Genomic DNA, 139,601 nt, shown 5'->3' on the forward strand with positions numbered 1-139,601 from the left:
CTGCACAGAGGAACGAGGTAAAACACCTGATGGAGGAGAGGAAGATGAGATGTAACCAGGTCTGTCTTGCAAAATATACAGATTTCTAGAAAATACATTTGAAGTCGGAAGTTTACATACACTTAGATTGGAGTCATTAAAACTTGTTTTTCAACCCCTCCACAAATTTCTTGTTAACAAACTATAGTTTTGGCAAGTTGGTTAAGACATCTACTTTGTGCATGACACAAGTCATTTTTCCAACAATTGTTTACAGACAGATTATTTCACTTATAATTCACAGTATCACAATTCCAGTGGGTCAGAAGTTTACATACACTAAGTTGACTGTGCCTTTAAACAGCTTGGAAAATTCCAGAAAATTATGTCATGGCTTTAGAAGCTTCTGATAGGCTAATTGACATCATTTGAGTCAATTGGAGGTGTACCTGTGGATGTATTTCAAGGCCTACCTTCAAACCCAGTGCCTCTTTGCTTGACATCATGGGAAAATCAAAAGAAATCAGCCATGACCTCAGAAAAACAATTGTAGACCTCCACAAGTCTGGTTCATCCTTGGGAGCAATTTCCAAACGCATGAAGGTACCACATTAATCTATACAAACAATAGTACGCAAGTATAAACACCATGGGACCACGCAGCCGTCATACCGCTCAGGAAGGAGACGCGTTCTGTCTCCTAGAGATGAACATACTTTGGTGCGAAAAGTGCAAATCAATCCCAGAACAACAGCAAAGGACCTTGTGAAGATGCTGGAGGAAACAGGTACAAAAGTATCTATATCCACAGTAAAACGAGTCCTATATCGACATAACCTGAAAGGCCGCTCAGCAAGGAAGAAGCCACTGCTCCAAAACCACCATAAAAAAGCCAGACAACGGTTTGCAACTGCACATATGGACAAAGATCGTACTTTTTCGAGAAATGTCCTCTGGTCTGATGAAAGAAAAATAGAACTGTTTGGCCATAATGACCATCGTTATGTTTGGAGGAAAAACGGGGATGCTTGCAAGCCGAAGAACACCATCCCAACCGTGAAGCACGGGGGTGGCAGCATCATGTTGTGGGGGTGCTTTGCTGCAGGAGGGACTGGTGCACTTCACAAAATAGATGGCATCATGAGGGAGGAAAATTATGTAGATATACTGAAGCAAAATCTCAAGACATCAATCAGGAAGTTAAAGCTTGGTTGCAAATGGGTCTTCCAAATGGACATTGACCCAAAGCATGCTTCCAAAGTTGTGGCAAAATGGCTTAAGGACAACAAAGTCAAGGTATTGGATTGGCCATCACAAAGCACTGACCTCAATCCTATAGAAAATGTGTGGGCAGATCTGAAAAAGCGTGTGCGAGCAAGGAGTCCTACAAACCTGACTGTTACCCCAGCTCTGTCAGGAGGAATGGGCCAAAATTCATCCAATTTATTGTGGGAAGCTTGTGGAAGGCTACTCAAAACATTTGACCCAAGTTAAACAATTTAAAGGCAATGCTACCAAATACTAATTGAGTGTATGTAAACTTCTGACCCACTGGGAATGTGATGAAAGAAATAAAAGCTGAAATAAATAATTATATTATTATGACATTTCACGCTCTTAAAATAAAGTGGTGATCCTAACTGACCTGAGACAGGGAATTTTTTCTAGGATTAAATGTCAGGAATTGTGAAAAACTGAGTTTAAATGTATTTGGCTAAAGTGTATGATAACTTCCGACTTCACCTGTAAGTGCATGAGATGGAAACAATTTTTACCCAGTTCCAACAAACTCTGGAGTCGTCTTCTCTGCTGATGTGTATGGATTGGGATTGTGGAGAGGATTACTTTCAAAGATGGTGGCCTTCTCCCTCAGTCTAAATATAGGCCGGACTTAGAGGTGAATGTGTGTCTGGTGTGTGTGTGTGTGTGTGTGTGAGACTCACTGAGTCATCGACCGTCTGGGGCTTACAGGGCCTGAATTACAGCCAAGAGACATGTCACCTGCCCTGCTCTTTCTCTCTCTCTCTATCTCTGTCTCGTCCTCTCACATGAGTTACAGTACAGCCCAAAGGACACTAGTCCCCTGACTCCACTCCAACTCTAGCCTTCGAAGAGATCAGACTGTGTGAATTAACAGCCCTGCTCTGCCATGTCACCTGGGAGACTGATCAACAGACCAGGAGCAGAATGGGAAATTAGACTGTGTGATTTCACCTTCAGATGAAACTCTGGTTTGTGGGTCCCTCTGCCACACTGTGTGTGTGTGTGTGTGTGTGTGTGTGTGTGTGTGGTTATTGGATTTCACACTGGCTGTGGTCCCTGTGTTAACGAGGGTGAGGGATGGCAATGCATGTCATGAACGGCTTATTTCTTCCAACCCTCTCTCTTTCCCTCGGCATCTCCCTCATATTTGGCACGCTGGCCCCTGGTCAGTGTGTAAGTTAATGCCTGTCAGATGGGCACTGCAGACGGCACCGTAAGCGAAGTTGTCTGTCCTCAGGCCTATGACACACCGTCTTTTCCCTCTCTCTCTGAAGTTACAGAGGGAAGGGGTGTGGGGTCAATGCTGGCTTTGAATGTGAATGGCAGTATGCAAGAAGTTGGCTGTACTTCAAACAATTATGTATTTGGTTTATTTTAGTATGGTGTGTGTGTGTGTGTGTGTGACTACTGAGAAGTTGGGAGGGTTTTACCAGGAGTGTGTGTCGGTGTATGTACAGTGCATTCAGAAAGTATTCAGACCCCTTGACTTTTTCCCCACATGTTATTACGTTACAGCCTTATTGTAAAATGGATGAAATAAAAATTGTTCTCATCAATTTACACACAATACCACATAATGACAAAGTGAAAACCGGTTGTACGTGTGACGATATGTTCACTGTGTGTGTCTTACCACCTCAGCTGCATGACTCAACAGAGAAGTTTGAGGAGTTTTACCGCCAGCGTCTGAGAGTGCAGCAGCACCTGGAGCAGAAGCAGCAGCAGAGACAACTCTACCAGCAGATGCTTCTGGAGGGAGGGGTACAACACAGTGACCAGCCAGCCCCCGGGACAGACGCCACACAGCACAGCCTCACTGAGACGTTCCTCAACAGGTTAGCGATTGGAATGTGGACACACACACACACACACCCTGATACACACAGCACAGGACTTCAGGTCGTCAACAGGTCAGATCACCCATGACTGCACAGCACAAAGTCTGAAACCAACATAACAAACATGAGGTTGCCTTGATTGTCTGTGGTTTGATGAGTTGCCATTTCGTCCTAAACCTTGTAATGACTCTCCTGTTGGACTGCTCTATCTGTGGCAGACCACATTCTGTCAGATGTTAAATCATGTAGTTAGTAGTTCCTTCATGTGACGAATGGAATAAGGGTTTGGAATAAGGGTTGTTGGTTAACATATTGTTTAATTCAAGCACGATTGCCTCAGCCATTTGCAAAAAAAACAAAACTTGGCCGATTTTAGAACACACAGACCCCTCCCTGTACAGCCCATGGCTTCGGCCTAACACGAGGCAACGGAAAGACACGTGTTAAATCCCCAAAATTCAGGACAGTCTGGGTTCAGCGTGACACAAAAATATGGGAACATTTTGAATTTAGTTAAAATAGGAAAGGACAAAGAAAGATCCCAAGAGAACTGTGGAGACACTAAGGATGTCATTATGCCCTGACCTTATAAATAATGCAGGGTGGGGGGGGGGGGGAGAAGGGTTAGATAGGGAGAGATCAAAAGGGCTTTGTCCTACTGATGCACACCGCAGTCTAGAAGGGAGGGCATTAGTGATGGGTCGTTCGCAAACAATCCGATCTTTTTGGTGATCGCCTGGAACCGAATCACATCTGTGAATGCGCCGTTCATTAGGCTCCCCGATTTGCATACTGCTTCTTGAGCCCCAAACAGCGGTGATCTGTCGGTAAGTTCTAGAAACATGAAGGTGGTTATTCCTCACTGCAGGAACAATGGGAAGAGGTGAGAGCCTCATTCTGTTCCACGCAAAATGGTGTGTTAAAAAAAAAAAACGTCCTTTTTATTGCAAGAGATGTAATTTTGTCAGGTAAAATGTATTCGAACTCAGGTATACAATCTGACATAATGGTAGGCAACCTTTTTCTGCTTACATTAGAAATGTGCTATTTTGATTTTATTTATTATATTTATTTATTTTTTACTACTGAACGAAGAGTCGTTTCGGAGCCAAATGAACAGCTAATTTAGATGAGCGGAGCCAAAAGATTTGGACTGCCAATCACTGGAGAGCATGGCCTGACCCTATGATGTCATCTCGACTATAGTGAAACCACAGGTCAATGAGAGAATCTAGCCTCAGCCTGGCTGGTTCAAAGCCTGGATGTGACTGTTGTATTGTCCTGTTGGACAAAACTGCTGACTAATGCTTAGAGATACAGATGACTTGACATACTGGTGTTTTTCTCAGTAACAGGTTCTGAAAGGGGACGTTGGTTTGTGTGTGTTGGGGGGAGGTGCTGATGGTGGTGGTGTTGCAGGTTGGTGATGATTAATGATTGGGTGTATAGTGGAGCTGAGTCTGGTACCCCAGATGGAGCAGGGTGTGCCTAGGGGTTGGGGGGGAGGAGTGGAGGAAGCCACAAGGGACCCCTTATTGTCACCCCCCCCCGCCTGCTGCTCCTCTCTGTTCTTTATGAACGGTCTTTAATGTCCTGAGCACCAGCTGCTCCTGTGGTACCTGCTCCGTGTGTCTCTGGAGCAGTGCCAGACTCCGACTGTCATCATCCAACATATTTAAATGACTGACACTATTAAAAAGACAGAGGTGTCTCTGGCTCTGTCCTGTCTGTGTATTAACTTGTGTGTTCTGTCTACCCAGGTCTATTCAGAAGCTGGAGGAGTTGAACGTTGGGATGGAGAGTCTCGAGGAGGATGTCCAGTCTCTGGCCCAGCAGTGCAATGGTACGGGCCCCTCTCCCGAGAACAACAATATCGGTGACTCCGTAGGCTTGACCCCTGACCCCGCCGTGACCCTGACCCCCGAGCAGGGCCAGCCCCATGGAGGAGGGGTGGTCAGCAGCACCCCACAACGCACCGCAGCGGGTCGGGGGGTACCCCCACCGAACGAATCCCCCGTGGTCTCCCAGAGGTGAGCAACGTGTGTGTGTGTGTGTGTGTGTGTGTGTGTGTGTGTGTGTGTGTGTGTGATACACACACGTCTGTATGGCAGGTTTGTATACATTTTGTTGATGTGTTTGTCTTTGTGTACATACACGGGGTAATGTACTAATGTGTTGTATCTGTGTGTGGTCTAGTCCTCAAGTAGCCGGACAGCCTTCCGCATTAGACGACTCACCAGGAGCCCTAACCCGGAGTAAGGAGGTAGGTTCCTATCCCCTTCTCTTTCGTACGTACACACACAGTCTGTCTAACCTCCCACTGTAGGCTTAGTACAACTCTTTAGGAGTGAGAGGCATTGGGGCGGCAGGTATCCTAGTGGTTAGAGCGTTGGGCCAGTAACCGAAAGGTTGCTGGATCGAATCCCAGAGCTGACAATCTGTCGTTCTGCCCCTGAACAAGGCAGTTAATCCACTGTTCCCGGTAGGCCGTTATTGTAAAATAAGAATTTGTTCTTAACAGACTTCCCTAGTTAAGTAAATCAAATTTTTTTAAAAATAGTATCAATTCAGTATATCCACTGAGGTCATGCACAGTAATCCTAGATTATGCACTGTGATGAGTGGAGATTGAATCCATCAGATTATAGTTAGACCGGCAGCGATAAAGGGTATTCCATGTTGGCATGAGCTGTTGGCTCTATTTCAGAATAATGGCATAGAAGATCAACCCAGATTACACTGGTAATTATGTTAAACCCATTGCCCTTGTATATGTGCGGGCAGTTCTGTGTGTGTGTGTGTGTGTGTGTGTGAAAAACATTGTAAAAAATAGTTTTTATTATTTTATTTAACCTTTATTTAAGTCAGTTAAGAACAAATTCTTATTTACAATGACGGCCTACACCGCTCAAACCCGGACGACTCTGGACCAATTGTGCCCCGCCCTGTAGGACTCCCAATCACGGCCGGATGTGATACAGCCTGGACCTTCTTAATCTGGATCTGGATACCCCAGATGCACCGCTCTGCTGACGGGCTAAAAAGCACTTGCCTGGGTCAAGTGGGATATCTTCATTCTCATCCCGAATGTTTGTTTGTGTGTGTTGCAGGGGGACAACGGGGACAAGCCCAAGGCCCTGTTTGTAGCTGTGAACACCCTGGAGGACACTCAGGCAGTGCGCGCTGTAGCCTTCCACCCCACGGGGGCGCTGTACGCTGTCGGTTCCAACTCTAAGACGCTACGCGTGTGTGCCTACCCAGATGCACCGCTGGACACCAGGTAACACACACACACAGCCTAATAACTAATCATTCCTGAAATGGTGGATATCTACTGTTCAATTCCTTTGCGAGGTATTCCGCTGTAATGAGACTTAAGCTTTTATCTCTCTCTGCTCGCTCTCTCTCACTCACCCCCTTTCCTTCCCTCAGTGGGGTGTCGGGTATGACCAAGCAGCCGGAGGTTCGTTTTAAGAGGAATAAGCACCATAAGGGTTCTATCTACTGTGTGGCCTGGAGTCACTGTGGAAAGCTACTAGCCACCGGCTCCAATGACAAATACGTCAAAGTCCTGCCCTTCAGTGCCGAGACCTGCAACGCCACAGGTAAACTCAATACAGAGTTTCATATCCGTTAGAAATCCATTCGATTCAAAGGTTGGGAATCTATAACATTTAAATCCACTCTATACTCGCGTTGGGATCAATTCAGTTTAAATCCTGAAATGTAATTCATCTCCTGAAATGACTGAATTACATTGGAATTTACTCAATATACACCTGACAATGAAAGTTCCAGTTCTCTTGATTTCAGTTCGGTACGCTCGCTCTCACTCGCTCTCGCTCGCTCTCGCTCGCTCTCGCTCTCTCTCAGGTCCAGACCTTGAGTTCAGTATGCATGATGGGACCGTCAGAGACCTGGCGTTCATGGAGGGACCAGAGAGTGGAGGGGCCATCCTGATCAGTGCCGGAGCCGGAGACTGTAACATCTACACTACTGACTGTCAGAGAGGACAGGGCCTACACGCTCTCAGTGGACACACAGGTACACACAAACACTCATTTTTGCGTTGCACTCATGTCCTACTTAGTTAATCATCGTTATTCCTAAATGGGAAAATAAAGGCTTCGGTGAGAGTGCGATGTGAGACTGATGGGTCCGTATGTTTATCCTCAGGTCACGTTCTGTCTCTGTATACGTGGGGAGGGTGGATGATAGCGTCAGGCTCTCAGGATAAGACTGTGAGGTTCTGGGACCTGAGAATACCCACTTGTGTTAGAGTGGTGGGCACTGCCTTCCATGGATCAGGTTGGTACTGCTACCCTACACACGAAAAAACAGACCCACACACATTTATGACACCTACTTAGTAGTCTCTCTCCCTCTTCCCCCTCCGTCTAATATAATTTTTTTAATTTTCTCTCCCCCTCTCAGGCAGTCCCGTTGCCTCGGTAGCGGTTGACCCTAGCGGTCGTCTCCTAGCGACGGGACAGGAGGACAGCGGCTGTATGCTCTATGACATCAGAGGGGGACGCGTTGTGCAGACGTACCGGCCCCACTCCAGCGACGTGCGCTCCGTTAGGTTCTCCCCCGGGGCACACTACCTGCTCACTGGTTCCTACGACACCAAGGTCATGATCAGCAACCTGCAAGGTAAGGAAGACATCTAGGGAAGATCTCAATTGCCTACTCTTCGCATCCTCACTCCTCGTTTCCTTCTGAGTGCCCGTTAGAGGAGAAGGGACCGCCGGCTTTCTCACCCAATGGGTTTTGAGAAGGAGACAAAAAGAGGGCACGAGGAGTATGCAATTGAGTTCTTCCCCTTGTCACTGAATAGTCTGATGGGTGTGTTGTTCAACTGTGTAATTGTTAGTTGTGTGACTGCGCGTTAGTAGTTTTACCGAAGCACAAAGAAGCTAGTGAAGTATTTTATTTGTTTAAGCTGCTATCAATGACTTGGACTCAGAAGTCATTTGTGCCCTTTGTACTCACAATATATTGAAATGTGTGTTTGTCTCTGTAGGTGACTTGACGAAGCCGTTGCCCCTGACTCTGGTAGGGGAGCACGGTGACAAGGTGATCCAGTGCAGGTGGCACACACACGACCTGTCCTTCCTCTCCTCCTCCGCTGACCGTACCGTCACACTCTGGACACACAACACCTAACACACACACACGACCTGTCCTTCCTCTCCTCCTCCGCTGACCGCACCGTCACACTCTGGACACACAACACCTAACAGACACACACTCACGCAACACAACCAAACCCTAGCATGCACATAGCTCGCGAACACACACAAATATAGACACACAAACACAACCCCTAAGTCACATATAGTGGACATGCGTAACCCGTAATACACAACCTGGACACACATATGCACCCTTTTCCTTACACTCTTTTCCCTCTTGCAACAAACAGGACAGTTTGTCCCGCTGTACATTTGGTTGTGTGGCTGTCTGTGGGTATCTTTTGGCTGTATTTAGGTTTGATTTCGTATCCTGCTCCCCTCAACATCACTGCTTCTGTGAACAACTCTCACTTTAGCAAATGCATCCCCTAGTTGTGTGTGTGAGTGAAATGGGGAGAGTGGAAAAAGTGCACCAACTGACCCTCCCCTTCGCTCGCTCTATCACTCCATTCCTCCACTCATCCCATGACTCTTCACATTTTCATCTACAAATGATACATCTACTCCATCATGTTTTGAATAAGGAGAGGGATGTTTTGCTATAGTGCATTGTCTCATATGGTGCCTTGAGTTATCCAGTCTCCCAATACAGAAACCCATGTGGGTCCCTCTCCATTTCAGGGTCAAAAAGGTTTAAGTTTTCTGTGAGCTCTTTTCAAGAACAAATTGACATTCCTAATTAGTTTGCACAGTCAGTGTTTTTGTCGCAGCGTGTGTTACTACGCTGCTATTAGTTGAAGAAACCAAGGCAACGATGTTGCGATCTAAACTGCTGACAATATATCAGGTGCTCCTTGCCGGAGTTGTAATCTGTTGCATTGGTCGATCAATTAGCTATCGCTTAGCTAATTGACAATTAGCTTAGCTGTTGTCAATACTACTACTGTGGGAGTTTCTGATGTCTAACGTTGCTGTGCAAGTCTGCCCGCCGCATTTCTGCTTCAGGCTTTGTAAATATCGGAGACAAAAATGTGTACATTTGCTTGTACGTTTTTAATGTTGAATCAGTGTTTGGTGCAAAATGCTGTCTTCAGACAGTTGTTATGGTGTTTTTTTGCTACGGCTTGCCTGCAAATAGGAAATGATAAAATAGTTGTTTTATATCGACATGGAAGGGAATAACAGATCTACTTTTTGGCTTGGCCAGCTTCAGTGTACGGTTAAGCAAACCTCCCTGTGTAGTGTAGCTTTGCTTTCATCTGCAATGTTACTGGTTGCCACCTAGATGGCAGGCTCTGTCTATTTCGAAAGGGAGTAGCTTATAGCACAATATCTTATCAAATTATAAACCCGTATTGACGGTGTTTTGCGTTTCTTACTTTCAGTTTCTGTATTTTGCACTTTGTCACTAGACCCACCATTTAATACAGTTTTGTTTGATTTGTCAAAAAATCAGGCTTGAGTTTTAGGCTTTGTTCTTTGTGTACAGATTCTCATTTTAAATTAAAAGGCCAAACTAATAAATAGATGTATTTATTTATCTTTTATTTTAAAATTGTATTGTAATATAGGCATCCATTAGATAGTGTTTCCGGTATGTAGCTTTTCTAAACCTTGTTTTAAGTGACTAAGAGAAATGAATAGAGCTTATTGAAGTGTGATCGCTGCTGTGGTATCTAAATAAAATCCTCTTTGACATTTCATACTGAACTTGTGTGATCTGTGATGTCCTTCGTAATAAAGTGAAATCATGATATCATAAACTCAGCAAAAAAAGAAACGTCTCTTTTTCAGGACCCTGTCTTTTAAAGATCATTTGTAAAAATCCAAATAACTTCACAGATCTTCATTGTAAAGGGTTTAAACACTGTTTCCCATGCTTGTTCAATGAACCATAAACAATTAATGAACATGCACCTGTGGAACGGTCGTTAAGACACTTAACAGCTTACAGACGGTAGGCAATTAAGGTCACAGTTATGAAAACGTAGGACACTAAAGGAGCCTTTCTACTGACTGAAAAACACCAAAAGAAAGATGCCCAGCGTCCCTGCTCATCTGCGAGAACGTGCCTTAGGCATTCTGCAAGGACGCATGAGGACTTCTGAGGACTGCAGATGTGACCAGGGCAATAAATTGCAATGTCCGTACTGCGATACGCCTAAGACAGCGCTACAGGGAGACAGGATGGACAGTTGATCGTCCTCGCAGTGGCAGACCACGTGTAACAACACCTGCACAGGATCGGTACATCCGAACATCACACCTGCGGGACAGGTACAGGATGGTAACAACTGCCCGAGTTACACCAGGAACGCACAATCCCTCCATCAGTGCTCAGACTGTCCGCAATAGGCTGAGAGAGGCTAGACTGAGGGCTTGTAGGTCTGTTGTGAGGCAGGTCCTCACCAGACATCACCGGCAACAACGTCGCCTATGGGCACAAACCCATCGTTACTGGACCAGACAAGACTGGCAAAAAGTGCTTTTCACTGACGAGTCGCGGTTTTGTCTCAGCAGGGGTGATGGTCGGATTTGCGTTTATCGTCGAAGGAATGAGCGTTACACCGAGGCCTGTACTCTGGAGCTGGATCGAGGTGGAGGGTCCGTCATGGTCTGGGGCGGTGTCACAGCATCATCGGACTGAGCTTGTTGTCATGTCAGGCAATCTCAACACTGTGTGTTCCAGGGAAGACCTCCTCATCCCATTGTGCAAGTCTGGGACGTGTTGTATCGGAGGGGAGGGCTAGGGCCATTCCCCCCAGAAATGTCCGGAACTTGCAGGTGCCTTGGTGGAAGTGTGGGGTAACATCTCACAGCAAGAACTGGCAAATCTGGGACAGCCCATGAGGAGGAGATGCACTGCAGTACTTAGTATCTGGTGTGGCCACCAGCTGCATTGACTGTTACTTTTGATTTTGACCCCCCCCTGTTTGTTCAGGGACACATTATTCAATTTCTGTTAGTCACATGTCTGTGGAACTTGTTCAGTTTGTCTCATTTGTTGAATCGTGTTATGTTCATACAAATATGTACACGTTAAGTTTGCTGAAAATAAACGCAGTTGACAGTGAGAGGACGTTTCTTTTTTTTGCTGAGTTTATAAATATGCAATGGCATATTGATGCAAATAAAGCCTTTAAGTCCGGGAAATCTCCAGGGCTGGATGGTATACCAGTCGAGGTATACCAAACCTTTTGTGATGTACTCAGAGGACCGTTATTAGCATGTTTTAACCACTCCTATGAAAATGGTAGATTATAAAATACTCAACAAGAAGGTCTGATTTCATTATTACTGAAACAGGACCCAAGGGGTAAATAAAGATCGACCTTTAAAAAAAAATGAGGCCCCTTTACACTTCAGTGGTGTGATGCACAAATACTAGAAAATGCATAGCGCAAAGAATTGAAAAGGTATTGTCGGATATTATTCATCCTAATCGTTTTTTTTTTACATGGAAGATACATTGGAGATAATATAAGACAAGTACTGGAACCAATAGAACACTATTGGAAATCAGGCCTGGTAGTCATAGCTGACTTTGAAAAGGCTTTTGATAAAGTATGATTAGAATTTATATATAAATCAAATCAAATGTATTTATATAGCCCTTCTTACATCAGCTGATATCTCAAAGTGCTGTACAGAAACCCAGCCTAAAACCCCAAACAGCAAGCAATGCAGGTGTAGAAGCACGGTGGCCAGAAGAAACTCCCTAGAAAGGCCAAAACCTAGGAAGAAACCTAGAGAGGAACCAGGCTATGAGGGGTGGCCAGTCCTCTTCTGGCTGTGCCGGGTGGAGATTATAACAGAACATGGCCAAGATGTTCAAATGTTCCTAAATGACCAGCATGGTCAAATAATAATAATCACAGTAGTTGTCGAGGGTGCAGCAAGTCAGCACCTCAGGAGTAAATGTCAGTTGGCTTTTCATAACCGATCATTAAGAGTATCTCTACCGCTCCTGCGGTCTCTAGAGAGTTGAAAACAGCAGGTCTGGGACAGGTAACACGTCCGGTGAACATAAATGCCTGGAATGTTTCAATTTTGGAGAATAGCTTATATAATGTGTTATGTGTAGTAACCCTTGGTGTAAAATATTAAATAATGGCTACTTCTCAGAAAGTATTAAACTGTCAAGAGGAGTAAAACAAAGTTGTCCACTATCGGCATATCTATTTATTATGGCCTTCGAAATGTTAGCTATTAAAATCAGATCCAACAATAATATCAAGGGGCTAGAAATCTAGGACTTAAAAACAAAGGTGTCATTGTACACTGATGATTCATGTTTTCTTTTAAATCCACAATTTGGATCCATAGAGGATCTAGATACTTTTTCTATCCTCTCTTGATTAAAACCAAATTAAGTGTACTATATTACGTATTGGGTCACAAAAAAATAAAACTTTTACATTACCATGTAGTTTACCAATAAAATGGTCTGACAGTGATGTGGACATACTCGATATATACAGTTGAAGTAGGAAGTGTACATACACTTAGGTTGGAGTCATTAAGACTGCCTTTAAACAGGTTGGAAAATTCCAGAAAATGTCATGGCTTTAGAATAATGGACCACACAGCTGTCATACCGCTCAGGAAGGAGATGCGTTCTGTCTCCTAGAGATGAACGTACTTTGGTGCGAAAAGTGCAAATCAATCCCAGAACAACAGCAAAGGACCATGTGAAGATGCTGGAGGAAGCAGGTACAAAGTATCTATATCCACAGTAAAACGTGTACTATATTGACATAACCTGAAAGGCCGCTCAGCAAGGAAGAAGCCACTGCTCCAAAACCGCCATAAAAAAGCCAGACTATGGTTTGCAACTGCAAATGGGGACAAAGATCGTACTTTTTGGTGAAATGTCCTCTGGTCTAATGAAACAAAAATAGAACTGTTTGGCCATAATGACCATCATTATGTTTGGAGGAAAAAAGGGAACGCTTCCAAGCCGGAGTACACCATCCCAACCGTGAAGCACGGTGGCAGCATCATGTTGTGGGGGTGCTTTGCTGCAGGAGGGACTGATGCACTTCACAAAATAGGCCAGCATCCCATAGTCGCCTCTTCACTGTTGATGTTGAGACTGGTGTTAAGTAATAAAAAAAATCTGAAACATGGGTCAAATTTATTGCCACCATTTTCAATACTCCAGCACTCTCCCCTTGCGAGGATAACAACAGGGGACTTTTTATAAAATGCTTTGAGTTGGAGAACACAGTGGGAGGTTGCTTGGGCCATTCCTCCATACAGATTCTTACCAGATCCTTGATATCCTTCGTTTTGTCTTATGAACTGCTCTCTACATTTCAAACAGTTATTCAATGGGGTTCATGTCAAGACTGCGATGGCAATTTGCAAAATGTTGATTTTGTGTTAAATTAACAATTTCTTTGTGGATTTTGATTAGCGCTTGGAGTTATTGTCTTGCTGGAAGATCCACTTGCGGTCCTGGGGCCTCATTTATAAAAATGTTCTTAGATTTATACTTGAACTTAGTCGTAAGATCATTTCCGACAGTGTTCTTACATTCGATTCATAAACGATACCGAGCATAAATAAAATCTTGCTTACGCAGGTTCTAAGAAGCCCATTTGTAATTTACGCACCTGTGATCTATAAATCTCTAATCAACATTAAATTGACGGCACCTGAACGTGCCTTACAATCATCGATTTCCCCTTATAGAATGCCAGCACAGATGAGGGTTTAGTCAGGAACAGCCATGAATAATCATGTGCAAAAGTCATTCCGGTCTCAAACTCTCTCCCTTCTAAAAGCACGGTTTTCAATGTCTTCCAATAACAGCCATGGTTACTTTTTTATAATTTGACACTATTTATAGAACATAGCATCCTGTTTTTAATTCAAAACACCTTGCATCTGGCAATTCATTACTCACACCTTTAATTGATAACAAATGCAACGTTTACCACAGACTTGGATGCATATGCATCCCAAACTGAAACAGCCCTACATAACCAACAGGAAAATCACTCCGCGCAAAGATAAGATCATTTCCACGTCAAAGTAAGGTTTTATAAATAACTCCTAATGTGGTTTTCTGCGTAAGTCATACATCAGATCAAAATTGATCGCAAGTCCGTTTTATAAACAAGGCCCCTAGTACTTAGTAAAGTTCATGATGCCGTTGACGCCTTTTGCTTCCAGCGTGGCCAGGAAGCTGTATGTTCATGTCATCTGACCATAGCAAAGCCTGGAGTTTGTTAAACAGCATCTCATATGGACTAATACGTTTTATTGTATCTCACTTAGGCCCATCACTCCATGCGGAGCATAGCCCATCACCAACACCTCACTAGCGAACTCAACTTTGGGCAGTCATTAATTCCAGGAGTAGCCGATCCTTCTGTGCTTTGGTGTGCCATCTCATTTACGTCATTTAGCAGACGTTCTTATCCAGAGCGACTTACAAATTGGAAAGTTCATACATATTCATCCTGGTCCCCCCGTGGGAATTGAACCCACTACCCTGGCGTTGCAAGCGCCATGCTCTACCAACTGAGCCACATCGCCATGTGTCAAGCTGCACTGAATATAAAGAAAGCACTCTGGCTTCTTGCAGATGACAACAGTGGGGGAAAAAACACACACAATACTCTTTGATAACACATTTTAAAATAAAACAAGACATGATTTCTATACTAAATAAACAAGTGTTCATTCTTCTTATCTCATTAAAATATATATATATATATAAAGTACAAAAGAGCATCAGGGACAAAACACACCCATGGGTGAATTCATTATTTTATCAAAGATGGTTAAGGCTGAAAGAATTAAAAAAACATTTTTTTTTAAATTCCTTACCTAAAGTTGAGGTATCCCCACCCTCCATAACCACAACTCCTAACATACATATAGACAATTCAAAAACATGGAAAGATAGAGCTGTACCTGTCTTTTGAGTCTAGTCTACATCAGAAAAATATGGTGCAAAAATCAAACCAACCACTTCAAGCCACAATGGGAAGTAAAACGGCAGTACGTAAGCGCTTAATAAAACAAAATCATTACACAAAAAAAAGGTACAATAAATACATGTCATGACTGCAGTTTTGTATCTAAAGATACATTTTCAGGTTGTAGTGAGTACATAATCATACAAAATAATTCCCTGGACCTACTCGTTTGATATGTTAGCTCATGTTCGTCTGTAGTTTTACAGGTCCAGTACATTTCCAGATAGAGTACAAGGTAAAATTGAGAACAGTTGATTTCATAGTCTATAACCCTCAGTGGGTTACTTTAGTTTTTGAATGTTGCATTGTTCCCTATAGGCTACTACATTAATGCTGGCAGTGCTTTCAACTGGGAAATGAGGCTTCTGATTCCTAACAACAACCATAATTGGTCTATGTTATAGAGAGAAAGACCAGAACTTTTCAATGGTGTTATGTAAAATAGCCCCATCCACTGTTGAGTACAGTATCAACGTCCTCATCTCCACAAGTGGACGAAACTTCCACACCCTTCTTCCACAATGTTTTCCTCCAGAAGCCCCGTCTCCGGGGTTTTCACCCGTCGGGGTACTCGCCCTGGGCGAGGCTCAGTTGGAGCAGGGCCGTGCTGCGGAGCCTGCTGCGGAGGGCAGGGTGACCCGCTGCTCGTCCATGCGTTTGGCCTGGGACCTCGTGATGAGGCTGAAGAAGTCCTCGTCTGGGACGGTGGGGCCACGGGCCGGGGGAGGGGCGCAGCGCTGGTCATCCAGACGAGAACCCTGAGGGGAAGGAGAGAATAGGAGGTAAAAAGTGGCTGAAAAGGAAGACTTTTACCCCCTTTCAATATAAAGCACTGAGCACTAGCACAACATTTTTGCTACATTGTGCTCTACTGAACACCACCCTAGTGAAAAGTTGAGTCTATTTAAACCTCACACCTGGCATTTGACGAGCATGTCGAAGAAGTCGTCGTCAGGCTCCGTGTTGCCTGCGTTAGCCATCAGGTGGCTGAGGACAGCCTGGCTGCTGTGCCTGTTGAGCCGAAGGCCGGGCAAACTACCCCCAGCACCTCCACCTTCCTCTAACCGGCGACCCTGGGCACCAGATCCAGAGCCCAGGCCTGCTACTGCTGCCTTCTCATACACTGCTGGAGGAGAGGGAGAGAGGTCAGAGCGAGAGATCAAGGCGATCACAGAGAAATGATGAGTGTGTGTACTCACATTTCCTCATGGCTCTGGGTGGAGAGTCAGAGGAGCTGGTGCTGACTGACAGACGGCTCTTCTCTTGTATGGAACAGCGCTGGTCGTCCATCCGGTTACTCTGGAAACGACTCAGCAGGTCAAAGAAGCCCTCGTCCCCGAGCATGTCTGGACTGACCCTCTGAGTGAGTGAGAGACATATTTGAAATCAGTGGAGGCTCCTCAGAGGAGGAAGGGGAGAACCATCCTACTCTGTGAATTTCATAAAAATGTAAATAGAGAAACATTTAAAATATATTCACGCTACCAAAAAATAATAAATATAATAACTAATAAATAAATTGATTAAACACTGAATATATTGAAGGTCTACAGTAGCCTCAACAGCACCCTCTTGGGTAATACCATTGTGTAGCCGGAGAACAGCTATTTTGCGTCCTCTAGCTACATAGACTTCAATACAAAACCTAGGAGGCTCATGGTTCTCACCCCCTTCCATAGACTTACAGTCATTATGACGACTTACGGAGGACGTCCTCCAACCTATCAAAGCTCTTGCAGCATGAAGTGACATGTTGTCCATTCAATCAAAGGGTCAGAGAATGAATCTAGTACTGAAAGGATAAGCTACAGCTAAAATTGAGAAGCAGCAGAGAAGCAATCTACAGTTGAAGTCGGAAGTTTACATACACCTTAGCCAAATACATTTAAACTCAGTTTCACAATTCCTGACATTTAATCCTAGTAAAAATTCCCTGTCTTAGGTCAGTTAGGATCACCACTTTATTTTAAGAATGTGAAATGTCAGAATAAGAGAGAATTATTTATTTAAGCTTTTATTTCTTTCATCACATTCCCAGTGGGTCAGAAGTTTACATATACTAATTGAGTGTTTGGTAGCATTGCCTTTAAATTGTTTAACTTGGGTCAAGCGTTTTGGGTAGCCTTCTACAAGCCTTCCACAATAAGTTGGGTGAATTTTGGCCCATTCTTCCTGACAGAGCTGGTGTAACGGAGTCCGGTTTGTAGGCCTCCTTCCTCGCACACGCCTTTTCAGTTCTGCCCACATTTTCTATAGGATTAAGGTCAGGGCTTTGTGATGGCCACTCCAATACCTTGACTTTGTTGTCCTTAAGCCATTTTACCACAACTTTGGAAGTATGCTTGGGGTCATTGTCCATTTGGAAGACCCATTTGCGACCGAGACAGAACGCATCTCCTTCCTGAGCGAGCGGTATGACGGCTGCGTGGTCCCATGGTGTTTATACTTGCGTACTATTGTTTATACAGATGAACGTGGTACCTTCAGGCATTTGGAAATTGCGCCCAAGGATGAACCAGACTTGTGGAGGTCTACAAATTTTTTTCTGAGGTCTTGGCTGATTTCTTTTGATTCTCCCATGATGTCAAGCAAGAATTTGAAGGTAGGCCTTGAAATACATCCACAGGTACACCTCCAATTGACTCAAATTATGTCAATTATCAGAAGCTTCTAAAACCATGACATCACTTTATGGAATTTTCCAAGCTGTTTAAAGCACTGTCAAACGCTCCCTGAAACACTTCAGCGAGCAGGCCTTTCTAATTGACCTGGCCGGGGTATCCTGGAAGGATATTGATCTCATCCCGTCAGTAGAGGATGCCTGGTTATTCTTTTTTAAATGCCTTCCTCACCATCTTAAATAAGCATGCCCCATTCAAGAAATTTAGAACGAGGAACAGATATGGCCCTTGGTTCTCTCCAGACCTCACTGCCCTTAACCAACACAAAAGCATCCTATGGCATTCTGCATTAGCATCGAACAGCCCCCGTGATATGCAACTTTTCAGGGAAGCTAGAAACCAATATACACAGGCAGTTAGAAAAGCCAAGGCTAGCTTTTTCAAGCAGAAATTTGCTTCCTGCAACACAAACTCAAAAGTTCTGGGACACTGTAAAGTCCATGGAGAATAAGAACACCTCCTCCCAGCTGCCCACTGCACTGAAGATAGGAAACACTGTCACCACCAATAAATCCACTATGATTGAGAATTTCAATAAGCATTTTTCTACAGCTGGCCATGCTTTCCACCTGGCTCTCCCTACCCCGGTCAACAGCACTGCAACCCCTAATCGCCCAAGCCTTCCCCATTTCTCCTTCTCCCAAATCCAGTCAGCTGATGTTCTGAAAGAGCTGCAAAATCTGGACCCCTACAAAACAGCCGGGCTAGATAATATGGACTCTTTCTTTCTAAAATTATCTGCTGAAATTGTTGCCACCCCTATTACTAGCCTGTTCAACCTCTTTCGTGTCATCTGAGATTCCCAAAGATTGGAAAGCAGCTGCGGTCATCCCCCTCTTCAAAGGGGGGGACACTCTTGACCCAAACTGCTACAGACCTATATCTATCCTACCCTGCCTTTCTAAGGTCTTCGAAAGCCAAGTCAACAAACAGATTACCGACCATTTCGAATCCCACCATACCTTCTCCGCTATGCAATCTGGTTTCAGAGTTGGTCATGGGTGCACCTCAGCCACGCTCAAGGTCCTAAACGATATCTTAACCGCCATCGATAAGAAACAATACTGTGCAGCCGTATTCATTGACCTGTCCAAGGCTTTCGACTCTGTCAATCACCACATCCTCATCGGCAGACTCGACAGCCTTGGTTTCTCAAATGATTGCCTCGCCTGGTTCACCAACTACTTCTCTGACAGAGTTCAGTGTGTCAAATCGGAGGGTCTGTTGTCCGGGCCTCTGGCAGTCTATGGGGGTGCCACAGGGTTCAATTCTTGGACCGACTCTCTTCTCTGTATACATCAATGATGTCGCTCTTGCTGCTGGTGAGTCTCTGATCCACCTCTACGCAGACGACACCATTCTGTATACTTCTGGCCCTTCTTTGGACACTTAACAACCCTCCAGGCGAGCTTCAATGCCATTCAACTCCCCTTCCGTGGCCTCCAATTGCTCTTAAATACAAGTAAAACTGAATGCATGCTCTTCAACCGATCGCTGCCTGCACCTGCCCGCATCACTACTCTGGACGGTTCTGACTTAGAATATGTGGACAACTACAAATACCTAGGTGTCTGATTAGACTGTAAACTCTCCTTCCAGACTCACATCAAACATCTCCAATCCAAAGTTAAATCTAGAATTGGCTTCCTATTCCGCAACAAAGCATCCTTCACTCATGCTGCCAAACATACCCTTGTAAAACTGACCATCCTACCAATCCTCGACTTTGGCGATGTCATTTACAAAATAGCCTCCAATACCCTACTCAATAAATTGGGTGCAGTCTATCACAGTGCAATCCGTTTTGTCACCAAAGCCCCATATACTACCCACCACTGCAACCTGTACGCTCTCGTTGGCTGGCCCTCGCTTCATACTCGTCGCCAAACACACTGGCTCCAGGTCATCTACAAGACCCTTCTAGGTAAAGTCCCCCCTTATCTCAGCTCGCTGGTCACCATAGCAGCACCCAACTGTAGCACGCGCTCCAGCAGGTATATCTCTGGTCACCCCCAAAACCAATTCTTCCTTTGGCCGCCTCTCCTTCCAGTTCTCTGCTGCCAATGACTGGAACGAACTACAAAAATCTCTGAAACTGGAAACACTTATCTCCCTCACTAGCTTTAAGCACCAGCTGTCAGAGCAGCTCACAGATTACTGCACATAGCCCATCTATAATTTAGCCCAAACTACTACCCCTTTCCCTACTGTATTTATTTATTTAGCTCCTTTGCACCCCATTATTTCTATTTCTACTTTGCACATTCTTCCACTGCAAATCAACCATTCCAGTGTTTTACTTGCTATATTGTATTTACTTCACCACCATGGCCTTTTTTTGCCTTCACCTCCCTTATCTCACCTCACTTGCTCACATTGTATATAGACTTATTTTTCTACTGTATTATTGACTGTATGTTTGTTTTACTCCATGTGTAACTCTGTGTTGTTGTATGTGTCGAACTGCTTTGCTTTATCTTGGCCAGGTCGCAATTGTAAATGAGAACTTGTTCTCAACTTGCCTACCTTGTTAAATAAAAGGTGAAATAAAAAAATAAAGTTAATTTAGTGTATGTAAACTTCTGACCCACTGGAATTGTGATACAGTGAATTATAAGTGAAATAATCTGTCTAAACAATTGTTGGAAAAATTACTTGTCATGCACATAGTAGATGTCCTAAACGACTTGCTAAAACTATTGTTTGTTAAGAAATTTGTGGAGTGGTTGAAAAACGAGTTTTAATGACTCCAACCTAAGTGTATGGAAACTTCCGACTTCAACTGTATATTTCATTGTATTATTTTTTTCTTAGTTTACCTTTCACTTACTTAGCTAATGGAGCTAAGTTAGCCTACTCAATAACCTGACTTAGAGAGAAATTATATTTATGTTGGATAGCCTTAGCCAGCTAGCTAACACAGCAACTCTTCCAAGTCAATGTAAGCTTTCGATTTATACATTTATTGCCACCAGGGTCCCCCAGTGTAACTACTAAACTGTACACATGGATTGGATTGTGGGTTCACGAATGTGTTAGTTCTAGTTTGTTGAACCATAACATTAATAATGGTGACAACGATGTAGGCTGTGTAGCTGTTAGCGGTTATGGTATGAAGATTTGGCTGGGAGAGGTTATTGCGCCTGGTCACAGACCAGTGGAGGCTGCTGAGGGGAGGACGGCTCGTGATAAAGTCTGGAGCGGAGTAAACTGGAATGGTCTCAAACACATGGAAACCATGTGTCTGATGTATTTGATACCATTTCACTTATTCCGCTCCAGCCTTAATCACGAGCCCGTCCTCCCCAATTAAGGTAATGCCAACCTCCTGTGTCACAGACATATTTTGTGTTTTACACTGAAGTCCACAAGCGAAGGGAAAAGGTGAGAGGAGGAGAGCGTGTAGATGCGAGAAGGAATTATACAATGAGCAAAGTGTTGATGCTGTATGAGGCTGCTATGGAAATTAACTGTGTGCGCGCGGGTGATCAGGGGTGTATTCATTCCGCCGAGTCTGTCGCAAAATGTTTCCTCAACAGAAGAATACGGAACTAAATGAGAGACCTACCTCAATTTGTCCAATAGAAACTCTTGTTTTGACTGTTACGGATACAGGTATCCTGTGTGTGTGTGTATCCTGTGTGTGTATTTCTTTTCTCTCCTTTTCCCCCTCACAGATGACAATCCTCATTCCCCAATCAGTCGCTAATTAGAAGACACCTGCTCCTTTTCCCTTACCCAATCACATTCCCTTAGTTTAAAAACCCTGTCAGTTGTTTTCTCTAGAGCTCAATCTCTCTGTCAACGCCATCTGTCTGTAGATCTGGTTTGGTTTTTGCAACTACATGTCACTTTGTCCCCACCTGTGAGTATTGGTTTTGTTATGGTGTTTGTTTGACGGTGGGAAAAGGGGGTACCTAGATAGGTCGCCCATGGGCATACATTACCCGTAGGAATACTTTGTATAAACACACTAATTAGAACTAGGCGGACCACCCACTGTATTTTTGGTTAGTTAGCTGTTGTTAAAGTAGGCTAGTCTAGCTTAGGGGTGTTTTTGGAGGAGATTTGTTTCTTTCCTTGGGTCCAGCTCAGCCCCTTTTCCTGCCCCCCCATTACCGTGTGTTTTCAAATAAACCCGGAGTGTTTGACGGTAATTTTAGTGTCTGTGGTTATTTCGTTCTCACTCTTACTTTTTCACTATTATAATTTGCATGAGTTGTTACACGGGTCTCGTTACCATCCCCCCTAGACTGTCGGGCCAAAGGAATTCGTAACAGGACTAATGATTACACCCCAGATCAGCTAGATGCAGGCAAGAGTGTGCAAGGCGGTACTGAATGTGCCAAAGTCTGTCACCTTGATTACTCCAATTTGTCTCTCGACCTGTGCACCTACGTTCTAAACTTTCAATTGTAGGCTAGGTTGTAGCAACCTCATGATGGGTATAGGGAAAATTCGAGCATCATGTAGTAGACTAAACCCATTGATGTTACATTGAGCTGGGTGAAAGGAATATGAATGACAGTCGTCCAATATGCTGTAATAGAAATATGGCTCATAAAAATTAAATAAAAACATTTGTCCTCCCTGATCTTAAAACTGCAACCAACCACCGATGTCAATACTTTATTCCAATCCACAACGAGATAAGTACAAGAGGTCACGTCAATCTCACGCTCTCCCTCATGGGCAGGCATGCATACAGACACACAAACCCATAGAAAAGCACACGCTAGGTGGATACCTGAAACGCAGGTTTCCCCTCTTACCTTCTGTGGTCCCTGTGCGGGGATCTGGGGGGTGTTACTGGTGTCCTGCAGGACTTTACTGGAGCCCCCAGCCCTGGTCTTCTTCCCCCGCAGACGGCTGATGAAGAACAGCTTGGAGGAGCTCTTCGCCAGGGTGGGTTTAGACTGCTTGGTCAGGATGTCACTGGTCCACTTCTGAGCCTGGGAGACAAGAGGGAGAGGACACGCACGTCAAAAACCAGACTTTATACAAATCGCATCTAACTCCGGTGTCAAAATACACATCACAAACAGTTAGAGTTATGAAGACAAAACAATACATTTTAAAAATGTGTAATTAAAATGTGTAATTAATTTCACTCACTTCAGGTTAATAGTGCACTTCGAATTGCCACTAGGCCTAGGGAAGAGAAAGTCTCAGATTGCACATTTGAACCCAGTAACTTACATTGATCTTGTCGGGGGTGAGTTTCATGAGCTCCAGGTTTTCCATGCTGTTTCTCCGTCCCATCCGGGGCCCGGCCCCATGCAAGTTGTGGTCCATGTCCTTGATGGGGTTCTCAGACAGGGTGGAGTTGTTGGTGCTGTAGCTCAGCCCCAGCACCATCTGCAGGTCTGACACGTTCATACGGGCCGTCAGCTCCCCGCTCCGGTCGCCAGTCTGTAACACACACACACACACACACACACACACGTGGGATTGACCATGCTGCATTTTCAGATCAACTCCTCTTTCTTTGATCAGGCTCTTGAAGGCTGTGTCTGTATATCTATAGGCGATAAGGGAGGTGGGTACCTCTTTGGAGATCTCCAGGTGTTTCTCAGCAAAGTGCATGGCCTGGTCATGGTTCCCCAGGGCGGTGTGAGCGTTCCCTAAACTCCAGCACGCCCGGCCCTCACCAATCCGGTCGTTGAGGTCCTGTGCTATGATCAGGTGTTTGAGGTGGTAGTCTATGGCCCTCTCGTAGTCCTGGAGGAGTGTGTAGGTGTTGCCCAGACTGTAACAGGCCTGAGCCTCTACAGCCCGGTCCTTCAGCTGTCTGGCCAGCTGCAGAGTCCTCCTGACAACCACAACACAACCACATTAGATCACTGGCTCTCATTCATAGTGACACACAAAGGCTACTCTGGTCCTGAAATTAAGTTTAGTATATCAATTCACACACACACACTTAGCGGTTTGCTAGCCCTCTTGACATAGTCCTTTGAGGCATAGCAGCTGACATTTCTCTCCTGAAAACCCTACGGCCTCTTAACTGTGTTAAACCCTCCAGGGTCCAGACAGAAAGAAGAGTTGTTTTAACAGCTGGACTCCAGACGGAGGGAGTGAACTTCATTAAGAGAAGATGAATGGCTGGGCTGGGGGGTTTGGCTCACTTGTAATGCTCGGCTGCCACTTCAAATTCACCCAGGAATATATACGCATTCCCCAGGTTGCAGTAGGCCCTTCTCTCTGCTGAGCGGTCGCCAAACTCCTTGGCAATCTGGAGGCGCTGAGAAAGGAAAACAAATGGATGAACACACACGGACACCGGACCAGAAATGCACCCACCCACTTCAACACCTTGGTATCGGAACAGCCAGCCAGTGACTCTAGTCTGCCATTATGTGGTGTTTACCTATAGTCTTTCTGTGGACTGTACTGAACCGTACAGGACATTATAATTAACTACAGAGAACCATTGAAAAAGGAAAACTGACAAAAGACTTAACTGGATTTAAATCAAACTTGGCTTTTGAAATGTTTATGCAGTTGCTTTGTGTACAAGCTATTATTAATCATCCAGTGAAGTGAGTTTAACTGGTATTTCTACTATAGTACGCAAAACCACTATTCCATTTGGTCATAGGATAAAAATTGTGTTTCACATGCTACAGCAGTGCAGTTTTTTTATTGAATCGAGCACTAAATGTCACACTATAAACTTTGATAAGATTTTCATTACCTGTTCATGTGATGCCACAGCATTCTGGAAGTTTCCTAACAGGTAGTGTGTGTTGCCAAGGTTACCATATGTTCGGCCCTGGGCGGCCGGGTCTGCAAGCTCCTTCACTATGGATAAGTTTGCTCTGAATATAGACAAACCATAGAATGAACGATGGACCACAAAGTCAAGATTTTAGCGTGGCCATCACAAAGCCCTGACATCAATCTTATAGAAAATTTGTGGGCAGAACTGAAAAAGCATGTGCGAGCAAGGAGGCCTACAAACCTGACTCAGTTACACCAGCTCTGTCAGGCAGAATGGGCCAAAATTCACCCAACTTAGTGGGAAGCAATAAGCAATACCCGAAACGTTTGACCCAAGTCAAACAATTTAAAGGCAATGCTACCAAATACTAATTGAGTGTATGTAAACTTCTGACCCACTGAGAATGTGATGAAAGAAAAACTATATAAATAAAACCAGTCAAAAGTTTGGACACAGCTACTCATTCAACGGTTTCTTAATTTTTACTATTTTCTACATTGTAGAGTAATAGTGAAGACATCAAATCTATGAAATAACATATGAAATCATGTAGTGACCCAAAAAGTAAATATTTGAGATTCTTCAAAGCAGCCACCCTTTGCACACTCTTGGAATTCTCTCAACGAGCTTCATGAGGAAGTCACCTGGAATGCATTTCAATTAACAGGTGTGCCTTGTTAATTTTTTGAATTTCTTTCCTTCTTAATGCGTTTGAGTTAATCAGTTGTGTTGTGACAAGTTAGGGGTGATATACAGAAGATAGCCCTATCTGGTAAAAGACCAAGTCCATATTATGGCAAGAACAGCTCAAATAAGCAAAGAGAAACGACAATCCATCATTACTTTAAGACATGAAGGTCAGTCAATCCGGAGCATTTCAAGAACTTTGAACGTTTCTTCAAGTGCAGTCGCAAAAACTATCAAGCGCTATGATGAAACTGGCTCTCATGAGGACCACCACAGGAAAGGAAGACCCAGTTACCTCTGCTGCAGAGGACAAGTTCATTAGATTTACCAACCTCAGAAAACGGCAATTAAAAGCACCTCAGAAAGCAGCCCAAATACATGCTTCACAGAGTTCAAGTAAAAGACACATCTCAACATCAACTGTTCAGAGGAGACTGCGTGAATCAGGCATTCATGGTCGAATTGCTGCAAAGAAACCAGAGGACACCAATAAGAAGAGACTTGCTTGGGTCAAGAAACAAAAGCAATTGACATTATACCGGTGGAAATCTGTAATTTGGTCTGATGAGTCCAAACACAGCATTCTGCAGCAATATGCCATCCCATCTGGTTTGCGCTTAGTGGGACTATCCTTTATTTTTCAACAGAACAATGACCCAAAACACCCCTCCAGGCTGTGTAAGGGATATTTGACCAAGGAGCGTGATGAGTGCTGCATCCGATGACCTGGCCTACATAATCACCTGACCTCAACCCAATTGAGATGGTTTGGGATGAGTTGGACCACAGAGTGAAGGAAAAGCGACAAGTGTTCAGCATATGTGGGAACTCCTTCAAGACTGTTGGAAAAGCATTCCTCATGAAGCTGTCATCAAGGCAAAGGCAGGCTACTTTAAAGAATATAAAATCTATTTATTTGTTTAACACTTTTTGGTTACCACATGATTCCATATGTGTATTTCATAATTTTGACATCTTCACTATTTTTCTACAATGTAGAAAATAATAAATATGAAGAAAAACCTTTGAATGAGTAGGTGTCCAAACTTTTGACTGATACTGTATATGGTATTACAGTATGTACATTTACTCTATGGTATCTGATTTACAAGGTGCAAAACGTACCGAACACAAATGAATGCAATGCTTGCACACAAACACACTAACTTACTCGTAATATTCCGCTGCTTTCCTAAGTGCAGTAGTGACCTCCTCGGGGAACTCTCCTGGCTCCGCCCCGCTCCAGCAGATGCTCTTTCCTTTTGCATGATACACGTTCCCAAAGTTATACAGCGCCCTCGCCTGTCCCACCTAACAGAGACAAAAAAGCAGGGCCAATGTCAACTCCACAACAGGGGGAAAAAGCATTTAAACACCAGAATAAACTGCAAATTAGTTTCAGGAGGCCTAATAACCATCATTCATGAATCAATCTCACCTTGTCGTTCATGTCCATGGCGATATCTAAGTGCCTCTGACAGCAGACCACAGCCTCATCAAACCTACCCAACACCTTCAATGTGTTGCCTAGGTTACCACTGGATTTAGCCTCTCCCATCTGGTCCCCGACAGTCCTGAGAATGGGACCATAAAACATAATAAAATGGGATTGAATGCTCACCTAATTTAAACGACAAAATGCTTAAAATCAGACAAAATGTTTTCTCCAGGTACATCGAGTAGCCAGCCAGGCCTCCCCGGGTCGAGAGGGTAATTTGCAGAACAAGCTCCATTTTGGTGCCCTCTGAAATATTCTAGTGCCTTGATTCCATCCGAAACACTGAGCACAATTATTGTTATTGTTGAATACTTTAGAGTTTAACTCCCAGATTGGTAAATTAGTTTTGTGGTATTGCGTAGAAAGACATGACTTTAAAATATAAATTACTGAAAATGTATGAATTCAGTGTATTGTTAGCGCTTTTGAACATGATCTAGGCCTATCTGATCAGGACTATTTTCTAAGAGTAGAACATTAAATCTGCCTTCAAGATTAAAGTCTAATTTACAGTTTGACTGCAAAATATGAATTGGCACAATGTTTGTTCTTCAAATTATGTATTTTATTAAAACAGAAAAATGCACACATGATCTTGAACAATAAATTAAAATGGGTTATATCAGTCTTAACAATGATATATTTCTGATTTAACAGAAATGTATTTAAATGAATCATTATCATATCTGGACCAGAATGAGTCTCTCTCCCCAACACATATTGTTTCTGCAGTGAGGATTCACCATCTTCATCGTATATTTCAGAATTCATCTACAGATCATCAGCAAAAAGCCTACCAATATACAAACTAGGGAGCCAAATGAACAGCTCTCACCAATGCGATTCGGTACGCTACACTGACGAGTCACTCACTGAATGAAGCGTCACTGTCTGGCAAGTCACGACGTGGGCTTCGATATCCTAAGGAAATACAAGCGAGATCTATGGTTCACTTGTCCCGGTGCGATACCATGGACCTATAACGACGGTGTATGATTTATGAATGGCAAAGGGAAATAGGAGATTAACTTTATTCAGTTAATTTGACACCTTTCAATAACTAATCAACACATGCTGTTTGGTTGTCAATCAAAGCACCGTAAATAGCCTATGCGCCTTGGCTCTGTGGCTGGCTATAGGCAATAATTAGGCTAAGTGGGTTTCGACTCATTGTTACCACTTACATTACATGGGATGTGCAGTGTGACGACCCTCCCACTCTGTCTGCCGTATTCTCTCTTTGTTCTTGTTTCCTTATTAGGATGCCGGTGGGCGGAGTTGGGAGGGTCGTCAGCTACATGGGAAACACCTGGGCCCACTGTCATAGGATAAATGCACCACTTCCCCATTCATGGAGGAGACTCTCTCCATGCAGACACCTTGATAGATTTTGTTGTGTTTCGTGGTGCTTTTTGGTTATTTGCTTTGGCACCTTTCAACACCCTGCATTATCACATTCATGCATGCTAAACACTCACTTACACTACTGATTACTGATTACACACACACCATTGTATATTGTACTTAGTTACTTTATTTAATAAATATATATTTTGTTATTCCTTATCTCCACGTGGTCTCCCTTTTGTTACGGGCTTTGAGCTGGTTCGTGACATGCAGATTCACAGAGACGATTGAAGGAGCATCATGTGCCCTCCCTCCGCCGTGTATTTTTTTTTGATTGCAACCAACCACAGCGCACATCACACGGGAGAGACAGCATACTGTCAAACCAGCAGTGTTTTGTCATCATCGCTCGCCATGTGACTGACATGCGCCTGTCCTATCAATAGATTGCTATTAGATTCATATTGATCATTCTAGCGGAGGAGGGCTAGACTGACTATTGGGACTACTAAATTGAAACTTTTAAACAAAGTAGCCGTTAGATTTTTCAAGTGGTCAAAATATATTTTGGTGGGACAAATAAGAGGAAGTAGCAATCAAACATTGATACATAAACAGCTGCTAGTTGACTACAGTTACCGTCAGCAGTAAAGTAGTCTATATCTAAGATGTTTATCTAAGCGTTTCGCAAAAATGGTGGTCGTATTTATAAATATGACAGCCAGCGCATAGGGAAAACACCACAGACATAGGAGTTGTGTGGTGAGGTCATGCTGATAAGCGGGGACAACAGTCCTACTGTGAGAAACATTATGATTACGAGCCCTGGGTCATAGGTGTGTGTTCCTTCCTACCTGGTCATAGGTGTGTGTTCCTTCCTACCTGGTCATAGGTGTGTGTTCCTTCCTACCTGGTCATAGGTGTGTGTTCCTTCCTACCTGGTCATAGGTGTGTGTTCCTTCCTACCTGGTCAAGGTGAGGTCGTGGTGATGGAACTCCAACGCCTTGGCGTAGTCGTGCAGATGGAAGTATGCATTGCCCAGCTGGCTGTAAATGGCACTCAGCACCTGCAGGTCCTCTGTGCCAACCTGGATGGCTGTCTCGAAGAAGGACACCCCAGTGTGGTAGTCGCCCACTTTACAGAGCCGCTCACCCTCCAGGGCCAGCTCCAGGCAGGATGCATCCATCCTACAAGAGGCAGCAGAAGCGGTTTAGGTAGAAGATAGGAACAGAGGTCTCCTCTTTGTTGATGCAAGATGATCAGTAGGCACACAGGAGAAAATGTTCTGGTCCAAAACAACCTCTTGCCCCTTCCACTAACACTCAATACAAGTGTATTTAGTCTTAACATTCCAAAGTGGCCACTAGAAACCAAAAGTTAGATGGGTTTTCCCCGTCTGAAAACCCAGGACTAGCATCCTTCTCACTCCATCAGACTGAATGTGGAGTTTGTTTGGCTACTTCCTTCCACCTCCTGAGAAAAACAGCCTTGGTTTATCAGGGTGTGTTTGTTATGGTAGGACTGATTTCCTATCTACGTGGTCTCTACAGCACAATACACAGATCTCTCCGACTGCTCTTCTGAAGACTAGGCTATTCAGTGGGCTTCAATGTTTCCAGAACATTCAGACAAATGTATCGTCTTCAGACATGATTGTCTGCTGTGTAGAATGGGGATTGTGCAAGCTGTAGACGATGACGTTTCTATCTGAAACGTTCTGGATGTTTGACCCTGAACATAGCCTACTCCTGGTCACTTTAACCCCAGATAGGGTCAGAGAGGAGTATCCACAAGGGATTATTCACAGGGACGGGTGGATTAACAGATGAGTCACATGCATGCAACCTGGCATCGATTGTTACGCCCTCTTTGACAGCTTTTTGTGTCCTACAGCAAAAACGCCCACCACTTTGTTGAAGAGGAGATTACCTGTGTTCATGCATGCACGTTTTCGACTTCAGGTACTCTATTAAATCAAGTGCCCACCCAGTGTTTTTTTTTGGAAAGCCCTCAAAAGAATATTGGCATTAGCCTACTAAAGACATTTTATGCAATATATACAGTGAATAAAAATATAAAATGCGACATGTAAAGTGTTGGTCCCATTTTTCATGAGCTAAAATAAAAGATTGGAGTATTTCTGACTGGCTGGGCCTGGCTCCCGAGTGGGTGGACCTATTAGGGGGGGGGGGGGGGGTGGGGGGGGAATTCACATACTGCAGTATGTGAAATTCATATATTATTTAAAACAACCGATTTCCATCTATGAACTGTAACTCAGTAAAATCTTTGACATTTTCGCATGTTACATTGACATTCAGCAAAATAAATCAACAGCTATGTTAACTGTATAGATTTGTTTTTTTTTACTTTAATAATCTCCAATTACAGACTATAAACAATGTCACATCTTGCAGACGAAATGACTGTACCCTACATACTGGATTGAGCCTACTTTAACACAGTAAGACCCTACCTGGGTTTCTTTCTCCTTTACAACAGCATCACATGACACATCTGAGAGGCATCTAAAGAGGCTTCCACTGGGTTGGTTTGAAAGAGGATTCCTGTACAGCAACACTCTGAACAGTCCAGAGCTAGCCTAAACTCATTGCCGATCCAGACACAGGCCTAGGTAGCCTATTCTTTTCAATGTCTCACTGAGATACTTTGAAAGATTGTTTTATTCATTCCCCACAAACTAGAATAACCCATAACGTCATCAACGAACCAAATCAAATATTATTGGTCACATACACATGCTTGTGCTTGTCGCTTCTCGTTCCGACAGTACAGTAATATCTAACAATTCCAACAACTACCTAATACACACAAATCCAAAAGGGGTGAATGAGAATATGTACACAAGAATATGGATGAGCGATGGATGAGCGGCAAGGTGCAATAGATGGTATATAAACTCAGCCCCCCCCCCCCCAAAAAAATCACTGTCAACTGCATTTATTTTCAGCAAACTTAACATGTGTAAATATTTGTATGAACATAAGATTCAACAACTTAGACATAAACTGAACAAGTTCCACAGACATGTGGGGGGGGGGGGGGGGGGTCAAAATCAAGTAATAGTCAATGCAGCTGTGTGGCCACACCAGATACTAAGTACTGCAGTGTACCTCATGCTAGGGGGGAGAGAAATAGCCCTCACCCTCAGATCCAACAGGTCCCAGACATGTGCAATGGGATTGAGATCCGGGCTCTTCGCTGGCCATGGCAGAACTCTGACATTCCTGTCTTGCAGGAAATCACGCACAGAACGAGCAGTACGGCATTGTCATGCTGGAGGGTCATGTCAGGATGAGCCTACAGAAAGGGTACCACATGAGGAAGAAGGATGTCTTCCCTGTAACGCACAGCGTTGAGATTGCCTGCAATGACAACAAGCTCAGTCTGATGATGCTGTGACAAACCGCCCCAGGCCATGACAGACCCTCCACCTCCAAATCGATCCCGCTCCAGAGTAAAAGGCCTCGGTGTAACGCTCATTCCTTCAACGATAAACGCAAATCCGACCATCACCCCTGGTGAGACAAAACCACGACTCGTCAGTGAAGAGCACTTTTTGCCAGTCCTGCCTGGTCCAGCGACGGTGGGTTTGTGCCCAAAGGCGAAGTTGTTGCCGGTGATGTCTGGTGAGGACCTGCCTTACAACAGGCCTACAAGCCCTCAGTCCAGCCTCTCTCAGCACTGATGGAGGGACTGTGTTCCTGGTGTAACTCGGGCAGTTGTTGTTGCCATCCTTTACCTGTCCCGCAGGTGTTCAGATATCCCAATCCTGTGCAGGTGATATTACACAGTCTCCCACGTGTCCATCCTGTCTCCCTGTAGCGCTGTCTTAGGCATCTCACAGTACGGACATTGCAATTTATTGCCCTGGCCACATCTGCAGTCCTCATGCCTCCTTGCAGCATGCCTAAGGCAGGTTCTTGCAGATGAGCAGGGACCCTGGGCATCTTTCTTTTGCTGTTTTTCCAGAGTCAGGAGAAAGGCCTCTTTAGTGTCCGAAGTTTTCATAACTGTGACCTTAATTGCCTACCGTCTGTAAGCGTCTTAACGACCGTTCCACAGGTGCATGTTCATTAATTGTTTATGGTTCATTGAACAAGCATGAGAAACAGTGTTTAACCTCTCTTGGGTAGGGGGCAGTATTTTCACGTCCGGATGAAAAGCGTGCCCAGAGTAAACTGCCTGCTACTCAGGCCCAGATCCTAGGATATGCATATTATTAGTAGATTTGGATAGAAAACACTCTGAAGTTTCTAAAACTGTTTGAATGATGTCTGTGAGTAACAGAACTCCGGTCCCTGTACCGGCATTTCGCTTGTTTGATTGCCTTGGAGGGAACAACTACACCGTTTATATTCAGCCATATTCCCAGACCTCTTTCTATGGTTAAATGTGGTGGTTTGCGCTTTCAGTTTTGCGTGAATGCCACCATCCATCCAGTTTCTGGTTAGGGTAGGTTTAAATAGTCACAATGGGTACATCATCTCCACTGCACTTCTTTATAAACTCACTCACTGAGTCAGCGTATAGGTTTATGTTGATCTCTGTGGCTGACCAGAACATATTCCAGTCCGCGTGATCAAAACAATCTTGAAGTGTGGCTTCCGATTGGTCAGACCAGCGTTGAGTAGTTCTCGTCACTGGTACATCCTGTTTGAGTTTCTGCCTATAAGACGGCAGGAGCGTCTTGGTCGGATTTGCTGAAGGGAGGGCGGGGGAGGTCTGTGTGCATTGCGGAAGGTAGAGTAGCAGTGGTCGAGTGTATTTCCCCTGTGCGTAGTGCAATCAATATGCTGATAGAATTTAGGTAGCCTTGTTCTCAAATTTGCTTTGTTAAAATCCCCAGCTACAATAAATGCAGCCTCGGGATATATGGTTTCCAGTTTACATAGAGTCCAGTGAAGTTCCTTGAGGGCCGTCTTGGGGTCTGTTTGAGGGGGAATATACACAGCTGTGACTACAACTGACGAGAATTATCTTCGTATGTAAAATGGCCTGCATTTGATTGTAAGGAATTCTAGGTTGGGTGAGCAGAAGGTCTTGAGGTCCTGTATGTTGTTATGATTACACCATGATTCGTTAATCATGAAGCATACACCCCCGCCCTTCCTCTTCCCAGAGAGGTGTTTATCTCTGTCAGCGCGATGCATGGAGAAGCCCAGTGGCTGATCTGATTCCGACAACATATCCCGAGAGAGCCATGAAACATGAGCCATTTCCGTGAAACAGAGAATGTTACAACCTCTGAGGTCTCTCGGGAAGGCAAATCTTGCTCGAATTTCATCTACCTTGTTGTCAAGAGACTATACCACTCGCCAATGTCCACTCGGGAGCGGTGGGCGATGTGCTCTTCTACGGAGCCTGACCAAGAGGCCACTCCGTCTGCGGCGCCGTTGTTTTAGGTTGGCTACTGGGATTAGATCCATTATCCTGGTTGGTGGTCCGAACAGAGGACTCGTTTCGGGAAAGTCGTATTCCTGGTAGTAGTGTTGGTTAGTTGACGTTGCTCTTATATACAATAGTTCTTCCTGGCTGTATGTAATAAGACTTAAGATTTCCTGGGGTAACAATGTAAGAAATACAACAAAAAATGTATAAATACTGCATCGTTTCCAAAGAACTCGAAACGAGGCGACCATCTCGGTCGGCGCCATCTTGCAGTAACCATTGTTTTTTGCATGCCACACAATACGGTCAACCAGTAATGTCCATGATATTGCTACAGTATTAGCCTAACCCTAAACCTAGGACAGAGGTGTTACATCTCAGCGTTATCAGACAAGATCTCTCTCGCCTTGTCACCTGGGATTACTACAGTGGGCCCGAGTGATTAGAAAGGCCCTGCTTATAGAGCTCCTGGGCAGCATTAGAGAGCTTTGTTAAAGACGTCTAGTCTGAGATTCAGGTGGCCAAGAGGTTTATTCAATTTAAAACATACAAGGTTTGATTAGGAGTGAGATACCTTCTTGCTTAATTCAACACTAAAATGTAAGCCTGCCATAATTGTCAATGCTCAATTGCAGTTTAATGGTTGACCAGGAAAATGCTTATAAATTCTATACGCAGGGATGAACATGGTTGAAAATACAACGATGGTGCCTTCTACCAAACAGACATCTTCCACTCCTTTCAAAGTTGAATAAACCAATTTTAAAACTACAAAGGCAAAGCAAATCATGAATGTTTGAGGGGATTGTTAAATATTGATATATCACAGTACCAGTCAAAAGTTAGGACACACCTACTCATTCAAGTGTTTTTATTATTTCCTACATTGTAGAATAGTGAAGACATAAAAACTATGAAATAACACATATGGAATCATGTAGTAACCAAAAAAGGGTTGAACAAATCAAAAAATATTTTAGAGTACACTTTTGGCATTCTCTCAAATCAAAATAGATTATATATTTTAGATTCTTCAAAGTAGGCACCCTTTGCCTTGATGACAGCTTTGCACACGCTGGGCATTCTCTCAACCAGCTTCACCTGGAATGCTTTTCCAACAGCCTTGAATGAGTTCCCACATATGCTGAGCACTTGTTGGCTGCTTTTCCTTCACTCTGTAGTCCAACTCATCCCAAACCTCAATTGGGTTGAGGTCAGGTGATTGTGGAGGCCAGGTCATCTGATGCAACACTCCATCACTCCCCATCTTGGTCAAATAGCCCTTAAACCGCCTAGAGGTGTATTAAGTCATTGTTCTGTTGAAAAACGAATTATAGTGCAAACCCGATTGGATGCTGTGGTAGCCATGCTGGTTAAGTATTCCTTGAATTCTAAATAAACCACTGACAGTGTCACCTGCAAAGCACCCCCACACCTCCTCCATGCTTCACGGTGGGAACCACACACGTGGAGATCATCCGTTCACCTACTCTGCATCTCACAAATACACGGCGGTTGGAACCAAAAACCTCAAATTTGGACTCATTAGACCAAAAGGACAGATTTCTACCGGTCTAATGTCCATTGCTCATGTTTCTTGGCCCAAGCAAATCTCTTGTTCCTATTGGTGTTCTTTAGTAGTGGATTCTTAGCAGCAATTCGACAGTGGTGCAAAAAGTACTCAATTGTCATACTGGAGTAAAAGTAAAGATACCTTAATAGAAAATGACTCACGTAAAAGTCACCTAGTAAAGTACTACTTGAGTAAAAGTATTTGGTTTTTTAAGTGCATACAGCGATCAAGTGTAGCTGGGCCTGTCTTAAGCTGGATGCCACAATAGAGGTGAAAGGAACACCACACAGTTTCTCACTTTTTCAATACAGTGGATTAAAAGGGGTATGCCGTGTGTACTCTCTGCCTGTAAGAGATCAATTATGCCAACAAAGGGTATAATGCTCTGCTGGCACATTGTAGAAGATGTACACAGGCAGAAAGTGTACAACTGTAGTATGTGCAGTCCAAAGATTTTGCTTGTGTTGAACTTGACAGTAACACGTGTGTGTGTGTATGAGGGGGGATTATTACAATTTTTACTCAGTGAACATTATTTTTGAACACATGTAGCCTTGTGCACTTGATCGATGTCTACTATAGTGGCCATTATAATAGAGCGAAAATAGAATGCCTGTTTGTTTCATTCTATTTCTACTTTAAGATGGGTTTTTTTCTCCAAGTGCAATATTTAGAAGGCTGTCATGGCTAACTGCAATGCAGTGTATTGCTTTTTTCTCAAGACTTGAGTGTCATTTACAGTAAAGTCTAGGCAACAAATATTGCCTAGACTTTACATTGGATTGCTTACTTTTTTTTTTTTTTAGGTGTGGGTTAGGTTCACATGAGCCACTTTTTATTTTATACACAGAGCCTGATAATGTAGATCATATTCTTTGTTTAATTAGTTAAAACCCACATTTCTCACTAGCTGGGATTTTTTTGTTGCATGTTTCAGTGCAAGAAAAAGTCACCTTTTTTGGGCCCTCACCAGTTTGCATCCCCTGCTATCCATCAATAAAAAAAAAAGAGAAAATGATGCTGTCTGGTTTACTTAATAGTATAATAATAATACTTTTGATACTTAAGTACATTTTAGCGATTCCATTTACTTTTGATACTTAAGTATTTAAATTAAAGGGGATAGGGGTAGTGGCTGTGGTCAATGGCGCGGTTTTAGAGGCCCTCTTGGACGCAGAGACAAAAATGCTATTTCCTGCAATTCTAAACATTTTCCCATGGAAATTTCTCAATTTTAAAGCTAATGCTTTATAGCTGGCTTTAGTCGTTTAAGTTTACACTGAAAACTTTTAACCCACCCCCAAAAATACCTAAATATACAGAGCCAGTCAAAAGTTGACACCTACTCATTCAAGGGTTTTTCTTTATTTTTCTAATAGTGAAGACATCAAAACTATGAAGTAACACATGGAATCATGAGGTAATCAAAAAAAAATTGTTAAACAAATCTAAATATATTTGAGATTCTTCAAAGTAGCCACCCTTTGCCTTGATGACAGCTTTGCACACTCTTGGCATTCTCAACCAGCTTCATGAGGTAGTCACCTGGAATGCATTTCAATTAACAGATGTGCCTTGTTCATTTGTGGAATTTCTTTCCTTCTTAATGGGTTTGAGCCAATCAGTTGTGTTGTGACAAGGTAGGGGTGGTCTACACCCCTACCTTGTTTCTACCCCTAAGCCATAAGACTCCTGAACATCTAGTCAAATGGCTACCCAGACTATTTACCAAGTCCACATTATGGCTAGAACAGCTCAAATAAGCAAAGAGAAACAACAGGCCATCATTACTTTAAGACAAAGGTCAGTCAATACGGAACATTTCAAGAACTTTGAACGTTTCTTCAAGTGCAGTCGCAAAAACCCTCAAGCGCTATGATGGAACTGGCTCTCATGAGGACCACCACAGGAAAGGAAGACCCAGAGTTATCTCTGCTGCAGAGGATAAGTTCATTAGAGTTAACTGCACCTCAGATTGCAGCACAAATAAATGCTTCAGAGGGCAAGTAACAGACACATCTCAACATCAACTGTTCAGAGGAGACTGCGTGAAATCAGACCTTCATGGTCGAATTGCAGTGGTGTAAAGTACTTAAGTAAAAATACTTTAAAGTACTAAAATCGTTTTATGGGGTATCTGTACTTTTATATTTTTGCCAATTTTTACTTCACTACATTCCTAAAGAAAATAATGTACTTTTTACTCCATACATTTTCCCTGACACCCAAAAGTACTTGTTACATTTTGACAGGAAAATGGTCTAATTCACACACTTATCAAGAGAACATCCCTGGTCATCCCAATTGCCTCTGATCTGGCGGATTCACTAAACACATGCTTTGTTTATAAATGTCTGAGTGTTGGACAGGGATGCAAACTAGTCACCTTTCGGCAAAATTCACTGTTTTGAATCCAAAATAGGTAACCTACGTGATTCGTGTAGATCCGATGAGAAAAGTATGGGGGGGCGGGTTGGATCACTACTGGCTGTAAGCGAACGAGTGATGCGCATTTGGAACAACACTGGCTGTATCCGAGGCTCAGCCAGTCGCTCACATAACAATAGAATGCAGCACATGACTGAAGAGAGAAGAGACAACCAATTTGCTAGTTACAGCATTAGCGTGCGCACGCCCTGGAAAGACAGCAGAGAGTAGAAAGGCAGTTTGTCAGTTACAGCAGCACGTCCCCTGGACGATAAAGAAGAGGTAGGTGAGAAGCCTGACCACCGAGACGGGGGTGGTAAGGTGATGAAGCGTACTTCGTGACCGAAAAACTGGCATTTGGAAAGTTTGAGGTGAGGGAGAAAGTGTGATGGAACAAGTATTGTTAGCATTGTTAAGTATCTTGCTGGCGGATCGAATTCTCCATTAGTTAGCCAGAGAAATGTTGAGCAACATTGGCCAACTTAATTGATCAAATAATTGAGTTCATGGTGTGAAAATTTGCTGGCTAGTAAAGTCAGACAGCTAACGTTAGCTAGCTAATGTTACAACATCAGATGAGTTAACGTTAGTAACCTAACCAATTCGCTATAGTATTAACTGGTATACGACTCCTTGCCGTTCAAGTTATTATGCGTTAGTTGCTTACTGGACCCTGGCAATCTGTGTGAAATGTTAACTAGCTAACGAACGAACTACTATCTGTGAACTAATGCTTTCCCTCTACGGTATGTGGTAAATTTTCAGAATGAGAGAATTGGGTGAAAATGAGGCGTTGCTTGGTAATAAGCTTGTTAGGGCTAGGGTCCTTTTTTCAGAATTTCCGCCTGACTGACGTGCCCAAAGTAAACCGCCTGTTACTCAGGCCCAGAAGCCAGGATATACATATAATTGGTACCATTGGATAGAAAACACTGAAGTTTGTAGAAATGTTAAAATAATATATGAGACCAACACAATTGATATGGTAGGAGAAAATCCAATGAAAAACTAACCTGATTATCTTTTTTTTTAGATCCCATGCTCTTCCAATGGAAAGCTACGGGTCCTATGCAATTCCATCTCCCAGATTGCAATTCCTATGGCTTCAACTAGATGTCAACACTCTTTGTTTAAGGTTTCAGGCTTGTTTCTTCCGAGTAAAATTTTTTAGTTTTGGTACAGGGAGTCGGAAATCAGAGGATGCGCACTTGCTAATTTTACTTTTCCGTATGAAATATTATAGATTAATTACATTTTAGGGTACCTGAGGCTTTAAATATATTGCGCGCCCTCCAATTTCACCGGAAATTGTCGACAGGTGTCCCGCTGACGGGACGCCTAGCCCTCACTAGGGTAGGGGGCAGCATTCGGAATTTTGGATGAAAAGCATGCCCATAGTAAACTGCCTGCTACTCAGGCTCAGAAGCTAGGATATGCATATAATTGGTAGATTTGGATAGAAAACTCTAATGTCTGAGTATAATAGAACTGATATGGCAGGCAAAAACCTGAGAAATCCATCCAGGAAGTGTGATTTTCTCAATTTTGTAGTTTTCTATTGAATGCCATTACAGTATCCGTTGACTTAGGACTCAAATTGCACTTCCTATGGCTTCCACTAGATGTCAACAGTCTTTAGAAATTGTTTCAGGCTTGTATTTCTGAAAAATGAGGGAGTAAGACCACTTTGAATGAGTGGACCATTGTGTCCGAGGTTTTTCATGCGCACGACCGAGAGTGCGCCTTTCTTGTTTTCCTTTTATATTGCCGAAGCTTTTGTCCAGTTGAAATGTTATTGATTATTAGGACTAAAAACAGCCTGAGGATTGATTATAAACATCGTTTGAAATGTTTGTATGAACTTTACGGATACTTTTCGGGTTTTTCGTCTGTCTGTTGTGACTGCCTTTGAGCCTGTGGATTACTGAACAAAACACGCGAACAGAGGTTTTTGGATATAAAGAGGGACTTTATCGAACAAAACGAACATTTGAGTAAATGGGAGTCTTGTGAGTGTAACCATACGAAGATCAAAGGTAAGTGATTAATTTTATCACTATTTCTGACTTGTGTAACTCCTCTACTTGGCTGGTAACTGTTTGTAACGATTTGTCTGTTAAATCGCATGGTATGCTTTTGCCGTAAAGCCTTTTTGAAATCTGACACCGTGGTTGGATTAACAAGAATTTAATCTTTAAACCGATAACACTTGTATGTTTTATACATTTTTATAATGAGTATTTAAATTTTTTAATAAGGCGCTCTGCAATTTCACTGGATGTTGGCCAGGTGGGACGGTAGAGAGGTTAACAACTTCAGTTAAATGGAAGTGGGAAACCTAGCCTAGCAATTCACACCCGGAACCTACATGGGAAAGCTGATCTCATCCCATGCGACAGACCTATGAGACACCAGTATGAAATCTAGGCCACTTGGTCTACTGTGTACATGTATAAAATCCTACACATCAGTTCTGTTCAATTCTTGTTCCAACACTTTTTTTTCTCTCACTAGTATGAAGGAAAGTTTAAAGCACCCGTTCTAGGCCGTACATGAAACAAAATGTTGACCAAAGATTGAGACAGTATAATGTAAGGGGATATGAGTAGGTTCATGCCTACCTGTAGCGGACATGATAGGACTGGTCCTCATCAACAATGCTAACCAAAGAGCCAACGGAATCCATTGAAGATTTATAAGTGGGACGATCCCAGTTTAAATCCCAAAAATGTTGGTAAAAACAAAAGTGGAAAACATCTGATGGTCCAGGAGAACTAGTCCTAAAATTCCCCTTGTGCTCGCCTTTGATTGACCTCTTAAGCTGACACGTAGCCCCAGGAATGACAGAGAGATCCTCAGAAAGTGTTGTCCGTCAGGCTACAGTTTGAGCTTGGCTTGGCAGTGCCAGCACGGCTCTCCTCAGCAGCCCTCTGTGAAGAGAACACAAGATGCTGTGTGTAAAGCCTCCTGACCACACGACACCATGGCAACACCCACTAAACAGCGTGCACAAGAAAGGCAGGTAGGGGGTGTGAGAGAGGAGTGGATAGGCGATGGATGGATGGGTTCAGTGGCAGCCAAACCACACGCAAGCTGTCAATCACTGACTCAACCATGAATGCTCTGAGGTGTGCTAGGCTCTACCGGAGGGTGAGGATACAGCTAGCCTAGGCAAGCAGAGAAGCAGGGAAGGATTTTCACCAATCACAACAGATACATTTAATGCTTTATGCAAATCATTGGTAGGCAAAATAGAACATGTATCCACCACAGCAAAGATAATTGTAGATTGATTGAAATGTTATTATTTAGTGAGAAATAGGGAAAGTAGCCTGGCCGCAGACTCAAAACAAGGCCTGTACAGTGAAGACTTGTGGAAATTCCATTGTAAGTACAGTGATAAGCAAGTCTAGTATGTAAGGTACAGCACCAGAGCAAGACCAACTGCCACCTCGTTCCCACATGCGGTCAAGTAGGCCCCCTCTTTAGCTACGCACACATTTTAGTAGTAAACAGGTTTTCCCAAACCCAATTTAGGCTACTACTACACATCAAGAGCAAGATCATTACAAATGTAAAGGACAGTATTCAAATGTATGCTGCAGGTGCATATGAATTGAGGAATTTTAAAATTGTGTATTTATTGGTGGATAGAGGAATATTCTGATAGTAGATTAGCAAAAAAATTGTATCACAACAGCTTGTAACCAAATGACATTCACAAAGATTATTGAAAGACTTTCTTAATCCAGGAGTAATCAACTTTCAACCTGGTTGGGGATAGTCCACCATAAACCTCCCCTTTGTTGATCTGCTCGTTGGATACAGCTTAATAAAACCAATGCATCATCACACTTTGAAGCAAAATTGAAAGACTCAGTGGTCACATGAAGATCAGAGGTCAGAGAGCAGCAGAGCATTGAATTCACTCCAGAACACCACCGTCCTCAGTTTAACCCCTCACCACTAAAACCCCGGCAGGCAGCAGAGCAGACATGAGAAAGACTTGCACCCCTCAGCCAAGAAGGATAGGAGGTCATAGCAACAACTGTGATCAGCAAAAAACCCTTACATTAGGCTACTTCTTCTGGAAACAACTGTATGTTAATAAGGCCGGTGCACACAAATCTCATGTAATTATATAGTGCCAATCCTTCCCTTTCATTAGGGATTGAGGCTTGCACAGATGCCTCCTGGTGTATGCAGAATTTACACAAGTGATGTCGGCATGGAAATGGGTTTGGCAGCTTGACTTTAGATCCCTTTTGATTACAGTGAGTAACATAACTTTGGGGTACTTCTGAGCTCTCTCTTTAACTGTGTTAGGGCCTAGCCTACATGATGACCTGCAGAAAGTGTTTGTGAATTATTTTCGTGGACAACCTAGATTCAGGGACTGGCCGGCGGCCATCCACGCCACAGAGCAGAACTGTAACCAAAAAGCGCTGGTTGTCACATCAGGGGGAGGCCAGAATCTGACAGCCACGCCAAGGTGGAGGTTATTTGAGCACAGTTTTATATTTCACTCCACAATCCCATATCGTAGCCACAAAGAGTATACAGAAAAACTCATTTTGGGAACGTTATAGACAGCTTATCTTTGGAGCAACTATTTGTAGCAAGCTTATCATTGCATCCATTTGGGATCAATGATCCCCAAATCTTGGAGAACAAAGCTATGAGAACTAGGTCAGCTCTGCTGTTTAGTGGCCAGGTTAATGTGAACTACTTTAATCCAAAGTGGAGCCTGCTTGTGTTTCGGGAATCTGTTCCCGAACTACATACAGTACATGCTCGTACATATGCTTACGCATGAGGCCTTTTCCAGTAGTGTGCGCCAAATGGGAAAGGGAGATACCTAGTCAGTCGTCCAACTGAATGTATTCAACGGAAATGTGTCTTCCGCATTTAACCCAACCCCTCTGAATCAGAGAGGTGCGGGGGGCTGCCATAATCGACATCCACGTCTTCGGGGCCCGGAGAACAGTGGATTAACTGCCTTGCTCGGGGGAAGAACGACAGATTTTTACCTTGTCAGCTCGGGGATTCGATCCAGCAACCTTCCTCTTACTGGCCCAACGTTCTAACCTGCCGCCCCTGGTGACAAAGCTGCACTCTGTATGAAGTAGTGGTTAAAAGGACAAGTGATCTACTAATACAGCGCAGCTGCGGTAACAAAAGCAGTCATTTGAAAGGCCAGCTTCACAGGAAGCTCCCACATCACACACTGGACTGTCACCATGACCTCATCTTTAATGTACTCACAGGGTGATCTATTGTGTCTTTGTGTCCACATCCTCTTATTAGCCAAGCAAACATGGAAACACCAAAGCAGCATAATGCCTGATAGCAGGGATACAGCCAGCAAATCACCATCAAAACAAAAGGGACAGATCTAGAAAGAGAAACAGTCCTCACCTGAAATTATTCAGTGCTGGGATTGGGACTATGAGAAACCTGGTAAAAAAAAAAAAGATTGTGACATAGCTAGATTATTTTCAATAGTTGAATATTCTTCTAGTCCTACTGGTTTCTTTTAGGCATATATCTAGCTAGCCTAGTGTCCTAATTAATTTCCAAAATGAGATTAAGTTATGCCATGATTTCCCAGTAAAAATAATTTCCATTGCACTTTTACAGTAACTAATTTAGTAAACTGTAGGTGTTTTGTACACGAGACAGACAGGCAATTCCACGATAACAGAATGATGCTGAGAACTATTTAAAAAGTAATTTCAAACAAAAACCAATAGTTGCAAACCATACAACTATGCACAAGGACTACTTTTAGCAATTTCCACTGAGAATTTTACAAAAACACATTTACTCGAAGAACAGTGCAAATGCAAAGTTTGGTAACATTATTACAGAACAAACCGCACAACCCGTCATTCTGTTACCAAACTTTGCATACGTAAAAAAATATATATAATAATCATTTTAACTGAAATCGGAACCTTATCACTTTCACTGTTACCGTGGATTTGCAAATAATGACATAGAAAATATTTATTTTGACTAACATAAGGCGTTCCCCAAATGGTGAACTCGGTTCTTTTGAAAACTTCAGTCATAATCTCATAGAAAATATTTATTTTGACTAACATAAGGCGTTCCCCAAATGGTGAACTCGGTTCTTTTGAAAACTTCAGTCATAATCTCATAGAAAATATTTATTTTGACTAACATAAGGCGTTCCCCAAATGGTGAACTCGGTTCTTTTGAAAACTTCAGTCACAATCTGACAGATTTGATCAGCAAATCAAGTGAGAAAGCCACCTAACTGTTAACGTTAGCAAGTTAACAAGCCAGTTCTAACCATCTTGCAAGCTACAACCAAAACCATATCTATATTTTGTATTTATCTTATAACTAAAAGGGCTACGCTATGGGTACACAACCAGAGAACCTCTACAACCTGTTAGCAAGCTAGCGTTACTGTAATTAGCTAACTGGGTAGCCTAGCAGTCCACTTACTTTAGGCGGTCCAGTTCGAACAATGGTTTTACTCCCCTTTTCGATACTTCGACGGTAAATAAAAGTCCAGTTGTATTCTACAACAACAAACCTAAGTTCTTAGCTATAAATTCGGCACTTTGATAACCTAGCTAGCAATAAAGTTTTGGCTAGCTAACTTCGATGAGTGGTTGGGGAATTTAGCTACTGTTACTCTGTGTTGTTAGTTCAGTAGCCAATCAGCGAAGGAGATTCAAAGATAGCCACGCCCCAAATAACCGTCTCTTGGACCGTACAGCCATTGCTCTGGACCAATGACATTTGAATAATGAATGTGTCAACTGTACGATGAGTCATTCATGTCATCTTCATGCAGCTGCAAAGTGTCAAATGGGTCAGCAAAAATGATGCTATCATCAGCAAACTAAAACAAAGATAGTCGTTTTTTACTGTAACGGCATTTACTAATGCAAACATCTCCGTTTTGGGGCTGGAAATTAGTAAGTAAACTAACCAGCATCGACTGCCTGACAAAACTGCCTCTCTAGCTAACGTTAGTTGCACTGTTGAAGAAAGTTAGCTAAGTTAGCTGATAATGTTGAGGCTAGCCGCTAGCAAACTAACAAGCGACGTTACTATTGTTTAAATAAATTGAGAGGTGGTCAAAACACACAAGTGTTTTCAAAAGCTCTGCGTTTGTCAGCAGCAGGGGGAGAAGAGTGAAGTGAGCTCGCTGCTCCCCCATGCTTTTTGGAGAAGTTTTCAGGAGTCCTGAAGCAACCAAACTCCTCCCCTCGCGTGAAGTCCAGACGTTCAGCGATACAATGTACATTATTGATGAATCCACAGGTATTAACCTGCCCTAGAGCTTGAAACAATGTGACATACGAAATAGGAACTGGTGTGTTGTGTCAGAACTTAAAGATCACATACGAATCAATTATGTGTAGGATAGAACACATTCTAAACAGATGAGATTGTCAAAGCTGAAGTTGGACTGCTAAGGGCCAGGTCAGGTGAGTTTCAGTAGGTACAGGACAGACAAATGCTGATAACTTTAACTTAGCAGCACGGGTAGAGGTAACGTTAGCCTTATAAATAGAAGCGTTACTCCATGTTCATGATATTAGCCTAATAAACATTTACATTTGGATATTGTCTTTTTTATTCATTACATAAATAAAAAATGCCAATATCCATATACCATTTATAGGGTTAGTGTAGAGATTGTTTTAAGAGGTTGCACCGACTGTATGAGACCTTTGAGAGAGAGGTTAGTTATCCTAATATAATTGTACTTATACTGGCTTAGTAAGTGCTTGTGAACTTATGACATACTTGTTATGTTGAAGAGCAAGTTTATATAGTCTCTCACATTACTCATACATGCACCCACAGACACATATTGTAGGTTAGGCTGCTCTCTCACTCATATGCACAGATACTCTCATACTCACACACACATATCACTCACGCCTACACAATGCATACAGATTCTTGAATAATTGAGATGAACACATCTTGATCTATTGTTGTCGGTTCACCTGTCTGCGTTGCTAAGGAATGAACAGGGCCATTGTCCTCCTCTTCCCTTTTCCCTCTATCTGCAGACCGAGGCAGACGGGACCCGGGAGACCAGAGTCAAGGCATCGGTGGAAAACTGGGCCAGAGAAAGGGCTCCTTTTAAGGAGGGGACCGTTTTGAGGGAGGAGGTAAGCATTGGGGAAGTTGTTGAAGCCGTGGGCTAGCACAGCACCAGGATAGTTCTGAGTGAGGAGCACATGGAAGGGGATCCCCAAGATCAAGAGGAGGATTCTGAATCCCAGAGGAGAGCCTCTTCCCCTCAGTCCTCTGTGCTGTGGGAGAAGTGTATCCGGCAGAGTATCTTTGTGGACCTGAGTGAGGATGAGAGTCTCCACTTCAGTGACCTGGAGGGCTCCTTCACGGTGCATCTCTCCCAGGCAGAGTCGGCTGTCTCAGGGAACAGCATCCATCTCAGTGGTAAGACTTACGCTGTCAACTTGCTCTTATACCTGTCTAGTAACCCTGTAATTACTCTAGAAACACCATTGTTATACTTTAGCAATTGCATTGTAAAAAAATATATAACAGCCGTAAGCTATGTAACAATATCATGCCAATCTATAAAATGACTGTAGCATACTGTTCCTATGAATACTTTACAACTTCTTACTCTCTGTCATTCATAGAGAACTTAGAGCTGTCAGTGTCTGACTCTGGGGAGTCCTGCACAGAGAGCAGTAGCTGTGTCAGTGGCCAGAGTGAGAGAGTGGTGGAGGGTAAAACCAAGAGCAGTGGGAAGTGGGTATCTGCCCAGAGACCCAACACCGAGCAGGAGCAGACCATCTGGGAGTATGAGAACCCAGGAGACACCTCCGATGAAGAACAGGAGGACCTTCCACATGACGGGGACCTGGGAAGCCAGTACATTAACCCCACAACCAATGACAGTGACAAGTCTGAGGAGAATTGCAAAATAGCTGATGTTCTGTCAAAAGACCAAGCTGGAGCATTGCATTCAAGACACAATGTTAGAGATAATTTTGACTTGCCAGCAATGGTTGGAGAGGTCAATATCATACAAGGTCACATGCAAATTGAAGTCAACACTATGAACCATGTATCTATAACTCCACCCGAGGGAGAGGGTAAAGGAGCTTTTTTTGACTCTACAAAACCAGAGGCTGTTCCCACATGCAGTAGTCCTGTCCGTAAAGTCCCACACCCAGACATCACCCAGCTGCTGCTCCGTCACTTTTCCCAGGATGAGCTGTTCTGCTCAGGCAGTCTGATCGAGGCAGAGACCCTGCCGGAAGTGTCCCTTCTGGAGAGCATGGACGAGACAGTGCTGAGCAGGGGCCCTTTGCACAGTAGCACAGGGAGCCCCAATAATAATAATAGTGGAGAAGCCCCACAACGCAGCAGCGCAAGGGGACCCAGCATCGAGAGTGAGAGGAGTCAGAGCCTACAGGAAGAAGATGAAGGGAAGAGTGTTCAAATGAGTCCAAGAAAAAACCTGGAGGAGAAAAATGGAAAAGGGACTGCCTCAGAGGGAAAGAACACACGGAGTGCTGAGTCTTACAACAGTGACGTCAACTCTCTTCAAAATAGTGGCATATCAAACAGTAAAAGTGAAGTCCCTGAACAGGACAGTAATGATAGCAGTAATGGTTCAGACCTAACCAAAGAGGAAGATGAGAATGATGAAGATGAGGAGGAAGACCAAGTCTATAGAGGTCCCCTGGTCAGAACCAGGTCTTTCAGCGAATTAAAGTATGGACAGGGCCAAGTACACTACCCACTCCCTGACTTCTCCAAGGTGTCCCCCAAAGTGAAAATCCCGAAGAGTACCAGTGTTCCGGTGAGACCTGTCAGCCATTCTCCCAGCTTCCTCAGAGCTCAGTCCTCGCCAGGCATGCTGGGTAAGTCCTCTGCTTTGGAGGTGATCCACAGAGTGATGGAGGACTCTATTCAGCCCTCAGAGAGACCCTACGTGTTCAGAGACCAGGACAAACAGACAGAAACCTCCCCAGGACTGGTGCGTCATCTACAGGTGGGTCATCATGTTCAGTAGTATAGCTCGCACACCTCTATACAAATGCGTCATACATCCTTCATCCAGAAGACATCTTTCTCTTTTAGGCTGAATACGATAAACTTATGACTAAGTATGCAGAGGCTGAGAACCTCATTGATCAGATGAGACTGGGGACAAAAGTAAGTCTTCAGAATGTTTTCTCTTTTTAAACACTTCTTTCTCTTTGGTCTTTCTGTTCTTTCATCTCATTAAATATAGCCTTCAGACAGTCTTCTTATTCTTGTCAATTTGGACTGAATTTATCTCAAAATGTGTCAACAAATTAGAATCAAGCGCCCTCTGACCTTACCCTGGATTTTGACTGTGGTGACCAACAAGACCTTCCGGGTCCTGGTGGAAGCCATTTTGGATCTATGCTCTTCCCCAACCCCCCATCTCCTACAGGCAAGATGCTGTCTCTGACATCTGATATTATGACGGGTCCTCGCTCTGTTACAAATTACCTGGCCAAGAGCCACCGGTTTCCTTAGTGGCAAATGGGGTCGGATGACATAAGATTCCGGTTACACTCAAAGTCACAACTAGCCTGTCATAAGAGTGAGGATTCCAGAAAAAAAAGATGACACAAATATATTATACAACCAGTTTACATGAGATGATGCAACCTTATCAATGACATTAGTAATTCCTCATTAAATTAAAACAATTTCACACAAAATCATCATCAATTAGAAATAACATACTTTCCATTTTCAATGCTGTAGAATTTAGGCCATAACATACGTTGGATCTGCATCGTTTCAGCTTTTGTTGTGTTTGCAGGACAATTTACTGATGGTCCAAACCAACAAAACCACTCTAAACAGCCTAGCACTTCTCCGACCCAGACGGACCAACAGAGTGAAGGGGAAAGGATGACCAGGGAGTTGAGGGATATTATCAGTCAGTTTTTGCTGAAGGTAACCTGGAAAACACACCAAAGCTGTATAGTGGTGCATTATCACCCATCATTTAAATGATACTGAATTATAAACACTTATTTTTATTACAGGTGGATGAATTCAAAATGTGTCTGACCACAATGTCAATTGCTATTGAAGAGCAAGAAATGGTAAATGGATCTTCGTTACTTTAAAAGTATTTTTCTGTTCAGGACTGTATTCTGGGTGATGTGATTCTAAAGAAGTTGTAACAATTGTAACTTATAATAAGAGTTGATTCTCATTTCCTTTATTCTATAAGCAGAGTGTGTTGTTATGGAATTCATAACGTTGTGTCGTTTTCCAGGTGTTTAAAAGTATGATGGATTCCCAGGACCAGCTGGAGAGGCAGTACATCAGTAAGAAGGAGGAGCACAGAACTCTGGAGATGCAGAACTACTTTGGCCTGGCCAGGAACACAGGCCAGTTCGACCCCGAAAGGTTAGAGGTCAACTGATATATGTTATTGTGTGTGAGGAGTTTGAGTTAAACAGTATGTCTGCGTGACTCACACTATAGGGCCACCCAGAACTGTACTGTGCTGGCTCGGCTATTTTCTTTTCACATAGACCATTCCTGCGCGGTTTCAGCAACAATGGTAGATGCGTAACTAGGTCAGCTCAGTAGCCTACAGCTTGGCTTGGCACAGTTTAGCCCTAAAGTGTGTGTGAATTAGGCAGTTCTGTCTAAAACCGGAAACAAACTGACACCCAGGCTAGGTTTGTGTAGAATTCAGCATGATGTGAGGGGTATTTTATGCACTTCATCGGTTCTTTTTGTTTGTGTGAAGGCAGGTGGAGGGGGAGATATTCAGGATAGGGATGCGTCTAGAGGACATTAAAGAGCTGATTGACAGGAACGTGTGTGAGCAGCAGCTCTCCCCACCCCACTCATCCTCCACACTCCTGTCACTGTGTGGGGGTCCCAGTCTTCCTGGTCTGCTCACCCCCTCACTTCCACCACCCATGCATGAGGTAACACACTCATTTACTCATAGCATAGCTGTTCATTTGCTGCTTTGCACTTTATTTGCTTGCTCACTCTTTCACTCACTCACTCAAATATCTTAATGATTACTGCATAAATGCATGTACGTACAAGCCTTTTACCGAGTAGTTATATCGATTATTGCACTGTTAGTTACACTGGTATAAGCCTCTGTAATGTTAGGCGTGCTCAACTAAGGGAGTAATTAATTGCACCATCTACATTTCCTTCATCTTAAATGCATACATGTGAGACGTGTTTGTGTGAGCAACATGAGCTGTGGATGCACGTGTTCTGTGCAGCAGTAGTCCTGATGAACAGGGCTACATTTCATTCCCAAAAGTTGCGTCCTCGCCTCGGCCCCCCGTTCACTCCCCCTCACAGATCTGATAGGACTGAGTAGTTGAAAGCGATATGGTGTAAACTAGGAGGAACAATACCTTATCCCCATCTGTGGAGGGGACAACTTTTTAGAATGAAATGCAGCCCAAGTCCTTGTTTTGTAAGTGGAGGCGTGTCCAGCGCTCTAATTGAGCGACAATAATTTCCGATGTCGCTCATGTTTCACAGTGAGGACACATTAGCTACTCAAAATGTGTTCTCCTCTTATCAACCTCTCTGTGGTCAGGGTCTCACATTACAGATTCCAGGCCCCTGTTTTTCCACTGGGGGTTATGAGACAGTGGAGAGGGAGGAAGAGGAGGACGAGGAAGAGGCCAGAGAGGTCCATGGACATGATGGTTTAGACCAGAGCTGTGATCTCACACCTGCTGACCCCCAACTGAACAGCACAGGACACAGCAGTGTCAGTCTACGGTACTCATCACACATCTCTGAGTTGCTCCATAGGCCTGTAAATTCATGGGTTTCTTCAATGTGTACCATCTACATTCCTGCAATACTACACTGTGTACCGTCTACATTCCTGCAATACTACACTGTGTACCATCTACATTCCTGCAATATTACACTGTGTACCATCTACATTCCTGCAATACTACACTGTGTACCGTCTACATTCCTGCAATACTACACTGTGTACCATCTACATTCCTGCAATACTACACTGTGTACCATCTACATTCCTGCAATACTACACTGTGTACCGTCTACATTCCTGCAATACTACACTGTGTACCATTTACATACAGTACTTATGTTTTTATGCCTTATGACCCCAAGTAGAAATCCTGTCTTGGGGAGTGATATTATCTGTCATTTCCATGACATTGACATCAATGGCAAGTTATTGTACCTGTGGTACATTAATGGCTTTAGATTCAGATAGTCAGATAGTCATGTAGACTGTTGATGGATGCTGTGAGTGGAGAGTATGTGCGTGTGTGCGCGCTTGCATGCGTGCTTGTGTGTGTGTGTGTGCACATGTTCATGTGTGCTGATATCAGGCACGCTTCTGGCCCTCCCATGGGGGATAATGTTCCATCCAGGCACAGAGGGGGTGTTGGGTTCCGTTAGAAGTAGGAACAGTTTGTTTTAGTCGCTGTGTTTCTGTCTGTTCCCCCAGGAGGCTCTCACAGGGCTCCCTGGAGACACTGGACATCACCAACACAGAGGAAGAGGAGGAGGAAGAAGAGAGGAGGAGCTGGACCTGCTCGGGCCTATCTGAGGGGATAGCTCATGATAAGGTTCTGCAGTATTTGGCTCTCCAGAACCCGGGATTTCGAGACAGATTGTGGACACCTGAAAGGTTAGTGTTTTGGGATTTGAGTGTACTGTACTAGATAAGTAAACAAGCTAACCAATTCAATATTCACCTCAACACAACTCTTTTCTTTATAATGTATCACATGTGTGTAATGTATGGACCACACAACTAATCCCCACTAAGTAGTGTAATTGATACAGTTGTGGTAATTTAATGTGGGGATTTCAGAAATACCATAGTAAGAGATGGTGTACTGTCTCATATTGCAAAACTGACACGCCAAACATTCCTGAAAGGCCTGTGGGACAAGTATTTACCAGTGAAACCTGTCCTTCATCTTTTTATTTTGACCGTGTATTGTTGTCGTTGTTACTGTAGCCTGCAGCAGAGTCCCCTGAGCCCAGACTGTGACCTGGGAGGGAGTGTGAGTCTGGCTGTAGAGGTTTCCTGCTCCTCTTATCTGAAGAGCCAGTCCCAGAGCATCACAGACCACACTCTCACCACTTCCCAGGTAACGTCATCTTCTATGACTTATATTAGCTGTCCCATGTTTATTTCTGTATTTACTCGAACTCCCTAGCCAATACCACAGACTATTGTAATATTGTACAGTAGCTACATGGATGTTACATTGTTGTTGCAGAGAACAGTGAGTCCAGAGACAGACAGTGGGTTAGGGAGCTCTGACTTGAGTCTACAAGCCACAGGACTATCTCAACCAAAACTCCATACAGAAAGGTACAGGCACACACATCCCTACAACTGCTTACAGGCTAACTGAAAAAGTCAATGTTTCATGTATGTTTATTATGTTGTTACGATCCAACCTCAGGCTCCAGTTCCAGCCTGATGGGAATTCCAGTCCGATCAGTATGAGTGACAGTGAAGGCTCCTGCGCCAACCTGCAGACCACTATGCATCAGCCTGTACAGGTGGGAGAGAGGAGACCCAACCCGCAGATAAATGTCCATTCGGCTGGGCTGACAGGAAAAGGGACACCTAGCCTGCAGTCTACTGTCCATCTGACTAGGGATATTGGAGAGAGGAGACCCAGCCTACAGACACCTGCTCAGCTGCAGCTTTGCACCACTGCGGTGGACCACTGGGTGACCAGCACTACTCAGAGTGTACCTGCCGGACTGCATGGTGAGTGATGAGGAATCACAGAGTGCCTGCTGTGGTCGTAGTGAAAGTATAGACATTATTCAGTAGACAGTTCAGCAGGGAAAACACTGAACTAAATGCTCTAATGTACACACAGAGGGTGAATCCCACACTACCAGTCAGCTCAATCATCACGGCCCTGACTGCCAATTAATAACCTCCCATAGCATCACCATGGATATGCCACAGAGAGACTGCCACTCCCACACCTGTTCCTGTCACGGGTTAGTCTAAAAGTACTGAGTATTCAACTCAAGAGTAAACTTTATCATATGAAATTGGTAACCAGGTCAGGCTGCCAGGTAATACCTCATAGAGGCAAAAACCTATTGTTTTTGAGTTGGCCAACCCCTCTCTCTCTCCAGTTTGGCCATCCAGGCCCTGCAGTCGGAGGTGTCCCAGCTGAAGAGAGACCTGGAGGAGGGTCTGGTCCAGCTGCCACACCTCTCCCAGAGGATGGATTACCTGACCTCCAGATGCAGGCAGAACAGAGACAGAAGGCCCAAGATCCGGCCCAGAACACACCACAAACCAGCAGGGAGCAGACAGAGTCTGACCAACACCAACTCCAAGATAGAAGACTGGATCTCCTCAGATATGGACCCTAGCAAGAGCAAAGGTACCTTACTAACCGGGTTAATGTACTGGGAGCGTAATCAAAACCAAGTTGTTAACAACAACGTTATTTTGCATCAGGGTTGATGCCTGCCTATGTCTAATGCAGTAGTACAGGGTTCCCAAATTGGCAGCAGACTTGATTTGCCCCCCCCCCCCCAAGTTTTATGAACAAAAATTAAAAATACTAAAATAAAATCACCGGGAAATCAGTTCCAAGTGATTTTAACTTGTTCCCAAGTATTCCCACACATACATTTAGAGGCATATGTGATTGTATCCCAATGTAATAAAGGTTTAAATAGAAAAGGTGTATACAGCAGTAGTTACAGTATATACAATGCATTCGGAAAGTATTTAGACCCCTTGACTTTTTGCACATTTTGTTACGTTGCAGCCTTATTCTAAAATGGATTAAATAAAAATTCTCAGGAATCTACACACAATACCGCATAATGACAAAGCCAAAACAGTTTTTTTGAAATTTTTGCAAATATATTAAATATTTAAAAAACGAAATACCTTATTTACATAAGTATTCAGACCCTTTGCTATCAGACTCAAAATTGAGCTCAGGTACACCCTGTTTCCATTGATCATCCTTGAGATGTTTCTACAACTTGATTGGAGTCAACCTGTGGTAAATTCAATTGATTGGACATGATTTGGAAAGGCACACACCTGTCTATATAAGGTCCCACAGTTGACAGTGCATGTCAGAGCAAAAACCAAGCCATGAAGTCGAAGGAATTGTCCGTAGAGCTCCGAGACAGGATTGTGTCGAGGCAGAGATCTGGGGAAGGGTACCAAAACATTTCTGCAGCATTTAAGGCCCCCAGAACACAGTGGCCTCCATCATTATTAAATGGAAGAAGTTTGGAACCACCAAGACTTCCTAGAGCTGGCCGCCCAGGCAAACTGAGCAATCGGGGGAGAAAGGCCTTGGTTAAGGAGGTGACCAAGAACCCGATTGTCAGTCTGACAGAGCTCTAGAGTTCCTCTGCGGAAATGGGAGAACCTTCCAGAAGGACAACCATCTCTGCAGCACTCCACCAATCAAGCCTTTATGGTAGAGTGGCCAGACGGAAGCCACTCCTCAGTAAAAGGCACATGACAGCCCGCTTGGAGTTTGCCAAAAGGCACATAAAGACTCTCTCAGACCATGAGAAACAAGATTCTTAGGTCTGATGAAACCAAGATTGAATTCTTTGGTCTGAATGCCAAGAATCACTTCTGGAGGAAACCTGGCACCATCCCTACGGTGAAGCATGGTGGTGGCAGTATCATGCTGTGGGGATGTTTTTCAGTGGCAGGGACTGGGAGACTATTCAGAAATGAGGCAAAGATGAACGGAGCAAAGTACAGAGAGATCCTTGATGAAAACCTGCTCAAGAGCACTCAGGACGTCAGACTGGGGCAAAGGTTCACCTTCCAACAGGACAATGACCCTAAGCACACAGCCAAGACAATGCAGGAGTGGCTTCGGGACAAGTCTCTGAATGTCCTTGAGTGGCCCAGCCAGAGCCCGGACTTGAACCCGATCTAACATCTCTGGAGAGACCTGAAAATAGCTGTGCAGCGACGCTCCCCATCCAACCTGACAGAGCTTGAGAGGATCTGCAGAGAAGAATGGGAGAATCTCCCCAAATACAGGTGTGCCAAGCTTATAGCGTCATACCCAAGAAGACTCGAGGCTGTAATCGCTGCCAAAGGTGCTTCAACAAAGTACTGAGTAAAGGGTCTAAATACTTATGTAAATGTGATATTTCCATTTTTTATTTGTAATATATTTGCAAACATTTCTAAAATCCAGTTTTTGCTTTGTCATTATGGGGTATTGTATGGAGATTGATGAGGTTTAAAAAACGATTTAATCAATTTTAGAATATCAAAATGTGGGAAAAGTCAAGGGGTCTGAATACTTTCTGAAGGCACTGTATATATAGGTCATTGTATGTGGTCGTCTTCTCTAGGTACAGACAGTGTGGAGTCGGACCGGTCTGGGATCATGTTACCATTCCACAGTACACCACTAGGTGGCAGGAGAGGGAGCAGCAAGCCCTACTCCTGCTCAGATGGACCAGTGAAACCCCAGAGCAAAAAACACTTGAATACAGGTTGGTGGTGCTGGTATTGACTTTCTGCTTATGGGTGTAAAATAAAAGGAACAATTGCAAAAACAAGAGGGATTCTTACATTATATTTAACAAAATATTAAATCAATTGCTGAGTTAGATTTTGGTCCTTCAGCTTGCAGAATTTGCCTTAAAGTTGTATTTGGTGGTCATAAAGGCAGTTGTGTGTGTGTTTCTACATGTAATTGTCTGTTGGTGTTATGTATTATGTCATGTTTTATGTGGACCCCAGGAAAAGTAGCTGCAGCTTTGGCTGTAGCTAATGGGGATCCTAATAAAATACTAAATACTAAAATCCCTTTTAGCATCAGAGGAGAACCGTTCTCTGGAGACCTCCAATCTCACCCATCCTAGTCCTCCAGCACTCTGGCACTCATACAAGAACTTCAGCTACAGATCTCCACGTAAGGACCAGCCCACTCCTACCCCTGTGACACTGCCATGACTGTGTATCATTCTGACTACTCTACCCAGTTCATTTTAACATGTAAACATTGAACAGATTCGTCGGGGTTGCGATGTTGATTCTGTCTTTTTTCATTGTAGCACCACCAGGTGACATGGAGAATGTCTACTCTAAGGGCAGGTATCCTCTCTCCTCTCAGCCTCTCCAGAAGCCTCTGTTGCAAGTCAACTATGGCTCCTCCTGCAGTTTACCTGCAGGGTAAGATATGGTTTCATCATTTATTGCCATAATCTATTTGCCTTATTTGAATCCATATTTATCCCCCATATTGCTTGAACCTACATCAGTGAAGGTGAAAGAGAGAAGAACTGAGATGCTTCCTAGGGTTGCCTACTCCTACACTACTGTACTCATGCTCTCGCTCTTCACCGTGGTCTCAACAGTTTCAAAGTGCGAGAGCAGCAGTCTGTCTCCCACCATCGGAGGCGCTCTACCCAGTCAGACTCAGCACTGCTGCCCAGCAATGTGTACTTTCAGCGGACGTTTCCCCCAGCTCTCAGCCCCCCCAGGACTGGGGGCAGAGCCAGCAGGCACAAAGCCAGCAAGGTGAGGCTGGCCACATGGAAAGCATTATTTCATATCAATGGGTGCCAGTAGTGTTTTACTTGTATTTACTGATAAATTATTAGTGGTACTGTTAACTTGTAACAATTTAGCACATCTGGTACTTATACTGGACACTTTGTTTTGTGTTCGATTTTATTTTACAAAGAATTGTAATCCTAAAAGAACCAAGGAGCTTTTTGTAGGTTATTATCATTTCATGTCATAACCGTTTTCTATGCCTTTTGTAAGTAAATAAAAGGTGACTGAGATACAAGCGTAACCTTAAACTGTTGTTGTTTGTCTTAGGATGAGGATATCAACAGGACATTGGACAGGGCTATCGAGGCAGCCCGCATTATGAAGAGGACCACTGATAGGATGGCCAAGAGCCTGTCAGCTGACCTTGCCAAGGTTGAGCTGTATAGGAAGTTACACGGCTTTCACCCATTGACAGGGAGGAACAATACTGGCTCATAACACCCTAATTGACACACTGGAGATACTGCTGCTACTATAGAGCTGGTCCAGGATTAGCTAACCAGTGAATTTAGCAGGGATTGTTTTGTATACAGGTGAAGTCAGGAAGTTTACATACACCTTAGCCAAATACATTTAGACTCTGTTTTTCACAATTCCTGACATTTACTCCTAGTAAAAATTCCCTGTTTTAGGTCAGTTAGGATCACCACTTTATTTTAAGAATGGGAAATGTCAGAATAATAGTAGAGAATGATTTATTTCAGCTTTTATTTCTTTCATCACATTCCCAGTGGGTCAAAAGTTTACATACACTCAATTAGTATTTTGTAGCATCGCCTTTAAAATTGTTTAACTTGGGTCAAACGTGTTGGGTAGTCTTCCACAAGCTTCCCACAATAAGTTGGGTGAATTTTGGCCCATTCCTCCTGACAGAGCTGGTGTAACTGAGTCAGGTTTGTAGGCCTCCTTACTCGCACACACTTTTTCAGTTCTGCCCACAAATTTTCTATGGGATTGAGGTCAGGGCTTTGTGATGTCCACTCCAAAACCTTGACTTTGTTGTCCTTAAGCCATTTTGCCAAAACTTTGGAAGTATGCTTGGGGTTATTGTCCATTTGGTAGACCCATTTGCGACCAAGCTTTAACTTCCTGACTGATGTCTTGAGATGTTGCTTCAATATATCCACATAATTTTACTTCTCATGATGCCATCTATTTTGTGAAGTGCACCAGTCCCTCCTGCAGCAAAGCACCCCCACAGCATGATGCTGCCACCCCCGTGCTTCACAGTTGGGATGGTGTTCTTCGGCTTGCAAGCCTCCCCCTTTTTCCTCCAAACATAACGATGGTCATTATGGCCAAACAGTTCTATTTTTGTTTCATCAGACCAGAGGACATTTCTCCAGAAAGTATGATCTTTGTCCCCATGTGCAGTTTCAAAACGTAGTCTGTCTTTTTTTATGGTGGTTTTGGAGCAATGGCCTCTTTCTTGCTGAGCAACCTTTCAGGTTATGTCGATATACTTTCAGGTTATGTCTACTCATTTTATTGTGGATATAGATACTTTTGTACCTGTTTCCTCCAGCATCTTCACAAGGTCCTTTGCTGTTGTTCTGGGATTGGTTTGCACTTTTTGCACCAAAGTACGTTCATCTCTAGGAGACAGAACGCGTCTCCTTCCTGAGCGGTATGACGGCTGCGTGGTCCCATGGTGTTTATACTTAAGTACTATTGTTTGTACAGATGAACGTGGTACCTGCAGGCGTTTGGAAATTGCTCCCAAGGATGAACCAGACTTAGCTGAGGTCTTAGCTGATTTCTTTTGATTTTCCCATGATGTCAATCAAAGAGGCACTGAGTTTGAAGGCAGGCCTTGAAATACATCCACAGGTACACCTCCAATTGACTCAAATGATGTCCATTAGCCTATCAGAAGCTTCTAAAGCCATGATATTATTTTCGGGAATTTTCCAAGCTGTTTAAAAGCACAGTCAACTTAGTGTATGTAAACTGCTGACACACTGGAATTGTGATACAGTGAATAAGTGAAATAATCTGTCTGTAAACAATTGTTGGAAAAAATTACTTGTGTCATGCACAAAGTAGATGTCCCATCCGACTTGCCAAAACTATAGTTTATCAAGAAATTTGTGGAGTGGTTGAAAAACAAGTTTTAATGACTCCAACCTAAGTGTATGTAAACTTCTGACTTCAACTGTATGTCATCCCCTTCCCTACCAGTTGCCCCTGGCTACTGCTGTTCTAAGTGCTCCACTGGCCTGCTGTTCTCATCTGTCCTCCTCCTTGGCTCATCTGAAAGGTAGCAAGATAGAGGTACAACTTGTCACTGGTTAGTTTAAGGGAAACTGCAGTTCCTGATTTGGACTCGTTTTAGGTTTGGGTCATTAAGAAATGCTAGTAGCCATGACTGAACTCAAACGTGAGTTGGTTTTCGGGTGTGGTTTGATGTGGATGTCTCGTGTGTGTTCGCAGGTGGTAAGAGTTAGTCAAATTATTTCACCAATACCTAGTCAGTTGTACAACTGAATGTGTCTTACACATTTAAACAGCCCGTCTGAATCAGAGGGGCTGCCATAATTGACATCCATGTCTTCTTCGCCCAGGGAACAGTGGGTTAACTACCTTGCTCAGTGGCAGAATGACAGATTTTTACCTTGTTAGCTCGGGGATTCAATCCACAACCTTTCGGGTTACTGGCCCAACGCTCTAACCACTAGGCTACCTGCCGCCCCAATTAGCTTCAGCTGGCTGGTGTGTGACCTTACTTTGACTAGCCTATCTCCATGGCTAGTTAACAACCCTCAATAAATTACACAATGTAAATTAGACTATTTTCATGTTCCACACTGTTACGTACACCTCTTGGAGGGACACCCTGCTACAACTCAACTCCCTGTGGAGTGAAAAAAGGTATGTGATTGTAGGTGTTGCTGGTTTTGCTGGTAAGGATGACAGAGGCAGAGAATATTACCATTTACAGGGAATTTATTCTTCCTTCACACTGAAAGGTGGAGAAAAGGGGCTGGACAGAACCAAAGCAAAGAAACTAAAAGTTAGTTTCCCCTCTCCTACCTTACCTGCCTACCCACTGGTTACCTATTCTTAACGCCACCTGGCGCGCTAACCAAAATACAGAGGGTGGTCCGCCCAGGTCTTACCTAGTGTGCATAGTCATAGTAAATACTACAGGTATATGTATGCCTGCAGGACTCTTGCCTAAACACTCCCTAGGTCCCTTCCCCCCCAGGGAACAAATGAAACAGACTAATTCACCAAACTTGGTGAACAACTTGAATAAACCAAAAACACTAGGTATTATGGTATACACATACCTCTACAGGAACAGCTACAAAACACTTCACAACACTTTCTAACCAACACAGCACATACATACTCTCTCCTAACAAAGGAAAACTCCATTTTCAAGCTGCAGAGGTAGTCGGTAATTGCAGACAGCTGTATCCCCTGACGAGAGGGCGGGGTTAAAACTCCAATTAGTGATGGGCCGACCAATCAGCTGTTTTTTAATCCAGGAAGCCATTTCCTGAAATACACACACACACATATACACAAACCCACAACAACACAGAAACTGGGGAACGTAACACACACATTTTTGTTTTCTCATTAAATGCTTTCAATATTTGTACATGTACGTCTACAATTTATAGTTTGTTTGAGGGTTTTAAGTCATTTGGAGTTTTTGGAATTTTAACATATTGTCCCATGTACATTGTGTAATTTACAGATGGTACCTAACTACCCCATAGGGATATCCAAAGTCAACCCAAATTTACCACTGGTATTAAGATTGGGTCGCATTCAGCTGAACTGAACTGATGATTACTTGTGTGCTGCCAGCTGTGGGCATGTGGGCATGATTGAAACGAATCCAACCTTAATTTACATTGTGATGCAGTCATGACCACAAGTCTCACAAAACTCTGTTTTGGACGAGACTGGCTCTATGACCAAAATTATCCTATTTAAACTTTGTAGTCAATTTTGACAGTGGAATAAATGTTTCTGACTCACACCGATCCCACATAGGCTTTTCTAAATGAGAAGGTGATTTTTAGGGGCAGTTGCTCTGTAAAGTTAATGCATACTGACACGACCAGGGAATCACATTTTTCTTAACAGTTGAAAGTGTCTGCATAACAGTGCAACACAACTCCAAACATGACAGATGAGAAGCTACATAGCCCCTAGGCTATATGAATATATGAACAACAAAAAATACCTGTTGAATTGAGTAAGTTATAAGACGTCTATGATTCATTTCATCCATTCTACCAGCTAATGTGAGATTTTTTGATTACATAACATTATATAACTTAAGGGCCTATGTATTTTCAATGTTTTGTTCTCCCACAATCTAACCACAAAGCTTGTCATCTTTTCCCCTGTCTTTCTGGCTGACCCGTTCCCTTCATATATACATGGAGTAAGTACACAGTGAAATGAAATGCTTACTTGCATGTTAACCTCTAGAAAATTCCCCCCAAAAATTACAATTAAATAGCTAAGTGAATAAAAGAGTAATACAAATAAAAACTCTAATATTTTACCAATTTAATAATGGGCATTTTTTTTAAACAAATAGTTACATAGCCTATATGGAAATAACAAACATGAGCCAAGCATTTTTACCTGTAGAATGGAATAGGTTATAAGACCTCTATGAATAATATAATTTAGTCAATTCTACCACATCAACATTTCTAACGTTAAACAGGGTTAACTATAATGTTGTAGTGAAGTTCAGCTTCAGTCCACAGGGGGGCACTCTGGGACTGTCAGAAGATATGTGCTTCAGTCAGAAAAACGTTTACTCATCTCTTTGGTCTCAGCTAGCTAGCCAATAGCTACCCTAGTGGATAGCCAGCCAAGATAGCTACAGATGTTGTATTTTTTATTTAACCTTTATTTAACTAGGCATGTCAGAAACAAAACCTATCAAATTCACTCTCTAGAAATAAACACTAATATATACACTAAATATCATGACTTATATCAGCATCCTTAGCTTGCCCATTCACTAAATATACTGTTAAATAACTCTGACTGACGCCCAATAGCGTAAGGATGTTGAGCTCTAGTTTATTAGCATTAGCAAACAATTATGCTGAGGGAGACTAGCTAGTTATCTACCAGCAACCGTGCACAAACCTGTGGCTAACTCTGCTGCTGCTTCACTTTGACTTTCTGGCTGTTCTACCCTCTCCACCTCATTCACTGCTGCCTCAACCTGCTAGTTTTTTTGCAACTCTTTTGGAAGTTCAGAATATCCAGACTCTGACTGAGTGAAAGGCATTTTGCTGAGTGATGACAGACATCTAACCGGTGCTGTATGACTAAGTCACACAAGACAAGTTTGTATCAATTAAAAAAACACTAATAAATAACAATAGACAATTCTCTCATTTGAAATTTTCCCCCACAGATGCATGTTTTAAAATATTTGTATTCTGTAGAGGGCTCCTTTTCACTCTGTCATAGATGAGATTGGGTGAGTTCTAAGGACCAAGACCTTACCAAGCACTGGGATCCGACCAACGGAGCAGCGTGTAATTACAATATTATACAACGGGTGGGTCTAATCGTGATTGGTTAAAACCGTATTCCAGCCGGCGTCTATTCCACAAGTTACCACCGGCTAAATCAATGACGTAAAATGTTAATATTTGTTGGTGTGTATGTAAACTTCACACTACAACTGTATGTGCTCCAGAGAAGAGAGTAGAGTGTTCCAGAGTAGAGATATCAACTCTAATTGAGTACTGGCAGGGTCTGCTGTGGCAGTTGGGAAAGGGCAAGTTACCTGAAAAAGATCTCAATGGTCATCTGAAGGTGCACTAAATTCATGCATTTAGCTGTTGAAATTAATTTATCTTTGCTGGGGGAGAATGCCCCCAGACACCCTACTGGTGTTGGGCTAAGCCCCCATTGTCTTCAAATCCTAGAAACGCCCGATTCACACAATTACACTATTTATAAGCATTATAAAAAGCACTATTTTAGGACAAACAAGCAACAAAAACATATTTGGAGTTTCTGATCTAGCTAATGAATAGCCCATTAGGGTAAATAATGCAGAGACGCAACCCTATGCTTTAGCCATGATGCTGCATCAGACTGGTGTTGATGCGTATTGCTAAAATAGCACACCAATATGTTATTGGGCTCATTTCTGGATGGGAATATTACATCGAGAGGGGGGGATGGTTACATTGTTTTCCGATCAGATTTTAGTGTTGGCTTTCGAAGGTATTTTCCCAGACTGCAAATGAAAATCACCCATGATTGAAATACTGCGTGCATAACTTGCTTTCCTGTGATCTTGAACGCGCCACTAATTCTCTCATTCAGGCCAGCAGTTTTCACTTGGGACTGGTCCGGTGTGCCACTGGCAAATTTACTTGAATGTCAAGCCCTGGGGACTGGTACGCAGGCTAACTGCCTTCCACTTTAAAACATTTTCATTATTGACCAGATATGGCAGCTCTAACATAATGGATAATCTGTGGTCACACACCTGAAACTTGTTAGTCACGTGATCGCAATTGGCACAAAGGGGAGCGCCGTATCCTTCGCGGGGGACGACATTTGCCTTGTTTCAAACATTCTGTTCAAATAAAGAAATATACGACTGATGTTACTCGGATAATCCCCTTTCATTGATATAGTACTTCCAAGTTTATTTCTGACTGGGATGATGCACAATGGGTCATGACGCTCTTCATAACGTGTAGTCAGGGTAATTACTACATTTGGATGTACTGAGTAATTGCTTAACTGAGATCGTGCCAGAAACTCACCCACTGATTAAAATGGTGCCAATGGTGCCGATTGAATCAGAACTTTTTCAATAGCTCAACGGGTTTGTATGTTGTAACGTTTGAGCAGTGGTACAAAACAGGGAGAGCGGAGGAAGTGATGTTTGCTGCACAGTGAAGCCTGTTAGATTTGTAGTGGTCTGCGTTAAGGATTACAGTATCAACAAAACCACAATCAGAATTCTCCTTCCATAAAAGTTGTTTTATTAGAAAACAAAATGCAACAGAGCAATTGACCAAATACAGCACGGCTCAGTGCGTAGTACAAATTCCCCTTTGGAGGTTTCTCTGTAGGATTTAAAACACTCAGATCCATATGTACAAAGCAATTTGGAACTTTCCAGACACAAAAACAAAGTACCATAAAGATTGAAATGACTACAGTAGAGAGAAGAGTAACGCTGGTCTAGAAAGGGATGAAAAGGCAGAGAAAGATCTACACAAAGTTACGTTGGCCAAAGACAAGTTCAGGTGATTTTGTGCTAACGTTTTTTAAAATTTTAAACAAGCGACATGATCAAGTAAAAAAATGTAAGGAAGAAAAAGGATGGAGGGAGAGTTGTGAATTGCGCTAGGGGGGCTCAGCACTAGTTCGCAATCATCGCTCTGTGCTCTGGCTCGTTTTGCGCTCTCCGTGTTTCCCGTGGTCTTTCCCGTTGCTGGGCTCATGTGGCCGATGGCGCCGCTCTTTACTGCGGCTGTGTTTGTGCGAGCGCTGCTCCCCCTCCCGGCTGCACTGCTTCTTCCTACTCTTCTCCTTGTCCTCCCCTACCTCAGCCTTGCCTCTGCTCTCTTTGACTTTCTGCTTTATGGACTTCTCCTTGACTTGCTGCTTTATGGACTTCTCCTTGTCCTCCCCTACCTCAGCCTTGCCTCTGCGCTCTTCTTTGACTTGCCGCTTTATGGACTTCTTTTGTCTCCTTTCCCTGCTTGCACTCCGACTGGAGCGCTTGGCCTTCCTCTCCTCCCTGTGACCCCTCTCATCTCGCTCTTCTTTTTGTCTCCTGTCCTCCGCCTCTCCCTTGCTCCTCTTGTCCTTGGACCTCTCCCTCTCGCTGCCCCCATCTTTATGGTACTCCCTGTCCTTCCTCCTGTCATTCTCCACACCCCCCTGCGCATCTTTCTCCCTGTCTTTTAGCTCTCCCTTGCGTTCCCGGCTCCCGCGACGTTCCCGGCGCTCCTGGGTACGGTCTGCGCTCCGGGACCGACGCCTCTCCCGCTCTTCTCCTTTCCCATCCCCAGAGTCCCGCTCTTTCCTCTGGCGGTCGCGTTCCCTCTCCAGCTCGCGGTCGAAGCTGGGGCCGTGGCGCTCTCGTTCGCGGTGGTGGCTCCGGCTCCTCGACCGTTTGGGAGTCCTCCTGGGGCTCGGGGTACGCCTGGGGCTCCTGACCAGAAACAAACCAACATTTCAGCTGCATTAACGTCACAATCCCGCCGACAGATGTGATCAACATAATAAATATTATCTGTAAGGGCTGCGCTCCATTTCCTACCTGGAGCGTCTACGGCCCTCCGTTGCTCGCCCCTCTGTTGGTGGTTCCTCCGGCTCCTCTACCTTCTCGGGAACCTTCCGGGGCCTTGCCTTCATCTGCGTGTCGATCATCTTCTGCACTGGAACCGGAATGCGTGGAAAGAGAGTGGAGAACCACTCTAGCTTGGTGAGGAACGACCGGACCATCTCTCCGATTGTCATAACGCAGCCACCTCCGGCCTTCACATCCAGCTCCTGAGAACATGGGGAGGGGGGGGTGGGGTATTCAGAACCTTATTAACACAGATGCAAACAGAAGTACAAAAGGCATTGATTGTATTTAGAATCTTATTTATTCATTTAAATGTTTGGCATTTAGCAGACACTTATCCAGCGCGATTTACAGGATTATCTTCCTAGTCCCTGGTTTTTAACACTTGCCTCCACTCAATTAGAAATCAAATATAATTTGTGATGACCATGTACTGAAACTTCACCTCTGTTTTCATCTAGTTTAATATGCACACATATGAATCATTATCATGTGTTTGCATAAAAATGTAGCTTAGTGCCTGATATAGGAAATAATAATAGGGAAATGGAAAAATAGTTGCTGGCATCTAATCTGTCTGGCTGTCCTCAAGAGTCTGTACTTAGACTGAGCTCTCTTACAAAGATACAGTACATCACCAAAAGTATGTGGACACCTGCTCATCAAACATCTCATTCCAAAGTCATTAATATGGAGTTGGTCCCTCCTTTGCTGCTATAACAGCCTCCACTCTTCTGGGAAGGCTTCCACTAGATGTTAGAACATTGCTTCCATTCAGTCACAAAAGCATTAGTGATGTTGGGCGATTAGACCTGGCACGCAGTCGGTGTTCCAATTAATCACAAAGGTGTTCGATGGGGTTGAGGTCAGGGCTCTGAGCAGGCCAGTCAAGTTCTTCCACACCGATTTCGACAAACCATCTCTGTATGGACCTCACTTTGTGCACATGGACATTGTCATGCTGAAACAGGAAAGGGACTTCCCCAAACTGTTGCCACAAAGTTGGAAGCACAGAATTGTCTAGAATGTCATTGTATGCTGTAGCGTTAATATTCCCTTCACTAAGGTGCCTAGCCCGAACCACGAAAAACAGCACCACAAAAACTTGACAGTTGGCACTACGCAGTTGGGTAGGTAGCGTTCTGCTGGCATCGGCAAAAAACAGATTCTTCCGTCGTACTGCCAGATGGTGAAGCGTGATTCATCACCCCAGAGAACCCGTTTCCACTGCTCCAGAGTCCAATGGCGGTGAGCTTTACACCACTCCAGCTGACGATTGGCATTGAGCATAGTGATCTAAGGCTTGCGGCTGCTCGGCCATGGAAACCCATTTCATGAAAACCCATAAATCTCCCGACGAACAGTTATTGTGCTGATGTTGCTTCCAGAGGCAGTTTGGAACTCGGTAGTGAGTGTTGCAACTGAGGACAGACGATTTTTACACGCAGCAGCACTCAGCGGTCCTGTTCTGTGAGCTTGTGTGGCCTACCACTTTGCCGTTGAACCGTTGTTGCTCCTAGATGTTTCCACTTCAAAATAACAGCCCTTACAGTTGACCGGGGCAGCTCTAGCAGGGCAGAAATGTGAGGAACTGACTTGTTGGAAAGGTGGTATCCTATGACGGCACCATGTTGAAAGTCACTCAGCTCTTTAGTACGGGCCATTCTACTGCCAATGTTTGTCTATGGAGATTGCATGGCTGTGTGCTCGATTTTATTCCATCGGCAAAGGGTGTGGCTGAAATAGCCGATTCGACTAATTTGAAGGGGTGTCCACATACTTTTGTATATATTGTGTTTGTTGTCAAAATAACAGAAAACCTGGGGTGCATCTCAATAGTCTAAAGTGGCTTCCTCTTCTCTTATCCACCATCTGCACTAGCATTAAAATGAGTAGTAAAGGTGGAGGTGAAACAAGGAGAGAAAACGACTTTAAACAATGGAGATGGATCCGTGGACAGTGAAGAAAGGTTTCAAGAGAAGAGTTGTGCTTCCTCCTTCCTCGACAGTCCAGGGAGACATTGGCCACAGTGCAAGTACAGAGTGGAGGAGGTAGATAAGTAGGTAGGTGCACACCAGCTACAGAGAGACCAGGTTTGAATGGGTAGAGAACTGAACAGCCGTTTTGCACTCACACACGCAAACCAAGTGCTGAGAGATACATTATCCAATTCACCTGCTGCACAAGGGGCATCTAAAGAAGAGAACATGGGAATTAGCCAGTTAGGTAGGTTGTCAGAGGATGTAAGGTTAAAATATTGCATCAGAACAAGAAAGTTGGCCTGGTTGCACAGTCTGCCAAACACTATCCAGCCAATTGAAGGTGCACAGAGAAGATAAATCTATAACAAGATTCTCCCCAGGAAATTATTAAATTGTGCTAAGTAGACGCGCGTGTGTGTGTGTGTGTGTGTCAGTCAGAGAGAAGCAAACAAAGCAAAGGATTGATGTGTTAAAGGTATATTTTCTAATAAAATTGTAATTTCAATTTTTTACAAAACAAAAACTGATCTGTGAGGTGGTGGGGCCAGGGAGGAACCATGTTATACATTTCGGAGTAGTGGTCAAGTTTTGTAAATTTGTTTTGTGCAATAAATCCGGATTACATCTGGGCATGCCTTTAGTTAACAGAATTTGACTATGGTCAAATATACTTACCCTGACAAAAACAGGTAGCACAGCAGAATTAATTACCTAGTTACCCAACTGGGGGGGGGGGGGGGGCAATTAAGCCAAATGAAGGCAAAGGTGAATAATCAGCTCTGAGCATCACAACGAGGAGAGAACTGAGACAACAGTTTGGATCATGCCAGACTAGTTAGTGAAAGGTAGAGAAACATGAAAGTATTACCCGTGTGGACATACCTCCTCATCATCCAGGAAAACATCATACCAGTCCACCAGGTCTGCAGGGGGCTGGGTGTATCTGGATGAACAAACACACTATGAGCATCTAATTATGAACATCCCATTGAATAACACATGTAGAAGTCTTGGACTACCGCCTGTTAACCATCTAAAACGAGATAGAAAAAAGGGAGGAAGGGAATTACTGCTAAGGTACACAATAGGTTTTGGTAGACAGAAGGTGCTCTTTGGTCATCAAAAAGATGTACATGCCATACAAATAAAGGCATTTTAATAACATGAATAGTGCCTTGGTCCTCCTTTTTGATAACTATATAGTGTTGTATGTGAATCAGATTTTCTTCTGGGAAGACGTGTAATAACATCAAACTCAAAAGCAACTCACCATTCCAGGAAAGGACAGGTAAGACACAAGGGGGACGTCAGTTGTACAACAATGCATTCAACTGAAATATGTCTTCCGCATTTAACCCAACCCCTCTGAATCAGAGGTGAGGGGGCTGCCTTAATCAATATCCATGTCATCTGCGCCCGGGGAACATTGTGTTAACGGCCTTGCCCAGGGTCAGATTTTATCCATCTTCTGTATACCACCCCTACCTTGTCACAACACAACTGATTGGCTCAAACGCATTAAGGAAATAAATTCCAATACTTAACTTTTAACAAGGCACACCTGTTACTTGAAATGCATTCCAGATGACTACCTCAAAGCTGGTTGAGAGAATGCCAAGAGTGTGCAAAGCTGTCAAGGCAAAGGATGGCTATATGAAGAATCTCAAATATAAAATCTATTTTGATTTGTTTAACACTTTTTGGGTAACTACATGATTCCATGTGTTATTTCATAGTTTTGATGTCTTCACTATTATTCTACAATGTAGAAAATAGTAAAAAGAAAAACCCATGAATGAGTAGGCGTCCAAACCTGACTTACTGTATACATTTTTTATTTTATTTTTTTAACATGTATTTATCCTCTTCAGGCACTAAACTTCCTTCCCCCCTGGTACCGGTGACCTTCAGACGAAGGCTTGCTAAGGTTTGTGGGCATCCTAGAGCAAAACGGTGAACACCATCGTGTTTGTGAAAGTCTCAGCTGTCCACATAGGGGTCATATTAGTGTGCATCCCAAACCGTTCGGACGCTGAAGACAGAAGTTGGCAAAAGAGGCTGTACCGACTTCAGACGTGTCTTGTGAGCATCCTAGAGCAAAACGGTCTCTTCTTTCAATAGAGTGGTCATAATAGTGTGTAGGCCAAACCGTTCGGAAGGTTTAGGTTTTTGTGAGAAGACCGATTGGTCTGACAAACACTGCTCTAGCTTTGCCACCTTTCACCGCAGATGTGGAAGGGCGATATTGGCGGATTGAGACGATATCACTAGCTTAAGCAGACTTTGAGGATTTTTTAAATGATGTTAATTAGAATTTCCGCGGGGCACGGGAATTGTAGGCTCAGTGTTAAAGGTCATGAACAGTCAAAATCATGTTTTTCATGTAATTTGATGACATTTGGATAAACCCAGATCAAAGTATGAAAAATGACTACTGCTTCTACATTCATTGATCAAATATTATCATAAAGATACTGGTCCCCTCCCCCATGTCAAACATGTGGCTTCAGGAGGCAGGATTATTAAAGGAATATCACCGCCAACTGTCATTTTGAGTGTGATATACACCTTATTCTTATTTAAATAAGTACTTGGAACCATCATCGAAAAAGGTATGTTTACAGAGGGGCGTGGTTAATACAGTTACTCAACTGGTGCCAAAGTGTTACTGTAGGGTGTCAGAAAATGCTATAAAAAGTTTGCCCTATTCATCTATGGCAAAGACACATATTTCCCATTTCAGGGGCAGTAAATAACCAACCTTGGCGTTATACCTGTTCAAATAGTACACTCTAGGTGGCAGTGGGCACCCTTTCAGTTTGTTTACCAACTCATAGAAGTAGAAGACAATTGACTTCATCAAAGTGGGGATGGCCTCAATGGCGCTGCATCTCACAGAAGCCATAACGGGACAGATACAATGACGCAATGTTTAAGTCTATGCATGCAACTAAACACCACAAAATGACTGCTGAGCATTTCACAAAGAGGTTGCAACACTAAGGTCGAGTGATTGAAATGTATTTGCAGCCATAAATTAAAAAAATAGGTCCAATGGGTCCTATCCTCCTGTGCAAACATACTTTTCCATAAACCAACATTAAAACAGAGTTGTACCTTATGTACATAAAGCCAAGTGCTCTGATGTAGGGTGAGTCGTTGTGAGTGATCAGTCCCATCACCTGTTTACGGGTCATCTTGATGGTAAACAGTTTATACAGCAGGCAGAAGGCTGTGGACACAATGCCGCCAGTCCCGACTCCCCGCACCTGAGGACAACAGAGGTTCATGAGTCAGACATGTTATTTTTGGACCAGTGTTCCTTAGCGTCTCAAGTTGACCACTAAGTTTTGGGGTGAACCATTATCAGTTTTCAACACGGCCCCACTCCACAACTAAGTTAAGTGTGTTGCTTGCGTTCAACTGTCAAATACAGACTTGTTCCCATATACAAACAACTTACACGCACGCCAACAATGACTACATCTCATATGTGCCCAGACCCGCATGCTCACATCCCCATCCCCATTGCCAGCATTATTGTTTGCCACTTGGCCTTAAATTCAGTTTGTTTTCCCCCAGTCACCCATGCTATTTAAATAATTTATCATTTGATATTTTTCCATCGTTTTTAGTATCCATTTTCTTCAAGATGAGTGATAAGAGAACTGTCCAGCCCATTGGGTATCTCACTACACCTCCATATGCCATGTCTTGAACTATGCAGATTAAAAGTATGTTTTCATTGTAATATTTCTAACAGCCAACTTTCAAGCTCTGACTTTTGATGTGTACATGTAGCCAGGTCAAATTATTGGCCCCCTTGATAAAGATGAGCAAAAAATATATACACTTGTCAAAAAAATAAAGGGAACACTAAAATAACACATCCTAGATCTGAATGAATGAAATATTCTTATTAAATACGTTTTTCTTTACATAGTTGAATGTGCTGACAACAAAATCACACAAATTATCAATGGAAAGCAAATTTATCAACCCATGGAGGTCTGGATTTGGAGTGACACTCAAAATTAAAGTGGAAAACCACACTACAGGCTGATCCAACTTTGATGTAATGTCCTTAAAACAAGTCAAAATGAGGCTCAGTAGTGTGTGTGGCCTCCACGTGCCTGTATGACCTCCCTACAACGCCTGGGCATGCTCCTGATGAGGTGGCGGATGGTCTCCTGAGGCATCTCCTCCCAGACCTGGACTAAAGCATCCGCCAACTCCTGGACAGTCTGTGGTGCAACGTGGCGTTGGTGGATGGAGCGAGACATGATGTCCCAGATGTGCTCAATTGGATTCAGGTCTGGGGAACGGGCGGGCCAGTCCATAGCATCAATGCCTTCCTCTTGCAGGAACTGCTGACACACTCCAGCCACATGAGGTCTAGCATTGTCTTGCATTAGGAGGAACCCAGGGCCAACCGCACCACCATATGGTCTCACAAAGGGGTCTGAGGATCTCATCTCGATACCTAATGGCAGTCAGGCTACCTCTGGCGAGCACATGGAGGGCTGTGCGGCCCCCCAAAGAAATGCCACCCCACACCATGACTGACCCACCGCCAAACCAGTCATGCTGGAGGATGTTGCAGGCAGCAGAACGTTCTCCACGGCGTCTCCAGACTCTGTCACGTCTGTCACGTGCTCAGTGTGAACCTGCTTTCATCTGTGAAGAGCACAGGGCGCCAGTGACGAATTTGCCAATCTTGGTGTTCTCTGGCAAATGCCAAACGTCCTGCACGATGTTGGGCTGTAAGCACAACCCCCACCTGTGGACGTCGGGCCCTCATACCACCCTCATGGAGTCTGTTTCTGACCGTTTGAGCAGACACATGCACATTTGTGGCCTGCTGGAGGTCATTGTGCAGGGCTCCTCCTGCTCAAAGGCAGAGGTAGCGGTCCTGCTGCTGGGTTGTTGTCCTCCTACGGCCTCCTCCACGTCTCCTGATGTACTGGCCTGTCTCCTGGTAGCGCCTCCATGCTCTGGACACTACGCTGACACAGCAAACCTTCTTGCCACAGATCGCATTGATGTGCCATCCTGGATGAGCTGCACTACCTGAGCCACTTGTGTGGGTTGTAGACTCCGTCTCATGCTACCACTAGAGTGAAAGCACCGCCAGCATTCAAAAGTGACCAAAACATCAGCCAGGAAGCATAGGAACTGAGAAGTGGTCTGTGGTCACCACCTGCAGAACCACTCCTTTATTGGGGGTGCCTTGCTAATTGCCTATAATTTCCACCTGTTGTCTATTCCATTTGCACAACAGCATGTGAAATTTATTGTCAATCAGTGTTGCTTCCTAAGTGGACAGTTTGATTTCACAGAAGTGTGATTGACTTGGAGTTACATTGTGTTTGTTTAAGTGTTCCCTTTATTTTTATTTTTTTGAGCAGTGTATATATATAAAAAAGAGCTATTTTATATGCACCCAAAACATTGGGAGATTATATTTTATACTAATACCATTACATAGAAAAAAGATTGGTATTGAAACAGGGGTGCCATTCAAAAGCTCACCTTGCCAGGATAACTGCACAGCTTTTTTGAAATGTTTTCCGAGATTGGAGAACACATTGGGAGGGATCTTAGATCATTCTTCCATACAGGATCCTTCCAGATTCTTGATATCCTTCATCTTTGCTTATGGACTGCCTTCAATTCAAACCACAGGTTTTCAATATGAGGCTGATTTGTGGTTAATTAATTTCTTGATGAATTTTGATGTGTGCTTGGGGTTATTGTCTTTCTGGATGATCCGTGCAGAGGCAACCAGGTTTTTGGCAAAAAATGTAATGATGCCGTTGACATTAACAAAGGCACTAGGACCAGTGCAAACAAAATAGCCCCATATGATCAAAGATCCACCACCATATTTACAGAAGGCATAGGGTTATTTTCTGCATATGCATGGGGTTATTTTCTGCATATGCATCTTCCTTTCGCTGCCAAACCCACTACTGGTGTGCGTGGCCAAAGAGCTCAATTTTCATGTCATCTGGCCACAGCACCGGATCCAATCCAAGTCCCAATGCAGTTTAGCAAACTCCAGTTAACATTTGTTGGATGACATGAAGAGAGAGCTCTTTGGCCACGCACATCAGTGTTGGGGTTTTGGCATCGAAAGAAAGATGCCTGTGCAGAAAAGACCCCAAAACCTACTGTAAAATATGGTGGTGGAGCTTTGATCGTATGGGGATATTTTAAATCAAAAACCTGGTTGCCTCTGCCAGGAGGCTGAACCTTGGTCACAAGTGAATCTTCCAACAAAACAACAAGCCCAAGCACACATGAAAATCTACTAAGTGGTTAATTGATAGGGATGTGCATCTCTCCTTTTATGAATGATTCAATACCCATCTACATACATGGGCTCGGATATGATACGGTTTGATTAGGGGAACGAATTGATGCAATTCGGTTTGATGTGTATTTTTTTGTATTTTTTAACAAACACATTCATGGCCCATCTGCAACGAACTTGAAACATTGTATCAACTACTAATTTGGGTCTGGTCAGAAGCTGCAGCTATCGAAATTGTATAAAATATTCTGGGCACTCATTTTCCAGCGCCAGTGAGCTCAGGACAGACAGCTGTAGGCTATTTGTGCAAGGGATAAAAAGCAGTGCTTGACTTGGGCAGGAGCTCACCGGAGCAGAGTACCCGACACCTCACATGTTCTACTGCTTGAGCTCCTGTTCCTCTTACAGAATATAGTGGAGCTCCTGCACCTAAAAATAAACAGCACCGAAACCTATTTCAGTCCAAGTCAAGCACTGAATTAGTAGTAATCAGGTAGGCCTATTTTAATGACGTTTCCACTGGACCAGAGCAGGACATTTTTCCCTTTAACACAGTTCTCTCAAAAGGGAGAGAACTGGAAAGATGTATCTAATACATTGAGGAACTATTGTCATACATCTCAGTTGATGTAAAAATAGATTTAGTTTGATAGCTCTTTAAGGTGAAGAAAACATTACTTTGAGAAGCTCCACAGCTCATTAGCCAATCAGAGCCCCAAATGGGCACATTTTTTATGCCTATATTTATTTGTGCTCAGGCCAGGAAGCCTATGGGCCTACTTCTAAGCGTAATCAGGTGCACGTCCTTACTCAACATTGACAGGAGCTCTCCAGACAGGAGACATTGATTAAATTGACAAAACTCGTTAATGGAATGAAATAAATCAAAACTTGTTTCTCACAAGTGTTGCATAAGTTGTGCGCTCTGCCAACAATGTGTCCACTCAGACAATGAAAACGGTGAGAGGGAATTATATATTGAATGCATTAACAGAAATTAACATAACCAAACACTGTAGATTAGAAATTAAGGGTAAATGTACTACTGGTGATATATGTAAAGGGGAATTGATATACACTAACAATCAAACGCAAACAATTCACACAAATAAATGATGAAACAATGAATGTGCACAAATTGGCAGGAGTGCATTCTGGAGAAAGAAGTGCCTTGTGCCATGCAGCATTTACGGTGACACGGCCCCTGCAGAGGTTAGGGAATTCATACTTGATGCGCATCGGGCGAATAGTTACATCCGTATTAATTGACAACAACAATCAACATGTTGCAGTGGCCATCTCAGTCTCCAGACTTCAACCCTGTTGAAAACCTGTGGTTTTAATTGAAGAGTTCATAGGCACAGACAAATGATATCAATGAAAGATTATGTATGAAGAAATGGTTTAAGATCCCCCTTAAATGTGTTCTCCAAACTCATAAAACATTTTAGAAAAAAGCTCAGTGCCATTATCCTCACAAGGTGAGTTATTCAAAATAGGGGTGCCAATAATTTTTTCTACCCTTTAAGGAGAAAATGCCAACAATAGGCCCATTCAAAACTGTTGGGGCAATTTTGTTTCCACTAGTGCTGAGGGATTTTAGGTTACTTAACTAATTGACCGGCGTTGGTTCAATTTAGGGCTGACCCCAATTAGTCAACTGGTCGATTGTTTGGTCGTTAGGCTGTTGGATGACAGATCTCTTTTGTCGAGCAGTAGAAAATGTATATATTTATGGCACTCGAGACAGCAGTCTTATTCACACCCATCTCAGTGAACTAATCCATTGCGTAGGCTGAGACTAATCCATTGCGGAGGACGCAGGGATGGCACAGCCCGAGAATAAGGGAAATGTCGCGACAACGCAAGTCTCTCTCCAGAATGCGCTCTCCTGCCAATTTGCGCACATTAATTGTTCCGTAACTTCATTCTGTGAACTGTTTGCGCTTGATTGTCAGTCAATTCCATATACCACCAGTAGTACATTTACCATTAATTCCTATCATTTCTAATCTACAATGTTTGTTTACGGTAATCTCTGCTAATGCATTCAATATATTATTACAGTCTTTTGCCAGTCTCATTGTTGGAGAGGACATGTTGTTTGCAGAGCACACAACCTATGCTACACTTGTGAGAAACAAGTTTGTTCATTTCACTACATTTATGAGTTAATTAGGTCAGTGCCTTTTGTTTGGCACACTCCTGTCAATGTTGAGTAAACACTTGATTACGCATAGAAGTAGGCCTATAGGCTACCTGGCCTGCGTGCAAATGTAAGCAAATAAATGTGCCCATTTGGGAATCTAATAGTATTTCTGATTGGCTTAATTAACTCACCACCACTAATGAGCTGTGGCGCTTCTCAAAGTAATGTTTTCTTCACCTCAAATAGCAAGCAAACAAAATCTGTTTTACATGCATTGAAAATGACAATAGTTCCTCAATGTATTTGGAAAATCTCTCCAGCTCGCTCTCCTTCGATTAAAAAAAATGGCATGCTCTCATCCAGTGGAAATGTCATAAAATAGGCCTACCTGATAGCCTACAACTGCGTCTGTCCCGAGCTTACTGGCGTGGGAAACGTTAGAAGTTAGTTTGCTAGTGAGCTTTGGCAAGACCCAAGTTAATAGTTGATACAATGTTTCAAGTTGGTGGCAGACAGGCCATGCCTATGTGATATTTCTGTTACCCAGATATTTTCTTCCTACCGGTTGCAATGTTTATTTGTTGGCTTTTTGTAGGCCGTTTTTACATAGTTGGCAATAGAAGTTACTTTTTTAGGTTTGTATCATTTTAATATTGATTTGAATAGAATTTTGATTCACCACATCAATGATTGAGATACAAAGACAAATTAAATGAAGCTGTTCCACAAAAATGTGCATATGAAAACCATAACTGGCACGCAGATCGGTAGAAATAGTCAATTGTTATGCCACATGAGAAAAGTTGCAGATTCCACGTTTGACATATTACCGGCAACTTAATGGCAGAATCTGCAGCCAGCAGGAGGATGGTTGGGATCAGGCTAGTTTAGCGTAGAAATGTGGCAAATAACTACAATGACCACAATCCATTGCTCCTGTTCTTTTCTGGCTGGGCCCGAGTTGGATACACTGTGTGGGGCCAGTAACCAAAAGTTTGCTGGTTAAAATCCCAGAGCCGGCAAGGTGGAAAAATCTTGAGCAAGGCAGTTAACCAGCAACAACTGCTCACCGGGCGCCGATGACGTGGACGTCAATTAAGACCCCGCACCTCCCTGATTCAGAGGGGTTGGATTAAATGCATAACACATTTTGGTTGAATGCATTCAGTAATGCAACTGACTAGGTATCCCCTTTCACGCCTGTTAGGTTAGAATCATAAAACACGGGACGAGATGTTAAAACTGTCCATTGTGCCAATAGATGGTATGCACTCACATGAGATTTGCCGTGATGTTGACAGAGTGGCATGGGAGGTTTATTTCTTAGACTGGGTTGAGATGTCAATTTTGGGACACATCCTCAGTAGTGTGCCTTCGAATCAGTGGGTGTTTCGGCCTTTAATCACTAAACACCCTCATCAAAGGTGGCCAGCTAAAGGGTGATCAAGCCTTAGCTTGTGTCCCATGCCCAATTAAGATTTCCCACGGGACTATGCAAGGCAGGGGCGTCCTCTTCCCTGAGCCAGCCCTACAGCTGACCGCATACCTCATATGCCCTCAAGTTGGAGGGATCTGAATTGGGTTCTCAGGTGGGGGTGGGGGGGGTCATGAAATTATAGCCCAGCAAGGGTCCTTCCGTTTGATCCAGATCCACTGGCTGCCTCTTTCAGCTGCTTGAGAAACTGCTCTGACGGTCTGCCGCAGAGCCTGTCCATGGATTCCAAGTTCTTTCAGCAACCTGATGGTGGAAGAAGCCACGAATCCTCTGCATCCCACTTCAACTGGCCAGACTTTTGCATTCCAGCCACGCTGAGTTGCGTCTGCTGCCAACTCTGTGTAACGCAGTTTCTTACGCTCGTAGGCCTCTTCAACAGAGTTTTCCCACGGGACTGTGAGCTCTATGATGTACACAGCCTTTCGTGAAGGGGACCAGAGTACCATGTCTGGCCTAAGGTTGGTAGAAGCAATCTCAGGTGGAAAAATGAGTTGCTGGCCAATATCGACAAGCATCTTCCAGTCCCGGGCCATGCCTAGGTGTCCAGTTTCTGGCTTTGTAGGAGGATGCTTGGGCCTTTTCTGTCCCTCCCGGATGAATGTTGTTGTTTTGACGGGATTGCTTGTTTTTGGAGGTAATGAATTGGTTGCACTCCTCTTGGTCTCAAGTGCTGCAGCCAGGCTCTTGAGGACCTGATTGTGCCTCCAGGTGTAGCGGCCTTGTGAGAGGCTGGTCTTGCAACCTGTCATTATATGCCTGAGAGTCGCTGGAGCTGGGCAGAGGGGGCAGGTCGGGTCCTCGCCATACCATTGATGTAGGTTTTTTGGTGATGGAAGCACATCATAAACAGCTCTTATGATGAAGCTGATGTTGCTTGCCTCCATTTGCCAAAGCTCACTCCAGTTGATCTTTCTCCTCTCCAGGCCTTCCCACCGCGTCCATTGCCCTTGTTTAGCAAGAGAGACAGCCTTTGCACTTCTTGCAGTCTCCTCCTGTCTGCGCACCTCCTCGACCACCAGCTTCCTGCGTTCAGATGTTGTTGCCTTATGGAACGTTGGTTTGCTTGCTGCCAGGCCAAAGCCTCCTCTTCCATGCTGGATATTCCCCACAATGTCTTGGTGTCTCAGGGCTGATGTTGCTTGCTGCACAGCCTTGGATGATGTCCATTTCCGTCCAGTTTGTAGGGGAGGTGCAGCCTTGCTAATGGTCTGGTCTTTGGAGTCCTTCAATGTCATCTGAAGTCTTACTTTAGAGCACTTGTACTCCTCCGTTAGACTTGTAAGAGGTAGTTCAAGGACCCCTTTGCCATAGAGGCCGATGTTACTCAGGCATCGTGGGACACCCAGCCATTTCTTCACGTATGAGGTAATGGTTCGCTCCATCTTCTCCACTGTTGTTATTGGGACCTCATAGACGGTGAGTGGCCACATTACCCGGGGGAGAAGTCCAAACTGTAGGCACCAAAGCTTGAGCTTCCCAGGCAGTAGGGTCTTGTTGATGTTCTCAAGTCCGTCGGCGATGTCCTGTCTTACTTGCTGCACTTGATCTTTATCTCGGAGGCTTTCGTTGTACCATCTACCCAGGCTCTTGACGGGTTGCTCAGACACCGTTGGTATCGGGTCATCTCCAATGCAGAACCTCACATCTTTAAGCTGTCCCTTGACTATGGAGATGCTTCGAGATTTGCTTGGCTTGATTTTCATCCGGGCCCACTTGATGTTATCCTGCAGTTTTGCAAGTAGCCGCCTGGTGCATGCTGCAGGGGTGGTCAGTGTAGTCATGTCATCCATGTATGCTCGGATAGGTGGGAGACGGAGCCCTTCCTTAGTTCTCTCACCGCCGACCACCCATCTCGATGCCCTGATGACTTCCATGGCCATAGTGAAGGCCAGAGGTGAAATTGTACAGCCTGCCATTATGCCCACTTCCAAGCGCTGCCATGTTGTTGTGAAGTCAGGTGTTGTGAAACACAATTGCAGGTCTTGGAAATAGGCCTTTACCAGTGTAGTGATGGGTTCTGGTACGTGGAAAAAGTTGAAGGATTCCCAGAGGAGTTCATGGGGAACTGAGCCAAAGGCATTGGCCAGGTCGAGGAAGATGACATAGAGGTCTCTCTTGTCTTTCTTAGCTGTTTGGATCTGGTGCCAAATCATACTAGTATGTTCCAGGCAACCAGAGAAACCAGGAATGCCTGCTTTCTGTACAGATGTATCAATGTACTTGTTCCTTTCCAGGTAAGTGGACAGCCTCTGTGCTATTATACTGAAAAATAGATAGAGGGCATACGTTGCCGCATGAGAGGGAAATGTACACAACGACATGTGAGAAGGATAAGGCATACTTTCATGAACTGTCGACTTTCAAAAACTAGTCAAATGATTGTCAGACTGCTCTGCAGCATAGTTGGGCAGTCTAGCTAAATAGGATGACTGAAGACAGTACAGTATGGGAGGAACAGATAACATTGGATTGTCGTCTGGCTGTTACTGCCTGAGCACAGATGACTTTAAGGAATTAAAAAGTCAAATAAAACAAAGTAATTTATTTTATTATTTCATAGTAAATTCTTATTTTTCTATGTGGACCTGACAGACAATGGAATACTTTTTACCTTTTGGCAATTTACTATTTTGGGCTTTGGAATTTCCATTAAAAGCTTGAATCATTTTAAGGTCAAATAATCGAAACCCATGATTGGTATTTATTTAAACTTTTTTTCTCCCCAATTTTGTGATCCAACTGGTAATTACAGTCTTGTCCCATCGCTGCAACGCCCGGGATCGAACCCAGATCTGTAGCGACTCCTCTAACACCAATGCGCCACTCGGGAAGCCCTGACCCATGATTATTTTTTAATAATAGTAGCGAAACCTACCGCAACTCAGCACTAGCTGGTCCTGGGGCCCTTGTTAAGGGCAACGGCATCCTTAACTCTGCCCAGTAGCAGTATATTTTAGCCAACAAATGGTTGCCCCTGCCAGGAGCCTGAAACTTGGCCTCAAGTGGATTGTCCAGCAACACAATAACCCCAAGCACACATCCACAAATAAATTATTAATTGACCACAAAAATCGACAAGTTGCAATGGCCATCTAGGTCTCCAGACTTCAACCCTGTTGAAAACCTGTGGTTTGAATTGAAGAGGGAAGTCCAAGCACAGACAAAGCATATTAAGGATCTGGAAATATTCTGTTTTTAGGAATTGTCCAAGATCCCTCCTAATGTGTTCTTCAATCTCAGAAAACATTTTAGAAACAGGCTGTGTCATTATCCTGGCAAGGTGAGTTATTGAAAGGTTTGAAAACAGGGGTCTCAATTTTTATCCCAATCTTTTTTTTTTTTTTGAAAAGGGATTACTTGTTAAACAAAATCTCTTTCTCTGAGCAAATGTATTAATAATGTGTTGATCTTATAATATTTTTTTGCTCATCTTTATCAAGGGGACCAATGTGTCTTTTATTTCACCTTTATTTAACCAGGTAGGCCAGGTGAGAACAAGTTCTCATTTACAACCTGCCCAAGATAAAGCAAAGCGACAAAAACCACAGAGTTACACATGGGATAAACAAACGTACAGTCAAACAATAGAAAAATCTGTACACAGTGGGTACAAATTAAGTAAGGAGGTAAGGCAATAAATAGGCCATAGTGGTGAAGTAATTACAATTTAGCAATTAACACTGGAGTGATAGATGTGCAGATGAGGATGTGCAAGTAGAAATACTGGTGTGCAAAAGAGAAGAAAAACCAAAACAAATATGGGGATGAGGTAGGTAGTTGGATGGGCTATTGAAAGATGGGCTGTGTACAGCTGCAACGAGTGGTAAGCTGCTCTGACAGCTGATGCTTAAAGTTAATGAGGGAGATAACTTCAGTGATTTTTGCAATTCGTTCCAGTCACTGGCAGCAGAGAACAGGAAGGAAAAGCAGACAAATGAGGTGTTGGCTAGTGAGATATTTCTGCTGGAGCGTGTGCTACGGGTGGGTGTTATGGTGACCAGTGACCTGAGATAAGGCGGGGCTTTACCTAGCAGAGACTTAGATGACCTGGAACCAGTGGGTTTGGCGACGAATATGTAGCGAGGACCAGCCGACGAGAGCATACAGGCCGCAGTGGTGGGTAGCATATGGGGCTTTGGTGACAAAACGGGTGGCACTGTGATAGACTACATCCAGTGTGCTGAGTAGAGGGTTGGGGGCTATTTTGTAAATGACATCGCCGAAGTAAAGGATCGGTAGAATAGTCAGTTTTACGAGGGTATGTTTGGCAGCATGAGTGAAGGATGCTTTGTTGCAAAACAGGAAGCTGATTCTAGATTTAATTTTGGATTGGATAAGCTTAATGTGAGTCTGGAAAGATAGTTTACAGTCTAGCCAGGCACCTAGGTATTTATAGTTGTCCACATATTCTAAGTCAGATCCGTCCAGAGTAGTGATGCTAATCGGGCGGGGGCAGCGATCGGTTGAAGAGCATGCATTTAGTTTTACAAGCATTTAAGAGCAGTTGGAGGCCACGGAAGGAGTGTTGTATGGCATTGTAGCTCGTTTGGAGGTTCGTTAACACAGTGTTCAAAGAAGGGCCAGATGTATACAGAAGAGGTGCGTAGAGGTGGATCAGAGAATCACCCACAGCAAGAGCGACATCATTGATATAAACAGAGAAAAGAGTCGGCCCGAGAATTGAACCCTGTGTCACCCCCATAGAGACTGCCAGAGGTCCGGACAACAGGCCCTCTGATGTGACACAATGAACACTATCTGAGAAGCAGTTAGTGAACAAGGCGAGGCAGTCAGAGAAACCAAGGCTGTTGAGTCTGCCGATAAGAATGCGGTGATTGACAGAGTCGAAAGCCTTGGCCAGGTCAATGAAGACGGCTGTCTTTTATCAATGGCAGTTATGATATCGTTTAGGACTTTGAGCGTGGCTGAGGTGCACCCGTGACCAGCTCGGAAACTGGATAAGTTTGGACCCGACTGTTTGTGATGCACTTATAAACATGAGTTGGCAGAGACTAGCTTCTCTGGTCAGGATGGAACTTGCATGGATTTTACTCTCAGCTGCAGACGCTGAAATAACCCAGGCAGCATCGGGGAGATAAACACAGGAAGGCAAAAGGCACGTACTTTCTAACTTACCCCTCCGCACATTCCAGTCTGTCCGGCAGTCTTCCTACTGCCTTTCTCCCAGGGCTCAACATGAGTAACCTAGGGAGAAAATAACATGGTGACCCAATGATGCAAAAATCAAATTGTGGCGTTGGCTACGTCATTTGTTGGCTGCCTCAAAGTTAAAGTTAAGCCATGGCAAATCTCACGACATGCAAATATGTTGATGACGTTGCGTTGTATGGTCATGCAATTACCGCTCACTAGTCAACATAACTTGAAGATAACTAGTTAGTGTTATGTAATCTAACGTTAGATATTTGGCTAGTCAGTCTCGCTAACGTAAGCTAGGTTTGTCTAGAAAGTTTAGATAACTACTTTAAAGTAACTTCCAACACAATATTCCCAATTATCAGCAGTCGACTTAACTACAGGAAACCACCACAAATGGGGATCGTTAACTAGCTAAATATAGCTATTACTAACTAACGTTAGTTAACCGCTCAAATGTGTAAACAGAATAGAAACGAGTGTCCGTTTAGCCGTGGAATTAACATTGAGATAGTTACATACAGCCACATTAAAACAAGTTAGGCAAAAGTTAGTTACCGTTACCTGCCAATTAATAATTAGCTAGCCATTTCCCAACTTTTTTATTCAAACAGCTAGCTAAGGTTATGAAGCTAACCAACGTTAGCTAGCTGACGTTAGCTACATTATCAAAGCTAGCTAACGTTAGCTAGCCTTGTAGCATGGGTCTCGACGTTACCTTGAAATAGATCTCATCCACCACCTCATGGTAGGTTTTCAATTCATAAAGCTGAACTTTGAAATATGGAGATGAGAGCACGTTGGTGAGAACCATAGGATTCAAGTTCATAGTCTTTTCGTTGCCCCAGAGAGGCAAGTTGTTGCCATGTTTTCCAGCGTTAGGGCCAATCTTGCTCACGGCCTGTGGTTGTTGCTGGTTCCCGGCGACAGTGTTGTTGGCCATAATGCGAGGATCCCACGCTGTCGATTCAACAATGCGGGAAATTAGCCGCTAACGTTAGCTTTCTTACACAATAGATGCTTCTGACTATAACGCCATTAAAACGCGATAAGAAACCTTCAATAGTCACGGTAAATAAATTATTTTCTACAATAACCTAGCGCCCGATTTTAGACCGCCAAAACCCTACTTTCTATAACTATATGTCTGGCTAGACGAGATTCTTCGACAAAAAATGTGCACGTAACAGCCGCTGCCAGTAAAAGACTGTAAAATGCAACGACAAACTAACGCCGTGCTTCTTGTTCTTTACGCTTTTATTGCCGGATTGCAACCAACTGACAGCTGCTTACATCGCCACCTACTGTACTGGAGTGTGAGACCGGTCACGACCCACTGTATCCATACCACAGGCAGTTGTGACACCTTTAATTCCTCCGTTCCAGCCCCCCTCAGCAGCCTCCACTGATTTATACCACTATATTATTCTCTTAACTAACCCTGAATTTCTAATAAAATAAAATCATTCCCTACAAACCTCACTACTCCCATCACCCCCACACAAAATACCACCCACTCTCCATTCCCGTCCAACCTCTCTGACCCTGTCAAACAAACTCTCCCTTTCTACGTCACACATTTCACAAAATAATCATACATGTTCAATTGTTTCCTCTACCATACAGCCATTACAGGGAAATGTGTCTTCCGCATTTAACCCAACCCCTCTGAATCAGAGAGGTGCGGGGGGCTGCCATAATCGACATCCACGTCTTTGGAGCCCGGGGAACAACTGCCTTGCTCAGGGGCAGAACAACAGAGTTTTACCTTTCGGTTACCGGCCCAACGTTCTAACCACTAGGATACTTGCCGCCCACATTCCAGTACCATGTTTCCCTATACATTTCAAAGAGGAATTCCATCCCGTATGCTCTAATCTCAACCTACACAACATAACTTCCTCTCTTCTTTTCCCATTATATGACATTAACTCCAGTACAGATTTCCTTGTACTATAAAACACATCTGCCCTTACTACTTTCCTCCTATTGTCACTGCCAGCAATCTAACCCATTTTTCCAAATCAATGTTTTAATTTCCCCTCTACCCAACTGCAGCTGTATATCCACAATATTATTTTTCACTGCTCGTTTTGCTATTGTAATGACCTGACTAGATCATAAAAGAACGACTGTCCAGACAGAGGATTGAGTTTACGAATGGACGGTTTATTAAACCAACTTTACACAGGCTACTGTTTGGCCGTAGCCCACGCCAAATAAATGAAAGATAACCCACAAGCCAATCGTGACCTTCTCTTGTGAAGCCCAGACGTAAGAGAGAGAACAAAGGCAAAACCTGGTCTTAACTTCCAATGCTCCATCCCCCTGCCCAACCCCCCTCCACGCCACTCCGCCAACCGCCAGGATGCCCGGCATCAGAACATTCCAGGCATTCCCGTGATTGGCAGATAGCAGGTTGACTGACATGTCGGACCCCGCGAACACAACCACCTACTAGCCTAACACATAACACACAGCTGTCTGTGCGGGTCGCGACACAGCCCCCCCACCACAAAGTCCCTCGTCCCCGAGGGAACAAACAAAGTCTCTGAAGCGACCCGGAGGTCTCCTTTGCCTGCGTGGCCGTGATGGTCGCAGAGTGCCCCTCTGGGAACCAGGGGATGAAGGCAGGGATATGGGGGACAAGGAAGCGAGAACGGGTAATACAGTCCGTGGCTCTGGGGAACCACGCGGTGACACAGGGGGGGAGACAGGGGGAGTGGGCTGTCTGGAGCCTTGTCTGCGGCACCTGGGGGTGGGTGCCTGGAGAATGGCATTGCCAGAGAGGGGAATTGTGGGGGTTCCTGGGGTTTGGGGAGAAGAGGCCCCTCTGTATGGGGCTAACCTGTCCCGGTGCAGTGCCACCTTTCTCCCCCTGGGAGGAAGCTGCACCCGGTAAACAACCTCCCCTACCCTCTCCAGGACACTGCAGGGTCCCACCCAGTGACTGTCCAACTTGGGGCATCTGCCTTTTTTCCTTAGCGGGCTGTAGACCCAGACCAGCTCCCCAGCCACAAAGTGCCTTCCCCGGGTGTGCACGTCATAGTTCCTCTTCTGCCTCACACCTGCATTCACCAGCTGCTCTCTGGCGAAGGTGTGGGCTGTCTCCAGGCGGTCCTGGAGTCTCCGGGCATACTCCGGCCCCGGGGGAACATGAGGGCTATCCAGGGGCCGACCAAACGCCATCTCCGCAGGGGTGCGGATCTCTCTCCCCAGCATGAGGAGGGCAGGCGTGCAGGAGGTGGAGTCTTGGACAGCGGAGCGGCATGCCATGAGGACCATAGGCAGGTGCTTGTCCCAGTCACGCTGGTGTTTGGAAGAGACGATGGCCAGCTGCTGTCCAAGCGTTTTATTGAAGCGCTCTACAAGGCCATCACTTTGAGGATGGAGAGGAGTAGTGCGGGTCTTGTGCATACCCAGCCTCTCACACATGGTGGCGAACACACGGGACTCAAAGTTTCTGCCCTGTTCGCTGTGGATGGACTCTGCAGCTCCAAACCTGCTGAACATCCCCGCTGTCAGGGCGTCGACGATGGTCTCTGCCTCCTGGTCAGGCAAAGCATAGGCCTCGGGCCATTTTGTGAAATAGTCCATGGCCGTGAGCACCCAGCGGTTTCCACTGTCTGTGGTGGGGAACGGCCCAACTACATCCACTCCCACCCTCTCCATGGGAGCCCCCACTGGGAACTGTTGGAGCTGAGCATGAGAGCGGCCTGGGGGGCCCTTTCTCGCTGTGCAGTTGTCACAGCGGCGACAAAAGTCCTCCACATCCCTCTTGTGCTGCCCCCAGTAGAAGCCCTGACGGAGACGGCGCAGTGTTTTTGTGACCCCAAAGTGTCCAGTCCCCACCCCGCCATGAGTACTCTGGAGCACAGCCTCCCGCAATGCTTTTGGGACCACCACCTGCCACCTCTCCTCTCCCGTAGCTGACTCCTTCCATGCCCGCTGTAGCACGCCATCAGCCAGCCGCAGTCTCTCAAACTTTGACCACAACCCTTTGGTCGCGAGTGAGAGCGCTGTCACCTCTTCCCATGGTGGCCTCACCTGCGCCTCTACCCACTGTAGCACTGGCTGTAGGTCTGTGTCCCGTCCCTGCTGCTGCCGCCATTCAGCCACGTCGACAGTCTGCAGCTCACAGCAGACAGGCCCGCTCGCCCGACACACTGTGGCACAGACCCCCTCTGCACACAGCTCTCTCTCCCGTCCCTCTCTCCGCTCACAGTGGCGGCAGCCGTCTGCAGTACAGGGCCGACGGGACATGGCGTCGGCGTTGGAGTGGCGTGCCCCTGCCCTGTGCACCACTGTGAAGTCATACGGCTGAAGCTCCTCCAACCAGCGTGCCACCTGCCCCTCTGGCTCTCTGAAAGACATGAGCCACTGGAGAGCAGAGTGGTCAGTCCTTACAGTAAAGGGCAGACCACCCAGGTAGTACTTGAAGTGTTTGACGGAAGCCACAACAGCCAAGAGCTCCCGCCGGGTGACACAGTAGCGGCGCTCATGTTTGTCAAATGTTTTGCTGAAGTACGCCACCACTCTCTCCCCCGCTGGCCCCACCTGGGCCAGCACCCCACCCATGCCCACATTGCTCGCGTCTGTGTCCAGGATAAAGGGCAAGGTGAGGTCAGGGGGGGCGAGCACGGGGGCCTCGATCAGTGCACGTTTGAGGGTGTTGAACGCCTCCTCACACTCCACTGTCCAAGTGAAAGCTTTGTCCTTCGGCAGCAGGCGGTTCAGTGGAGCAGCAACGCTTGAGAAGCCCCGTACAAACCTCCTGTAGTACGAGGCCAGGCCCAGGAAGCTCTTCAGCTGACGCTGGTCGGTGGGGGTGGGCCAGTCTCTGACAGCCCCTACCTTGTCCTCCATGGTGCTGATCCCCTCCTTCCCCACTCGGTGGCCCAAGAAGGACACCTCTCTCCTCATGAAGTGGCACTTCTCGGGGTGGAGCTTCAGACCTGCGGCAGCCACCCTCTCCAGCACACGCCGTAGCGCCCCCAGGGCTGACTGGAAGGAGCTGCCATGGGCCAGGATGTCATCGAGGTATACCAGACACTGCTGTCTGGGGATGCCATCCAGCACCCTGTCCATCAAACGCTCAAAAGTAGCTGGAGCGTTGCACAGGCCAAAGCACAGGACCTTGAACTGCCAGTGTCCTCTGTTAGTGGAGAATGCAGTTTTGGCTCTGGCCTCTGGGGAGAGGGGCACCTGCCAGTAGCCACTGCGGAGGTCTAGTGAGGAGAACCAGGAGGACCCCCTAACCAGGTCCAGCGACTCATCGATACGTGGTATGGGGTATGAGTCCTTCCTGGTTACCTCATTCAGCCGCCTGTAGTCCGCACAGAACCTCAGCTTGCCCCCCTTCTTCGGAACCATGACGACTGGCGCCGCCCAGGGGCTGTCTGAGGGCTCAATGAAGTCTGCCCGCTGCATCTCCAACACAGCCTTGTCTGCCGCCTCCTGGCGTGCCAGCGGGATACGGCGGGGACGCATCTTGATGGGTCGAGCATCACCTGTGTCGATCTCATGCTGCACCAGATGAGTCTGACCCACCTCTTCCTCACTCAGCGCAAAGCTGTCTCTGAATTCAAACAGCAACTGCCACAACCGTTCCTGCTGCTCGGGGTCAAGACCAACACAGTTCCTCCCCCATATCTCCCTCACTGCAGACAGTGTCCTCTCCTCTCCCATCTGGGGTAGCTGGGCTGGGGGGGCGCGGCCTGGGCTCACAGAGGGCTGTGTCATGGAGGTAGCTGGGGGAATGTAACACACCGCAGTAGGTGACAGGGGGGCTGGGGAAAAGTCACACACAGCTGTGGGGGAGGGGGGGCAGCCATGAGTCTCTGCTGCTTTAACTGTTGGAGTAAAGGGTTTGTTGGGTTGAGTGAATGTGACATTAGGGGGGGCCATGGTGACTTCCGGCCCTCCCTGGAAGCTCAGTGTGCCCCTATTTAGGTCTAACTGGCAGCCTGTGCTCCTAAGAAAGTCCAACCCCAGGATACAAGGGTCCTGCACAGCCGCCACCCACACAGGATGACGCACAGTCCTGCCCCCTACTGTCAGAGTCATTATTCCCTTCCCTTTCATGGGTGCCAGCTCACCTGTGACTGTGCGGAGCTGCACAGTTGTAGGCTCACACTGAGTCCAACCTGGCACAATATCTGGCCTCACCAGGGTTACTGTGGACCCAGTGTCCACCAGGGCGGAGCAGGGCACACCCTCCACAGTGACAGGGACATGACAAAAGTCCCCAACACAGGTCCGGCCCACCACAACAACAGGCTCCATTCGCTTGCTCTCGTCTGCTTCTGGGGGAAGTGGAGCCTTGCGTCCCCGTCTGTGCCGGTGGGCTCCTCCTGAAGATGATGGTGGTTGGGATAGAAAGCCAGGGGTCCGCACTACCCGGTCTATGCGGACCCCGAGCCGTTTCCCTGAGCTCTGGGGGACATGGGGCAATTTCGGCACAGATGGCCTGGCTGGCCACAACCCCAGCAGACCCTGGGACCAGGGTGTGTGTTTTGTGCCGCCTGTAGCGACACAGCACGAATGAGTTCTGTCATTTCAGCCACCCATGCAGGCTTTTCCGGCTCCGGGCTGCTCTGCCCCCCAGCTCGCACAGAGGGTGTGTCTCCCTGCACCCCCACCAAAGCCCCAGCTGAAGTCCCAGCCCACACCAGCTCCCTCTCCAAAGCCATCTCCAAGGCTATCTGCAATGACTCAGGATGAGCCAGCTGGGTCTGTATGCGCAGCTCCGTAGGAGAGAGCGCCTGTATGAACTGGTCCCGTGCTAGCTCGCTCTGCACGGAGGGGGGCATGTGAGCATATGCCCGCCGAGAGAGGCTCTCAATGTCATTAGCTAACACCCGTAGAGGCTCTCCAGGCTGCCTGCGTCTATTACTCAGTTCGGAGCGCAGTAGCCCGGGCTGTACACACTGTCCATAGCGCCTCCTCAGTGCTCCCACTAAAGCGCCATAATCATGTCTGTCCTCGGGGCTAATCAATATCAAACAGGCCAGAGCTTCATCCGTGAGGCATAAAGCCAACTGCAGTGCCCTTTCTTCATCCGACCACCCCCTAAAATGAGCTAACAGTTCAAACTGAGCATGAAAAGCTTCCCAATCCGCCTTACCGGAATACTTCGGGGTCTTAACAGATACGGACGCAGCCGGGAACTGGGCGCCGCCATGTTTGTTTACATCCTGAGCCCCAGATTCCTCGTCCCGCCGCGTCGACGTCACCACTTCGGCCCGCCCACCAGAATCCGCGCGAAACACAGTCGACGAGGCGCTCATGCCCGCTTCAGCCGCCATCACTCTAGCGTCCTCCCTCAAGCGGCCTCTGCGCTCCGACGCCCTGGCGATCTCCTCAGCCAGAACCTCCGACGTCCATTCACACGTATCTCCTTGGCCATAATCGTCCCCTACCTCCACCTTCACTTTCGGATTCCCTCGAAGCATTTTCAACCCCCGTTCTCACCTACGGTAGCTAGCCACAGAAGTCAGCTAGCTAGCTGGCAAACTTTTATCAACGTTTTTACTTCTGACACCAATGTAATGACCTGACTAGATCATAAAAGAACGACTGTCCAGACAGAGGATTGAGTTTACGAATGGACGGTTTATTAAACCAACTTTACACAGGCTACTGTTTGGCCGTAGCCCACGCCAAATAAATGAAAGATAACCCACAAGCCAATCGTGACCTTCTCTTGTGAAGCCCAGACGTAAGAGAGAGAACAAAGGCAAAACCTGGTCTTAACTTCCAATGCTCCATCCCCCTGCCCAACCCCCCTCCACGCCACTCCGCCAACCGCCAGGATGCCCGGCATCAGAACATTCCAGGCATTCCCGTGATTGGCAGATAGCAGGTTGACTGACATGTCGGACCCCGCGAACACAACCACCTACTAGCCTAACACATAACACACAGCTGTCTGTGCGGGTCGCTACACTATTATATCTACTATATCATTTCCATTAACTCCTGTATGAGCCGGAATGCATCAGAACTGCATTTCAATACCATTTCTTTCTTTGCAACCCCAACAACAGCGTCATTCTTTCTATCCATAATTCCTCACGTTCTGACTTTCCGGATTTGAAACTACACAAAAGTGATGCAGAGTCCCAACATATTACTACTCTTTTTGGTTGCACCCCCTCTATCATTGCAATGCAAAAATGATCCAACCATTTCTGTTGAATATACAGATCAATCATTTGTTAGTCTCTTGCATAGATTAACACTGAACTCATGAATAAATACACCTGCTCCTGTCCTCCAGTTCATGGGATCCTCTGAACCATATGTATACATTGGAAGGTAAGAATAAAACTGATTACTAATATATTGATCTACTTTTGTTCCTACATTATCTTCTTCACGCCACTGTTTCTTTTCTTCAATCAAAATCCATCAACCACGGTGGCACATTTCCTATTGCCACAGATGGCCCAATAACAAGGTCCCTGAGTCCATAGTCATCAACCCTTTTCCCAATATCTGAGCCAAAACCCCTCTTGATATCGTTCATATTCCCAGCAGTCATCCAATATTGTCAGTGTAGGATGATCTACTGTACTACCCTTCAGTCTTGCCCAGTATGCCAGGGCTATCTTAACTCTTCTTAGGGATAGTGGCATTTCCCAAGTATCTACTTGTAAAGCCTCAACCGGTGTAGTTTTAAATGCACCATTGCACATCCTGAGTGCCCTCGCTTGCATCCTATCAAGGCGCAACAGCGATGTAAAAGCCGCAGAACCGTATACAAAGCACCCGTAATCTATGGACGATCTCATCAAAGTACAATAAATATTCGGTAAAGATTGCTTATTTGCCTCCCAATCATGCCCAACTACTCTCCTCATAAGATTTTATACTTTCTTACATTTAGTGTCAATACATGTAATATGACGTCTCCATTTAAGCTTTTCATCAAACCATAGCCCCAAATACGTAAATTCTGTTACCCTTTCCATTCGTTCCTCATATAATTGAACACTGACACCTTCCTTTATCTTCTTGTTAGCGAACAACATGTGACAAGAGCACCTTGCATTTTCTCTATTACATAAGGAACATTTCTTCCTCTTTTCCAAATGGCACCCTCATCTGCATATAAGGCCGCCCCTATACCCTGTCCGATATTCCCGAAGATATCATTGATCATCAACGTGAATAAAATAGGACCAATAGCACTACCCTGTGGGGTTCCATTTCCACCTCGTATTCTCTTGATAACTCCGATCCCACCCTGACCTGGAAGGTTCGGTCAAACAAGAAATCCATAATCCAGTTGTACATTCTCCCACTAATACCCATTCCATTCAATTTAATCTGTAGACCTTCCCGCCACATTGTATCATTTACTTTTCAATGTCAAAATATACTATTGACATCACTTCCTTCATTGCCAAATCTTTGGTCACCTAAGTAGTAACTTTAACTAATGCATCAAGGGTGGTCCTTCCTTTTCTGAATCCACTCTGGTATGGACTTAATAGACCCCTATGTTCCAGATAATACATAAATCTACCTACAATCAACTTTTCCATTAACGTACAGAGATTTGATGTAAGTGCAATAGGTCTATAACTAGTAGGACTGGATGGATCTTTACCAGGCTTCACAAAAGGCAACACCACAGCACATTTCCATCCTGATGGTAGCACTCTTGTCCGCCATATTTTGTTACATAAACTCAAAATCTTTCCCAAAACTTCTATAGGCAGATGTTTAAACATAATGTAGCATAATGGATCCTCACCTGGAGCAGTGCAACCACACTCCTCCAAAGCCCTCGTTATTTCAACCATGGTGAATTCTGCAATCCAGTGATTCTCCTGAATCACACGCCTTACGGTATACATCTTCATGCATTCTTAGCTTTTCTTACTTACGTCTTCTACATTCATCACTTAGATTGTCAACTTTATGAACTGCTGCAAAAAACAGCCATAACATTTCCTCAGGTATCTGTACTGTCTTTCCTTCCTCATCATCCTCTTTAACAATTTCCACACATCCCCCAATTGTTTCCCTTCCTATAGAAGAACAGAATCCCCGCCATGCACCTTTCTTTACATTCTTAATGACTTTCCAAGACTATCATGCTATCAAATGTAAAATTATTCTAGAAAGTTTTAAAAGCATTATCACGATCAGGGAAACCAGTTCCCTTTTCTGAAAACATTCATCAACATCTATGCTGCACATAACTGGGAAATTATCAATGCCAATTGTGGATTCTATCTTCACATCCCACTCACATATACCAAAAATGGAGGAGGACGCCAATGTATGATCTAAACATGACGATGTACCTCTAGTCATATTTACCCATGTCCCCCGACCATCATTTAGACAAACTAGTCCCCTCCGCTCCATAAAATCTTCAACCATTAAAACATTGGCATTCGTGGCAGTGCTACCTCACAAGCTGATACCCGCATTGTAATCTACACACCATATCTCCTCATAACCTGAACTGGATTTCACAACTATGTCTAATTCACACACAGAATTGGGTTTACAAGGATTACAGTAATTAAACAATGTGATAATACCCCCTTCTCTACACATCTCCACCGCCAAACAATCATGTTCTTTGAAACCGTTAATCACTCTATGTGCTACACCTTCTTTGATAAATGTAGCACACCCACCACCCGAGCACTATCACTTCTCAGAGATAAACCCAGGTATGATATAATCGAACTGAGGTTTAAGCCATGTTTCTTGTATACACATAACGTCTGGTAAAACATCTAAATCATGTATATGAACAAAAATATTACTGAGTTACAGTTCACATAAGGAAATACGTACATTTTTATAAATTCATTAGGCCCTAATCTATGGATTTCACATGACTGGGCAGGGGCACAACCATGGGTGGGCCAGCATTTGTTTTTCCCACAAAAGGGCTTTATTACATACCGAAATACTCATCAGCACCCCTTCAGACGATCCTGCAGGTGAAGAAGCCAGATGTGGATGTCCTGGGCTGGCGTGGTTACACGTGGACTGTGGTTGTGAGACCGGTTTGACATACTACCAAATTCTCTAAAAGGACGTTGGAGGTGGCTTATGGTAGAGAAATTAACATTCAATTCTCTGCCAACAGCTCTGGTGGACATTACTGCAGTCAGCATGCCAATTGCACGCTCCCTCAAAACTTGAGCCATCTGTGTTATTGTGTTGTGTGACAAAACTTCACATTTTAGAGTGGCCTTTTATTGTCTCCAGCACAAGGTGCACCTGTGTAATGATCCTGCTATTTAATCAGCTTCTTGATATGCCACACCTGTCAGGTGGATGGATTAACTTGGAAAAGGAGAAATGCTCACTAACACGGATGTAAACAAATGTGTGCACAAAATTTGAGATAAATAAGCTTTTTGTGCGTATGGAACATTTCTGGGATATTTTATTTCAGCTCATGAAACATGGGACCAACATTTTACATGTTGGGTTTATATTTTTGTTCAGTATATACATGTCTTAAATGCTTGTTCATTGTCTATCAAACTCCTGGCGTTCCATTGGACAACAAGGAACACCATGATACTAATTATCCTGGTCATCCTTTGAATTTTGATTCAGCATTCGATGTATAATTTCTATAGTAACTTCAGAAATCCCCAGAATGTCTTTGGCTGCCTTCACTACTTCTTGTATTTGTGCAGTCCTGCTCGTATGTGGAGCAGTCATATTGATGCCCTACACATGAAGGCCAAGGAGTCCACAATATCTACTACCATGGTTTTTCACATCTCATTTTACCTTTGCACAGTGCACAAATTAGCAACATGCCCAATCTGTTGGCATTTAAAGCACCGAAGTGGAGGCCGCTGTTCGTCAAACGGGGACACTCTTTTCAAGCCACTTCGATAAAAAGTGATTTTCGTAGCAGATTAGGTTTTTTCCCCCTAACCTTTTCCCCAGTCTCTTAACCCGCTACGAAAAAGTAACTTCCGTATTGAAGTGGCATGAAGTGTGTTTCTCTCGTCCAATGAGTGAGTCTCCTAAATGGGTACCAAAGTAGGCTCTACATGTACACTAACTGCTGCAGGGAGGAATTCAAAATCGTTGACTCAATGTATACACCGATGAGATGCACGATCATGTTGTTCTGAAAAATGTATTCTAACTGATCATAATACTACTACATGTAATAACACGTTTTCTCCCATCCATTATTAAGTGTGTTAGGCTAGCCTATTGTGTCTTGAAGCATTTGCATATGATCAGTCCTAGATATGTGTACACAAGTAAACGGTCAAGCTTTGATTTATTTATGCCTACTGCTCTTGCCATTATTTACATTTGAGTCATTTAGCAGATGCTCTTATCCAGAGTGACTTACAGTTAGTGCAACTGTACATTATTGCCATGAAGTCTGAGCCATTATGACACAGGAGATAGTGTTGGTGGTTCAAGCCCTGCTCCAACTATTCCCCCTCCATCACTGCAGTACACGCTGACAATCAAGAACATACAAATCCCTTCTCTCATATATTCAAAAGCTAGAGTCAAAGACAGTTCTTCACTACATGTGTTCATTCTTCCCCTCGCTGTAATACATGGGCCTTTTTATGCAGCAGAAATTGGGCTCAGCATCCCAATCCCAATCCAGTGCAGCAGCTCTGTAAATTAAATATATTATTCCGGAACGTTCCCTCCTTGCCAGTGATAGTATAAAGATCCATTGCAGCAAGCCATCTGCCCTGCAATGCAGAGCCAGGGCTGCCAGACTGGCGGTGACAAGTAGCCCTGAGGGCTATCTCAACCCCCACACGACCCTGCGTTGAGTACTAATGATAGGAGTAATATAACCGCTTTTTGAGCCTGAATGGATCCACTGTTTCAAAATCCATCAAGGGGCCCTGGGTCTGAACTCCTCCCTGTGCAACTATACTTCCTGATGGGCCGACCCCAGGTGATGAGGGTAGGCAACAACACGTCCGCCACACTGATCGTCAACATGGGGACCCCACAGGGGTGTGTGCTCAGCCCCCTCCTGTACTCCCTGTTCACCCATGACTGCATGGCCACGCACGACTCCAACTCAATCATCAAGTTTGCTGATGTCATGACAGTGGTATGCCTGATTACCAACAAGGACGACGACAACCTACAGTGAGGAGGTTAGAGCCCTGGCAGAGTGGTGCCAGGAAAATAACCTCTCCCTCAATGTAAAAACAGAGGAACTGATCGTGGACTACAGGAGTCAGAAGAGGGTGCCCGCCACCATCCACATCGATGGTGCAACAGCAGGGGGTCAAAAGCTTTACGTTTTTTGGCGGACACATCAGTGAGGACCTGAAATGGTCCCACCCCACCAACAGTGTGGGGAAGAAGGCGCAACAGCGCCTCTATCCTCAGGTGGCTGAAGAAATTCAGCATGGCCCCTAAGACCCTCACAAACTTCTACAGATGTACCATTGAGTGCATTCTGTCGGAATGCACCGCCCTCAACAGAATGGCTCTGCGGTCAGCCCAGCGCATCACAGGGGGCATGCTGCCTGCCCTCTAGGACTCTTTACTCTGTGCATTTATAAACTGTATTCTCAACGTAGCTCATCCTAATCTACCTACTACTGTGCATACAAATTTTCTTTATCAAATTATATGTCTATAAACACCACATATTTATATTCTGTATTCTCACTAATATATGTACTTTGGATTGTTCTTTTTTGTTGTTGATTATTTGTGTATTAGTATTCGCTAGACATTCTACTGCCCTGTTGGAGCTAGCAACATAAGCATTCTACTACCCTGTCGGAGCTAGCAACATAAGCATTCTACTACCCTGTCGGAGCTAGCAACATAAGCATTCTACTACCCTGTCGGAGCTAGCAACATAAGCATTCTACTGCCCTGTCGGAGCTAGTAACATAAGCACTTCACTTCACCTGCTAGAACATCTGCAGATCTGTGTATGCAATCAATAAACTTTAATTCCATTTTTTGTAGCTGGGAAGGAAGGAAAAGTAGGCTACAGTTTAGCAGAGAAAAGACAACAACCGCTATTGAGCAAAAGCACCATTGTTTACTAAATAAATTGAATTGTTTTATTGTCACATACACCGGTGACACGTGCAAGGAATACATTTTTTTTTACAGGGTACTTTACAGTACAACACAGCATGTGTTTGTGAATTGGGATACAGTATTGAAATAACCATCTTCCAACATTTAGAAAATTAAACAATGTGGCACCAGCACTTGCAACATCAACCTACAGAAATAACCAGAAAAGCAACTAACAAAGAGGTAGACCAACATCATAAAGACATGCTATAAAAAGGTATCATTGTGGTAAAGTGGACAAATAAAAAAGTCATTAAAAATGTAACATGAAAATCATCATTTCTCTTCTCTAATCTGTATTCATACCGATAAATGCAGACAGTATCAACATACACAAATACAAGAACTGGTCTGCTAATTGAATGTGAGGTTGAATGAGGCAACACTTATCATACTGCGTCATGGACATAATCTCCACAAACAATATTTCAACAAGGCACTAAACAAAAAGGTCACATTTGGCCTTGCAGATGCTTGTCAGAACTGGTCCTGGTTTGATCACTGTACTTGACTGACTCAACCTTTCCTTGAATGAACCTGCCCTTGACCCACTTCCCACTCGCAAAATGTCAACAAAATGTTCACTGTCCCTAAATCAGTTTTCCCTCCTACTTACTACTACAGTATCAAAATAAGCTTTCTGAAAAGAATAAACATTTGGTTTGATGTCTGCACAAGGAGGCCTCTCCAAATACTTACAAATACAATTTTGTAAATCAAAGCAAGTGTGAACTGAACTGTTGTCAATATTGGGATCATAGACCATAGTGAAGCTACTATATAACCGTTTTGCTGAGGATTCAACACCAACCCACAGGTCTGTCTAGTAACTAATCCAGTTACAAGGACATCGTCAACTCCATCTGATGTGAACACTCCTCCTCCTCCCTCGCTCTCTCATCACTCCATCATAAAGGAGCCAAGCAGCAACGCCATCTGGTACCATATATAATTCCGCTGCTTATAGAATCCCGGCTTGAGCGTTCATGTATAGCTAAACATAGTCAGTTCCTCTTTGTTCATACGACAGAACCAGGCACCTGTAGGTCGATGACATCACACAACCTGTGTGTGTGTATAGTTCTTTAGTCCGTTTTAAGGTCATTGTGGGAAATTAAAATGAGCTCATGGCCATATTTTGTCAGTTAAAACACCTGTGTGTGCAGGTTTTACATTTTTTTTTATTCGTAGATAAACTGATCACTCCCTATACTTTCAATGCATTTTTTCACAAAAGGTAGGTAAACTGTTGCACCAAAAAAATAGCTGAGTCAACTTTGTTACCTTGCATTTGTCCTCTACTACACACTTTACACAGTGAACATGTCAAGCAGCAATATACAACTGTAAATTACAACATACCTCCCAGAGTAATAACCTAGAACCATTTGACTTCCATTAAAACATTTCATAAGCCAATTTTGTTGTAAGAGCACAGTATTCTCCTACTTATCTAAAAAGGTTACATAAGGCCTGCAGAATTGAAACACTACCCCCTCTGGGTAGAGAGAACATTATACTGCTCCACTCAGGTCCATACAGTGCATTCGGAAATGATTCAGACCCCTTGACTTTTTCCACATTTTGTTACATTACAGCCTTATTCTAAAATTGATTACATCGTTTTTCCCCCTCATCAACCTACACACAATATCCCATAATGACAAATATCATATTTACATCGGTATTCAGACCCTTTGTTGAAGTACCTTTCGCAGCAATTACAGCCTCGCGTCTTCTTGGGTATGACACTACAAACTTGGCACACCCGTATTTGTGGAGTTTCTCCTATTCTTCTCAGCAGATCCTCTCAGGCTCTGTCAGGTTGGATGGGGAGAGTCGCTGCACAGCTATTTTCAGGACTCTCCAGAGATGTTCGATTGGGTTCAAGTCCAGGCTCTGGCTGGGCCACTCAAGGACATTCAGAGACTTGTCCCGAAGCCACTCCTGTGTTGTCTTGGTTGTGTGCTTAGGGTTGTTGTGCTGTTAGAAGGTGAACCATCGCACCAGTCTGAGGTCCTGAGTGCTTTGGAGCACGTTTTCATCAATGATCTCTCTGTACTTTGATCCGTTCATCTTTCCCTCAATCCTGACTAGACTTCCAGTCCCTGCCACTAAAAAACATCCCCACAGCATGATGTTGCCACCACCATGCTTCACCGTAGGGATGGTGCCAGGTTTCCTCGAGATGGGATGCTTGGCATTAAGGCCAAAGAGTTCAATCAGACCAGAGAATCTTGTTTCTCATTGTCTGAGAGTCCTTTAGGTGCATTTTGGCAAACTCCAAGCGGGCTGTCACGTGCCTTTTACTGAGAAGTGGCTTCCGTCTGGCCACTCCACCACAAAGGCGGAGTCTGGCCCTTCTCCCCCGATTGCTCAGTTTGGCCGGGCGGACAGCTCTAGGAAGAGTCTTGGCGGTTCCAAACTTCTTCCATTGAAGAATGATGGAGGCCACTGTGTTCTTGGGGACCTTCAATGCTGCAGACATTTTCTGGTTCCCTTCCCCAGATCTGTGCCTTGACACAATCCTGTCTCGGAGCTCTACGGACAATTCCGGAACTCATGGCTTTGTTTTTGCTCTGACATGCACTGTCAACTGTGGGACCTTATATAAACAGGTGTGTGCCTTTCCAAATCATGTCCAATTGAATTTACCACAGGTGGACCAACCAAGTTCTAGAAATATCTCAAGGATGATCAATGGAAACAGGATGCACCTGAGCTTAAGTTCGGGTCTCATAGCAAAGGGCATGACTTTTTTCTCCCCAATTTCTTGGTATCCAATTGGTAGTCAATTGGTAGTCGCTGCAACTCCCGTAAGGACTCGGGAGAGGCGAAGTTCGAGAACCGTGCGCTCTCTGAAACACAACCCAACCAAGCCGCACTGCTTCTTGACACAATGCCCACTTAAACCGGAAGCCAGCCGCACCAATGTGTCAGAGTGCGCGATGGGACAAAGACATCCCTGCCGGCCAACTCTCCCCTAACGCGGACGACGCTGGGCCAAGTATGCGCCGCCCCATGGGTCTCCCGGTCGCAGTCGGCTGCGACAGAGCCTGGACTCGAACCCAGAATCTCTAGTGGCACAGCTAGCACTGCGATGCAGTGCCTTAGACCACTGGACCACTCGGGAGGCCAGGGTATGAATACTTATGTAATAAGGTATTTCTGTTTTTTTAAAACCTGTTTTCACTTTGTCATTATGGGGTATTGTTTGTAGATTGATGAGGAAAAACTGTAATTGAATACATGTTATAATAAGGCTGTAACATGTGGGAAAAGGAAGGGGTCTGAACACTTTCCAAATGCACTGTATATCCTCCTCTTCTCAAAAACATGTTGACATGAGCCTCAGGTCACCTCCTTCCTTTAACACTAGGGGGAGCAGTCTCACATGTCCGCTCCCCCTGGAGGCTAGCGTTTGATCACCACCTGCTCGTAGGGCCCAGCCCCAACCCTGAAAGAGAACACCAGACATAACACATGTTATCTCACCAGCCAAAACTCACACAAACAAGTGAAAGGGCATTACTGAACAACTCTTCACGACCAACAAAAAGTCTATCAATCACATATTCTTTAACTATCGATTGGCCCTCGTGCAGTTAAAAAAAAGTGAAATATCAGTGTCTGCTGTTATGTCATTCTATTTCTATGGTGTCACCCACTTCTGATGCATTAGGTAATGATGTCACCAACCTGGTGTGCTGGCTGCCCAGCGCCGTGCTTCCACCAGGACCAACAAACAGCTTGAGCCCCTCCTCTGTAACACGCACAAACAAGTAAGTTACTGTCAATCAACGCAAGGTCGCAGCGCTGCGAAAACTGCTTAGGAACCAACAATGAGCCATCTAAAAATAAGTGGTTATTGACAAGAGTATTATTCACAATGAGAAAGAGGAATGGCATAGAGGGACTTTGCTTTAGCAGCAAAGAACTAGAAATGTGTCACTTCAAATGTCAAATATAGTAATCTGTTAACCCATTAGTCTAATCCATGTCTAAACCAGGGGAGGGGGTTTCTACTACACTATAATGAATTGTTTTAATAAGGTCATACCAAGGATCATTTTGCTATTTGATTTGGAATTTTAAGACCCCTTGATGTATCGAAGAAAAAAAAGACAATTATTTTATGGAAAATCTGATTTGGCCTTACTGCCATTAGCCCATACAAACGCATTGAATAACAGATTCACTACATGGAACAGAGAGTCCCCCCCAAGAAAAATCTAAAGGAAGTTTGTTCTGAAGTGTCTGTCCTATATGTGACAGAATCCTGACTTAATGAAGTGGTGATTAAAGAGCTCAGCCATGTGCTTCTTCTCTTAACAACCACATCATCAATTTAAAGGGACATGTGCAGCTGTGAAGAGGAGGGTTTATTCTCCAGGTCTTTAACTGTTTTCCTGAACTTCTTGGGGTTAGACACACAGAGAGAGAAATGCTCCTTAGAGTAACTTCCTTTGGCCTTCCGGATAGCCTGAGTGCACTTGTTTCTCATTTGCCTGAACAGAGCCAGTCAGCCTGAGTATGGGTGTCCCGAGCCATTCGGCAAATGGAATTCTTGCGGTGGAGTAACTCTGCAAGATCACGGTCGAACCAGGGGCTGAACCTGATTTTAATTCTCATTTTCTTTATGGGGGCGTGTTTGTTAACAATAACATTGAAAATATCAAAAAAGAAGGTCCAAGCGTCTTCGACAGAGCTGATCAAGCTGATTCTATACCATTTTACAGAGGCCAGGTCATGAAGGAAGGCTTGCTCATTAAAACATTTTTTTTTCTCCAAGAGTCAAATCAAATCAAATCAGGACAGGTTGTTTCACTGAGCAGCCATTACTAATACAGGCTGTAAAGCAGTGATCACTAAGGTCATTACAGAAAACACCAAACTGATACCTATCAGGATTATTTGTGAGGATAACATCGAGGAGAGTAGCCTTTTCTGGGTGTTTGGAGTCATACCTTGTGGGATTGGTAATAATCTGAGAGATTTATGGAGTCCCATTGCTTTAGGACTTGGTCAGGTGGTTTAAGCATGTCCCAGTTTAGGTCACCTAGCAGGACAAATTCAGACTTGGTGTAAGGGGCCAGGAGAGAGCTTAGGGCAGGTAGGGTACAGGCCGGTGCTGATGGAGTACGATAGCACCCAGCAACAGTCAACAAAGAGCTATTTGAAAGTTTAATGCTTAAAACCAGCAAATCAAATTGTTTGGGGACAGACTTGGTGGAGACAACCGAGCACTGAAGGTGATCCTTGGTAAAGATTGCCACGCCCCCACTGAGCTAAGCCTAACCCTATCCCCCTGAACTAAAGCCTGGGCTTGTGAGCGTACCCTCAGTGCTGGAGTCCAGTAGGCCGTGGCTGAAGTCCTGGCTCTGGAGGATCTTATCCACGATGTCGTCCGCATCCACCCGGGTAGCATCCACTCTCTTCAGCTGAGACTCCACTGAGTTCTGCTTCATCAGATGCCTAAGGCACACACGTAAGAAGAAAAAAAAAGCACTGGTGGATGAGATGGAAAGAAAGACTCCTGTTGATTACATTGGGATACTCATCTCTGACCTTTCAACAAAGTATGTGAATATTACCTGCTCAGTCTCTCTGAGGCAGAGCTCTTTGCGGGGGTGGGGGGATGTTCACGCATGGGGGAGTAGGCACAGGTGACAGAGACCGGGGGTGTAGAGCGGGCCTCCTTCTCCCCCTTCTCAGTCCCCCGGTCCTCGCTGGGTTCAGGAATGCTTGCAATGCCCGTCGAGGCGGAGCCTGCTGAGGGGTTCCTCTTGTGCGTGAGCTCTGATAGGCTGGAAGAGCGCGAGTGACCTGTGCTGTAGCCTATGAGGAACGAGTTGGTAATGTTACCCTCCACACAACAGAGACAGCCACAGATTTCACAACAAGAACCATAACTTTGACAGCAAGCTATAGCTTTTCAGACATTCATGCCTACTGTTCATATCTTATTTAGTTCATGACACAAGTCATAGCCTTTTCGCATCCATATTTGGTTCAGACTAGGCGTGTAGCTACCTGAGACTTTGGACTGTTGGCTGGCGTAGCTGGATGTTCTAGAATGGCCACATGCTCCCAGTTCATCAGGAACAGATGCACACTTCCCTGGGGGCTCTGAGCAGGAGGGAACAGCAGTACAATAATTTGACAATGTCAATACACAACCTCAGCACTAATGATTACTGATAAACAGGGTTTAATCCTGCAATCCTTGTAAATCAAAGTGTTATATGTACAGAGCCGGCGGGAAGTATGTGTGTGTTTGGGTGTGTGTGTGTGTGTGTGTGTACCTGAGACGGGGAGGCAGGGTGTTGGTGTGTGTGTGTGTCCTCCCTTCCTGTCTTCGTGGAGACACTCTGCCTCAGCCTGCTGAAGGCCCAGTTTCATGGCCGTGGACGGTGGCCTGCAGGGACATTGTCAGTCACATTAACTGCTTTCACTGACCCGATCAGCTGCTTTACAAACAACACCATCTGTTCCAAACCTACTACTCCCTACCATGCATGGTTGTTGGTTGGTTTGAGTCTTTCATTTGTTTGTCCAAATGGTTATTTCAAAGTCAGTGGCTGAATTGAATACATGTTAATGTAACATCTAAAGCCATAATGTGACCCGTCCCTTTAGAATTGTATTTTTTTTGTGAAAGCAAAGTTCTTCTGTGGAACTGGAACACGTGAATCATATCCTATCAGAAGTGCTGATCTATTAGCAAGAGGTTTTTATGAGCCGTATATCCGGTTAGCTGAGCTTCACGTTCATCTTTAATAACCCCACTTTCACAACACAGGAAACCACCAGGTCTCACTTCTTTTATTTTTCTTAGATGAACGGGTCTAACTCAAGATTGGAGAGGGGGTGGACTCAAATGACATACAAGAGACCGAGAGACAGTGAAAGTGAGGGAGAAGAAGAGAGTGGGAGAGAGACATTTAAAAAGAGAGACACTGGGAGGAGAGAAAGTTAGTCAAAGGCCCAGCGCAGTCAAAATTCTGTTCTTGCTGATGAAACTAACAATGTAAAAGTGTGATTTAAAAAAAATAATAATCTGTGTTATTTCCTGATTGTATTTTCAACCAGCAACTATCTACACAGGACCTTCTAATTCAGCCTGTTTGCATAGGCGGAAGTTTCGGCTTGCCCGGTGACGTCACCACGTCAAATCTTATTTGTCACATGTGCCGAATACAACAGGTGTAGACCTTACAGTGAAATGCTTACTTACAAGCCCTTAAACAACAATGCAGTTTTAAGAAAAATACGTGTCAAGTAAAAAAAATAACACGGCAGTGAAATAACAATAGTGAGGCTATATACAGGAGGTACCGGTACAGAGTCAATGTGCAGGGGCACCGGGTGGTAAATTGGTTATTAATAGACCAATAAAGATTTTTTTATTTATTTATTAGGATCCCCATTAGCCGACGCCAATGGCGACAGCTAGTCTTAGTCTTACTGGTGTCCGACATATAACAAAAAATACATTACAGACAAAATACTTTATAACTAGCTGTTATTGGCAAATTTGTACATTTCCCCCTCCCTTCCACAGAGCTCTTACAATACTGCCAACACAAACATTGTGTGTGAGTCACATTCTGTAGGAGGAAAGCTCAGTAAAAGACACAGACACACTCTGTGGGGGACACCGGGGAGCACTGAGACACACCAGCACTTCATGATTGCATGAAAGCTTTCTCCCACAATCTCTCCACTGTGTCATCAGAGGCATTAGCCAAGGCAACCCTCCCACACTCCAACATTCACTGCATTAGTGAGGACTGATTCTAAGTCCATTTTCACCACCCCCCTCCATAGTAAAATTATACCTCAATACCACTGAGTACAATGTCCGGAGTCTGCTTGTTTGCCATTCTGGCTTGTCCTCCTCTGTGACTCTGTGCACTCAAGTTACCCCACTCTCAGACACAATATGTTTTTATTGTCTACTCTGAATGCTCAATAAAGGCTAACATAAAAGGCTCTGTAAACGTTATATTCCATTCGGTTTCCTCCACTGTGGGATTCAGACAATAGAGCATCGTGTTCCGAGAGAGAGAGAGAGTACAGGGGTGGTGCAGTAGAGTGTGATTCAGTGGGTGTGTTTGTTTACGTGTGTGTCCATAGTAAAGGCGCTGCCGGGAGTGTGTGGGCACGTCACGCTCAAATCAGTCGTTTCTAACAACAGAAGGCAGACAGAATCTGTGGGGAAGTTCTCTTATCATCAGCTTAGCATATCTAAACAACAGAACTGTTGCTATTCATTTTTCAACGGCAGAAGTTGGTTTGATTTGAGTCCACAAGTATAACTTAACTTGAAATTGTTCATGTGGTGCTGAGGAAACTGTGCCAACGCTTGAACTTTTACAAACACAGGACAGCAACTAACCCCGTGTTTCTGTGACACTGTTTCATAAAGCCACAGAGATAGCAGCAGTGTCTGGGTGTACTCAGAGACAGGATGCTGAATGCATATGTAGGTTGGTGGTTTGCTCTGTGTGTCTGTGGTCTGGCCAGATGCAGACTTCTGTCTGTCACATCAATGTTTCCCACTTACCTTTACTGAATAATGGGCCAAAACTGCATTCATTTCCGATATGCTAATCCTGCAGTTGTACCACTGATCTAAAATCAGTGAAGTCCGTTTTGTGATCTAACCCACCAGGAGGGTTGAAAATAAACGGTAATGAAAGGTGCACTTACGTTTTAAAGCAGGGGTCCCCAGACATGAGCTGTGTACTAATGACAACCTGTGACAGAGGTGAAAAAAACATGTCAGCCCCCCCCAAAAATGGCAGCACGGCTCATACACATCCACAGGCCCTATGAAATAGGATTAAGTGATCCTAGACCTGTGTCAAAGTACAAATTCTACCCGAAGCATGTACAATATACATTCATGACACAGGTACTTCTCCAATATCACAGGCTCAGAGGTGCCTGTCTGCACGTACATGTTAGAGCAGTCGCATCATTAGACTACCTAATCCTGAACCCTATGGAGTGGTATTACATACCCGTTAGGAACGGTTTACCCATACACATTAGTAAACATATGGTGACTAGGGGGGAGGACTGTGATAGCTAACCATGTGCTTACTTCCAAAGTGTGCCAATACTTGGGTATGTTGCCTATGACCCAATACTCTCACATGGTTCCCTTCCTGGTCTCCTCTCCCTCATGAACACTCATTAGTAACAGACTGGATAGCTGAAGTTGTGTAGGCTAATCAGTGTATTTCTTTCATCTATCCAGTCCTTTAAGAGCAGTGATCCCGGTGTAGACAAGTAGGGCTCCTCATTGTACAGTGATAGGACAGAGCCAAGTAGACTAGGGCAGAGAAGGACAGACTCCAGTGTCATACACACGTCCTATACAGTAGATGTTTTGGAGGCCTGTCTAACTGTACCTTGAGTATAGAGTTGTCCTGTCTGGAGTTCTTGGTGTCGTAACCCTCTAGTAAGCATCGGCGCGTTGTTCTGCCAGAGCCAGCAAACTCTGACAGGTTCAGGTCAGCAAAACCCAGCTACAGAAGAGAGAGAACAGATCTATTCAGGTTTACGGTAACCGCTTGGCAACAGAGCCTCAGTTCCGTAGAGTTCTAATACAGAGCACTCTGTTTCTAACAATCACATCTGCAAGTAGCTATTGTAGTGGTCTTTAACCATTACATTTGTCAGCGGGTGATTGCAAGCAAACAACTCATGGTAATTGACCATTAACACATTTAGCACCTCCTGGCTTCCACGCATAGCCTATTGATGTAGACCTTTGGAACATCTAAAAAAAAAAAATTAAAGTCTAGTACTATATTTAATGTAATATAGCCTACACCTTCACAATAAATCCATTATATATATTTTAGACAGGTCTAAAGAAGCATGATTTAAAAAAAAACATAGTATACTCGTGAGTTGTCCTTATGTTAGGTTCTGATGTGGCTATGCCAAATCTGTGGGCTATACTAGTTCATTTAGCAGGCAAGATTTGCTTACAATTCCGTGGCATTATTTTATGTCATTTTATAGTTTAAAGAATACAATTGAACAGATCTGAATAAAATATAAATATTTTCTCCAAACGATTTGAGGGAGTGCGCACATGCGGCTATTCTGTGTTGAGGGGTTAACAAAGAAATAGATAATTAATAACTCTAAATGAAGCATATAGGAGCAACTTTCGTTGTTCTACAAACGTTAGGCTATATGTTTTGATTTTTAATAGATTGTAAGGCTGCATGACACGACTAATAAAGATTTGAAAAAAGTTGCTTGAAAGGCATGAGCTCTGCTTTGTTTTTTTTGCGCAGGCTGTACACACTTCATTAGTCTCTCATTCACAATTTGACAAGCACTTGATAATGCCTCGAATTTCACGGTGGCATCCCCTTTGTGGCCATAACGCAACCTAGTTGCCCCCGGAGTGCTACGTTGTGCTCTTCACCCCGAGTGCTGCGCGCTCCGAATAGCCTCTCACTCACATCTCCATCACGTGATCGGGTCTTTCTCACAGGCTACAAGTGAAGACAGACATCGGGAAGGTAACTGCGCACGTCCTTATCCAATTCCGAGGTGCATATTGAAGATATTGGAAGAACTGTCCACATTTACTTTGTCAGCCAACAAGATGAATAGGCCTAACAAACAGAAAAAGCACTAGACTATGTCAATCTACTATCATCATAGTACAAAAGTTGACCTATTCTGTGAGAGAAATAAATATTCCAAACATAGTTTGGGAACAGTTGTGGGATACAATAAATCCCAAATTAATACAACCACTAGCATAAATAAATTATTAGGCTATTTCTTCATATTATAAGCGCAGCAATGCGCACACGGCAGTACACTATAAGCGCGAATGTTCCATTAGCGGGAAAACACCATTATCAAAAGTGACCGCAAATGCGATTATGCATGCAATGGCAATTTCTTATGCTGGGTATCATTCACAAGTAATGATATATAATTCACGTGTGATAGGCTAACATTGTCACTCAGGCTATTCTTGATTTAATCTTGTACTAAAAAATATATGTGTGAAATTTGTTTTGATTTAGAATGGACCATTATCATGTACCTGTCTCGAAACAAGGGCAGCGTGAAAAAAATGCATGTCATCTATGCACTTAAATAGCAAATGGAGGATGCTTTTCCTCTGGTTAATTTTCATGCCAGCCAGGTAGGCTATACTCCTGTTTCAAAGACAAACAATGCGCTTAATATTAGGAAAGTTGAGAAATAAATATAGTAGGCCTAGTCTATAGAAAGCTGATGGGATCCTCCTCTTTTTAGTAGAGGCCATCACTGTTTTCTCACACAATTGCATAGTCTATTGAAATGTTGCACAACATGTGCTCATGGACTATCATGGACTATCATGAGGTGTTTGATTAGATTTGCATTGATGTCAGAGTGATTAGAGGGACAAGAGTGCAGAGTACCAGGCAGTTAGCAAGTTTGGTAGGCTACTAATGACCATCAGCAGCATCAGAGCCAAGTCTAGGACCAAGGGGCTCCTTAACAGCTTCTACCCCCAAGCCATAAGACTGCTGGACAATTAATCAAATGGCCACCTAGACTGTACACTGACACTTTTTTTTTTTTTACACTGCTGCTACTCGCTGTTTGTTATCTATAGTATGCATAGTCACTTTACAAATGACCTCAACTAACCTGTAACCCTGCACATTGACTCGGTACCGGTACCCCCTGTAATAGCCTCACTATCGTTATGTCATTTTCTTGTGTTACTGACAAGTGATCGCCGGTGTGGCAGTAATACGGTCACCGCAACAGCTCTACTTTCAATGCACTTCCCTTTCAAGAATGAGTCATGCGGTAGTGACGTCATTCTTTAGTTACTGCCACATAAACATTAATGACCGCTTAAGGACAGATAAGTGTTAAACAGCAATCAGTAACCAAAGACGGAAGTTCGCAGTAACAGGCTAACTATCCTCTTTAACCTCACCTTTACAGACAATGGACAAATGACTTTCAGGCGGTGAATGACTAACTATAATTTGCATTATGATAAGAATGTTCTGTTGTGTATTTACTTTAAAATGTCCACATGCCAAGATGGTCATTGACTGAATTCAAAAGCAAAAAGATTACCTTGGCAAAGGTCTTTCCACCCTTCATTTCCTAAAAAGATGAAAATAAATAGTTATCCATCAAACAAACAATCCTTGTGTGCTGCAAGTACATCGCCACTTTCGATCTCAAAACACAGATTTTGTAGCAAAAGTCTTAACAGCGATTGACATCTTGACAGCCTGTAGTTGACCAAGTAGACATATTTTAGCAGTAGACCTATTAGTATACCTACCAGTAGCATACCTATTCTTGTCATCAATTGAACTTGACATAGCATTCACATGACTTTGACAGCACTGTTGTAGTGAGTCCTGTACCTTGCGCACAGACACCCGGCACACACAGGGGTCCAGTACTCCTGTCCCGGCGTTGGCACTCATCTTACACAGGAAGGAGAACCTCTTCCTCCAGCGCACACAGTTAGCCTGGACCTGCTCCCTGGAGAAGACACAGTTAGTAGCCGTACAATCAAAAAACACAACTGTCTGATTAATGGCTAAGATAAATCTAGGCTGTCAACAAAGAACACGATCAATGAGAAGATCCTGTGTGCGACAGATGAGACGTGGAACATAAACGCCTTCAAGTAAAAAAAATAACAAACTTCCCCGTGCTCTTTCCCTTCCTATGGATTAGTCTCACATAAATAGATGTAGGCTAGGCTAAGTGAATTATAGATTTTGAAAGGTGATGGCAGTGGTCTACGCTTCTGGCCCCTCACAGTGACAGATGTAGGCTCCAGGAATGAAGAGCACTATGCATTGGCTCTTCAGAGCAAGTGATATGTAAGGTGCTTCAGCATTAATGCAGGTGGAAAAAAACGTAGTTGTATTCACGCATGACTAAGTCGCTTTGGATAAAAGCATCTGCTGAATGGCATGGCATATATATGTACCATTCAAAAGTTCGGACACACGGCGGTTGGAACCAATAATCTCACAATGGCATATATATGTACCATTCAAAAGTTCGGACACACGGCGGTTGGAACCAATAATCTCACATTTGGACTCATGAGACCAAAGGACAGATTTCCACCAGTCTAATGTCCTTTGCTTGTGGTTCTTGTTCCAAGCAAGTCTTTTCTTATTATTGTTGTCCTTTAGTAGTGGTTTCTTTGCAGCAATTCAACCACGAAGGCCTGATTCATGCAGTCTCCTCTGAACAGTTGATGTTGAGATGTGTCTGTTACTTGAACTCTGTGAAGCATTTATTTGGGCTGCAATTTGAGGTGCAGTTAACTCTAATTAACCTCTGCAGCAGAGGTAACTCTGGGTCTTCCTTTCCTGTTGTGGTCCTCATGAGAGCCAGTTTCATCATAGCGCTTGATGGCTTTTGCAACTGCACTTGAAGAAACTCTTAACATTTTCTGGATTGACTGACCTTCATGTCTTAAAGTAATGATGGACTGTCAATTCTCTCATCTCCACAGAGGAACTCTGAAGCTCTGTCAGAGCGACCATCGGGTTCTTGGTCACCTCCCTGACCAAGGGCCTTCTCCCCCGATTGCTCAGTTTGGCCGGGCAGCCAGCTCTAGGAAGAGTTTTGGGGGTTCCAAACTTCCATTTAAGAACGATGGAGGCCACTTTGCTCTTGGGGACCTTCAATGGGGCATAAATGTTTTGGTACTCTTCCCCAGATCTGTGCCTCGACACAATCCTGTCTTGGAGCTCTATGGACAATTCCTTCGACCTCATGGCTTGGTTTTTGCTCTGACATGCACTGTGAACTGTTGGACCTTATTTAGACAGGTGTGTGGCTTTACTAATTATATGCAATCAATTGAATTTACCACAGATTTACTCCAATCAAGTTGCAAAAACATCTCAAGGATGATCAATGGAAACAGGATGCAGCAGAGATCAATTTCGAGTCTCATAGCAAAGGGTCTGAATACTTATGTAAATAAGGTATTTCTGTTAGAATTTCTAAAATCCTGTTTTCGCTGTCATTATGGGGTAAGAATATTATTTTTTAATCCATTTTAGAATAAGGCTGTAACGTCACAACATGTGGAAAAAGTCAATGGGTCTAAATACTTTCTGAATTCACACACACAATTCTCAACTGGGTAAAGGTTAGACTTCCCTCATAGAACATTAGAGTTCAAGGAGAGGTCGAACAGACATCGGCTGTCGACCAAAGCAGACAGGTATTCTTGTAAAAAGGCTTTTAAATAATCACATCACTCAGTGCTGCCTTTTCCATTCTTTCAACTCAATCACACATTCAGTGACTCTGAGGAGGCTAATGGCCTGTCTGTGTGTGTGTGTTCGAATGAGCCTAAGGAAATGTATAATATTAATAGAACAGCAAAAACATATTTTTCTAAATAACAAGATACTCATTCAAAACCTCTTCACAGGTTAAAAAAATAACACGACAATGGCTTGAGTAATGGCTAGGTACAGTATGGTACGTTTACATAATTGGACAAATGCAGGCAGTCACTCTGGGAATGCCAACCAAGTCGAACATTAGGAGCTAGCACGTGCTCCAGTTGTGTCCACTACTTTCCAGAGACTGACTCATTTAAGTGCAGTCCTCCTCGTGTGGTTGAGTCGGTTGACATGTGAATCTCTTAAAATACCACAAGGAACCGTTAGAGCTGTTAGATCAGTTCTCTCTAGGGAAAACAATAGTCTGTGTGTTCAAATGCCACGGACAAAGTCCTATCCTGAATTCTGAGGAGGGGATGTTACAGGGTCTAAACAGGAAGGAATGGTGAATGGGTAACATGAGAGAAATGGATAACATGAGAGAACTCAGTTAGACGCTGTTAACGTGACTTGACTGATCCAATCTTTAACTGATTCAAAACGAGTTTTTAGCAAAATCTCCAAATGTAAAATCTCCAAATTTACCATGAAACCAGGGTTGGATTGGGGATGAATGATTTCCACGTTTTTGCAACTAGTCTGATCAACAAGACCCTAGCCAGTCTAAACTAGGAGATATTGGAATATCGGTTTTGACAAAATGATAAGCAAATACATTACTTTTGCTCCGCATTTCAGAGTGGAAAATGGAATCTAGCGAACGTTAAAACGTCTGGCAATTGAAGGTCAATATTAACGTTTTAAGGTAAGCTACATAAAATGTCAGATATCACAGATCAAGCAAGCCTCACACGTCTAGCCATGGTTGACAGTGGGCCTCGTGACTGGTGGGGTGTTGCTGTGTCAGTCACTCAGAACAATCAATCAGAAAGCAGTCAAAACAAGATGTCAGACGAATTACCATGGAAACTACATCAAAATAACAAAGAGGTAAAAATAACATAATTTGGAATACTAGGCCACATATTGTATAACGTTAATAAATGAAAAGAGACATTGTTAGCTATTAACTTACACACAGCACATTATTCACATGCAACGCACTGTATTCATGACTAAGGTAGTTAGCTAGAGGGTGAAGTTAGTTAGCTAACTATAGCTGCTAGCTGTATCTGGCTAACAATGCCACTATTGCCAGCAGTAATCGCTCTCACCTCTGTATGTTGCTTAAAAGAGGAAAGGCGTTCTCTTACCGAGAGGACTCTTCTGTAAAGCCACGGTCTAGCAGTCGTACTTTGCAGAACAAGACCCCGTTAACAAATGGAACAGAAGATAGTTCGTCCAACTCGAAATCTACCTTAAATTTGAATTTCTTTTTCTTCATCATAATGAACGACATTATGCTAAAGTAACTTGGTAACTCTGTCGGTCGCTAGCCAGACAGACGGCGCCTAAAAAAAAGTATCTGAAGCTAGCCAAAGGTCGAGCTTCTTGACTGTCACTGCTCCCACTTGCCACTGACTGTCTGAGTTCATTTAGCGTTTGACGTTGAGTTCAAATACTTCACGCCCCCTTACCTATAGCTAGGGTTAATGAGTAACAGAGCGACCCCTAACTAGTTCACGGCGCAGTGAGTGTTAACACTACCGGCAAGCGACAATTTGAGAGGAGGCGTTCTAGTGCATGTTCAAAGAATGCAAGCAACAAGAGGTGGAGTTAGGGTAGATAGCCCGTCTATTCTGTTACACTTCAAGGACCGGGTACTGCCAAATAAAGTAACCATAGGACACCAAATCAAATTTTATTGGTCACATACACATGGTTAGCAGATGTTATTGCAAGTGTAGCGAAATGCTTGTGCTTTTAGTTCCCGACAGTGCAGCAATATCTAACATGTAATCTAACAATTCCACAACAGCTACCTAATACACACAAATCTAAGTAAAGGACTGGAATAAGAATATATACATATAAATATATGGATGAGCAATGACAGAGCGTCATAGGCAAGATGCAGTAGATGGTATAAAATACAGTATACACATATGAGATGAGTAATGCAAGATATGTAAACATTATTAAAGTGACTTGTGATCAATTTATTAAAGTTATGTCAAGTTTGTATTAAGGCAGCAGCCTCTCTGTGTTAGTGATGGCTGTTTAACAGTCTGATAGAAGCTGTTTTTCAGTCTCTCGGTCCCAGCTTTGATGCATCTGTACTGATCTCGCGCCTTCTGGATGGTGGCGGGGTGAACAGGCAGTGGCTCGGGTGGTTGTTGTCCTTGATGATCTTTTTTGCCTTCCTGTGATATCGGGTGCTGTACGTGTCCTGTAGGGCAGGTAGTTTACCCCCGGTGATGCGTTGTGCAGACCGCACCACCCTCTGGAGAGCCTTGCGTTTGTGGGTGGTGCAGTTGTCGTACCAGGCGGTGATGAAGCCCGACAGGATGCTCTCAATTGTGAATCTGTAAAAGTTTGTGAGGGTTTTATGTGACAAGCCAAATTTCTTCAGCCTCCTGAGGTTGAAGAGGCACTGTTGCGCCTTCTTCACCACACTGTCTGTGTGGGTGGACCATTTCAGTTTGTCCATGATGCGTACGCCGAGGAACTTAAAACTTTCCACTTTCTCCACTGCTGTCCCGTCGATGTGGATAGGGGTGTACTCCTTCTGCTGTTTCCTGAAGTCCACGATCATATATGAATTATTATGTGAGGGCTTATGTACCGAAGCCTTTAAGATGTTATAACTGCCAGAGGTTTGGGCATGTGGCAACAGCTTGTAAAGAGAAAAAGAGGTGTGCCAGGTGTGGAGGGGAGCATGAGTATGGGAAGTGTGGGGAGGGTGTACAACCAAAGTGCTCATATTGTGGCATATAGTGGGTGTGAGGCTATGAAGCAGGCAGTGGAGGTGCAACAAGTGAGAGTGGAGAGAAGGGTGTCATGCTGAGGAAGTGAGGGTGCTCCAGGTACAGGGAGATACAGGTTCAAGGGAGAGATGGGTAGGAGCATCTAGACCGGGGATTACGGGGCAGGTAGGAGGCGATATGGTATACATAGATAAGAGAAAGCTGGTGACGTTCATAGCAGGAGCTATCAATAGCACTGCTAAAGTAGAGTCTAAAACCGAGACGATTCAGCCAGTAGTGGAAGTTGCTGGGAGACATCTGAGTGTGACAGGGTTGACATGGGAAGAGGTTCGAGATGATCTCAGTCAGCCGAGGGTGGAGTCATGTATTACTGGATCTTAGTTATGGTGGTAATACTACAATGGAATGCTCAAAGCCTGTTGGCTAATGAGCAGGAGTTCAAGCAGTTCATTGTAGATATGCAAGCTAAGCCTGATGTGATTTGTGTGCAGGAAACATGGCTCAAATCGACTGTGGAGTTTATCATACAGGGATATGTAGTGGTTTGGAGGGACAGAGATGTGGGGGGAGGGGGGGGGGGTGCCACCTTAATAAAGCAAGGACTTCCCTACAGGATGCTAGGCAGAGGTATTGAACAGGAATATGTGGTGGTGGAGGTGTGATTGAGAGGATTGGTGCTAGTGGTAGTGAACTACTATAATCCCTGTCATATTGGATCTAGAAGTGCTGGAGAGGGTGGAGGGCAAGAATAGCAGCAAGGTAATGTGGTGTGGGAATTTTAATGTCCACAAAACACACTGGGGGGGGGGGGGGCAGATGGATGGAAATGGGCAAGTGATGGAAAATCTGATATAAATTAAAGATCTGAGGGACCAGGTTTGATGTAGCCACAGGGAAAGAGTCTGCCTTGGACCTCACTCTGGTATCTAGTGCGATGGCAGGAATCTGTGAGTGGGAGGTGTGGGAGGAGTCGGCAGTGCGGAGTGATCATTACCCCATAGTATGCACAGTAGGCCAGAGGGAGGAGGAGGTGTCAGTGGATGGAGTAGGCAGGTGGGTGTTTGGAAGGGCAAAGTGGGATCAGTTTCAGGAGCTGAGTGAGCACGTGATGGCTCGGGTGGATATGAGAGGGGATGTGAATAGTATGAATAACTGGGTGAGAACAGTGTTAGTGGGGGCAGTATCAGAGGGAAAGAGAGAGGCTGAGATCTAATATGAGGGAGAAGGGGATACAGGAAATTAGTTTAAAGAGTATATTGAGTAGAACGTCATTAGATATAGTCTCAAATATTTTGTTATCTTTTTTAAGAACAACAGGGCTGGCAGGTAGGATTTAGATTCTCCCTGTCTCTGGCCCACACTCCAGTACAGTAGGTGGCGGTAATGCACCATAACGTTTGATGTTGCCGCTGAGAAACCCCACCGAAGAAGAAGAAGTACAGGGCGGAAATCAGGCCTACCACCTTCGTGTCGTCTGCAAACATAATTGTGGTGTTGGAGTCGTGCGCGAACAGGGAGTACAGGAGGGGACTAAGCACACACCCCTGAGGGGCCACGTGTTGAGGGTCAGTGTGGCGGACATGTTGTTGCCTACCCTCACCACCGGGGCCGGCCCGTCAGGAAGTCCAGGACCCAGTTGCAGAGGGAGGTGTTTAATCCCAGGGTCCAGGGTTCATACAGACAATGGCAAGTCAAATTCAAGGACTTTCAAGTACTTTTTCAAGCACTAATATTTATTTTCAAGGAACATCAATTTCTAATAGTTCATATTATGCAATTGTTTCTAGTCACCATCAGATGGCAGTATAGCACCAAAAAAAAAATATATATAGAAAAGTCCCTTTTTCAGGACCCTGTCTTTCAAAGATAATTCGTAAAAATCCAAATAACTTCACAGATCTTCATTGTAAAGGGTTTAAACACTGTTTCCCATGCTTGTTCAATTAACCGTAAACAATTAATGAACATGCACCTGTGGAACGGTCATTAAGACACTAACAGCTTACAGACGGTAGGCAATTAAGGTCACAGTTATGAAAACTTAGGACACTAAAGAGGCCTTTCTACTGACTCTGAAAACACCAAAAGAAAGATGCCCAGGGTCCCTGCTCATCTGCGTGAACGTGCATCAGGCATGCTGCAAGGAGGCATGAGGACTGCAGATGTGGCCAGGGCAATAAATTGCAATGTCCGTACTGTGATCCCTAAGACAGTGCTACAGGGAGACAGGACGGGACAGCTGATCGTCCTCTCAGTGGCAGACCACGTGTAACAACACCTGCACAGGATCGGTACATCCGAACATCACACCTGCGAGACAGGTACAGGATGGCAACAACAACTGCCCGAGTTACACCAGGAACGCACAATCCCTCCATCAGTGCTCAGACTTTCCGCAATAGGCTGAGAGAGGCTGGACTGAGGGCTTGTAGGCCTGCTGTAAGGCAGGTCCTCACCAGACATCACCGGCAACAACGTCGCCTATGGGCACAAACCCACCGTCGCTGGACCAGACAGGACTGGCAAAAAGTGCTTTTCACTGACGAGTCGCGGTTTTGTCTCACCAGGGGTGATGGTCGGATTCGCGTTTATCGTCGAAGGAATGTTAGTCACATGTCTGTGGAACTTGTTCAGTTTATGTCTCATTTGTTGAATCTTGTTATGTTCATACAAATATTTATTTACACATGTTAAGTTTGCTAAAAATAAACGCAGTTGACAGTGAGAGAACGTTTCTTTTTTTGCTGAGTTTACAAGGAAATTTCTAAGTGACCCCAAACTTTTGAACGGTAGTGTATGTCCTTTGATTTGAAAGAATAACACCTTGCTGAGTTAGTACAACTGTATTACCTCATCATTACCAAAACACAAAAGGACCTATGATGCATTTGCTCAATTATTTACATTTTTATTGTTTGCCCACTCTATTTGAGGGTTATGTGGATTGTGGGTCCAAATCACAGAAAATAGAGTGTACAATTAGTCCGGGAAGAACATTGTAAAGTCATTGTAAATAATGACGTAAAATGACAAAAAATATCTACTTCATTAGCCTATCCATTTCAAAGCCTATAGAATGTCTACTATAGTGAATCCCTATTCAGTTATTGGAGGTTCAATCTTCCGTCTATCTAAGGCGATCCAAGGATAAGACGCCACCTAGTGAGCAATGTCTACAAAGCGTGAAAGGCAGCTAGAAATTCGACACCTAACGTTACATGTTTTAAAATAAAATGTCTCTGCTCATTCCAGACCACCAAGCCAACGCCCCTAACAAAGTAACCTTATCCTGCACAGTGCAAGCTATTGTAAAGGCCACCTTAGTTATAAAGCACGTTATTAACGTTGACAGGTTATTAGCCTACTTATTGCACTGCACAGCCAGGGGCTCTCACTGCATAAAGCAGTGTGCCAAACCCCACTATTTGGGTGCCTTCTCCATTACCGTTCTCCAAGCAGCAGGATGTTATGCTGATAGCGCGATCGCGACTACATTGTTTTCCAAAATAAGAGTCTCCCTGCAAAGACACGCTAAACTGGGAATTTAGCACTCTAGTGCAGTACCAAGTTTTTTTCACAGCATTGCTACCACCTTTTAACAAATAAATTCATATCAACTGGGGTGGGAAATACTCAGTCGGGTATCTACTTACCAAATATGGTTAGATTTTGGGGGAGGACTGTGTCATACGGCCTGCTGCTGGCTTTTCACTCTGCCCCCTCCATAGCCCCCAATGCAATACACTGTAATAGACTTTACATGGGATACATATTGGCTTGTAGAGAGAGCACTTACAGTTGAAGTCGGAAGATTACATACACTTAGGTTGGAGTCATTAAAACTCGTTTTTCAACCACTCCACAAATTTCTTGTTAACAAACTATAGTTTTGGCAAGTCGGTTAGGACATCTACTTTGTGCATGACACAAGTAATTTTTCCAACAATTGTTTACAAACAGATTATTTCACTTATAATTCACTGTATCACAATTCCAGTGGGTCAGAAGTTCACATACACTAAGTTGACTGTGCCTTTAAACAGCTTGGAAAATTCCAGAAAATTATGTAATGGCTTTAGAAGCTTCTGATAGGCTAATTGACATAATTTGAGTCAATTGGAAGTGTACCTGTGGATGTATTTCAAGGCCTACCTTCAGACTCAGTTCCTCTTTGCCTGACATCATGGGAAAATGAAAACAGCCAAGACCTCAGAAAAATATTGTAGACCTCCACAAGTCTGGTTCATCCTTGGGAGCAATTTCCAAACGCATGAAGGTACCACGTTCATCTGTACAAACAAAAGTACGCAAGTATAAACACCATGGAACCAAGCAGCCGTCATACCGCTCAGGAAGGAGACGTGTTCTGTCTCCTAGAGATGAACGTACTTTGGTGCGAAAAGTGCAAATCAATCCCAGAACAACAACAAAGGACCCTGTGAAGATGCTGGAGGATATAGATACAAAAGTATCTATATCTACAGTAAAACGAGTCCTATATCGACATAACCTGAAAGGCCGAAATTGAATTAAATGTCAGGAATTGTGAAAAACTGAGTTTAAATGTATTTCGCGAAGGTGTATGTAAACTTCTGACTTCAACTGTATATACCGGTCTCAGTTAAAGTGGGGTGTAAAATACCCAGTTGTCTCTACTAACCAAATATGTGCAGGTTTGGAGGGGGACTGTGTCGTACATATCCAGCAACACTTCGTTCTTCACCCCCTCCATAGCCCCCGATGCAATACATGTCAGATAGTAGTTTAACTGAGAAGGAACCAGTACACACTGCAAATTATTGTGAAGATGACTGAGATAAACAGACGGTAATCAAAAACATAGATGTAGGACCATTGATAAGCAAGGAAACACTTGAGTGTAATGATTTTGAGGATGAAGTAGATAAACAGCCAATAATTCAAATAAGCAAGGTCAAGAACACCCCAGTGTGTTTTGTCAGCTGAAACAACTTTTAAGCAATTTAGGCAGGAAACTGCAAGTAAGTCAGTGTTTACACTGACCCTTAATGAATGGGAAAAGGTCCATTCACAAAGAGGTGTCAGGAATTTTAAGACATATAGCTGGGAAGGCTTATTTGCAGCAGAAGTAAAGGAATCAAATCCCTATCGTACAGTTATTTTTTAGGAATCACCACTTTTCCGTAAGTAAAAAAATGCAGTGAAACAGGACAGACTAACCATTGCTTCAACAGAGGCTTCAAAACAGCGATATGTGTGACGTTATATTAATCTTTTGTGAAGGAAATGCTACCTGCAAATTTCATACCCAATGATCTCCTCCACATCCAAAGTTAATGCTCTCAAAATTGCAGTCGGTGCAAGAAAAACATTGATAACCAGGGTAAATAACGAATAGTTGAACCAAGTCATATTTCAGACAGATAGAAAAGTTCTCTCTACAAGAATATATGTATGCCATGTACAGTATATTACAGTGTATTTTATTGGGGGCTATGGAGGGGACGGAGTGAAAAGCCAGCAGCAGGCCGTGCGACAAAGTCCCCCTCCAAAACTAACCATATTTGGTTAGTAGAGACGCTACTGAGTATTTCCCACCCCTCTAGCTGAGACAGGTAGAAGTTCTCTCTCTACGAGCCAATATGTATCCCATGTATAATATTTTACAGTGTATTGCTTTAGGGGCTATGGAGGGGGTGGAGAACGAAGTGCCGCTGGATAAGTACGGCACAGTTCCCTTTTTTGAAAAACTAAAACTATACTGAAACTATTATCTTTGACAGAAAAACAAACTAAAATAAAATAATAAACCATCCTAAATTATGTTTAGATTTCGTTTTTTTCTTCTAAACTTTTCTAATGGTGTTTTCAAGCTTCTGAATCTGGCGGGTAAATGCTGCAAGTAGATGTCGATGTTTCAAATAGGCCTAGCTTGTGCATCACTATCACTATCTATCACTAGCTAACAGGGAAGAAATCCAAGGTCAAGCACAGAGCGTGACTGGGCCAAGCTCGAACAGCTTGTGAAGTTGCTGGAACCGTTCGCAATCCACACCGACCAACTTCAAACTGACAGCCAGTCGCTGTCTAAGGTGGTGTCATGCGGTCTCAATTTTGAGGCACACTTGCGGTCAACTACTGTTGCAAAACAGTTGGCACAGGTCCTCCTGAAATCACAGCGTGAGCGCTTCGCATGCATACTGAAACCTCTGGTAGCCAACTTCGATCCAACCCCTGCAGCAGCTTGCTTGATGGACCCAAGTGTGTCTGGCACTTCACTCAACAGATATGGAGCCACTGATGAGGGAAGCAGAGACTTTTGCACTTTAGTTAATCAGAGTACAGCCGTGGAGCAACAGGACCCCAGGAAGATGCCAGCATGATGAATCCAGCAAGCATCTTGGCCACAGTGCTTCAGAAATGTATCTTCCTATCGAGGATTGTGTCAGGGGTCACTGTCCAGCCGGAGGGTCAACCTGGCAGGGCATTATCAAATTTTATTGGTCACACATATTTAGCAGATGTTATTGCGGGTGTAGCGAAATGCTTGTGCACTAATATGTAACAATTCACAACAATACACATAAATCTAAGGAATTAAGAAATATATAACTAATAATGTAAGAAAGAACACAAAAAAAACAAAGTACTGCAAAGTGGCTTAGCAGCTAGAAGCAGAGCCATCTTACGGGTGCACTATGCAGAAATCCTTCCACCATTTTCTGGTTGCTAAAATTAGAATAGTTAGCCTAATTTCAGTTTATGTGACAAAACAAGCATGTATAGTGTAGAGCCCTCAAACTCAACTCTGGATCTCAAAGCCAGTACCACTGCGTTGTTTCATTGTTCCCCTCTAATTAGGGACTGATTTAGACCTGGGACAACAGGTGTGTGCAATTAATTATCAGGAAGAACAGAAAACCAGCAGGCTCCGGACCTCGTAGGGTAAGAGTTGAGTACCCCTTATTGTACCATCTAACCTGCTGTGAAATATATTTTCTATAACCAAAAAGATTGTATTTTCAGCTGTTTGAAGCTGGTGTACAAAACCGGAAGTAAAAGACGCAAAACAAAACTTAACAATGGGAAGCATAGAAATAGTGCACATAGAACAGATCTACTGCTTCTTAAACTTGCTTTTATTGAGAATTACATATCTATAACAAACATTTCAGGTCGCCCAAAAAGTTACATATTGCAGTTTTAAGTGCCCAGTGTGAGCTTGTGGAAATAGCTGGAAGAAGGAAAGGGGGGCATGTTTACAGTCAGCTCTCCAATTCTGTCAGGCAATGATGGCTTTTTATCTAAAGCTGTGCCCTGTGGCACTAGATCTGGTTTGTGCTCCTGAATCCCAAGTATTCGTGGAGACAGTATTCTGTCTGTGGACAACTGTCATCAGACTTGAGAAACTGAACGAACACTTCTCTGGAACGCAGTCTTCTTAAAGATAAACCAGAGAATCTTGTTTGGTTGAACAGAAACACACACACACACAAGCTGGCTGTGAACTGGGATTGGTAATAATCTGAGAAAGATTTAGGGACTCCCATTGCTTTAAGACTTGGTCAGGTGGTTTAAGCATGTCCCAGTTTAGGTCACCTAGCAGGACATATTCAGACTTAGTGTAAGGGCTGGTTGGTGCTGATGGAGGACGATAACACCCAGCAACAGTCAACAAAGAGCTATTTGAAAGTTTAATGCTTAAAGCCAGCAAATTAAATTGTATGGGGACAGACGTGGTGGAGACAACCGAGCACTGAAGGTGATCCTTGGTAACGATTGCTACTCCCCCACCTTTGGAAAATCTGTCTTGCCGAAAAAGGTTATAACCAGAAAGGTTAACATCAGTATTCAAAACACTCTTCCTCAACCACATCTCAGTAATGACCAACACATCTGGATTGGAGCTGTGAATCCACACTTTCAATTGATACATTTTAGGTAATAAGCTTCTAGTGTTAAAGTGCAGAAAACCCAGGCTTTTACGAGAGCAGAAATCAGTGAAGCAGATATCAGAGCACAAGTCAGAATTGGGGCTATCAACAGTAGATGGGCCAGGGTGTACATGCACATTTCCAGATATCATCAACAGTAATACAATCAAGGCACGCAGAGGACAGGGAGAGCTCTGCAGTGTTGATTTATGACATTTGAATGTGCATTAGATGGCAACACATAACAAGGCTCCTACCCCCCCACGAATCGGCTACTTTCTCTCCCTAACACTAAAACATCAACTGAAACGAAATAATATGAAAACTAAATAGAAATGTTTTTATCAAAATGAAACTAAATAAAAACAAGTAAATCAAATATGAAAATTAACTGAAACTAACTAAAACGAATATAAATAAAAACAAATTAAATCACAAAACTATAATAACCTTGGTAGAGATCCTGCTGAGTCTCCCTCAAAAACGAACCATATTTGGTTAGCAGAGACCCGGCCTACACTGTAGTTTCCAACCCATTTTAGCTGAGACAGGTAGAAAAGTTCTCTCTACCAGCCAATATGTATCCCATGTAAAGTCTATTACAGTGTATTGCACTATATGGAGGGAGTGGAGTACGAAGTGTTGCTGGATATGTATGACACAGCCCCCTCCAAACTACACATATTTGGTTAGTAGAGACCCTACTTAGTATTTTCCACTCCACTTTAGCTGAGGTAGAACAGTTCTCTCTACAGCCCAATACTATTAACATTCCAGTGACAACATGGTATTTTTTCATTATTGGTCTTTATTTTTTTTTTATAAATTACGTATTGCCTTTTCTTGTTGGCACAATACAAGTGGCCATTGATAATTTTAAAAAGTATAGATTTTTAAAATTAGTTATCCCCATTGCAATGGTTTGAATATCGGGCTTTTTAAAAAAGGTTTCGAAATTACCATACAAACGTGGCGTCATCATTTGTGCTGCTGGCAGAATACTAGTGCGTCCTTCCTTATACCGCCCACCCTCAATATGACTGCAGTAATCCCGACAAGTGCATTTCAGGTTATTTACTGATATGCAGCAGTATTTGTAGGATATATGAAGCTGTGTCAGATTGTCGTCTCAAAATTCGTGTACCGGTATGTTCCTTGTCGACCACGGAGATAATTGCGAATTTGCGACGGATTACGAGGACCGACCCTTTTCTCAAACCGCGGTTCCGTATTGACTGAGCACTATGCGTTCAACTTTCTGAAAAACATTGGGCCTTGGCTATCTGTAGCCTCTTTGCCAACAGCAACAATGTATCATGTTATAAAAGGACTTGTTCTAACAGAATCCCGATGCTGGGATCCCGATAGTGAAAGGTCATACCAAGACCTATTCGATAAACTGGACACCAACAAGGATGGGAAGGTCGATGTTGCCGAATTGAGAGCGGGTCTAACCGCAATGGGCATATCATTCCGCAAAGGTGCAGCGCAGGTAAATGTAAATGCAGAGCCATGCCGTTTCCCGTCGTGAAGGATTTGGGATTGGGACATACACTATGTGTAGCAAATATACGCAACACAGACCTAGAAATATGCCATTCTCATTAACTTAGCCTATTCGCCCAGTTGTGGGCATTTCCCTGTACATAAAACAACCTACACTTTATATAAACTAAATACTAAACTTTAGCCGACTAACTATTTTCTCCCTGTCACACGTGTCACATCCTGGAGCGATAAAGCAGTAGTAACAGTGTTAGTGTCTGGTGTTATCAGAGCAGGGCTGGTTTAAAGGGGCAATCGGCGATTCAAACGCGGCTACCCCACCACTGTTTCGGTAAACAGCTGAGGGATGAGACTGGATAAATGTTATATAAAAAGGGGGAGGGGGACTAAATATGTCTCCATCCATATGTTAGTACAACATTTGATTTATTGGCCCGGTTTTGACGAAACTTGGGTGAATGATGTGTCTTGCCATTGAGATGTCACATTTACAAAATAACACTGATTGGCCCAATGGGGGCGCTGCATCATTCTTGGAGGACGACATGTTCACTGTTGCCTTGTTTTTACCCATGTTTTGAGGCTATACAGTATTTGTTTACATTGAAATAACTAAAGTAAATCAAGCTTATGTTTTTGGTTCTGATGGGGATAGACAGTTGAACTAATCTCATGAGGCTTTTATAAGTCATATTCTTCAAGAATCAATGAGTATGTATCATGAATTTAAAAGTTTAAAAATGTAGGTAGCAATCACAGATTATCCGGCAGGACACAGGTTTCATCATTAATATGACATCTACAAATTACTCATCCCCAGTTTTAGGGAATGAAAACAGATATTGGTTTGTGTTGTTACTAGCACCACTCGAGTGGAAGATACCTGCCCCATTGACTTGGCCATCTCCAGTCATTATGCAATATTCATTACCATTCAATATTCATTCATGTGCACAACATGCTCTTATAGTTACACAGTAACGCTATAACATTAGCCTACCATTTAATGATAGCATTGAAAAACTATACTGTTCCTGTGTGAGTCAGTATGCAACTGCTTGAATTAGTGAGGCAGCCTATGTGATGCATATGAGTCGTAGTCGTGTGTGAGTAACCTTGCCAATGTACAAAGTTCTGTTTCAATGATTCAACTTCCAACAGTGAGGCAAATAAACTAATCCTCTCATTTGTGTTTGTGCAGACAATTGTATCGTCTGGTGACAAAAACAAAGATGGAGGGCTTGACTTCAATGAGTTCAACAAATATCTGAAAGAACACGAGAAGAAACTGCGCCTGACGTTCAAGAGCTTGGACAAAAACAACGATGGTAGGTCACCATATCATATCCTTCTCCACAAAGCACTGGTGATTTTTTGGGGGGGAATCACTGGTGACACAAAGTGTAGGGAAGTACAGTACTTGATGAGCAGCGAGATCACTACAGATAGACTTCAGTATTTTACATTTGTCCAGGACCCTAGGATGACGGGAGATGCATTCAATACCGTCCACTAGGGGCAACGTGAGCAGGTATTACCGTCTGGCTCCCAGTTTGCTAGGGCGTTGTGGATGGGGCTACAGGAAGGGTCACGGCTTCAATCCCAGCTTGGCACTCATTCTGTTTTCTGTTTTAACCTTATCCCAAACCTTAACCCTTACCTTAACCAGTCGGAATTGATGCCTAAACTTAACCCTCAAGTTTTTTATGATTAACCGTCAATTTGTTCTGTTTTTACAACCTTCACCTTTTACCTACTTTCACTTCACCCATAGATGTTTATCCCCCCTTGATACTGAAGTGAGACTGTGAGATCTTGTTGTGATGAGACCTGTCTCTGTCAGAATGACTGCACATGATTCTCATAACAATGTAGTATCACTGTTACAACAACAAGGCATGATAGAACATGCATTATGCTTATGAACATATACTTATGAACTAGAGATTGTAATTAAACAAAACCTTGAAATGTTTCTATCATTTCCTCCAGGGCACATCGATGCCTCTGAGATCAAGCAGTCCCTTGAAGAGCTGGGCATGGACATAACCAAGGAAGAGGCCCAGACGATCCTACAAAGGTTTGTCCTCATAAGCTAAGTGTCCCTTCATTAGCCATGTCATTTCTTACAAACTATAAGCATTTTAGTCGATTCAACTTATCAACTAATCATCAAAACCTTGATTAGTTAAATTAGTGCTGGGCTGGAACAAAAATTGTCAAGTTGGCTAAAGCAGAAGTAGAATGGTAACCAGGCTAGTACTGTTACTACCTGCTCTGTGACCTCATATCCTGTCTGTGCAGCATGGACATCGATGGCACCATGATGGTGGACTGGAACGAGTGGAGGGATCACTTCCTGTTCAATCCTGCCCATAACCTGAACGAAATCATACGCTACTGGAAACACTCCTCGGTGAGTGGGTTACCCAGTCCAGAGTCCGGGTCCACACCTGCACCCACACACCCCTTGAAAAACAAGATATGTACAAGCAATGTTGTGGAGAAACTCCTATTCTATTGACTTTCTGTCGACAAAATGTTCATCTCCAGTGCATTGTTTATCTCCAGTGGATCATCTTACAAATTCTGTTTCTAGGAAATAGCGAGTCCCTTTTATAGCTTTTTGCTGAAACACTACATGCTAGGCTGGTGTTGCTGCAACTTCTCAAGCCACAACTGGTGAAATAGCAGGTCTGGATAAGAAGTTCCTCTCTCAGCAGTGTGTGAGAATAGGCCTGTTGGTAGGGTAGGTGGTAGTGTGTGTTTGTCTACAGAAAGTTTTGTTGACCACATGTGTTGCAGTTTATCTTACAGGCCTGACTGATAAAGTTGCAACAGTATAAAAGGCAAACATTAACATTTGGTTGTCATGGGGGCTATTGATCACCACCGCACAAGTTTTCAAATATTTTTCCCGATGTATGCTTGAGTGCAAAGTGCTATGAAAGGAAGGACAATAAGGACAATTTAACATCATTCTTCTTTCACTCACTAGGTGCTGGACATAGGTGAGAGCATTGCCATCCCTGATGAGTTCACAGAGGAGGAGAAGACCTCGGGTGGCTGGTGGAAACAGCTGGCTGCCGGGGCGATGGCTGGGGCAGTCTCTCGCACAGGCACCGCCCCATTGGACAGGGTGAAAGTCTTCATGCAGGTTGAGTACTGGAAGGGTCGTTACTAAAGAGGATTGGGAATATAATGCTTTATAACTACAAGTATGATCTAACCACAACCCTTATTCCTAACCTCATACCTAGTGAAAAAAACGACCAGTATATGAATGCAAACATTTAATCGAAATGGTCTATTCTCCAACCCCTGTGGTTGTGTTTCAGGTCCACTCCTCCATGTCCAACCGGATCACCCTGTTGGGAGGATTCAAGCAGATGATTAAGGAAGGGGGCGTGGCCTCATTATGGCGAGGGAACGGGGTCAACGTGTTAAAAATAGCCCCTGAGACTGCTATCAAATTCATGGCCTACGAACAGGTTGGACACCGTTTCTTCTGTTTAGTTGTCACATTTGATGGACGGAGGGGGACAAGCAGGGGGAGAGAGAGACCTATAGAGGAAGTTATAGCGAGATATTTAATACAGAAAGTAAATAATACAATGATAGCGGGAATAGGAAATGTGACAGAGAGGGGAAGACAGACAGGGAAAATGAACACCTACAGTATGTGAGAATGCTGTTCATTGACTACAGCGCAGCGTTCAACAGCATAGTGCCTTCCAAGCTCATCACTAAACTATGGACCCTCGAGTAGGTTAAAGTACTTGAATTTGGCACTCTGAAATTCAAGTACGGGTATATCTTGAAAATCAGACATTTTCTCAAGTTGGCACTTGAAAGTACTTGAATTAAAATGAGTGGAGAACAGATAATGATCAAATATGTTTATGAAAAATATTAGAAAAATGTATTGGTTTTGCAAACTATTTTCCAGGCAGACTACCAAGTTTTATTTCCTCTCTTGTTTCGCGCTGTGGTTGCCAGGCGAGCTCGCTCATTCCACCCACACTGCCACTCAGCCAGGCAGGTACAGAACTGACTGATTAGGCGCGGCCAAACGTCACATTGATAGCTAAAATTCCCAGGGCGCCCGCGATATTCCACTTTATCAAGCGGCAGCTGTGATTCTGCAGTTCTGGTGGCCGTTCACGTGCCATTTTCCCCATACAGCCCTCCCGCCCTTCTCCAGTAGGCATGTCCCAAAACTCTGCTCATCACTACTCAAATTTCAAAATCATCAGTACTGACTTACCATTCATGTATGTAGTAAATAAGTAGTGAAACAGTGAATTATTGAGTAGAACTTGTAAGGTAGTGATGAATATTATGTTTATTTTCTTTTCATGAGGTTGTGGTGCTATACTGCCATCTGGTGGTGACTAGTAACAATAGCATAATATGAACTATTAGAAATTGATGTTCCTTGAAAATAAATATTAGTGTTTGAAAAAGTACTTGAAAGTCCTTGAATGTGACTTGTCATTGTCTGTATGAACCCTGGACCCTGGAGTTAAACACCTCCCTCTGCAACTGGGTCCTGGACTTCCTGACGGGCCGGCCCCGGTGGTGAGGGTAGGCAACAACATGTCCATCGCACTGACCCTTAACACGGGGCCCCTCAGGGGTGTGTGCTTAGTCCCCTTCTGTACTCCCTGTTCACGCACGACTCCAACACCACAATTGTGTTTGCAGACGACACGAAGGTGGTAGGCCTGATCACCGACAACAATGAGACAGCCTACAGGAAGGTCAGAGACCTGTCAGAAAGACAAAAGAGCTGATCGTGGACTACAGGAAACGAAGGGCCGAGCACACCCCCATCCACATCGATGGGGCTGTAGTGGGGCAGGTCGGGAGCTTCAAGTTCCTCGGTGTCCACATCACTAAGGAAGTATCATGGTCCACACACACACACACACACACACACACACACACACACACACACACACACTCCAACACAGTCATGAAGAGGACACAACAATGCCTCTTCCCCCTCAGGAGGCTGAAAATACTCGGCATGGGCGCTCAGATCCTCAAAAAGTTCTACAGCTGCACCATCGAGTGCATCCTGACTGGTACGGCAACTCCTCGGCCTCCAACCGCAAGACACTGCAGAGGGTAGTGCGTACGGCCCAGTACATCACTGGGGCCAGGCTTACTGCCACCCAGGACCTCTACCAGGCGGTGTCAGAGGAAGAGCCTAAAAATGTCCAAAGACTCCAGCCACCGATGCACCAAGTCTGAAACCAACAGGGCCCTGAACAGCTTCTACACCAAAGCCATAAGACTGCTAAATAGTTAACCAATAGCTACCCGGACTATCCACATTCATCCCTTTTGCACTAACTCTTTTGACTCATCACATACGCTGCCGTTGCTGTTAATTGTCTTTCCTGTTGCCTAGTCACTTTATCCCTACATGTATGTACATATCTACCTCTACCTTTCACTGCTAGTCTACGGCTGTTGTTTACAGAGAGAGAGAGAGAGGGGCTCTAATAGTATCTCTGTGTCGTCCTCATGGTGTATCTCAACTCTCTCCCCCATCAGTATAAGAAGCTGCTGACACCAGAGGGAGGGAAGGTTCAGACCCACCAGAGGTTCATGGCTGGCTCTCTGGCAGGAGCCACCGCCCAGTCATCCATCTACCCCATGGAGGTGAGAGGACAACCCACTGTTACCGAGGGTCTCCGTCACTGTCAGATCCCTGGAATTCATTTGATCAAGTAGCATTACCATAATACAGCAACATGAATCGGTCAACTGCATTCACGTTAGCAGGTGGTATACAATTAATTTAACATTAAAAAAATAATCTCGGGAAGAAATATGTCCCTGAAAATATATTTCTCAGGTACATTTTGAACCTAAAAGTTTAAACTGAAACGTGAGTGTAACTGAACATACAAACGTTTCATGTGAACGTTGCAGGAACATTTCTGTGTATCAGTTGTCAGGACGTCACCTGATGGTCCCAAAGAATCGTCGTTTTTTTTCCATTACACATCACACCTTGTTACTTTTGCCGAACCCATCAAGGCCCTGATTGGTGAACCACTGATCCATTCACAGCTCTAAGTTTTTGGCAAGGTTAGGGCACACGCACGCACAGTGCTGTTAACATAGTGTTTTCAACTTTCATACTGTATTTGACACACTTTGACATGATTACATTGTGCATTTTTATTTATACAGTCATTATTATTCAGTGTGCAAAGCTGTCATCAAGGCAAAGGGTGGCTATTTGAAGAATCTCAAATATAAAATATACTTTGATTTGTTTCACACGTTGTTATTTCATAGTTTTGATGTCTTCGATATTATTCTACAATGTAGAAAATAGTCCAAATTAAGAAAAACCCTTGAATGAGTAGGTGTTCTAAAACTTTTGACCGGTAGTGTATGTTAATGTAATTATTTGGCAAACACCCTTAACTGATTAAATTAAAATCAGTTTCTCATTGAAAAGATTGCAATCTGTAGGATCAGCACAAATTAGGACCGCATTTCCGCTACCTCTCATAAACTATCAGTAGTTATTTAATTGTATATAGCTGAGCGTCATCTCTCCATTGTCTTCTTTCTCCTTTTAGGTCATGAAGACCAGACTGACTCTGGGGAAAACTGGCCAGTATAATGGAATGTTTGACTGTGCCAAGAAGATTCTGAGGAAAGAGGGCATCAAAGCCTTCTATAAAGGCTACACTCCCAACATGATAGGCATCATTCCCTATGCTGGCATCGACCTTGCTGTTTACGAGGTATGCAGGCTGACGATTTCTATCACAGAGTCAATGCTGTTTCTCATTCCACATTGTAGTACTGCAATGATTTACAGTTCACTGGCGTGTATTACCGAAAACAGACAATTCCATAATCTTGGACGTTTTTCAGGACTCAAGATTACAATCCAGTGAATCCACTGAATTGCGTTTGTCGAATGTTGTGTCATTCTAAATGACAGAAGGCGTACCACATTAATGTGACCACTGTCTGAACACAGATTCTCTTTGGCGCCAGTCACACCCCCTAAATCATGATACTTCCCTTGTCCCTTACCCCACCCTCTCTTTGTGTTCACCAGAGCCTGAAGAATGCATGGCTGTCCCGCTATGCCAAAGACACAGCCAACCCTGGCATCTTGGTGCTGTTGGGCTGTGGCACCATCTCCAGCACCTGTGGCCAGCTGGCCAGCTACCCCCTCGCTCTGCTTCGCACACGCATGCAGGCACAAGGTAATAAATACATCTGGAACTAGATGAGATATTCTTTATTTATTGAAGCCGAAAAACATTCCAAATCATCTCTCCAGCAGCACAGAAAGAAATCTTTGACTAATGAAACCAGCTGCTACAGATGTCCTGATATGTAGGCTGTGTAACCTTTTTTCTTTCCTTCTGCATCCTTTTTTTCATTTACTGTCTCTCAGCAACTCTGGAAGCGTCGGACAAGTCCACCATGACTGGACTGATGAAGGGGATCATGGCTAACGAGGGTTTCTTTGGACTGTACCGGGGTATCCTGCCTAACTTCATGAAAGTGATTCCTGCTGTGAGCATCAGCTATGTGGTCTACGAGTACATGAAAACCGGCCTGGGGATCTCCAAATGATGCAGGGACAGTCAGACAGGATGTTAAGTCTTTAGGTCTTTTGGACAGTTTAGTTGGAACTTAGTGATCCGCACAGACTTTTATGATCTCACGTAGACAACCAAACGTTGCCATCTTGTGATCACTCTGTGTACTGAGCATTACGAGGAGAACCATGAAATCGAGGTTGGGTCTGAGATAGGCCAGTAGACTCTCCAAAAATGATGCTCTCCTCTTTAACTCAAGGTGAAATTCCAATATGGTACAATATACCTGTTAAGAACTGCATTATGGATCTTAAAACAGAGAGGGTGAGAGGACGAGGTATTGATGTCTTCAGGTGAACACTGTGGACGAGGTTCAAGAGCTTTGTCAAAACTATTTTTGTTCCACTGTAATATTAAATGCTCCATGTGCACATTTTAGAGAATCCCACACTACTACAGTTTACTCTAAAATTCTGTGGTAAATTGTAGTCTGGGTACCAGTCAATTTAGCTAACGTTCCACTACCTGTACTCCGTGTCATATGCCAAAGATATATTTATATGACATGGAGTAGGCTACAAGGTCGCCAGGTCAAGACTGGTACACATCATCAACGACCACTCGGGGTCGAGTACGATTATCCTCCTGGTGGGTCCTGCTTTTGGGTCTTCAGATGGCTGAAGAGGCCGATCCGGGAGCCACGTATTTTGATGCGGTATGGGCAAGGGTGAGTGGTGGTGGTTGGGCGTTCTTGATGGGAAGTCTCTCCTTTGTACCATGCCACTTTGTCATGGACAGCTTTTCTCCATGTCGACCTGTCGAGGAGTGGAATGTTAGCCAAAAAGGCTGGTACCCAGGCTAAGTATACTGTAGAATACTATACTACACACGGTAGTATCACTCGATCATGTGTAATACTTACTGTAGAATTCTGTAGTAAATTGTAGAATACTATACTACACACTAGTATCCCTCGATCAGGGGTATTACTTAATATATAATTTGGTAGTATACTGTAGAATACTATACTACACAGTGTGGTATCCCTAATTCATGTGTAGTATAATTATGTAGTGAACTGTAAAATATTTGAATTTGAATATGCCCAGCCAATTCCCCTCCCCATATTCCAATTTGTGCCACCCGTGAGTGAGAAGCCTACATGCCAAGTATAGACCATATATTGTGTTCCCTACAGGTTATGGAAAATGTGCTCTTTTAGTATTTGTCCAGTAGGTTTCCTCAAGGAGAAAGCCCCCACTTCTATATCAAAGAGAATAAAACAAAAGCACTATAGTAAATACTACAGTAATGTCTGAAAAAACACCACAGTAAATACTATAGTATATATAAAAAATATAAAAAAGTAATATTACAGTATTTATGCTATAATAAATTGTAAATACTATAGTATATTAGTAATATATGCATAAAACACTATAGTAAATAGTACAGTAATGTCCACAGAACACTGCAGTACATACTATAGTTTTTTAACTATAATAATACTACAGTATTTATAAGTGTGCCTTACCCTCAGTTCAATATCATATTTTTCTATTTTATTTGGTTGGTTCTATTTATTTTTACAGGTTAGTGTCATTTACAACTGCTGTTTCAATGCTGTGTTTTCATGTGTTTTAACAGTTTTAGCAGATGATTTACAAACATGTCATTTTTTACTTTATGCTTTTCTTGAAAGACAATGCCTACCTTGTTGTTGTTGTTGACTGTTAAGCTGAATCTCAAGCAAAAAATATTCATAGTTACAAAAGCTAGCATGCAAATATTGTCTGTGAATCATTACTGGAGCTAAGGGGGGAAGTCTTAAACAATTCTGCCTCTTTTTTTGCTAAGCTTGACTGAAATTCAAGTAGGTTGTGTACACTGTCAATACTGGTTTCCAATTCAGAATCACTTCAGGATCCCCCCTACACACACACACACACACACACACACACACTCCATATGCATGCCATGCACCCACTAAACATTTTTACTACTTGAGGCCAATGGTTATGTTGCCTCAATGTCTTATGTCTTAATTATGTTTGAATATGTAATAGGTCTACTATACCTGAATCGATTGACATTGTGAGAGTTGTATGAATGTTCTCACAAAGCTTAGACTGAAAGGAAAGCAATGCATGTGTTATGGGTCCAAACAAATGTTAACAGATGGTTGTCCACGTATAAATATTCACAATGGAATATTTACAACTTCAATTTAAATGAATAGTGCAAAGCCAAATGTTCAATGCTGTGTGCATGTCGCATCTACAGGTCTTGCAGTGCACGTTTGTGAATGCTTGTTGCGCGAATGATTTAATTGAACTGTGTCAATCAACTCTAGATCATTGTCATCCCCGTGGAGACATCCAAAAACGTATCCAATCATTTTACAGTGTAACTTTTTTATTATTCATAATACAAAAATCAACAACTTCCATTGCTACATCAAACATGTTAGAGTTCTGGAATTTTTGGCAACAAGAATAAAAGAAATTCACAACCATTTCAATGGTCTTGTTATCATTGCAATAGTAACATGTTATATCCTTCATGTCAAAAACATGGGTAGTTTTCATAATGGTAAATAAGTATTCTGCAAGATTTTCCCAGAATTCTGACACATTTACATTCAAAGAACAAGTGAGTCAGATTCACATTTTTCGCAGAAAACGCAGATATCATCAATAGCCACAAATTTGGACAACATAAAATTTACATGGACATATCTTATGTAGAATTTTAAAGTGCACTTCCTTAAATTTGTTTGGTATACAATAACCAAGCTTTTTCTAGACAATGTCGGGAATAAGCCCGTTCCATAAAAATGTTCCTCTCGGTGTAAATTGGTTTTGTGAATGGAGAATTTGTCTTATATATTTATTACAACAAGATTTCTCAAGTAAGCCCACGCCTTCCAATCTGAGTTCTGGGTAAACTTTGTGATCATTACCAAAGCTAAGATGAGTTTTCATTAGTGCAGTTAGACCACTGGGAACGGCTTTGACCACAGGAATCAACTCTCTGAAAGGTATTGGAAACTCATTCAATGTTATAAATTGTTCATATGTAAGAATATTACCCCTGATGTCAAAAACATCAAGAACAAAGTCAATATTCCTCTCATGCCAGCTGGGGTAGAACAATAACTTATTCCTTACAGTTATGTCTGAATTATTCCACAAAAGAGCTTTACGGGGGAAAAAATTGTGCAGAAAACATTTTCCAGGCCATTAAAGCTTGTTGGTGAAACCTAGCCAATTTAGTGGGTAATCATTCAGGAATATAATTACATTTCAGTAAAAATTTAACTTATTAAACACATTATTTGGAATGAAATGCCATATTGAATCAGTACTAATCAAACATTTTCAACCAGTTGATCTTGAAAGTGTTATGTCAACAAAATCCAACACTTCTAGACCTCCTTCAGCTCTTTTATTAGAGAGGACTGACGTTTTTAGTTTGTGAGACTTATTTTTCCAGATGAGGTCAAGAAAGGTCTTTTTGATCTCTTTACAACTAGAGGGACTTACAAATAAAGATAATGAGGGGTACACAAAGCGAGACAGTCTCTCTGCCTTGGACAGAAGTACTCTCCCAAGCATAGAAAGATCCCTTTGTAGCCAATAATTAAATATATTTTTTGTTTTCTTAATTTTAGGAGAAAAATTCATATGTTGTCTGACTAAGTGCTTTTTTGACAGATATATTCCTAAATATTTAACACAGTCCTTTACAGGAATATTTTCTATTTCTTTATCATCAGAGTCATATAAACATAAGATTTCACATTTAGAAACATTCCGTTTTAACCTTGATGCAATAGAGAATGCAGTGATAGCATTAAGGACATGGGCGACCTGGTCTTTGTTTCTTAAAAAAAGAGTAGTATCATCAGCCAGTTGGGAAATTTTGATTTTTTTGTTAAAAATGTTTAAGCCATACAAATTTGCATTATTCAGAATATCTAGAGACAGAAGTTCCACAACCAAAATGAATAAAAATGGCGAAATTGGGCATCCCTGTCGTACACTTCTGTTGATACTGAATCTTTTGGATGTATTAAGGTTTAGTAAAACAGAACTATTTATATATTTGTAAAATATGCGAATGACTTTGATAAAATTTTCACCGAAAAAGTTTACCGATTGAAGCAAATTTATGTTGATGTCGTAATCGATCGAACGCGATGAACTAACAAATGTTTTTGAAATTAAACAAAATATAGATTTAAACAGTGCCACAAAAACGTTTCTTCATAGATAACTGTTCGCTATAGAGCTCAGCTTACTACTGAATATGGTAAATTGTTGTTTATCCTTTTTACTGAGCTTTCAAGAATGTACTATATTTGTAATCTGTCTCTCGCTATTTGTATAGGAGAAACCCTGGGTGAAAGAATTGAAATGGGTACTAGAGGATTTGAAGGATGACCCTAGGAAAGATGTCTGTCGACCAAGCAGCAGGACCAAAGTTAAGAAAATTGTAAGACCTTTCTAAATGCGCCATCAACCATAATATGGAGGAAATGAACTATACATTTAACACATAAGGATAGTCACTTCACCCCCACCTATATGTACAAATGACCTCGACTAACCTGTACCCCCTCACATTGACTCGTTACCGGTACACCCTGTATATAGCCTCGTTAGTGTTATTTTATTGTGTTACATTTTATTACTTTTTACTTTAGTTTATTTGGTAAATATTTTCTTAACTCTTGTACTGCACTGTTGTAAAGGGCTTGTAAGCATTTCACGGTAAGGTCTACACTTGTTGTATTCGGCGCATGTGACAAATAAAGTTTGATTTGAAGTAGCTAATGAGATCAATTTAGGTCTGCATTATTGGTGATTCCGGAGAAGATAATGCGTTAAGCACACGTTATTCTTCCAGAATCCTTATACTTGATACGCATTCTCTAACTAAAGACATTTCTTACAGTACATAACCGCTGATAATCAAGAGTATATGAAGGTTAAGAAGAGGACCAAACAAAAGTCAGAGAAGGTATCTAGCTAATAATAGTTTATTCTTTTATACAACACTCCCATACAATCAATAGATTAACAATGCCTTGTGCCATTTTGTGAATGAGGTGTATGCGTCTCAGTTAATGTATTAGGCTTCTAAGATCTAAGCTCAACACACAACTTTGATAGAATAATCAAAAGAAAGTCCTAACATATAACTGGTAAACCCAGTGTCTTGTCTACATTTTCTCTGCCCCCCCAGTCCTATTCCCACTCCTCCAGAAGCAGGGCAGTGACGACCCCAGTCGTCCCTATAGCTCTGGGGGAGCTGGATTCCCCTGGGACCAGTGATGATGAGAAGGCCACAGACCGGAAGGAGCGGGTCTCCAGTGCCAGGGAACGCCATGAGCAAGCCAGAGCCATGATGGACACATTCACTGAAAAGTTCCACTCTATCGCGGAGGATCTCGAAGAGATGAAGGTATGGGTCAGAGAAGGGACCAGTGGTCTCCCAACCCTAGACTTTGAGATTGACAGAGTATGCAGCAACCTTTGTTCCAACCCAGCGCTAACTGATTCTACTGATCATCAAGACCTTCATTAGCTGAACCGGGTTGGTTAGTGCTGGGCTTTAAACAAAACCTTGTACACCCTGTGGTTCTCCAGGACCAGGGTTGGCGACCATTTAGAACTCTCCACCATAGGGCTGTTGATCGCTAGTTTGTCAGCATAGATATGTGTGAAAACCCTGCGCCTCTGAAGAGATACTATGTTTATAACAGAATCCTACATGAGCTGTAGAACTGTGATGTGCTACTTTCCCCCTTGACTGCACCTAGATTCCCAGGAAGAGCTCCACTCGACTGCGGTCATCATGCTCCCAGTCTGCCAATGAGGATGGATCCCCCCTGGCCTCTACCCAATCAGATAAGGCCCTGAGGCGAGACTGGTCGCGACATATGATTACAGCCGGAGAGGCCGGTGGTGACATCATTCGAACATCTTCATCAGCGTCATTATTATCTTTGCCAACCATTTATGAGGTCGTCAAGGGGAGCAGCGAGTCCAAAACTGATGTATCCGGAGAAGAAGATGTCAAAAAGAGCAAGAAGTCCAAATGTAAAGTCAGGCAAGGCTTTCGCAATTTCACCAAGGCTCTGACTGGACTGTTGGTTCGTACGTTTTATTATTATTTATTTTTTTACAGCTTTTTTCTCTGTGTCTGGTATAAGACCTTAACTGTGCGTGTAATTGGTATTGTTATAGAATAAATAGTTTTCCATCGGTGCTATGCTTCTGCTGGTCTACAGTATTCTCCAAAACACGTTACAATACCGTGGTCTATTGATTGAGTCATTGTAAGTTCCTTATTTATATGAAATAATGAATGACTTCATGTCTCTTTTACTTTTCATGAAACTCCCAAAGCGTACAAAAGATGACCATACTGGAGATGGACGGATTGCGCGAAGTGTGACACCATCCAATGACACACTCAACATGGTCATGGTTCCTCCACATCCCACTCACTAACTGGCATTTGTGAGCTACATTCAGACAAAAAGGCAGCCGCATTTGTACGGATGATATTTAGCAGAGGATATGTTTTTCTTATATAAAGGATACAAATGAATAATACAACTGTTCTGTTGGGAGTAGCGGTGTGTGGGTAGAATCACTGGGGAAGCCAGAAAAAAAGGCATATTACAACCTATGTGTTTTGATAATTGCGTTGTTTGCTCTATAAATCCTGTTAGTTCATATGCATTGCGACCGTGATATACAGCTCTGTAAAGAAATTAAGAGACCACTGCAAAATTATCAGTTTCTCTGGTTTTACTATTTATAGGTATATGTTTGGGTAAAATTAACATTTTTGTTTTATTCTATAAACTACTGTCAACATTTCTACCAAATTCCAAATAAAAATATTGTAATTTAGAACATTTATTTGCAGAAAATGACAACTGGTCAAAATAACAAAAAAGATGCAGAGTTGTCAGACCTCGAATAATGCAAAACAAAATACGTTTATATTCATTCATACAACACAATACTAATGTTTTAACATAGGAAGAGTTCAGAAATCAATATTTGGTGGAATAACCCTGATTTTCAATCACAGCTTTCATGCGTCTTGGCATGCACACGTCTTGGCACACCAGTCTTTCACATTGATGTTGGGTGACTTTATGCCACTCCTGGCGCAAAAATTCAAGCAGCTCGGCTTTGTTTGATGGCTTGTGACCATCCATCTTCCTCTTGATCACATTCCAGAGGTTTTCAATGGGGTTCAGGTCTGGAGATTGGGCTGGCCATGACAGGGTCTTGATCTGGTGGTCCTCCATCCACACCTTGATTGACCTGGCTGTGTGGCATGGAGCATTGCCTTGCTGAAGAGCATTGGAGCATTGCCTTGCTGAAGCACCCCCAGATCATCACCGATCCTCCACCAAATTTCACAGTGGGTGTGAGACCTGGAGAGGCCTACAAGCCACAGTGTCTCGCACCCACTGTGAAATTTGGTGGAGGATCGGTGATGATCTGGGGGTGCTTCAGCAAGGCTGGAATCGGGCAGATTTGTCTTTGTGAAGGACGCATGAATCAAGCCACGTACAAGGTTGTCCTGGAAGAAAACTTGCTTCCTTCTGTTCTGACAATGTTCCCCAACTCTGAGGATTGGTTTTTCCAGCCGGAGAGCACTAAACATTTTCGGAACACTAAACAACTATTGATTTAGAACCACTGAGAGTTACTGCAAGTCACAAAGAAAACAGGAGCTGCCTCCACTATTCCAGCACCATTTCAACGTCAACATTTCAACATCATCAAATCACCTTTGCTTAGTCTAATACAGTGACAACTAAAAGATACCAAAAACTATTTAGTCCAAACGTAAGCTAAAGATGATGTGGCTGTCCATGGTTCTGATTTCTGTGTGCTTGTGCGTGTGTGTGCACATTCGTGCAAGTAGAAAAAACATGTTTACCCACCCTACTTATAGAGAAACGCCAATGCCATCCTCCTCTTTTGCATGCCGACTAAAGTGTCTATCACTCCGTCATACATATCAGGCTTTTATTTTTTGTTTTCCTAGGCTACCTAGCTAAAATGCACGCTTGCTAGCCTAACTTCCTTTCATGGGCAACATTAGCTAGTTAACATTAGCCTTCTAACATCTATCTACATATTGAACTCTCAGGCCAGGGGCACAATGTATGAATTCATGTTTGGATCAGGATCACTGTTATAATCATTGGCCAATGGCCAGTACGGAGAATTAAGTAAAAACACAAGTCCAAATCCCTATCTCACATCCATTGCTAATTTAGGAAAGGCTGGCTAGCAACCGGAGGACAACAACACAGCAAGATGCAACAATTCAAGTTGTTTCTGTTATTAACGTATGCTCTCAATGCGATTTGATAGGAGTGACGCCAATTCCAAACTGGCTTCCCTCGTAGAACAGCTAAGCGCATTGTTAAATACTTTTTAGCCCTTCCGCGTCACCTTACTCACAGAAAATATCTGCTAAATATAGAATCACATGGTTTATCCGTCTCTCTGTAACCGCCCATAACTTCACAACAAAGTTCCCAATGTCTGCATTTGATACAAACCATCAACGTATAAAGGTATAAAATATAAACAGTTGCATAATTCAATCATATTGAAAAACATTTCATGTTCACTCAATTGAGTTATATTTTGCTAATGTACGCTACTGTCTGTAATTTGTCTCAATACATTTCAGAATGGGTAGCCTAACATCAAATAACATTTTATTTGTTACATACACGTGTTTAGCAGATGTTATTGCGTGTGTAGCGAAATGCTTGTGTTTCTAGCTCCAACAGTGCAGTAATATCTAATACGTAATATCTAACAATGCACACAATCTAAAGTAAAGGAATGGAATTCCGTGCTTCTACACCTGCATTGCTTGCTGTTTGGGGTTTTAGGCTGGGTTTCTGTACAGCACTTTGAGATATCAGCTGATGTACGAAGGGCTATATAAATACATTTGATTTGATTTGATTTGAATTAAGAATAAATAAATATTTGTATGAGCAATGTCAGAGCGGCATAGACTAAGATACAGTAGAATTGGATAGAGTACATATGAAATTAGTAATGCAAAATATTTCAGCATTATTAAAGTGACTGGTGTTCCATTATTAAAGTGGCCAGTGATTTCAAGTCTGTGTATATAGGGCAGCAGCTTTTAATGTGCTAGTGATGGCTATTTAACAGTCTGATGGCCTTGAGATAGAAGCTGTTTTTCAGTCTCTCGGTCCCAGCTTTGATGCACCTGTACTGACCTCGCCTTCTGGATGATAGCGGGGTGAACAGGCCGCGGGTCGGATGGTTGTTGTCCTTGATTATCTTTTTGATTTTCCTGAGACATCGGGTGCTGTAGGTGTCCTGGAGGGCAGGTAGTTTGCCCCGGTGATGCGTTGGGCAGACCACAACACCCCCTGGAGAGCCCTGCGGTTGCGGGCGGTGCAGTTGCCGTACCAAGCGGTGATACAGCCGACAGGATGTTCTCAATTGTGCATCTGTAAAAGTTTGTGAGGGTTTTAGGTGCCAAGCCAAATTTCTTCAGCCTCTTGAGGTTGAAGAGTCGTTGCACCTTCTTCACCACACTGTCTGTGT

At 43.7% G+C, this 139,601-nt stretch overlaps 5 protein-coding genes and 1 non-coding gene across 12 annotated transcripts in view; 3 read left to right on the plus strand and 3 right to left on the minus strand.

The window, feature by feature from the left end:
- The window catches only part of LOC120020162 (WD repeat-containing protein 47-like), a 17,911-nt gene extending 7,999 nt beyond the window's left edge, over positions 1–9,912 (plus strand). Inside the window, exons 8-17 of the mRNA XM_038963639.1 lie at positions 1–17; positions 2,884–3,077; positions 4,841–5,110; positions 5,277–5,343; positions 6,191–6,360; positions 6,513–6,685; positions 6,954–7,124; positions 7,257–7,388; positions 7,515–7,733; positions 8,104–9,912. The exon at positions 1–17 is cut by the window's left edge and continues 92 nt beyond it. Of these exons, the coding sequence (XP_038819567.1) occupies positions 1–17; positions 2,884–3,077; positions 4,841–5,110; positions 5,277–5,343; positions 6,191–6,360; positions 6,513–6,685; positions 6,954–7,124; positions 7,257–7,388; positions 7,515–7,733; positions 8,104–8,246 (1,556 nt within the window). The 3' untranslated portion in view covers positions 8,247–9,912. The remainder of the gene's footprint in view (positions 18–2,883; positions 3,078–4,840; positions 5,111–5,276; positions 5,344–6,190; positions 6,361–6,512; positions 6,686–6,953; positions 7,125–7,256; positions 7,389–7,514; positions 7,734–8,103) is intronic.
- Positions 9,913–14,843: 4,931 nt separating this feature from the next.
- LOC120020224 (G-protein-signaling modulator 2-like) lies at positions 14,844–44,216 on the minus strand. 4 transcript variants are annotated; one of them, XM_038963748.1, is made up of 14 exons: positions 44,035–44,216; positions 42,976–43,014; positions 40,179–40,487; positions 29,111–29,332; positions 26,738–26,873; positions 26,471–26,610; positions 24,586–24,709; positions 24,017–24,132; positions 23,436–23,700; positions 23,088–23,300; positions 22,661–22,840; positions 16,407–16,566; positions 16,125–16,330; positions 14,844–15,965 (listed from the first exon to the last, which is right to left on the minus strand). In XM_038963748.1, exons 3-14 carry the CDS (start codon positions 40,241–40,243, stop codon positions 15,795–15,797), a joined length of 1,998 nt encoding a protein of 665 aa, XP_038819676.1. In that variant the 5' UTR covers positions 40,244–40,487; positions 42,976–43,014; positions 44,035–44,216; the 3' UTR covers positions 14,844–15,794. The 4 variants fall into 4 exon arrangements, with proteins under 4 accessions (XP_038819676.1, XP_038819675.1, XP_038819677.1 ...); XM_038963747.1 differs by having other exon boundaries at positions 16,125–16,333; XM_038963749.1 differs by lacking the exon at positions 40,179–40,487 and having other exon boundaries at positions 16,125–16,333.
- Positions 44,217–63,151: 18,935 nt separating this feature from the next.
- LOC120020126 (pre-mRNA-splicing factor 38B-like) lies at positions 63,152–82,824 on the minus strand. Of its 4 annotated transcripts, XM_038963588.1 has the most exons (7): positions 82,311–82,824; positions 81,572–81,640; positions 69,593–69,744; positions 67,358–67,418; positions 66,669–66,686; positions 64,464–64,696; positions 63,152–64,355 (listed from the first exon to the last, which is right to left on the minus strand). In XM_038963588.1, the coding sequence occupies exons 1-7, from the start codon at positions 82,533–82,535 to the stop codon at positions 63,569–63,571; spliced, it is 1,545 nt and encodes a 514-aa protein (XP_038819516.1). In that variant the 5' UTR covers positions 82,536–82,824; the 3' UTR covers positions 63,152–63,568. The 4 variants fall into 4 exon arrangements, with proteins under 4 accessions (XP_038819516.1, XP_038819517.1, XP_038819518.1 ...); XM_038963589.1 differs by lacking the exon at positions 66,669–66,686; XM_038963590.1 differs by lacking the exon at positions 82,311–82,824 and having other exon boundaries at positions 81,560–81,622.
- A 16,086-nt stretch (positions 82,825–98,910) lies between these two features.
- LOC120020004 (protein FAM102B-like) lies at positions 98,911–111,628 on the minus strand. The gene is made up of 11 exons (XM_038963425.1): positions 111,333–111,628; positions 108,118–108,238; positions 107,819–107,848; positions 105,109–105,225; positions 104,402–104,448; positions 101,992–102,104; positions 101,720–101,815; positions 101,281–101,524; positions 101,025–101,161; positions 99,386–99,449; positions 98,911–99,143 (listed from the first exon to the last, which is right to left on the minus strand). The coding sequence occupies exons 1-11, from the start codon at positions 111,476–111,478 to the stop codon at positions 99,101–99,103; spliced, it is 1,158 nt and encodes a 385-aa protein (XP_038819353.1). The 5' UTR covers positions 111,479–111,628; the 3' UTR covers positions 98,911–99,100.
- Positions 111,629–121,916: 10,288 nt separating this feature from the next.
- LOC120020054 (calcium-binding mitochondrial carrier protein SCaMC-1-like) lies at positions 121,917–132,430 on the plus strand. The gene is made up of 10 exons (XM_038963488.1): positions 121,917–122,351; positions 123,567–123,693; positions 124,358–124,445; positions 124,670–124,781; positions 125,364–125,522; positions 125,704–125,856; positions 127,931–128,038; positions 128,974–129,141; positions 129,465–129,615; positions 129,810–132,430. Exons 1-10 carry the CDS (start codon positions 122,169–122,171, stop codon positions 129,989–129,991), a joined length of 1,431 nt encoding a protein of 476 aa, XP_038819416.1. The 5' UTR covers positions 121,917–122,168; the 3' UTR covers positions 129,992–132,430.
- LOC120020761 lies at positions 131,164–131,216 on the plus strand. Its single transcript, XR_005472452.1, has one exon. It is a non-coding gene; the product is annotated as a U7 small nuclear RNA (small nuclear RNA).
- Positions 132,431–139,601: the final 7,171 nt, after the last annotated feature.

This window comes from Salvelinus namaycush, chromosome 25 (genome assembly GCF_016432855.1).
Source record: "Salvelinus namaycush isolate Seneca chromosome 25, SaNama_1.0, whole genome shotgun sequence".
Taxonomy (NCBI): domain Eukaryota; kingdom Metazoa; phylum Chordata; class Actinopteri; order Salmoniformes; family Salmonidae; genus Salvelinus; species Salvelinus namaycush.

Excerpts from the sequence above, each read along its gene's own strand:
- LOC120020004 (XM_038963425.1), bottom strand. The coding sequence starts at position 111,478 with ATGTCGTTCATTATGATGAAGAAAAAGAAATTCAAATTTAAGGTAGAT. Across the intron at positions 108,239-111,332 it reads TTTACAGAAGAGTCCTCTCG|GGAGCAGGTCCAGGCTAACT; the intron begins GTAAGAGAACGC and ends TGTCTTCTCCAG. Across the intron at positions 102,105-104,401 it reads GGGGACCCCTGCTTTAAAAC|GCCACCGTCCACGGCCATGA; the intron begins GTAAGTGCACCT and ends ATGTCCCTGCAG.
- LOC120020224 (XM_038963747.1), bottom strand. The coding sequence starts at position 40,243 with ATGGATTCCGTTGGCTCTTTGGTTAGCATTGTTGATGAGGACCAGTCC. Across the intron at positions 26,611-26,737 it reads CCATGGACATGAACGACAAG|GTGGGACAGGCGAGGGCGCT; the intron begins GTGAGATTGATT and ends TGTCTCTGTTAG. Across the intron at positions 24,133-24,585 it reads CTGTGGCATCACATGAACAG|CGCCTCCAGATTGCCAAGGA; the intron begins GTAATGAAAATC and ends TTCCTTTCTCAG.
- LOC120020054 (XM_038963488.1), top strand. The coding sequence starts at position 122,169 with ATGTATCATGTTATAAAAGGACTTGTTCTAACAGAATCCCGATGCTGG. Across the intron at positions 125,523-125,703 it reads GGGTGAAAGTCTTCATGCAG|GTCCACTCCTCCATGTCCAA; the intron begins GTTGAGTACTGG and ends GTTGTGTTTCAG. Across the intron at positions 129,616-129,809 it reads CACACGCATGCAGGCACAAG|CAACTCTGGAAGCGTCGGAC; the intron begins GTAATAAATACA and ends ACTGTCTCTCAG.
- LOC120020126 (XM_038963588.1), bottom strand. The coding sequence starts at position 82,535 with ATGGCCAACAACACTGTCGCCGGGAACCAGCAACAACCACAGGCCGTG. Across the intron at positions 81,641-82,310 it reads TGGATGAGATCTATTTCAAG|GTTACTCATGTTGAGCCCTG; the intron begins GTAACGTCGAGA and ends TTTTCTCCCTAG. Across the intron at positions 69,745-81,571 it reads AGACTGGAATGTGCGGAGGG|GTGCGGGGAGTCGGGACTGG; the intron begins GTAAGTTAGAAA and ends TGTTGTCCTCAG.